A 122,588-nucleotide genomic window follows, 5' to 3' on the forward strand; every position below is an offset into this window, starting at 1 on the left:
TATAATTTATTTAAAAAATATTGCTACTCAAGACTAAAGTAATTTATAATTATTTTCAACTTTACCCAAAAATAACTGTAAAAGATTTTATTTTTATATCCGTTATTTACATAAAGTCTACATTTTTTTAAATTATTACTTTGCAATTAGAGTTTATTTTTTTAAATATATTGTTCAATTACATAAATTGAATAACATAAACATAAAATAAAAAAAATATATAAGAAAAATAAATAAAACTCTCACTTTTTTAACAAATCATTTTAACTCATTTACCCAATATTAAACCAAGAAATTTTTTAAAGCAGAAGAAAATTCCAACGATATAATATTTATATTTGATTGTGAATGATAATTATATACTCGAAACTCAAATTGAAAATTATTATTTTAAAAAGATATATTCTTTTAAATATATAAGTCTAAATACTGAATATAATATTTCAAAATATTTTGGAATTGAATCAATACCGATTTAATAATTCAAAATTATTTTGCATTTCTTCTACTTATATTTTTCGTACGTTTTTTAATTATATTTTCTAATTATATTCGCTTAAGACTAATTAACTTTTATCCAATGTAGAATAATATACTTAAAATTTAACATGTACAAGTAAAAAAATTATACATATGCATTTTAAAAATATTACATTTAATATTTCGAAAATAATTTATTCCATTATTGCAGTTATTCCATTATAATTAAAATTTTATCATTTTACGAATGCATGCTTAAATCAAAATGTAATTTCAAAATGTTAGTTTAAGGTACCAATAATTATTTATTAGTAGATGCTCCGACGAGGTTCTAAAAATTAAACAATGATATGAAATGATTTTCAATAATCGTATATTATGTAATCAAAGATTCAATCTTAATACTTTGAAAAATGAAAATCGTGGTAAAAGCTTAAAATCTATTTTCTCCATGTAGCAATCTTCTTTTCATGAAGTGATTTCGATAATAATATGATAAATATATTTTTTATATATCTTTACTTTATTTATGAACAGATATGAAATATATGATGTACATATACATCTAAATCTTAAAAGGTTTTTAAATAAAATTAAATCAAAATCAGTTTTGTTCTATAAGTATTAATTTGACATTATAATTAAATTTTTATTTTCATAGTATTAATTATCAACGTGAAGATAAAATAGTATGCGTTCAATACTGGAGTTTACATTCTATTTTTATGATTTATTAATATAATAAGATCTGATCAGTCAGTTGTCGTTATTGAAAACTTCACTATAGTTCAAAGTAATTGAAAAATTCACTATAGTTAAAAAACAATCCAATAATTTTCAGAAAATATTGAATAAAATATATTATTTATCAGATAAATAAACATCTTAAGATAAAAAATTATGATATTATAATTGAAATAAAATGATTATTTATTATTTACAAAAAAATTATTAACGATACATATGTTTTAGATGACAATATTTAAAATTGAAATTATTTTTATAATTTCCTTGTATAAACTTTTACAAGGAACACGATGGATTTCGGGTATTCTGTGCCAACCTATGAGAAAAAAGAAAAATTTGATATTATTACACAAGTCAAACTAAGTGAAGAATTCAATTTCAAAGAATAAAGTAAACTAGTTATTTAATTTTGTCTTATTTCTTATTCTATTCATTTATATGAAAATTTGTTTTCTATATATATTTTTTATTTTTGAGTTAAATATTTAAATTAAATAATATTAAAATAATAATTTAAGTGTTACAACATAAATATATGATTTATTTAGTGAATACAAAGCTGTAGGAAAAATTATTTAACTGAAAAAATTGAATTTTAACAAATATTCCATTATGTAACTTTTAATTTTCTTTTGTATATTGGAAGATCTATGGCAATAAATGTACAATATATATTGAATCGAATATATAATTTTATGCACTATTCCAGTAATAAGTTTAAATTAATCTAAATATATTATTTTATATAATGCTCCAGTAATAAATAATAAGCTTGATAATTTTAGCTTTAAAATATGTATAAAATATTTGATAAATAAAAATAGATTAATCGTTCATTTATATGTTATTACAAATTATTATACAGTAAATACTTTATTATTCTTTATTTATAAATTTAATAAAAATGTATTGACTCATTTTTTTACTGTCTTTATATATTTAAAAATTCTTGAAATTTTATTTATTAATGGACAATATATTTTGATCTAATGTCTTACGTTAGTTTACACTCTAGTCACATTAGAAACCATATTGATTTTATTATTATAAAAATAAATATTTTACACATTTTATAAGATTACATCATCAGCAGATATAAATATATCTGTATCCATATATTTTTAATAATTGTTCAGAATTTTTTATTCTGTAAATTTTTTTTAATCTTAAAATGTTGTATATTTATTATATTATTTATTTTCATTAATCAATATTTTTGAATATTTAAAAATTTCATTTAAATAATTATATCTTAACTGAAAACATCATTATAGTAGAAAATGAAAGTAAATACAGTTTATTATTAGTTTTTATTTTACTACGTCAAGTACTGAGAATTTATTTTTTGCAATTACTATTTACTAGCTTATACATAAATTAATTTCAAGTGTCATTTTTTCTAATGAGAAAAATGACATAATATGAAATTTAGGTTAATTTAATATTACTAAAAAGATTAAAAATTAATTAGTAAAATATTATTAACATTCAATAAAAATAAAATTCACGCAATCAACCAAATAGATATTGAAGTTATATAATATTATCATATTTCTATTTTATTCTTTGAAAAATAATTATAAATATTAAATAATCCTCTAAAATCTACAACTACATCTTGTTATTATATATATTGAACAAATGAATATGTTGATATACTGAGCATAATTAATAATAATTTACTGATAATAATATTTTATATTGGAAATCTAAAGATAACTATCAATAGAGGCACATAATGCACATGTTTTTTAATCAAATACACGTTACATTTAAAAATGATGCAATATTAATTTTTTCTTAAGTATACTTCAGTATTTAATTATCGATACACAGTAAATATAGTTTATTTTTCAGTAATGTTTTTATTAAATCTATTAATAAACTTAATTTATTGTAAGAAATATACTAATATCAGTATATTTATTTAAATTATATTTTTTTTTCAAATATATTTTTCTTTGAATTTTTATAATCTTCTTATTACCTAAATTAAACAAAAATTGAATACATTAATTAAATTCAATTAATTTTATATAAAGGTAAAATTCTGTATAATATTGTATTCTATATATATATATTATCTTAAAAATTTTCTCTCTTTGTGCTATTATATTGTTTAATTAAATTTATTTATTTATTTTCTTTATTTCTATTTTTAAACTGAATTGCAATAAGAAATATAATTATTTAAATAGCTTATTTTTAAATAAGGTCAAAGAGTATGTATTAACACATCTTTTGAATTTATTATTTAACTTTATAAAATGTATGTAAATATTATTATATATAATGAAAAATTTTTTTTATTATTTTATTGTCAGAATTTATATATGTTTTTATTTCAAATTGCATGTACTTATTGATTATATGATTTAAAAAAATGTGAATTTGAATTAATATGTTATATAGTATATAAAAGCTATATTAAATATACATATATTATCAAACTAATTTTAGGATGCTGTTGATATAAAAAGGCAATCTGGATTTGAAAATCGTACCAGCAAGTAAGTTAAACCGTTAAGATTATATATGTGAAGAAATAAAATAGAATTCAAATTATTTAAGACTTCTCAAATAATAAATATCTCCATAAAAATAATTTTACATACATTACTAGTCAATAATGTTTTTATCATGATATTTATATTTATTTAAATAATAAAAAATTATGTAAATTTTTTTTAATTATTCAAAAATGAACCTTTCGATATACTTGTAGATTTTTAAAAACATTATATTAATTAAGCATATATTTTTTATAATTTATAAATAATTTTTATAAAAATACTGATTTTACATTTATAAAAAACGTAATATTTTAAATAGAAAGTATGATGCATTGAAAGAAAAACGTAAATCTTTAGAAAAGCACTTCTCTGTTTATTTTGGATTTTGCATTCTTACAGGTATGTAATGAAAGATAATTCAAATTGTTTTCATATTGTTGAGCTTGAAGACAAGAAGAAAATTACTAAAGAGTTAGAAGGAGACTACGATCCGTACAAGCACCGGAAAGTTCAACACCCAACCACGTGAGTTTAATGCAATAATGTATGCGGCTAAATGTATGTATCTCCACATAGTATAGCCTTCATTTGTATTCATATTTTGGCTTCAGTTTCTCATTTCAATAGCCATAATTTGTTACTGCGTGGACGATACACTTTTTACCATTATTTCTGTCCTATTTCGAAGCCAAGACGTTTATATTTTTTATACTTTTAATTTATTTCATTGTATATTAAAAGATTTAAATTAATATATATTCAATTACAACTTCCTAAAAATAATGATTGAATAATTTTAAAAAGCTTATTTATATTTTAAAATATTCAGTTATAGGACATTTTTATGAATAGATTTTCATAATTTTTGCAATAGTTAGCAAATAGTTATAATTAATAATCATTTAATAAATTATAGTTTTAAATTGAACGTATTAATAATTAAATATCTTGAATTTTTAAAAAAATATTTAATTAGTTTTTAAAAAAGATTTTTTCAATAAAACAATTTAGTTATTTAAATTAAAAAATATTTATATCAAAGAAAGAAAAAACTTATATATATTATATACTAGAAAATATACACGAGGTATTTATGTATTAAGTATATCATGTTTTTATTAAAATTTAATGAAGTTTATTATTTTTAAGTATAAAGGAATATATTTATTCTACATTATAAAAACTATATTAAGTAGAAAATAATATTAGTATTATAAATAACGAAAAAATTATTAAGTACTTATACTATTAAGTAATGCATAAAATTAAATAATCAAATATTAATAAATAAACTATTCATAAATGGCTATAAATAGATTATATTTAATTTATGACTACGTTGTAATGTAATAATGTTAATAAAAATAACAAAAAGGTCTATTGAACAAAAAACAGTCATTTATATCAATAAATATATCTATACAATATTACTGTACTATATAGTATTGTTGAAAATATTAAATTAGATAGTTAAAGAAATATCAAAATAAAGAAATAACACTAGCAGCTTATAACAACTAATTGAAGAATGAAAAAACTATTGCTTGTTCATTGATAAGAAATTAATTTTAACGATAATAATTATTACTAAGAAAATTTGTAAGAAAAAAGTAAGAATTATTTTATTTAAAACTCTTTTAAATTCTTACATTATATGATTTATATTCGCATAACTTTCTCATTTGTTATATAAATGCTATTTTACTTTCTTCGAGATAATGTAGATATCAACGACGTGATTGTGCTAGCGCAATCAGTTTTAATTGAATTGTTAGACTTTCTGCATCGCCGTGCATTTCAGTGAATCTATTTACATTGCTCTTTCAATATATTATTGTGTTTCGTTTTCTTGTGAATTTATCCATTGAATTATTGCGCTGGATAATATTAAAACAGAATATATTCACTATTTTATTGTTTAATTTGAAATTATGTTAATTTATAAATTTTACCAGTTGTATATTTGGTAGTTGGTTTAATTACATCAAATCCTTTCCGTGACGATTTCATTTATATTATAAAATAATAATGTATATTTTTCCTAAATTATGCATATTCTTAGAGTAATAAAATGTAAATTCTTTCTTTAATTTGAAGATATTATTAACAAATTGTATTATATTCATTAAAAATCATTTAAAAAATCATAAAAAAAATATTTTCAAACTATTAATATATTAGTGGTAAATTAGTAATAAAAGTTTATTATTTAAAAAAATAATATAATTTACAGATTTTGGGAAACACTGTTCCATTTACTGAAGGGTAGTTTAGGAACAGGAATTTTGGCGATGCCAAAGGCGTTCGAGAACGCGGGTTACATGATAGGCGTAATTGGGACGATAACTATCGGTTTACTATCAACTTATTGCATACGTGCTTTGATTAAATCAGAATTTGAAATATGTAAAAGAAGAAAAATTCCATCAATGACTTATCCCAAAACGATGGAAGCTTCTTTAGAAGAAGGGCCGCAGTGCTTCAGACGATTTGCGAAATATTGTCCGTAAGTACCGATATATTTTTGGTCTATTTTCACAAAGTTATGAATAATATTATTTTTTGTTATAAATATTTATTGTCCTTTTGTTCATAAATATAATATAGTTAACATAAAATTCATTTAGAAACGATTAATCAAAAAATTATTCGTATGTTCCAATAAAATTTTATATTAAAATTATTATTTTTACAAATAAGCTTTTCTATGAGTAAAATAAATAATATGGAAAATTTCTTCAAAATTTATTTATTATATCGCTATTAAAGAGATATAAAGTTGTATTTTAAATTCGACAAATTATATATTTCGATTTTTAAATATATATAGAGAATTCAAAATTGTAAAATGATTATATTAAATACACTTCAACAGCTTACCTTAGTCATTTTATTAGCTTATTATTGGGTATTTTGTTCTTGCTCGATAAATTTATTTATATATTATGGATTAATTTAAATAAGAATAAATTATCATGAATTATTTGTTAATTTATAACATTTAAAGACATAAAAATAAAGTTAAAAGCTTATTCTTCTTATTCAATAAATTATCATTAACAGTTCAATAATATGTATTAATTATAATTTATTACGTAAATATTTTATAAATTCGCTATAATAAATTATACAGTGATAGAATCTATAATTACACATGTTGCAACTTGGATTTTTTAAATCAATTTAAACTTAATTTTGCAATATCCATTCGAATTTTAAAAGTTTTAAAAATTGCTTAAATGAAATTTATTTTATGGTTATATAATATTATTTGAATATTTAAATGTATTGAAAATTTTCTGATAGTTAATATATTTATTTCTCAAATATTTTCATAAAATCAAGAAATGAGTTAATTGTATCAAGAATTGAATTATATTGTTTTGTTTAAGAATCAATATTTTTTTCAATTTTCCTAACATAGTATCTTGTTATTCCTATTAAAAACTATACAAGTAAACAATAATTTACTTAAATAATTGCTTATATGTTAATTATCTCTTAAAATAATATTTCACTCTTGATATTTCAGTCATATTACAAATACTTTTCTGCTGGTTTATCAATTGGGTACCTGTTGCGTTTATACTGTATTTATCGCCGAGAATCTTAAAAAGGTTAGACATTCCTAGTATGTATTTTTTATTATTTTTATAATAATTGTTTATACAATAAATAATAGAGATAAAAGAGTATATAATAGAAAAATAATAATTTTATCAATTATGTATAAAATAATAGTAACATGTATTTATGTAGATAATAAAATAATAAAATATTTAAGAAAAGTATATGAATAAAAATTTTTAATAAATGCTTTATTATTTTAAAAATTTTTCATATAAAAACATAAGTTTTAAATTGAATTAATATAGGGTAAGTAATTTCATTTGATTAATAATTAGAAAACTAATGATTATTTTCATTACGTTCAGATCATCTGTTTTATTATCTATTTTATTTAAAATTATATTGTTTTTTAAGGCAACAATAGGTATTTATAATATTACATTTTACTTGCATTAATAAAAACGTAATGTTTTTGTTATGTATTAAATGATAATATATAAGCTATTATTTCACTTATGTAATATGTATTTAGTATTTCTTATAATAACATGTTTAGCAATTGCTTTAATCTCGATAGTTTGATTTAAAACCAAATATAATTATTGCAAAATACGTTTACTTACTATAAAACTTGTTGATGAGATTTACGCATGTTTATTTGAATATCAATATTTTTATTATATAATATACAGTTTCAAATAATTTTTTATAACATAATTTTTTTATTTATAAAAATACCATAAATAATATGATGGAATTTTTACAAATAATATTTGTAAATAAATATTGTATTTTAGGCTTTAGATAATTTTGTTACATCTATAGATGTAAGGATATACATGGCAGCCCTTCTTTTACCGTTAATTCTGATAAATTGGGTTCGAAATTTAAAATTACTCGCTCCATTGTCAACAATTGCGAATGGAATTACTTTTATCAGCTTTAGTATAATATTATATTATCTATTTCGAGATCCTATAAGTTTTGAAGGAAAAGATAAGGTAGGGGAAATGTCAAATTTTCCCCTTTTTTTGGGTACTGTACTCTTTGCACTCGAAGCCATTGGTGTGGTATGTATATTTGCTACATATTTAAAAAATCTTTAATAATATTGTAGTTTAATTTTTATTTTATTTACTTTCATAAATAATTATTAAAAATTAATTTTTTATAAAATATGTTTACAGGTAACACATAAAGCGTAATAAGACAATTTTCTATTATGTATTGAAATTAATAACGATTACGTATAATGATATAAGCTTCAGATCCTTGAAAATTTTAATTAAATACACGTTTGTTTTTAAAAACATTTTCATTTTTTATGTAATTTATTATTTCAAAGCTTTAAAAAAAGGAAAAATCAATGACATTATGTATTATAATTATGTATAGTTATTTTTAAACTGAACAATGTAATACTGTTATTGGATTTTATTAAAAGAAGGATTTTTTAAAAGAAAATTGAAAAACTTTTAATTCCATGAATATTTTTTTGTATTTAATTTGTATTAGATATTGAAAAGTTTTTGCTTATTAATTGCTTACAATATTTTAATTGTTGAATTAATATATAATTGATTTTAAAAAATTTTCCTAAATAATAATAAAAATACTTTTAAATTTATAAATTGTTTATCCTTATATAATTTCCACAATTTAATTATTATTGTAATTAAACCGAATTTTATCTATTTATTTATGAAAACATATATGTAATTATGAAAATTTACATAAAATTTTTGGGTTAGATTATTCTACTCTAGTTCGATTAGATTGTAGTTGTAAATAATAGTAATGAATATTTTATTTAAACATAATATAAAGAGAATATATTTTACAACAACATATATTAGTAAAAAAGTATAAATGTATAATAGTTGCGTAAAAGTAAAAAATATTTTTATTGATCATAGTTCCTTCATATGAAATGTAAGCAAATGAAAAGAAAATACAAGAATTAAGAAAATCTATTCGAACTAAGTATAAACAATTATAAATAAAAGTTTTTATAAATAATAACTTTTATAAATATTTATTAAAATTTCAAGAATTGTCTAATGTCGTCAAGTGATAAAAATTCTATTTACTAAATACTGACAGTCGAAGAACAATATATTTTTACTATTACAGAAATTTTATTTGGCATTATTGATTAAATTAAATTTATATATTAAAATTTAGAATTATAAAATTATTTTAAAATAAATTTACAGCAAATTGAATTTTTGTTATCGCTTAAAACTGTAAAATGAAAAACTATTCTTTATTCTAAATATACAATAATAACGTTTCTAATTTGAAGATTATTTCAATATTTAGCAGTAATATTGATATCATTTATAATGTAAAAAAAATTGTATTTAAAATTAATGATAAAATAAATAAGATAAAAAGTGCATAAAAAATATTACAAATTTTTTGAAATAACTTTTTGCTTTAAATATTTAAAAATGTATTTTTAAATTAATTAACCACTAAAAAATGCTTTTACTAATTTAATAATATTATTTATGAAATATGTATATATCTAGGTCTGAAATTAATACAGTCCATTTAAAACAATAAATTATTAAAAAATGAAAATTAATTTTTAATAATTATATTTTAAAAATAATTAATTAATTTTTCCTATAACTAGATAAATGCTACAAGAAAATTAATTTATTAATATGATTAAAAATAATAATGTAATTAGTAAAAAAATAAATACTATTCTATTAGATAATGCCTTTGGAGAATGAGATGAAGAACCCGAAATCCTTTATAAGTAATTTTGGAATCTTAAACATTGGCATGGGTATTAACATTGTTTTATACGTTAGTATGGGACTATTTGGTTATATTTGGCATGGAAAGGGAGTGGATGGTACTATTACGAAAAACTTACCCGAAGGTGAAATTTTGTCAACTGTTGTACAGATACTTTTGGCTATCTCAATTTTTATTACTCATTCACTCCAATGTTATGTCGCCATTGACATATCATGGAACGAATACATTCAACCTAAAATAAAGCATATGTCAGCTACAGTTCAATTACTAGTTGAGTACGTCGTTAGAACGGTCATTGTAATCATCACCTGTGAGTAGCTATATTTTATTATTATTATTATTAATATTATTATATAAGTTAGAAGTTTCTAACCGAATATATTTATGTGCTATTATTGAAATAATACTTGACATAAATTTTATTCATAACATAAATAATAAAAATTTTTTCAATATAATATCCATATTCTTGTGTGTTAAATAATACTGTAATTAAGAAATAATTCAGTTATAGGTCAGTTATACATTAATTAAGTTATAATTTAATTTAATTGTTAATTTTTAAAAATTTTAAATATTAATTTATTTTCAAAATAATATTTAATTGCTATTTATTAAACGAAAAAATTAAAAAAAATTAATAATATAATTAATATTTAATGTAGAGTAATAATATAAACTTTCATTATATTTTCAATATAATAGTATATAATTGTAAACAATAATATATGAAAATAGAAGACTGGAAATATTATAACAATATAATAATCTAAAGTTTTCTCAACATTATTAAAAATATAATATTTATTTTATTATATTTAAATAAAGTTTCAATAAATATAGAATCTTGTGTATCGATTTAATCATAAATTTTTAAAAATGCTTATTCTTATTTAATTTTAAAAATTTATAATTTTTATCATATTCTTTTATAAGCTATTTCAATTGGAATCTTTTTATTATCAGTCTTTTAAATACGAATACCAGTGAAAATGTTTGTTATTTTTTAGTTATACTTTCGATTTCAATCCCGGAACTGGAGCTTTTTATTTCATTGTTTGGTGCACTATGTTTATCGGCACTCGGTATTTCATTCCCAGCTCTCATCCAAACTTGTGCCTTTTGGAAGGTAAGAACGCACCGTGAAAGAATTTTTCTAGCAACAAAGAATTTTGCCGTCATCATGTTTGGATTTCTTGGACTTATTATTGGGACCTACACAAGTCTCGAGAAGATCATACATAAGTTCACAAGCAACTAATATTTAAAATTTAGCCACTAATCTATTCAAACTGATTATTAAATTAAAATAATTATTATTTTTTTCATAGGCAAGAAAATTAAATATAGGATTCGGAAAAATGTTTATTGTAGATACATGGAGTCATACCATTACTAAATGTAACAGTGGACTCTTTTAGTATTCTATTTAATATTATAATAATGTATTGGCTTTATTTTAGATATTCTGAATAGGAAATACTGTTTTAGCAGTAGATAATAAAGTTACGAACTTATATTAAGTCTATTACACGTATGTGTTAATAGAAACTGGCACTGCCTAACTAAAGTATTATACTCTATTTGTTTATAAACCGTCAATAAAAATAGCATAAATTAATATTTTAATGATTAATAAAAAATAACGGGTAAAATAATTTAAATATTTTTTATGGTTTTCATATCAAATGAATTGAATTAATTATGTTTAAATTATTATATCACATTAAGCATTTTTGAATTGCATAAAATAGTTTTTCTGTTAATATAATTTTAACTTATGAAGAGAATATAAACATTTGATTTTTTGATGTTCATATAATAAATAAATTTTGATGGATGTGATAACAGTATTCGTTGTAATGTAACTAGAATAATAAATAAAATTTTATTTTATATTATATGTATAATATTAAATAATTATTTTACTTTGGTAAATGATATTTATTTTGAAATTATAACAAAAATATATTTTTTATAATTTCTAACTTATCATAACCAAATATATATTATACTCATATTATTACAAATTATATATATATATATATATATATATATATATATATAGATTTAAAAATGTATTGTCAATCATGTTTACACAAGGAAAGTGCCAGGATCTATGATAATAATTTTAAAAGTTAAGAATTACTCCATATTTTTGTATCGATTCGTACAAAAAATATTTTCACCTAATTATATATCATTAATTGTATAACTTTATAAATCGTATATATATTTTTTAAAGTTTTTAAAATAAACTTTATACTTATTTATAAAAAATTAATAAAAATATATAATGAGATTCTCAATTATAAACCATACTAATGATATCATATACTAAGGTTTACATTTATTCAATATATTTTACTAGAGTAATCTATAATAGAAAATTAATATTAATGATGCTCAATACTCCTAATGTAATGAGACAATTATATAATTCTAGACTAAGTTAGTATACCATATTATTATTGCAAAATATAAATCAAATTTCTTTATAATTTTTATGAGTTCCTAATATTGCTATTAATGGTATACATAGGAATCTAATATAATCATAAATATTTTAAGTAGTGACCAGATAGCAAATATTATGATGCTTTTAAAAAGGTCTATATATATATATATATATATATATATATATATATTTAAAAAGAAAAGTATCGATTCTTTTAAATTTTAAATTTGATTTAAGTAAATAATTTCATAAATGATTTTATGTAAATAATGACAAAATACATATTAATATATATCAATTTATTTTTTAATATTTATGTTAAAGTACCTTTTTATTTCAACTATTTTAAACAATGTACCAGAATAACACATTTTTTGTAATGTATATAAAATAAAACAAATTCCTCTTTATAAATAAATTGAGCTACCTGTAGTTTAATTAAATATTTAGTTTTGTTAGAAAACTGTTACGGTATTAATTAATTTATATCGTTTTTCATATAGAACTCGCTTTGATAACATACCGATATTCGGTATCTGTAAATAGAAGTAAATAATTACTATATGAGATAATATAATTTTAAGGTAATCGCAGTTATGTTAAAATATTTTTGCTTGTGATAAATATTAATATGTTATTTTCTTATTCTCCAGGCAAAAACGAATTGTACAAAAATAAATTTGTAAATACATAACTGTAGCATTTCATGTATTATTATTAAATAAATTAATGATTTAATAAAATATTTTGTTCCTTCATTAATATCACTGTTTTAAATTTTATAATAATATCTTAGAAAAATTAATAATAATTAAGAAATACTGTTCTTTTAAAACATTATGAAATTCTGTTAAATTCAAAATGTCAAAAAAACTTTAGTTTTATATATCATGGAATATTCGATTATTCGATGCAATTATTATTAGATGATAACTGAATAATAAAGTTCAGAGAAATGAATACTGTATAGCATATATTTCGAAATTAATTTCAAATCGAGTCATTGCACCTGTTGGGAGTTTTACTTATTTGTTTATATAATAGATTACAAATAATGAAATATAAAAGATTTCATATGCATATTTATATAAAAGCTAATATTTTGTATAATGCCGAACATAATTGAGCTGAAAATGTTCTTGTAAACAATATAGGTAAGATCGCTTATATTATTTATTATAGAGGTATTCAAAAGTGGAACAAATATATATTCCCTTTCTTCCAAATAATCAAGATTCGGTGACTGTTTAATACTAAATGCACGAGTACATTATTATTTATAGAAAATTTGTTTGCATCAGAAATTATAATATATTTTATAATTTATTTATATTAATTATAGCTATTCATTCTTAAAACTATTTATGACTAAAGTAAGAAAAAATTTTTTATTACCTTTATCGTGTTTATCATAATAATTAAAGAATTTCTGGATGATAAAACTTGTAGAAATCTAATAGCTAATTTATTGAATATAAAATTTATATTAAAATACAAGAACTTAAATACTAAGACTAATTTTGTCAAACCATCACTACCACCGTTGCTTATCTGAGTCATGTATTATATTAATTTTATTCTCACGCCTTAATTATTTACCTTTACTTAATCTAGTAAATAGTTCATTTATTTTATTTCTTGTAGATCTGATATTTTATGATATGGTGTGTATGAATTATATTTTCCATTAGTTTAAAAACAATTAATTATTTTATGTTCTTTATAATAAGATTTTGTTTAATATAAAATGATTAATTTATAAATTTAATATAAAATAATACAATATGAAATTATATATTATGGAATTTTATACAACTAGCATAAAAAAATATATATATATATAAAATATTATAGCATTTCCATACGGAAGCATATATCTTTAAAAATGTACTAACTGTATTATTTTAGAATATCTATGTATATATTTCTAGTTTTTATTCTAAATGTCACGTACTGTGCCACTAAATAGGTAAGAAAATAATTAGATATTTCATACTAGTGTTTAAAATATTTTAGCTATAGAAAAAAATTCTAATGCTAAATTTCTATTTATAGTACGCAATTGAATATGTATAATTCAATTTTTTAATATTTTTACTTTGAGATGATAAATATAGAACAAAATATTACAAAAATGTGGATACAATAAGAAAAGCCAGTTTTCTATACAGATTTTATGTTATTTTTATATTATAAACAAAAGTTAATTAAAATTTTTTTGTTTTTATTTTGTAAACAGATAGTACAAAAATATTTTTTAAATATTGAATTTCACGTATATTCTTATTTTTTTATAATAAAAAATAATATTTTATAAAATAAAATAATATTAAAATAATTTAAAATATGTTTATTAACATCTTTAGAGCTATATAAAAGTTTAAAAATAGTGTATATTATTTTTGTAATAAACAGTATAAAAATATTTAAGTTGAAGTCGTCGATGTTTACTCGATTTTTAGCATTCAACGTATTTTTTAAAATTATACGAATATTAAGAAACAATTAGAACTAGAAGGTAAAATTTAAAAATTTTATATTTAATTTTAATATATATTTTATTGCATATTATCTTACTATAAGAAGTACATTTTTAGATTGATATTTGATAAACAATTTTATATCTTTTCAGATGTTTTTAAATAGTTGCCAAAATTATTATCACATTGACATGTAATGTAATAATTTATTATTTATAATTAAAATATTATAAAATTTTAATAATTTTTATTATTATTAAAGACTAAAATAATCATCATATATCATTAACAATATATCATTTTATTGATTTAGTGAAATTTATACTCATTTTCTTCAATATGAGTATTCTATAAATATCTAAGCAAAGATTCTAATTTCCAATTTTCTAAAATTATTTTATTATTTATTATTATTAAAAATCTCTTAATAGGATATCGCTAGTTTTATTTAAATCTATATAAAGTTATATAATTATATAAAAGATAGATTATTTTTAACATGTTCATGTAAGTCGAGATAAAATTAATAATCTAAATGAGAACTTTCAATTTAAGCAGCAATTATTCATCATTGTTTGCTTAATACTAACTGTCTGGTTTGTAATTCATTTTATTTATACTAAATAAGTCACGATTTTTATGATAAATAATTAAGTATTGTCAGACATTCATATTTATTAAACAAAAGTCATAAAATATAAGTTTTGTATAAGCTATACAGTGTAAGAAATAAATAAGATAGAATTAAAAGTCTAGTGTACATTCCTATTATTTATATAAATTAGGGTAGTTTATTATATACGTAATAAATAATTACGTTTTAAATATGTTATAAATAATAACGTATTAAATACGTTATAATAAATAAAAATATATGTAAGAGAATATACGTAAGAGAATATTTAGAAAATAAAAATTACATCATTTATATTACTCAGTTTTTGTATATTTTCATATCATTATTCATTAATGACGATTTATATTCCTTGAATTTTTTAAATAATTTTCTCAAAGTATTTTGTTTTGCCATCTTCAATAATTTTTATATTTTTAATTTATATTTAGCTATGAAAATGTGTATTTATATATATATCTTAAAAACTGAAGACTGTAAATATTATAATAGAGAATATTCGTTTTTAAAACGTATTAATTTATTTGTTCTAATTTTAATGAAATGCCACGTTATCATATATTTACATAAGCTACAACTAATTAAACTCTCAAGACAATTGTAATTTTTAAATAATTATTAAAATAGATAAATTTAATGCATATAAATATATTCTAATATACATTGACTATACGTATTAGTGTATACGAATTATAATTATAATTTTTCTAATTAGTGATATGGTTTATTCGAAATGATGTAATCAATTAAAAAATTTCAAATGTATGAATAATAATTTTTAACCTAATGATTTTATTATATCAATGTCTTAAGTGCTAAAATAAAAATAACAGAGTTCATTGACAATGTATCAAAACCAAATAAATTATCGGTGTAGCTTGGTCAAGTTGAATTTTAAATTATTTCATTTTTTTTTTAAATATTGTCACGATTAATTATTAAATATAATTCTTTAACTGAAAATATGAGTATTTTTTTTAAAAAAATCTTTTTCTCTAGCAATAAAAATCATCGTTAAATTAATCATTTAATGAATACATTTTTGTATATATATATAAATCGGAGAAAGTAGAGTTATGCCATTTCGTTCACAATATATTCTAGATGTAAAGCTGAGAAATTCAGTTTTTAACATCATTCTTTCTCGTTAAGTATACATAACAGAGAGGACGTCGGTTCTTTTTAATTAGAATTGTTATAATTGGCAATACATTCGTAAAGATGAAGGTTTTGAAAATAGGGTGAGAATTAATTTAATAAAAGATGATACTAAATTTTGTTTGGAAGAACGAAAAGATGTATAATTCCATTTGAAGGAACGAAGGAATAAAATTATTAATAGTTAATATTCTTTTAATGATATATTTGGTGTAATCTCTTGTAGTTATTTGTGCTTGTGAAATTTGAGTAGAGGTAGAATAACTTCATTTCTTAAAGACATGTGCTAATTCTTATACTGATACTGTCAAGTTATATAATCCATCATAATTCGAATACTTTAATTCGGATTTCCATTGTTATAGCTTTGTTTCTACAATACCTTCAATTCAAATGGATTTGAAAAATATAAATAACAATGACATTGGTGCATGCCAATGTTCTATATTAATATTATATATACTATGTATTACAATACTATGTATCGCAATATCGTAATAAAAAACAATTTCAAGATAAAAAAAAATTTCACTGTATAAAATGTAAACTATATATATTTTTATTATTAATATTATTTCATTTTTTAATTCAAATAGCAACGCTGCTTTAAAAGTAGAATATATTTTTAAAATCTTTAAAAAACTTAGTAAGATTTTGATGTGTCATAGTAGTTGACAATTTTTGTACAGCAGATGAGATCATTTCAAAATGGTGCCCTTCATATTTAATCACCAAAGTTTAGCTCCCTTTTCATAACATACACAGTAGCAGTCTCATAAATTTAAGTCGGTGTTTATGCATAATTATACTTGTCTCGTCGCAGACTACATATTATGCCACTTTATTCAGATCAGTTAATTTAATCACTGAGATTTGTTCACTTCTCACATTGTTACAAATGAATATTTTTTTGTGGATTATTTATATAAAAAATGTCATACTTCTCATTGTAATATTCAATTATACATTACATGCCTGCATATATCACTCTCATTCAAAATCATGTCAATTCGTCATGTATCTTATAAAGATGAATTTATTCCATGTGCCCACATTCATTGTGATTTTGAATGAATCTTTAAATATTATCTTTATTGTAGAATAAATTGTAATTGCTCAAAGATATAATACGAATTATATTTAATAAAGAATTTTATTAAATTATAACTATACTTTTTATTCGCTATATATATGCTATTGCTATAAAAATAAGAACGTTCAAAATTGTAAATAGTATTTGCTTTCGAATTTAGATTCCTAATTTTATAGCTTTAGTTAATAAATCTCTTAAATATTATTTCTCTTTCAAATTAAAAAAATTTTAAATCAATATTTCCCGAATTTGTAAAAATCACTATAATTTTTTTTTTTTTAAATAAGTACCTTGTTAAAACAGGCAAATGTGAAATTAATAATATGTAACATTGTAATAATTAGTCTGATATTCCTAAATATTGAGTAGTGTATTATATTTATATTTATTGGTGTATTTATTAAGTTCTTGTTTAATTAATGAAAATAGATAACCAAAAATCATTTTAAAAAAATTTTAAAAAGGTTTTCTTTTATATTTAATTAGCTATGTTCTATAATTCATTAAAATACATTTTCAATTAATTTTTATCATAATATTATATTTCAATTATGTATTTAAATTATTTTTATCACTTAGATTTTTATCATTTAGAAAATTAACACCAATAGATTTAAATTCAATTGATGTTTATTTTTTATATTATCATAGTAACAGTAAATCCTATATAACATAGAATATAATTTTTAACCAAATACCATATTCTTTAGTATTAAAAATATAAATAATAACTTATGATATTTTGTTTATGATTACAGAATTTTGATCTATGTTTATTGAAAAATAAACTTATAGATATTTAGAGCCTACGGTTGTATATCGACTAAAAATAAAGTATGAATTTATAACAATATAGATTTGAAATTAAATGAATTATTATTATTTAATACATGAATTATATGAAATGTCTTTTACTTACAGCGTAGTATAAAAATTTCATTCTTTCATTCAAAACTTTACATTTATTTAATGCATTCATTATATACTTCGTATTTGAATAAACAGGTTTATTGAAATATTATTTCATATCAGTGCCAATAATTCACTTTAATAAAATAAAAAATTCATCCATGCACCGCTTGTTACGAAAATTTTACAACTAAATTACAACTAAACAGGTATCATCAAATTAATATAATGCCTAAATAATAAAATGATAGTAAAAAAAGCTCTAGTATTGAAAATTTACAATATTAAAATAAATATATGTGCTGTGCTTAAAATGTCAAACTACTAGACTGGGGTTAGTCTGAGATACGTCATCCACCGCAAGCTTCGGCACTCCGACGATAGGCAGAAAAACAGTGAAGGCAGATACTAGCGACTACTAAGAGTTCATCCCGTCAGCTGCAGTATCATCCCGCGCATGCAAGAATTCATAGGATCTGTGCAATCGTTGAACGACTGTATTTTGCCGCACTTTATTATTGCATATATTTCCAACATCCTCTTATGTTCTTTGTTTTTATTTTTTAGTATTTTTCATTCTTAATAATTTTCTTTCTTAATATCTTCTCATTATCAATCTATCTAGATATCTCAAAATTGTTCTATCTTTATTTTGTTCTGTATTCAGCGCGCACGCGTCCATTTAGGCTCTACGACTCTCAACTCTGGTATTGCATTGAACAGCGTCACTTTATTCGTTCATTATATTCTTGTGTATATTGCAAGTGTAGTAGTTACTGGTGTATTTGACGAGGGTGCCTACTAATCGATACAAAAAGTTTGAAATCTATGTGGATACACAGTTGAAGAAGCGGTAAGATTTTCATTTACCAATTTTTGGTGAATAAATATTTTTTATTCAATACTTTCACCAAAATAGCTATCACATATATTTAATAGATATTTTGAGCTATATTCAAGATAATATAATCTTCACGGTAATTGACTCATTGTAATCTAGAGAACGAAAATAAATAATCATTAACCATTATAATAAATCTGTCCATTAAAAATATCTATTACTTAAATAACGTTATTGCTTTATTTTAATATCGAAACTATTTATTTCATAGTCATACCATTTATATATTTTAATTTACAGTACGTTTTCGTATTATATATCATTTATGGAATTATAAAAATTTTGAATAAAATGTGTCAAATAAACATATACTAGATTTAACTGATTAATTAACTGAAAATATTGTGTAAATATTTCTATAAATTATATCCTGTTTGGATATTAACATTGGGTTACTTCTTGAATGATTAAAAGATGGACAGTCACGACATAACCAATAATATAACTGCAATAGTATAATATATATATATATATATATATTATTATTTATATACTTTTAATGATAAAATAACTAAATAATAAACTTTTATAATAAACTTAAAATAATAAAATAACACTATCTGGTTATTTTATATATTTACAATTTCTATCAAATTTAAAGTTATCTCGTAAAAACCATTTTATAGAATTCAATAAAATAAAAAAATTATTTATTTGTATAATAATGCCAAGCAATATTTTAAATTACTATTATAATTTTATTTAATCATATTGTAATTACATTATTCTTAAAGATTAAATAAATAAATTAAATTAAAATAAAAATTAAATAAATTAAATAAAAAAAAAAAGATAATAATTATTAAATAATTGCTAATCATATAATGATACATATTTTATAACTAACATTTTCATATTATTAAATAAATCATTTCCTTAACTTCATTTATTACAATCTTTATTTCAATTTCTAGAAGATTTCTTTAGTGTAAGTTCTTGTTATAAATATAACAAATGTTGTCCAAAATACTCTAAAATTTTAATCGAATATTTTATGATTATTATTATTTGGTATTATATAACTATTAAATTTTTAAAATTATGTAATTATTAAAATGAAAATATGAAAATTAAAATTCTCTATAAATAAATAGCATAATTTTATAATAAAAATCTAAAAGTAATTATATTATAATTATTATAATAGTAGATAATTCTTTGACAAAATTTCAATTAATTTTAAATGAAAGTAATAAATTATTGCTTAAATAAAGAAATTGTTGAATTTTTAATTGTATTTCTTACATGACAGTTATTTAAAATAATAAAAAAATTATGAAATAATGAATATCCTAATATGATTAAATAATAATTGCATACAACATTTCAATTTACTAATTTATTTTTACTATAACGTAATCAATAGTAGCTGAATTAATACACTATAATCATATTTTTCTCATTTAATATACAAATAATATTGTATTTATTTAAGTATAATTTTTTTGAATAGTTAAAATTAATTTTAATTTTTAATTCGAATAATTTAAAAATATTTTATATTAAAAATATTGTCTGTTAAATAAGCTTCTAAATAAATTTTTTATAAGTAAATGATTAAAATATTAAGATACACAAAATTTATATATTTTATAAAATACTAATTAATATATTAATTAAAATAATTTAGTTAAATAAATATATAAAAAACATAACAATTTTTTTGTCCTTTATTGTAAATAAATTATAATGTTAAAAAAAATTAAAATTTAGTAGTACATGAAGTAAATTCTATTCATGTCATCAAAAAATCGCTGCTTAATAATGAGTTTGTATCCTAAAAATCATCTAAGTATAAATATTCCTGTGAATATATAAAAAAAATGTTATTCTGAAATGATGTAAATATTAGTATTTGTTTATAATCATATAAATAATAGGCCAATAATGTTTTATCTACATTGAAATTTCATGTTATAACTATTCACAGCAGATAATACTCACCTTTTTTATTATTTGAATTGCTTTTTTTCATTTTTTATTCTAAAAATATATTAATGCTATGTAACGTTGATTATTATTTATTTTCATATTTGAGTTAAGGTGTATTCTAGAAAAGACATTGTAAATGATAATGATACCTAAATTTCGACACTTTTGTGTGAGTACTTTCTTTATTAACAATATAATAATAATTTATCATCATAATAAATATTTAGTTTCGTATTAGTCGTAAAAATTTATTGGTAATATATTTTGCACTAGATATTCACATACATTTCTACTGTCGCTTGTGCGCAAACGTGATATTAAATATTGAGCGTTTTACTAAATAGCTGAAGGATTAATTACTATCCGAAAAATTTCTACATGTGCTAAAGTAATCTGGATAATTAGTTTGTAATTCATGGATTTTATAAATGCGTGCTTGTTCAATAATTGATCGATATATTTATTGTTTTTATTTCATTGTTATTACATTTAAACTATCATTCATTTAGTATAATTTTGAACTTATGGTAATTATTATTATAATTGTCAATAAAACTGGAAAAATATAATTAGATTATATATAAACTTGTAAATATTTATAATAAAGTAAACAATTAGAATATAAAATATTCATTTTTTTATAACCAAATTTATTATATTTGTTTAAATACGCAAATGCATAAAATTGTAATAACAATTTGATGAAATAAAATAAACAACAATAATATAATAAATCAGTTTCTATTTTGTTTTTATAAGAAAAGATTTTTAAATTTTATTTCTGCATTAAAAAATTTATTAACAATTACATTTATATTTTATATTTGAAATTCGTATTATTATTTAATTCTTGTATGAATAATCATTTGCGGTGCAGTTAATTATCATTCGAGTAAATTTTACAAATTGTATTCGAGCTCATAGAGACATTGAATACATATTATATTTAATATAAAAAAAATATATATATTTTATAATGAAATACTCACTAATATATTTTGTAATAAATACTTAACATACTAATAATAATATTATTATAATATAATTATAAAAGGTACAAATCAAGAACAGTATAACACAATCAAACAAAATGACATCATTTAAATAATTTTAAATATGTTAAATTATGGATGCTGACTTAAGTGCAACATTTATATGACGTTTGAATCTTTTAGAATTCAGAATTTGAAAAAATACTTACAATTAAGATAATTATATTATTGCTAATATTATACATTTATAAATCTTTTGATAAATTTTAATTGACATAATTTTTGTACTATAATATTTTCTTTTAGTTTACCAGCTTATTTACAATGTTCTTAATATTATATTTTTGTAATAATTTTAATTAAATACATTTGAATAGCTTCATTATATTATTTTGTTTTAAGTAATTATTTTGTTCGCAACAAAGATATTACATTTGTACATATTCAGCCATATAAATTCAGTTATTTGTAATAAATAAATTTTAAAAATGGTATTAATTTTATATATCTCTTCGACTAATTAATAACTATTAATAAAAGTGTTTAAGAGTATAAAATTATATTTAATAATAACATTCGTTTCGAATAATTTAAATTTCAGTTTCGGTACCATAAAATTATTATAGTTACTTTTGGAACTATTGTATAATATACATATATCTAATGTAGTTATTTATTTATTTATCGAGTTAAATAATTGAATACACAATAAATCATATTTTTGAATATTTTATATTTTATATACTAATATAAAAGATAATGTAGTTAAAAAATTAAAAGGTATATATGTAAGTGATCGTTGTGCTTTTCCAATTGACTAATAAAAATCCATTTTAACAACTTGCATACTGTAAGTTAGGATGTATGCAGAAAGATTGATCTTAATAGCTAAATTAAGGTCAATTTTTATTAAATAAAAAAGATACTTAGAATTCTTCGCAAATTCATTTAAATGTGTTTTTAACAAAAATATTTGACTATATAATTAAAAAATATTTCAATACTTTTCGTTTAAACAATTAATTTTTATAATAACGGAACAAAGTGTTTTCTTTATTATTCGGCCAATAAATTTTTCGTTTATATAAACTGTAACTAATATATGCATTAATTTAACTATTCAACGGTCTATTATTATTGTATATTAAAGAATGAAGTAAATTTTTGAATAATAAGTTTAATTATTTTTTTATTTATCTATCAAGGATTCTTAATCATCGGTAAAAAAGTACTTTTTAATTAAACAGAATTTCTAAATATAATATTATATCTAACAAAATATTAATAATTATAAATTAAGAAAATTGTAGATTATATTATAATCATTACTATTGCAATTAATATAAAACCTGCAAAATTATAATATTCATATTTAATAATATTAAATTTTGTTTATAATTTTATTATTATTATTTTATGAGATAAACATTTATGCAAAGAACAAATTTAATTCTTCATATATATATTTATTTAAACAATTAATTAAATTTTAATTTTTTAAACGAATATTAATAAGAATGATACCCACTTAATTATATCTATTTATTTCAAAATTTGATTTAATACTGATATAAATAATATATAATACTTTTTAAAGAAACGGTTATATATACAGAATTATCTAAATATTACAGCGCTTAGTTTCAGTCATCAATTTAATACATTGATCATATATATATGTATAAGAATTTTTGATTCATTAAATTTTTAATTATGTATTTTAATTAAATATTTATTTAATGAATTTTATTGTATACAACGGTAAATTATATTGTATGTAATTTTTAATATGATAAGCGAAATACTAACACGTTCAATTAATTGTTTAAATTATAGCATATAATAAATCTTTTGAAAGCCTCTTATCAGTTTTTATAAATATTTATAAATCAAAATGTTTTTAAATAATTTTGTAATATTTAAAAAAAATAATTTTCCAATTTAAAAATATATAATTTGATCAATGTAATTTAAATTGTTTTATATAACTATACTTTGCATAACTACTTCCTCTACTTGTTTCAAAGAGTAAACTTCTATTACACACAATTTATATAGCTCGAAATAGCTTCTCTACTTTATTATCACATGTATATTTGTCATAAGTATTTAACAGATTATATTGATACAAGCTTTATTTTCATTATCTTTAAGCTATATTTGATGCAATTATTAAATGACATTTAAAAAAAATTTCTTTTTTGTGTAGTTTTAATAAAGTTCATATTAGAAAATATTTTAATATAGTTTTAATTTAAAAAAAATATATATCAAAATTTTCTTGCAAATAAATTAAAAATGCCTGATTAAACAATTATATCTAATTAATAATATTGTATATATTAAGAATTTATATTTGTACGGATAACTTTTTATGCAAATTTTCATATATAATATGTCAGTTTTAAAAATCCACAAATTTTTTAGTACAATACATTAAAAGATGAAAAATAATTTTAATTTTAGTTCAATTGGCTTACTTAACTATATTTTTTATTAAACCTTATTTGAATTTATAATATTTGAATAAAAAGTGTTCACGAATCATAATAAATTGGTAATATTAGTATAAAATTATATTCATCTAATAATATACTTATACTATTTACTTTATTGTTTAATTGGATAATTGTTAGTTTTAAAATGATTACTTTTAAAATTAAAAAAAGGTTGTGATTGTTTTCTTTTTATGACTAATCAATACAAATTTTTTTACGTATTGAAAACATTATGTATAGAAATAAAATTAAATTTATCATGAATTTTGTATTATAAAATATTGAATTATATAATAATTTTGTAAATTCCATTTTTACAATATTTAAATTATTATTAATAAATACTTATGAAATAAATTCTTTTAATGTTTGTTTGTTTGTATTTTTAGAATTTACAGAGAATAAATACATTAAATAACGGGGTCATGGAAAATAAAAAAGAAAACTCAAGGTAAGATAAAATTAAAATGATCATATATAAAAAATAAATATTAATAAATTTATTGTAATATTATTATTTGAAGAAATAAAGAATATTTCTATTTACATATGTAATAAATTTGACTTGCTCAATAAATTTCATTTATTTTCATTCTTATAATATTTGTATATGAGGTTTCGTAATATTTTATGAAGTTGATAGATACTTTAATATACATTTTAATATCAAACAAAAAGTTGAATAAGTTGAATATGATAATACAAATTGTTTATTTGTGAACGATATATAATATAACTACATACTCTATTAATATAAATAAATTAAAACTATTATTCATATTTCAATTGTTAAATCTTATTTATAATTAACTATATCTAATATTACTTAAAATTTGAGATAATTAATTATATTACATAATTTCATACATTCAATACAATTTTAGAAACAATAGATCGGAGTCAGATTACGATCCACATATGCATCGGAATAGGCCACATCCTACGAAGTAAGTATAAGAAATTTTTTTTCACTATCTAATTTTGAATAACTGTTAATAACATTTTATACAAAATAATTATTATAGTTTTGAAATTACTATTAATAATTAATTCCTTAGTATAGTTAATGATGCATTGTAAATATTCTAAACTTATAAATATATGCACTCTTAATATTATTTCTTAATAATATTCTTAATTTATTATAAATAATTATACTAATATTCTAAATATATATTATTATAAATAGGTTATATGATTATTATATATAGTAATGATTCTAAGTTCTATTCTAGTACCTACGCTATTATCTATTTTTGTTTCAAGAAAATAATATGAAATTGTATTATTTCATATTCTTCTATTTTTAATTAATTTATATTGAAATTCTTATAAATTAAAATAAGTAATAGAGAGTAGTATTAATTATTTATTAAATCAAAAAATCAGTTTTTTAATTATATTCCTATTCATATATATCGAAGATTTCAGTAAAAAAGTTATAATAAAATAAACCGTTTACGTAGTTAACAAAATTAATTCCTTTAATTTAATAAATATTTTAATTTAATTTTAATATTAGTCTTTAATTGAAATTTAAATTTAAGATATTCAAAACATTATATTTTTGATATATTCAATTAAAAATAAATAAGCGATAATTTGGTTAAATTTTTCATCCAGATGAGAAGAAAAATGTTTGTATGCATTACAACGAATCAAAAAGCAATTGAATGCTTACTTTATTTGAATAATATTCTCTTGTTTATAAGATTGTACAGCGTTGTTATGAAATCGCATATATTATTATACTATTATCTTTGTCATTACGCAAAATTAGTTAAATTATGTTTAACTATTACATATTTTCCTATTCAATAATTTTTATAAAATTTAAGTTCACGAAATAATTGTAATACTAAATAAAAATATAAATACAGAATTGTATACAGTTCATGTTAAAATATTTGTATTTTATTTTGTATTGATATCAATACCAATTAAAATATAATTAAATTATAAATAATAAATATCATGGACTAAAATACCCTTATATTGCTATTATTGCATATATAAACGTATAAAATATATTTTCTAATATAAGTTTGAATTTTTTTTCTATTTCCTTATTATAATTATCAATCGGGAGTAAGTTAATAAAAAATAAATAAATTTTAATTTGAATATCGGTTATTTATTATATAAAATAAAATATTTTTTTATTGAAAAAATGTACAAAATAATTTTTTTATAATGTATCAATATTCGCTTAATTATTTATATAAATTTTTTTGTGATAATTTAATAAATAATTTAATTTAATAAAGAAAAAAAACAGATGTTTCATAAATGAAAAAAAATTTTAATATTTTTTTATGAGTTATAAAATAACAAAGTGAATATATTTTTATTAATATGCAAAAAAAAAATTCTTTTGATTACTTATCAATATTTATAGTATTAGAAGTTTCTTTTACAATCAGTTTTTCTTTAGCAATACAGAGACACTTATTCATTTATTGAAAGGCAGTCTGGGTACTGGAATTCTAGCGATGCCAAATGCCTTTGGCAATAGCGGATTGATCATGGGAACAATTTCTACAATTGTGATTGGTATACTTTGTACGTATTGTCTTCATGTCCTTGTTAAGGCCCAGTACAAGCTGTGTAAACGTCTGCAAATTCCTATTCTCAGCTATCCACAGAGTATGAAAATGGGCCTTGAGCAAGGCCCACCGTGTCTTAGACGATTTGCTAATTGTTCAGCGTAAGTATTTTATTATTTAGTTTATAATTAAAGTGTAATTATATTTTGTAAAAATGATGTAAATAGTTATATAAAAATTTCATTTTTTTCATATAAATTTTAAAAATTAAAAACTTTTTAGATTGACGATACTTCATTCTATAAAATTTAAATAATGTAAAATTTTTATTATATAAAGTAAATTTAGATTTTTGTATATTAAATTTTATATTATAATGAAATATAGTTCTATTATTCTGTATTATTCTGCAAACTATATAATCGAAAGCCTGTCGATGTGTATTTATTATTATTTAACTATTGCTCACTATTATGGTTTTAAAAATAAAAGTATGTAAAGTTAAAAGTATATATACTTTCAATTTTCTGAATAAATTAGAAATCAAATATATCAATGAATAAAATATACTGATACAATATAAAATTAACATTTTATATTAACAAAAAAAATATATATATATATATATATTAAAATAAGTGTATGTAATATATTAATATTTAAAGTCTGCACATTTACAATAATATACTTTTCACAGAATTATTGTGGATGGATTTTTGATAACGTATCAATTAGGAATTTGCTGTGTATATATCGTTTTCATTTCATCAAATTTAAAGCAGGTATTTATTTTAAAAATTAATTTTATTAATGATTTATTATATTTATTATTTAGTTATTTTATTCAATCTCAAATATGTATTCTCAAAATAAAAGATGTTACCTATAATATCGTTTTCATCACGAAAGTATCTGTCTAACTGGGAGTGATATCTGTTTGTACAACTTTTGTACTTATTAGACCATTTGAAAGGTAGGGAAGATACTTTAGTAACAATAGTTATTCGATTTCGATATTTCAAATAATTATTTAAAGAAAATCGTGAAAAGATTTAATTCGTGTTTTACGTTTAAATTTTACGTTACATTGCACTATTTTATTTTTTCACACAGAAATTATTTATTAACCTACTTTTCAAAATTAAAAATATTAAAAATTTGCATGATAACAGTAAATCTTCAATATTTGAAATAAGTTTTTAATTTTCTCAAATAAAGAAATATTATTATTCAGTTAATACTATCGAATTTTTCCGAATGAAATTTAAGTAATTTGACATTAGACTCTGCAAATATTTTAAAATGAAAAATAACTATAAGAAATACAATACCATAAATATAAATATCATTCAAAATCTAATTAATGAGATTTGAGAATATTTAAAAAATTTTTTTAAATATGTAGTTAAATTAATTTGTAAATCTATATTATTTCATTGTTAAATTTTTAATTCAACCAACACTAAGTTATTAATTGAAACAAATAGAGCCAAATTCTTTATATTGTATTTTACACTATATACTTAGTAAACAATTTTTGAAAATAAGAGATAAAACTAAATAATAATTTTAAATTAAATTACATTTACAAATAAAAATGAATTAGTAAAAATTTGCAGTAAATCATTTTGATTATATAATATGATATTTAAAGCATATATAGTTATTTTATGTTATAGCTAATAATTTATGGATTGAATAAATAAAACTATTAACATTAAAAAAATACTTAATAAATTTCAATACACGTATTTCATAAAATTGTAAATTTTTCAGGTAGCAGACCAATATGCAGAACCTCTAGATATTAAACTTCACATGTTAATCCTCCTAATACCACTAATTTTAATCAACTATATTCGTAATTTAAAACTGCTGACGCCATTTTCGAGCATTGCAAACGTGATAACATTCTTGGGATTAGGAATGATTTTAGCTTATATTTTTGAAGATTTACCTTCGCTCAACGAAAGAGAAATGTTTGGTTCAGCACGAAATTTTCCTCTTTACTTCGGAACCACATTATTTGCATTGGAAGCTGTTGGTGTTGTAAGTAATATGTATTTTTAATGAAAGTTATAAATGACTGATATAAATAAGCAGTGCAAATCTAGTCAGTTAATTGCATTAAAATCGAGTTAAAAAGGTGAGCTTAAAATTTTAAACAACAGAGAGCATTATTATTGATTTATTTCAGCATGATTGTTTTCAATTATAAGTACCCCAAATTGTACTCGGAGTTGGAGAAGACGATATATGCTAGTCAAATGAAGATCAATACAAAAATTTTCATCACACAGTGAATCCTTGATTCAAGTTCACACAAACAAAACTCTTACTTGGATAATCCTATTAAAAACATTTACAGAAACTGATCAATTACTCACAATCGCTTTAAGAAATACTTTACCATCAATACTTGGGCCACTATCAATATTCACACCAACACTATTGTTGATTCTTACTTAATTCTAATAATAATATTCTACTTAGATTCCTATTGATAGTATGACAAATATTATCATTATCATTAATCCTAACACTAAGAACTAATAAAACTGGCACTCTCCTTCACTCTTACTCTTTCAATTTGATTCTCAACCCTTCTCAATTTCATTTTCTCATTTTTCCTCTGATTCACTCACTTTCATTTGGATTATTTTTTATACTTGCTGAGATTCTTATATTTCATCTCACTTTTATTAATTCTTATATTGATTTACTCTTCAATCACAAACATTTTCTCATTTTTATGTATATTTTTTATTCTTCTTGTTTCTATGTACTCAGGCATTCACAAACTCTTATGGAACATAGACAGAAAAGATTGAAATTGGCACAGAAATTTACACAGAAATTTAGACAGAAAAATTTGAAATTTAAATTTTTTATTTAAAATAACTAATTAAAATAAGAAAATTAATTAAATATTCATAATTCTTTACACATATTTATAAAGATAATATTTTTATAAATTAAATAAACTACATCGTTTTTATTTATTTTAATCTTGTTATAAAGTAAGGTTATTATTTTTTAAACAGATTATAGCATTAGAAAATAACATGAAAACGCCACAAAACTTTGGAGGTACTTGCGGCGTTCTTAACGTGGGGATGATTGTTATAGTTACGATGTACATCATTGTCGGTTTCTTTGGATACATAAAATATGGAGCTGACGCTGCCGGGAGTATCACCCTAAATTTACCTACAGATGCTGTGTGAGATTCTTAAATCGAATAATTCACCAACTATTATATATGGTAGAACGAAAAGACATTTTTTAAGCTGAAAAATTTATTAATTCATTATATCTGTTATAAATAATTTATTTAAACATAGATCAGTTCTATAATATTTTTACAAAAAAAAATAACAAAAATTAAATACGAAAAATATAAGTATTATTTTTACAATGATTAATGGTATGAATAGAGTATTACACATAATATTAAAACTATGATATTTTAGATTAATAGATTGGAATTTACATTTATGAATATAAATTCTCGTATGATATTTTATATTTTCTATACAGAAATGACAAATAATACACATAAAATCTGCTAACCAAATAATTGTTGTTATTAATTTAAAATAATTCTTTCAATAGGATGGCTCAAACTATCAAAGTATTGTTTGCTATCGCAATTTTAATCTCGTACGCGCTGCAAGCCTATGTACCTGTTGAAATTCTTTGGTCTACTTACTTGGATTATCGTATCGAAAAGAACAAACTTTTCTGGGAATATATTTGTAGAACTATTCTCACTCTTATAACTTGTAAGTAAGATTTGATGAATTAAAATAATAAAGAGTAAATGAAAGTTAATTATAATATAACAGATATGATAAAGTATTTAAACAATTAAGATATAAAATATGGCATAAAAATGAAATAAAAATATCTAATCGCTGATTATTCAATTAATTAAGAGTTAATAATGTAATGAAATAATATAAATCATATTTGAGCCATAGTCATTAAAGACCATACAAAAATTATATATAATTTTTGTAACACCATTTATTCAATTTTCATAAAACCTAATAAGTTTTTGTTTGATTGTAGTTCATGTTTAATACGTAATGTGATAAATTCAATAACGTATTTAATGATTACTTTTATGAAATAATGATAATAATTTAAGTATAACAATAAAAAATATATTTCTATTTATTTTATATTATAATATATGTTTTAAATATGTATATAAAAAAATAAAAACTAATGCAGCTTTTTATTTTCAAATTCATGTATAGAACTAGAAGTTTTTTTTACGTTAAACCAAGTTTTTATAGAACATACATTTCTAGTAATCGACTGTAAAATTGGAATTAATTTATTAAAGAAACATTACGTAATCATAGAAAAATCAAATAAAAATGTAAATAAATTAATAGATCATAATAAAATGATATAAGAGTAATCTCATTACACTACATCATAAAATAATTTTTAAAACAAATTTTGAAATACATGTTTAATTATTTTTATTTATTATATTTACGAAATGCTAACATATTTTTTATTTTTTTTTTAATTTTTATTTCGAAAACTCTTAAATTAAAATTAATAAATAGATAACTTTTAAATAATTATATTGCTTTATATAATTTAATATTTTTAGATGCGAATATATTTTTATTATTAATAGTGTTTCTAGAAATTTTATTGTTGTTTTATAAATGAGTAATATTTTTATTCAAATATATACTTCATATTCTTTTAATATTCTGCTTTTAATTTACAGTTGTTCTGGCGATAGCCGTGCCTCGACTTGGTTTATTCATTTCTCTCTTCGGTGCTTTCTGTTTGTCTGCTTTGGGAATTGCATTTCCTGGAATTATTGACATCTGTGTCCTTTGGCCCGATAATTTCGGCCCCTACAAATATATACTAATCAAAGATATTGGACTTATTATATTTGGCTGCACTGGTCTTATCGTCGGCACTTATGTCAGTTTGTTTGATATTATTGAATCATTCAAGTGAAAGTAAATTTGACAATTTTAGAAATTCGCCTCAAAACTTAGCTCTCATTTGCAACAACGATAAAAAAATTAAATATAGAACAATTATTTCTTATGTAGATAATTTAGGACGAAATAAATGTTGCTGTTTTTTAAGATTTATTCGAAGTAAAAAGAGCCTACGGTTGCATATAATTTATCGCAGGTATAATTTTTACAAAAACGTTTTCAGTATTATATTATTTATTGTTGCAAATCACCTACATCTAATATTGCAATTTTAAATACAAATCTACATAAAAAAAGTATATAGCAAATATGATTTATTCAAATGTACTTTATAGGCTTATTAGAATTTTGAATTATTTTATATATAAAAATGATAATAATAAGATATACTGTTCTGATTTTTTAAAATTACGACAAGTAGGCTTTAACTTTTATAAAAAGAATACAAAAAAGTACATTACTATGATCAAAAGATTTCTGATTTATATACATATTCTTATATTTTTTATTTATTTACAAGAGACACAGAAATTAGCAAAATTTATGTAAAAATGTAGTAATTAGTAAACAGCAACTTATAAGTTAGAAATCGTAATACATAAATCAATTTTTTATATTATATACATTCTTAAATCTATATAAATACAAAATGTACATTAAAATTGTTTTAATATTTCTATGCATATTAAAAAATAATGTACTAGTTAATCTTTATTGCGAATATAATTTAATTACTTATTCATTAGATCATCAGTGTTTTTTTATTGAAATATGATGTTAAATATTTAATTTTATAATGTCAACAAAAAATAATAATTTTACTCAAAAAACTTTCTGCATATAATATACTTTAATTGGATATGTACAAAAGAGAAATTTGTAAAATTTTATTTTTTAGACCTATTTTATAAAAATTTATCATTTAAAATATTTCATTTTAATTCATTTCTAATTTTATGGTATTTAAAAATATTAATATGAATGCAAAAATATTTTACAACTACATATAAGTTTAATTTACTATGATAACTAGATAATTTTTCTATGATTTGTTAAATTTCGAAGGATATATTTTTATTTATTTAATTTTAATATACTTAATTATACAAATAGTATAATCATTTTATTTAATGTTTAAAATAACATTATTTGTTGTATATTTTCACTTACAATTTTCTAAAATGGACTAAAAAGTAAAATTAATTATAACGCATTGAGAATGATAATAAAATTTCAATACTAAAAAATAATTATTTATTTATGTTTATCAAAACCTTTGTATTCATAAAAATTGAGAATATTATAGAATTATTTCTATATCAATAAATTTAGTAAGATTGTAACATGTTTTGTAAATAAAATTACTTTGTCACACTTTTTAAATTTATATGTATTTTAAGTATATGTATAATTATTTATATGATTTATATTCACATACAGTGATATAATGTAACGTTTATATTATTAAATAAGTTAAATTATAGTTCATGAGATAATGTGAATTTGTAAAACTGTTGATATTATGACTATAATAACATTATTTGTAGTGTTAATGATCTCTACTTTGTTTGCTAGTATTTTTATTATAATTGCTATTATTATCTACAAGTTTTCATTATTTATTAAATGAATCAGAAATTTTTTATTTTATTTTTTGCTTTTAACGGTTTTTTAATAAAATTTTAATGAGATTATTTCTATTACCTATACATAAAAATATATTATATATAAAAATTTTTTTGCTGTATTTGCTCAAATAAGATGTTTCCAATTATTGAATTCGGACAATTGGTATAGAAATCATTATATTTACATCAATTATAATTGCTTAAATATTTAATAATATAATATAAAAGATATTATTAATTTCATAAAAATAATTTATATAAAATATCATTTATAAATATTCAATATAACTTTAATATTGAATTAATCTTATAATATTAAATTATTATTATTAAAAAAAATTTAGAATTCTAGAAATTTTACTTATGTTCAAGATGTATATTAACAAGAATTACTTAAAAGAATTTCCGAGAATTTCATAATACTATTGAGATTGATATATTCAACACTTCAAGAGAAATAAAGTGTCACTTTTAAATTCTGAAAAGGTTCGTTTAATTTCTTAATCAATGAAATGTTTTGATTAGTGATTACTTATTAGTTATAAATTAATTCTCGGTTAATAAACATTTAAATATGTCTATTTCTACTGATAGCATAGCTAAAAAAATACAGGTATTATTTACTATATTTTAAAAACTACTTCAAACAATGAAAATAATTGAATGTTTAGATATATGTTAGATGTATGTTAGATATATGTTGGATATATTCTATAGGAAAGATTAAAAGAAGTACATGAATTGATGCATGAGGTTGAGAATGCACGGGAGCAGTCTGAGTCTACTTTAAAACAAATAGAAAACTATAAAAGTGAAATTGAAGGGAAACAAAAGTCAAATACAATTGAACAACGAAAAATAAAGTTAAGTATAGCAATTAATGATGCTAAAAAAGAGGAAGAATTGTTGAGAAATTCATTAGAAAAAATCGACGAAATCAGATCTATTAGAAGTGAACGAAGACAACAGGTAAATCAATATTATTATGTTGAAATATATAAGATATTAAACATTCTTCATAAATGAAAAAGTATTTATTAAATTAAACGACTTCAAATTATATATGTGAACAATGAAGTTTGTATAATGAATAGATTATTTGTGAATTTTTATAAGAAAATAAAAATTTAGTTATAATAAATAAATAATAGATTAGATCTCACGTACTCGAAAGCGGCTAGCTTATTTCTTTCAGTTTGAGATTCATTTTCTGCAATACGTGATTTCGTTACTAGCTATCTATATATATATATATATATATTTATATTATATTATTATATATGTATATATATATATATATATATATATATATATCAGATATTCAGAGCTATAGTCATACGCTACAATCCCTTTGTTATATATTATTGTCAATGATTAACGCTCTTATTCACAGCGCATATTTCGCCAGTTATAATATTATTACTTTCTATAAATAATATAAGCTTTCAGTAAAACACATTTTCTAGAATAAAAACTTTGATCCGAGAAGAATCGTGTTTTATAAAGTGAATAAAATCAAATGGATTGTCGAAATGAGATCTGACTGTTATATTATAAAAGAAAAGAAAATGAAACAAAATCAAATTTCTCTATCATTCTGTATTCAATATGATATGAAATCTTTTTATTTAAGATAAAAATCAAGAAAAGAATTTTTTACAGTTTAGATAGTTGGATAATCGGAAGTGTATCAATAAGTGTATGCATCTTTTTTTATATAATTGTAATTAATGTGCACAATTTTGTTGTTGTTAACTCAGTGATAAAGCTATACGACTTGATATTTCTATTCACCAATTTTTAAATAAAATTAAACTTTAGTAAAAAGTGAGAGACTACTGAAATTAATAATTACTCTCAAATTATATTAATTTGGATGATCATACATTATGATAAATAAAGACTCATATTCATATAAATGTTTCAATTACAGTATTTATATATACCAATACAATGTATTTTTTTTCTATCTTATCAATGCGTTTCAATATCTTATACTTAATATTTTTTGTTTGACATTACTTTAATTAATCTTTAATATATATAATGACTTATAGCAAATTAATTTCTTACTAAATTATAACATCATTTCATCTTGTTATTAGTGAGTGTAATTATATGTATTTAGTAACAATTTTGAGAATTTTCTAATGATAATTAAATTTATATTTTTCTTAAACAGCATTGAAAAATATTCAAACTTAAGTTTCTATATCTTCTTATAAAATATAAAATACATAACAGAATAACTTTTGGGCAGTTTCTAATATTTTCGTTTGTCGAATTCGAATTGTTCTTCGATATTCTATTTTAATAAATGTACAAAATCAATTAAACTTGTGCAATAATATTAATATTCATTATAATTTATATATTTTTGTGTTTTGAATAATCTCACAAATTAAGTGAAAAAGATTGATATCTTAAGTTCTCTAAATGCATTTGTCAAGTATAGCTAATAAATTGCATATTTACTTATTAGTATTTATGTAATATTTATATATTATTACCCTGTTGTAAATGTAAACAATATTAATAATTACTTTCTTATAGGCACGAAGTGCTGGTAACAAAGAACCTATAAGACGAGGAGCGCTTATGAAAATGTTATTGGAAGTGGCACATACGATGCCACTATATATTGGGCAAACAATAGATGCCAGTCCACCACCACTGTGTGGCTGTATTCCGGCAGAATCATGTTATATTGCTAAAGTATAGTTTTTTAATATTATCTAAATATTTATTTATTATTTAAAACGTAATTTATATTTTTTAAATTATAATAGAGTGTCATACGGAAATGAACAAAAATATTAGATTATTTTAAGATATTGAAATTTTCTGCAACTATCTTTCTGTGATAAAATTTTGATTTAGATAACAATAAATATTTAATTCAATGATTATTTATTTAATTATTTTATTGCAGTAATTTTATGTTTAAAAGTAATATATGAAATGTTTTATATTCTTGTTATATATTTGAATACTTAGTTACGTATCGGTACATAAACTTATGTATGTTTAGTTGCACCCATATTTCATATGGTAACTGAATATATGTAGATCGTAAAAGCATTCAGCAATATCGTAAATGTATAGAGCATAAATCTGCATGACATTTTCATTTTTCTTTTTTATGTCTGTCCTCTTTTCCTTTTTTTTTCTTCACCCGCTGTTATTTTATTTCATAAATGCTTATTTGTAATCATACATTCATACTCATATTACTAATGTGTATCTTATATGCCATATTAAACTTACCAACTCTAGGCTTTTATTAAATATGATTAAATGAAGATGAATTTAAATGAAATTGTATACAAAATAGAAAGAAAAATTGTCTTTCTTGGAATATTTTTTTTATCGATTTTCTGTGTGAGTAGTGGATTGAGTGTGCTATCTTCGTTAGGGAGTTGATTTTATTTATTTCGTCCTGAAAGTCACCGATTTCGCATATAAGTTTATCTCAAGAAAGATTTAATCTATAATATAGGTAAATAGGCCTTTTATAACATATGACTGCAGCAATTCAGTTTTAATTTTATATTAAGTAAAAACAAATGCCTAATAAATTACTTGAGATATAGATAAAAAGATAACAAAACAATTAATCAATACGTTAAAATGCAAAGATTAAATTAAAAATAATACTAAATAATCTATTCGACAGTGATTTTTATTAAAATATGAAATTTATAAATATTCATGTAAATTTGTTAAGATACAGTATGTTTTCTCTTGCATAAATGCTATCTTATTTTTAATTGCATTTGGCGATTTTTTTGCAATTCTGTATTAGAAATCCTGCTAGAAATATATTTTTCAGTCATGACAAATTACGGTTTCTATTCTTCTAGTTACGGATTTTCTTACTTTTCTTTAAGAACAGAAAATCCTATCTGTTTTATAAGGGTTTTTTTTTGTATAATTTTCATTTTTGTCCGTTTATACATTTCTGATTACTGTTTTTGTAAATTGGTTTTATTCATATATCCGTATAATATTTTACCTTCATAGTGTTTTGTGTTTTTTGTATGCATTTGCAGATTGTATTGTAAAAAATGTTGTATTTAAAGTATAATTTTTACACATTATATTGTATTTATATTATTGCTTCATTATATATATATTTTTTGTTTTGTTTTTATATTACAACGATATAAATAAACATTAAAATAATTTTTATTTATTTTATACTTTTTAGTATTTAATAAAATTTCCTTACTATATTTTAAAATATTATTATTCACATCATATTGCATTTAAATGATACAACAAATTTTTCCTACATGAATAACATAATTTTTTGCATTATGTTGCATAAGATACTGTTGTAAAATATGCACAATCATATCATTTTAATATTAAAAAATACTGTGCATATACTTCTTAAAGAATATTTTCACGTGACTTTATAGTATATAAATATATGTTGTGATAATTATTTCTAATATTTCTAATACTATATTTATATCTAATATACTAACTGTCATAAACATGGCTGCTTTCACATACGTATTTAGGTTTATTAGATTATTAAATTATTGATTATAATGTATTATCAGCTATAATTATTTATTAAATATTCATAAAAATTTAAAAAAAAGCAGTTGATGTTAAAACAACCATAAATTATATAATAAGAGTTTACCTCATCATTAATCTTTACTTTATAGTGTTCTTTATATTTAGCCTGGCAATATAGTAGCTGCATTTGTAAAAGGCGCAGACGAAGAAGAAAATTGGATACTTGCTGAAATAATAAGTTTCAATCATTTGACAAATAAGTACGAAATAGATGATATTGATGAAGAAGTAAATGAAAGACATATTATATCTAGACGTCGTGTCATGCCTTTACCGATTATGAGAGCAAATCCTGAAACAGATCCACAAGCTATATTTACAAATGGTACTATAGGTAAATAAATCATTAGTTATTTAATTTATTTTGTGACTTATAATGCCTATAGAATTATAATAGTAATTAAAAAATTAATTCTGTAGTGATGGCTTTATATCCTCAGACGACATGTTTTTATAAAGCGATAATTACAGCTCAACCAAAAACAGCCCATGAAGATTATGAAGTTATTTTTGAGGATGCAACTTATACTAACGGATATTCACCACCGTTAAAAGTACCTCAACGTTATGTAATTTCTATTAAAGAAAGCAAAAAAAGAATTAAAGTTAATCGTACCTAAATTTTCTAATTATTATGAATACATAATTAGAATAATTTCACTTTAATTTGTTTTAATACTTTAAATACTTTTTGTTATTTAAAATGAAAATTATGATCCATGAAAATCATTAAATATCACTTTCTTATGTTAATGAATATTTTGTAAAATAAAATTTCGTGAATCTTTATCAAACATTTATCAATGCGTTTCAAATATTTTCATTATTATCTAAAAATAAACAGTAACTTAAAAATTAGTATTAGCGCAGCACAGTTTACAATTTATATAATGATGATTTAAATAAAAAATTTAGAATTCGTTTTTCGTATCATATTATATTTAGTGTCATTTTATATATATTTAATATCATATTAATGCTGGTTTAAAAATAAATTCATCATTTTAAATACGAAATTATAACTTTGGTATAAAATACATAAGTGTAATAAAATAAAATTTTATACACTTACTGCTAAAGTTTGTTAAGAAAAGATTTATTATTATAATTAAATATCTTACAAATAATTATTACCCGTCAATTTTAAGCAAGAATAATGATTTAACAATACATTTTATAAATTCCAATACATATATTCCCGTATGTTCTAATTCATTTATCTCCATAAAATTGAAAAGCATTATCAAGTGCCATAATTGGTAAAGTGCAGAAACTTAAAGGAACAATAATAACAATATTGTTGATTTAGATTTTTTATTATAATAATTGATATTCAAATAGTAATTTATCATTGAAATGAACGTTATTATACATTAATATAAGTATAATAAATGCATTACATTGATAACTAATAGTTAGTGTTCAGGTTTATCAATAAAATAATACAATCTTTTAAAAAATAATAACACGATAAAAATATCATAATAATAAGCATAAAAACTTATTAAGACTTTTATATTATAAGAAAATTCTGCAAATATATATAAATACAATACAAATTTAATTAGAAATTTTATAAATTTAATAAATTCATTATTTAATAATTTAATAACATTTTAATATTTTATAAATAAGCATTGAACTATTTTATAACAAGGAATATAATTTGTATAAAATGATAAAGTAAAATATATATTCGCTTAATGCCGCTAAGAAAAATTTGATAGTACTATTATGCAAATGTGAGTCATATGCATTTTAATATTTAAGTGGTATTGATGGGTGATTTTTTTGAAATAATTTCAGGTAAACTTTTCTGACAATTTATACATAATATAAATAAAATAAAGTTTATTATTTTTAATAAATAATAGTACGATTTTTAGATATACTTTTGCCTAAAAATAATATGTATTATTATAATATAATTTGTATCTATTAATATGTCTATATATGTATTAAAAATATATTCTTTTTTCAAGTTTTAAGTAAATCTCAGTATATATACACACTTCTTCAATTTATCACTAAATCACATGCGTTTATATATATATATATATATATATATATAAATATATAGTATATAGTATATATATATATAGCTTCGATTTCATATTATGTTGGCTGACGGCCAATAAATTTAGACCTTTATTGCGCATGCGTTAAAATGGTGCATTTTGTTTTTATTAGATGTAAATTCATACATTCCAATACAATAATTAATTAATAAAATTAAAAATAATATATTAATTTGGGGTATAGTAGTATGGTTTTTAAATGTATAAAGTTTAATATTATTTTCGAACATCATATTTTAATGTTATTGCCTTTAATATTATAATCATCCTTACAAGTGTTCATAAAATATTAGTATTATAAACGACATTAACTTTAAGCATAAAAAATAATTAAAAATGCCATTTACAGCTGATTCCGCTGCACACCAAATACAAGTATGACATTAATTTTTCTTTAAACAACTCAACAATGAAAATGTAGATAATTAATGATTTTAATTCATAACTATTAAATGACATGTTTAACATTTGTTTAAACAATTAAATTTCTAGGAAAGATTAAAAATTATATATCAATTAGTTCATGAAGTGGAGAAAGCACGTAACCATTCTGAAATAAACTTAAATAATATAACAAAGACTCATGACAAAGTAAATCCAGATGAGAAATTATCACCATTTTATCAACAAAAATTAAAGGGTATTTATAGTTTAGCTGTTGATGATGCTCATCAAGAAGAAGATTTATTAAGAAAAACTTTAGAAAAAATAAATGAAATTAGATCAATTAGGAATGAAAGAAGAATACAAGTTTGTATTGCTTTATATTTATAATTATTTATTAATATTAGAAATATAAAATTAAATGAAGTTTTTACGTTAAAATTAAAAATGAGTATTTAATATAAATATCAATAAGAATATATCAAAAATTTATCCACATTTATAATAAATTTTATAAATAGAAGATGCGATTCAAGTTGTGCATTTCACTAATTAAAAAGTAAATGAATAAATTCATAATTAATAAATTAACAAATTAGTAATTCATAAATAAATTTATCTTGTATTATAATCTAATTTTTAAATTAAAATTGTTTAGGCTCGTAATGCAGGAAATAAGGAAACTATTAGACGTGGTGCTCTAATGAAGATGTTATTAAGTACCGCACAAACATTACCATTATATGTAGGCAAATTACCAGGGGCTAAAGCACCTGCTTTATGTGGAGCAATTCCAGCAGAACCAACTTATATAGCTAAGGTAAAAGATAAACATAAATTTTGTTTGCATTTTCAAAAACTAAAACTAATATTTTAAAGATGGGTGATATGGTAGCTGCTTTAGTGAAAGGTTCAGAAGAAGAAGAAAATTGGATTTTAGCAGAAGTAGTACACTTCAATCCTACAACAAATAAATATGAAGTAGATGATATAGATGAGGAACAAAAAGACAGACACATATTGTCTAGACGCAGAGTTGTTCCTTTACCACTAATGAGAGCAGATCCAGAAACAGATCCTCATGCATTATTTCCAAAAGGTTCGATAGGTAAATAATATTATTGTTATTTCAAAATGGAAAATAATATATTTTTATGAAATTAAAAAAAATCATTTATTAGTTATGGCTTTATATCCTCAAACTACATGCTTTTATAAAGCAGTTGTTAATCATTTACCAACTTCTGCGCAAGAAGAATACGAAGTACTTTTTGAAGATGCTACATATGCTGATGGATATTCACCACCTTTAAATGTACCACAACGTTATGTTATTTCTATTAAAGAAAGCAAAAAAAATAAAATTCAATCATAGAAAGATTCTTAAAAATAATTCTTAATTTATTATAAAAATTTAGACAATTTTATAAAAAGTAAAGATTAAAATAAAAATTAAATAATATGTAGTAATTGTTTATTCTAGTTACATTATTCTTATAAGAATATAAGGCAGTTATTCACAATTATTCACGAAATTCTTTACATATATTGTTTGAATTATATTTGTTTAAAATTACATTATTCTCTGCATTTATGTTTATAATTCTATTGATATATTAATCATGTAGTTAACCATGTACTTTATTGGATTATAAATATATTCTTGGTAGTATACTTAATTGAAGTTAGTATTTTAAATATTCTGTTGTTTTTTTAGAATTTAATAAATTCATTTTTAAATTGTCTATATTTTTGTTAATTAAGATTTTTAATGTATAATATATGAATAGTCCCCTTTCGAAATCATTAAACAAATTCATAAAAGACCACTTATAAGAATTAAAAATAAAAATCATATAAATATCTTTTAACAATAAAACTTTCGATTCTACAAATTTAATAGTAATTCTATAATAATATGAAGATTCTATATTTAAAATGCAATTTTTAATTAATTTTTAAAAATTAAAAATATATATAATTTTAATAAGTCTGTTTTTATAACTTACATATTGATAAACTATGTGAAATTCTAATATCTGAAAAAATTATAAAAAAGTTATTCAAATTTTGTATAACAGATGTTAAATATAAATTAAAAAGAGTTATAAGTCAATAAAATTAATTTAAACTTTTATTAATTTTTTTCATTAAATACATTTTATCTTATCTTACCTTTGTAACAATTTTGACCAATAAACATATTTATCATACATTTAATTTCATTATAAGATGGTATATTTTATAACTATTAATGAAATAATACAGTAATTATTTATATACTTTTAAAAAATAACACGTCTAAATTTATTTCATAATAAAAAATTACCAGTATTTAAAATAAATGTAACAATTAATATTCAATCACAAATTAATTTTTTTAAATTATACAGCAATAAAGTTATTTATCGATATCAATTTAATTGTTATATAATCACATTTTTCACAAATTCCAAAAATGTTATTGTATTTTTATGAGTTGAAAATAGTTACAAATAAAATTAGGGAATATTGTTATTTGTATTCGTTATGTTTAATAGTTTAAATTCAAAATTTCGGGTCCTTTACTGGTAAGCCTTTAACTAAAATATTAGCTGAATAACTTGTATAATCCTATTATATTGAATAGAAATAAACTTTATTAAATTTCAATAAATATATTGCTCTATTACAACTGAGACTTGAAAATTAAATATTTTAATTGTCTACTTAATCACGTTATATTTAAAAAAACTTCAAATCCATATTTTTAAGAATAAATTAATATTAATAAAAAATGTTTTTATCAAGGAAGTTTTAAAAATATATCTCAATATACTCTATTAATAAATTAATTGAATTTAGATCAATTATATAACTAAGGTACAGCCTTTGGTATGGAATTTAAATGGATTGTTAATATTTTCTTAACAATCTCTAATTCAAATTGAAAAACTTTAAGATTTTCTTTAAAAACTATTCATTTATTATTGAACCTATGTTTATTTATTAAAGAAATTTCATCGGATAATAGTTATTTAAATATATTAATTATCAAATGCTACTTTATATTTAGTTTTGATAAATTAAAAATGGAATTGAGGAAGGAATACTAAATACTTTAAATTTTAATTAATAAGAGTATGTACACACTTTTAATAATATAGTACAATTTATTTTATTTATAAAGAATTATAATTTTATTTTTTCAAGCCTGCACATCATATTGAAGTAAGATACTCTAAAATATAAAAAGAACAAAATTACTTCAATTATATTTGTAATTATTTAATGTTTAAAATCATAGATAAATGAATAATCACAATTAATATAATTTTTAGTTTATATTTAAGTAGTATTAGTTTGATAATTGTATTTTGTGTAATATACAAATATTACTAAATAATTTTCATTTGAATGATTCAATTTTATCATGGATGATGTTTTTTATCATATTTTAAGACACTCGTAATTGTTCTCTTTTATATTTAATATATGCATTAACTATCTTCTAATGATTTTAATTAATTTCCAATTTAGTTATCTATGTAAATATTAATTTTATTAATTTTCAATAAAATTTTATTATAGTCTTGACTTGATAAACTTTGAAAATTTTATATATGGTGCAGAAACTATATATTTTTACTATTATTTAATAAAACCATATATAAATAACTACAATCATTATTTAAATTTATTGTTTACAATTTTTCTCAAACATCGTGACTCTAAAATGTATTAATATACACAGGTTATTAAATATAATTTAGAGAGTTGAAATTAACAAATAAAAATTAAATTCATAAAATTCTATACAATTCTAAATAGAAAACTATTTTAATGTGTAATTTATTTAATAAAACCGAATAAATTTTATTATATATACATATATATATATATATATATGTTAAATGTTAAATATTATATATATGTATATGTTGATGATATATATATGTATATGTTATATGTTAAAAATTTCAAAATTTTTCATAAATAGATAATATAAATTTCAAATAAAGCTAAATTTCTCAATGTAAATATTAAAAAAATTTAATATATTTAAATTTAAATGTATTTATATAATACCTTTTGGAAATATTAAAGAAATTTAATTTTACTAATAATTAACAATGAAATCGAATGAAAAATTTTAAATAAATGTAAAAAATTAAAAACATACTCTTACAATAATTCCTATAGTAATAATAATTTGTAATATTAAGTTTCTGTTAATATTATTTTTTTTTTAATTTCCCTGCCAAACAATAATTAAATAAACAATAATTAAATAGGGTGAAGTAAAACATTTGCTTATATAGATCTTAGGATAATCTAATATACTTTAAGATTTATATTTCTACGTAGTACATACTTTAAAACAGCGTAGAATAACATGTTATAATAAACATTATCACATAATTATTTATAATTTTATTATTTTTTAATATAACGATTTAAAAATTTATTAAGATTTGTTTTGATAAATCTCAAAAAATTATATATCAAAATTGACGGTATTTATTTTGTTGTAATATAAATGAATTTGTTTGATATATCATTGCATACATATTCTTAAATAAACAACCACACGATTGCAACAATGAATTACTAACCATTGCCATTTTCTAATATCATTGAATAAAAGGTCTAAGGTTACTTAATATATTAAATAATTGATTTAGCATGTCAATCTTTGGTTTTATATAGTTTCATGACTATTAATAACCTGCGATAAGTTACGTGATGTTTTGCGGATAATTGGCTCAAGGTAGGATGCTGGGGCCCAACCTTCCATTCCAGCACCGATGACTTTTACGAACCACCATCCAGCGTAACCAATTTTCAGTAGTTCTAGATTGTCACCTTCACGCATTGTAACTTCAGATTGTCCCATCGCGCAGTAATCAGCCAAAGCTACATACCTACCACCCTGAAACGTTATATTATCATAATTCTAATCCTCGTGATCATCATCATCATCATCATCATTACCATCATCATTATTATTGTAATGATACAGATCTGTTAATTTGATTTTATTTCCGTTATTATTTTTAACTAAATAACTGATCATTGGATAAATTAACAAATAAATAAGTATTAAAAATATTGTTTTTTTAATAAAAAAATGTATAAAGTTTTTATTTTAAAGAATAAATATTTAATATAACTATTTAAAGGCGTTCATTCAATAACGTAAATTGAAGTTGAATAATTGAATGAATAAATTGAAAATAGTTTACTTTTATTTTACAGAATCATAGTTATATGTTAATTTTATATAACTGTTTCTCATAATAAAAATGTATGCAATTTTATAATTCCTGTGCTTTAGAAAATTTCCCTTGTATTAAAATTTACATTGTTTCATAGGGCTGAAATTGAAGATGGGATTTTACGATTTAAAAGCGACACAATTATATCTTTTAAACATATAATTTATCTTTTAAAGGTTACTCTGTAGGACGAATAAATGTATATTTATTAAACAGCAATATAATTTCAATAAATCATGGTAGTAATAAGGAATTATTTATCTTATTTATATGGAATTTATTCAAAACTATAATACTGTTGTAAATAATTATAACGGGTACTTATTCGGTATTTATTACGGTACTAATACGGTAACTTTGGTAGATAAAAATATATAACTATTAATTCACTGTGAGAAACGTTTCTAATATCAGATTCTCGAAATATAATGGTTATAAAAAGCGATTACATGGTGGTTACAATACATATAATTTTGACTCAAAGTATATTGAAAAATATAGTGTTCGTAAATAACAGAAAAGCTAAGAATTTAGATATTTAATAGATCGAATAAATTATGAATAAGGAATAGCCTGTAGATCAGTCTGAAACTATCTATTTCAAACTGATAGCGAAATTGCAATTATTTATAATTGTTATCACAAGTGGATTATATGTGGTCTGAGAAACACAACTGTTACGACGGTTGAGGTTTAAATTAGTAAATGTAATTAGACGGAAAAATGTTCACTTGCGTTATCCAATGTGGTCTGCTTTGTATTGCTGTTAATGCTATATGAAGAAGTCAGAGATTGCAAATAACTTTACTATATTTCAACTTAGCACCATTTTAATTTCAGTGGTATTCATATCAACTTGATTTTACAATTAGTTATAATATTAACGTGTTTTAATAAAATTATAAACAAAAACTAGAGTTTTTATTTTATAACAATAAATAAATAATTCACTCTAGTACAAATAATTGTTCATTGCATTATTATATTAGCTAGGTTCAGTAAGCATATGGTTACACTTAACGGTCTATTGAAGTCAATGCTTCTATTGTGCAATTTCCTAATATGCAGTATTCATAATCATCAAGATGATACTCCTTGATGAACTGACGTAAGAATAAAAGTTGTTTCACCATAAGTGGCTTACTTTGAATAAATTTGCTATTATTTGAAATATCGATAAAATCGATAATATTCTGACTTATCCCCAGGTTGTAATGCAGAATAATATAATTAGTTGCAGATAGACAGTTTGATAACATGCCTGAATACTTATCTTAAACGAAGGGTGAGACAGGTGAATTATTATCTTATACTTTCTGATGGAATACAATTTATCAGCGATTACCTCCGTAAAATAAATTAACGTAACAAAACCTAGTTGCACTTATTGCAATATTTCTTCAAATATCAGAAGATAATATGATTTATGCTTCTCAAGACCGAATAAAAGTAGTTTTTTATATAAATCTAAATCTATATTTATAGATTATTCTGCACCTAAAATAAATGAAATAAAAGCTGATGGTGGCTCTTTGCCTTTTTACAATATAATTTATAATATTTTTAATAAAATAAAAAACAGTTTTTATGAATAAGACTTACTTTTATTATCCGAAATTAATTTTTTATGATGGCTTCGGATAGATTCCAAATTCCAACGTGAGTAGGAAGTCTATTTACTGAGTACGAATCGCATACTATCGAACAGATATCTTCCTAATAATTTTTGAGAGTTTTTATCATCCCTCTTATAAATAAAATTATTTGTGTCTACTAAGTAAATAATTTATTACATAATTTATTAACATTGTTGAAAAAGTTTCATGCTTGCCTATATTTTATACTTGTAATATTCTATAGCTTCAGCATCCTATATAAAATGCAGTAAAATGTATGGGAATATAAAATTATAGAAATACTATAGTGACAGAATACTATATTAAGTTTCATTTTTTTAATATATTAATTTTTTTAATTTTTAAAGTAATTATTTGTTTTAAATTAATATAATGATTGTTAAAATATTACTTATATCGTATATTTATTATTTATTGATAGTTCTACTAATTTACCATAAATAAAATTCACATAAACTGTTAAAATTTAATAATATGAATTTATTATTATTTTATTTATTAACTTACAGATGTTGAACCGGGAATTTCATTAAAAGTATCTTCATCATCTGTATTGCTATTTTCAGAGCTCCATCCGATGTCTTCATTTTCCGTTGAATGAGAAACATCAGTAAAATGCGAAACTGCGCTATTATCTATTGACAATGTTCGTAATGATCCTGAAAGGCTACTTTGAGCATCCCATGAGAATGTTTGTCGGAGTAATCTCAAAAATTATTATACATCATTAGAATTCATTTCTTACATATATTATACTATATTTAAATTTTGTAAGAGTTTGATGCATACTTATGACCAGATTTGCCAAGTAAAGCTGTGTTTTGTTTTCCTTTTAATTCAGCAAGTTGTGACATTAAAACAGCCTTAATTTGTTGAACCCATACTTGCTTAACATCTATGCTTGATGCTTGAATAGTGTGAACTTCGGCACGACCTTGCAGCCAAATTTCAAATCTTCGAACATCTCCTTTGACTGATTCTGTTAAACCAATTTGAGAAGTCTATAAAGAGATAATATATATTAATTATAAAACTAGGTTATTCGACAATTTTACTCGCTTAAACCTAATAATTTTAACGCACTTTTAAATATCTTTTAAAATGGTAAGTAGCTTTGGTATGAGTTTGCGGTTTATTATGCTTGCAAAATATCACAGCCTTTTCGTATAAAAATATATGACGTTGCGATGGTTTTAAGCGCAGCAAGCGTTCTCGTTTACTGCTGCTCCAAACACTAAAGGAATCTTGTAGAAGAAGTTCTCCTTGAACATTTAAATCGCCCTAGTCATAGATAATATGCTGTTTATTTAAGTAATAATAAATTATTTTACGTTTGTTTTGATAACATTAATACAATAATAGTATTGTTTTGCAAATGAATAATTCTAAATTACAAAATATGTATTGAATTTAATTTATTAATTTGTTATTCTTAATTGTAAATCTATTTAAGTTAATAACAAAATGAATAACAAAAATGTTAACTATTTATTAGTTATGAAATGTACGCAAGAAATGTAGGTATTTTAATTTATAGTGTATTAAAAATTTATATTAATTTTATAAATAAATTAATCATACATTTTTTAAAACAGTTTGATAAATAATATTCTAATAACTTTATTGAAACTTACTCCAAAACCTGTGATAGCTGTCTGATACATACTATCATTAACGCATTTTAGTACAATGAGCATACAGTCTAATGCTTCCTGTAACTCAACACAGCATGATTGTTCATCGCTATATTTTAATAAATCTTTAAGCAATAATTGATATTTGGTAATCCTCTGTACTGGCTTAAGTAAATATGCAGCTAGCGGTAATTTATGTCCGAGTTTATGTTGACAAATTACAAAAAATTGTGGTTCGTTTTGTATTTGTTCTCGTAATCTTTCCGATCGTGGAGTATTTTGGCAATAATAACTATATAATCGAAAAAAAATTTCTTTCTGAAATGTAATTAATTAAAGTATACAAGTTTGTTTTTATTATATCAGCTTAATTCAAATCAATATGTAATATCAAGTGATGTCCATTTTTAATTAAACATACCCGTTGAACAAAGCATAAAGCTACAAGCTCTGTATTAGAAATACAATTCTCCAAGTCTCTTAAAAATGTTTCACTATGAAAAAGGTAAATGTCTTCCAGATTACCAAATAAAATATCAGCCTTGTCAAATAGTGCTTCAGGTACAAGGTGAGCTACTGCTTCATTATTTATTTCCATTTTATATCCTGTGATAATGGAGCCGAGTTCTGATACATAAATTCGTTCAGTTTCTACTAGTTCTGCGAGTACATGGCCACGTTTCAATTTTACAGTTTCTATATTTCGCGGTTCACTATCTGGTGATGAAATTTCTCCTTCAATTGAATTCATTTCCATCTAAAAATATTATTTATTATTTTTTAGAAATATTGTGTATATAATATTATACAATCTAATCGATGAATGGAAAAATATTTTATTTTGAGAATTAAAAGAGGTTCAAAGAAGAATAAACAATATTGAATATATTTTTATGCAAACAAAAAATTCATAAGTAATATATTAGAAAAACTAAAGATATTAATTTATTTCTGTAAATTTACCTTAGGGATTGTATTAGCTTTTTTAAGAATTCGTTTAGGTCTAATATACTGTGGTGCTGGCTGAAGAGGTTTTGTTATTTCTGGGGTAACAGCTTGAATAGGCTTTGTAGATTTTAGTAATTGCTGTTTAAGAACCATGATTCTTTTATCACACATTAATGATACATCTTCTATCCTTTGTAATACCTAAACAACTTTTATTTATTTTCGGCATCAGAAATTAAATACAATTTATTTTAATATTAAATTCACAAATAAAGAACATAATTGAGCAATAAGAATTTTTATTCAATAATTCTATAGATTAATCAGAAGTAAAAAATGCATAGCTTTTAAAATCGATTTACCTGAGTAACAATAGCTTTTGTTTCGGGTGTAATAGAGTCTACAAATACATTTTCTGAATGATGGAATTCTTTCGCATCTGAAACCAACGACTGAAGTTCTTGAAGAGCTTGATCCGCTGGAATTAAATTGTTTTGTGTAGCTAGTAATTCTATTCCACGTGCACACCAAGTATTTGCCTAGAAAAATAGATCATTTTGTAATAAATATGTTATTATAAAATATATTGTTTGTAGTAATAGTTTAAACTATTTTAATAGGAAGTAATTAAAATTTTTATTGTACAGTGAAATAAGAATATTTATTATCTTATACCTATCAGAATTTGTATTAATTAACAAATTTGTATTAATTCGTTAAATACTTATCAATGATTATGAAAGATTTCAAATTATGAATTAGAAATATTATATATAGAAATTATATAATAAAAAATATAATTTGTTTGCATCAATCCATACGTCGCATACATTAAAGTTTTTCGAGAACATTAGCGGGAGAGATGAAATTGGAAAAGTTGTCCCCAATTTCTTAACTGCTTCTAATGTCATAAACAAATGATATAAATTCACTCATTTTCAATTTGCTTCACGAGTAGTTCTCTTTAAATGTATAGTATATTTAATTTATAGAGTGTTACCTCTTAAATATTATGGTTGTTGGAAATTATTTTATCGAATGGTCTATAATTCGTATTTATAATTAAATAATACCTACATATAATAAATTCGCTTCTTGTGGAAATGTTTAGTAGATATTGAATAAAATTACATTTTATTATAAGCATAAATTTATTTCCCTAAAAGCTCATTGTTATGGAAGGCATATTCGATAACTATGCTTAACTAAAATTAATTTGATTATAAATAGAATTAGTATTTAAGAATTCCCAAATTTAACATATTCAATTATTTCTTTATATTTGTTGATAACCTCCATGCTAATGACATGAATTTGCGAAATGATACGGTAAAAGCTTGTATTAAGAAAATAAATATTGGAAAATATTTATTTGGAAATATTTTTTTAAGAACACAACTACGAAGATCTATTACATCTCGTAAAAGTGCTAACGAACATTGCGAATATATATATTCGTATTTGTTTGCAATATTTATTTCTAAATTACAGTAGTGATATGATCAGCGATATAATACTACGATGGCACAGCATTATGGTATTATTGTATTATAATATCATTGTATTATAACATCTACACAATATAATGGTTATAAATAGAATATTTAGCCTTATAATAATTTGAAATATAAATTTTAAATACGAATAAAATGATACGTCCATTAATAAAATTAAAATAATTTATATTAACTGTCTTCTTTCTTAAAAATATTCTTAAATAAAATCAAAGATCTGTAAAAATAATACTTACTATTATTTGTGTAGCTATATATTTTTAATTATTCATTTATCAACAATTATGTAATTCTAATAAAAATTTTCTATGAATTTACGAAGAGTTAAAGGGCTAGTAAAAATAATAGATTCGATAAACTATATACTTTACAATTTTTTCCTAATCTTTATTTTTATTTGTTATCACGTGTTAATTCATTTTCTGTAAATTATTCTTATTTATTTTTAACAAAAAAAAAAATATATACCAATCTATATACATTTTCAATATACATAAAGATATTCGATTGAAAGTATTTTAATCATAAATGAAAACATAAATAAGAAGTTTATTAATTTTTTGTAACACATTATTAATTATAAAATATTATTGTAACTTTATTATATATTCAAAAATTGTTTAAATATTTTATTCAGAGAATGTGTAAAAAATAATTTAATTCTTATTTTATTAAATTAGTAATTAATTTATATCTTATTAAATTATATCAGTTAAAAGAAGTAATTTCAAAAAATATAGTATCAATTATGATTGGAAATAAAGTGCAAAAATAAAAATAAAAATCATAAATTTTAAATTTAAAAGGAACAAGAAAATGTTACCATGTCAATATATTCCATGAGTTGTTGATACTTAGCGAGAGTGTGCAGTCTTCTTTCCAGCTTCTGATTGATCATTGAACAGATTCTCTGTAACTCCACACATTTTGGTTTTACTATTTCTACGGGGCATTGATGCCTATCGGATAATAATTGTTCACCAGAGATGACTACTTCTTCTGCTCTATCTATATCACTCTAAAAGATTAACATTATAATAAAAAAATTATCCATAACTACATATGAAATATATAATTGCGTATTAATTTATAATTATGTATAAACATGCATACATGTATAACATGTAAATTAAGACATTATTTAATAATTTAATGTTCTTAAGATATGAAAAAGTTGACACTCAAAATAGTATTAAAAAAATAAACAAATATATTTATATATATATATATATATATATATATAGTTGTTCATAAATCAATATAATTTTTTAAAACAATCTTGCGAAATATTTTTAATAATCTTGTTCATAATAATGTAAAGAATTTGACATAGAAATTTTATATACACAATAATTTTATCAATTAATAAAAAAAATATTGTGATGATTATGTTAATTTAATGTATATATGAAATGTTTAATAGAATTTAATTAATAATAATTAAATACTGTACATATTGTATATATAAATCCAAGGGGAGTAATAAAAAATACAAATAGAATATTAATACAAGTACTGACTTTTTGATTTTGAAATAAAAAATACTAATTTCTAAAAGATATTCTAGTCCAAGTTCGTATATGATAGAATAAGATTTTCTAAGAAATGAAATTATTTATATTATCTATTATAAAATAGAAATTGTTAATACTATTGTTGCAAAGTAAATTTTTTATAAAAAAAGATGTAGCATGACCAAAAAGTAGTAAAAGTAATATGCACATATAACGTTTATACATATGTGCATTGTAATATATACCCTAATTAAAAATTAAAATTCGATTCACTTAAACCAAATTTATTTTATAATAGAATAATTTAAATGTTAACCTTACTGATATATTTTTAAAATTAGTATTACACAGATTTCAATAAGTCTAAATCTACTGAAAATTTTCAAAATTTATTTATCAGCATTTTTATTGAATTTGATTAAAAAAATTATTAATGTCTATTGCATGATGCGGCTTCGTTTTTCATACATACTCTGCAAATCATTTGAAATGCTGATGTTTCTCGAAGTAACTGATTAATTTTAGCTTGGGTTTCGCCAACCTCTGTCATTTCTTCAATTGTTTTCAAATGTTGATTCAAGCTTGCTTGTAAATCTCTAAAGTTTTGTTCAAACTGTCGAAGAGCCAAACAGTGTTTTAAGCGAGAATTGTGATGTGACCAAAAGACATCAAATGTTCGTTCTGTTTCCTCCAATTGAACGAGTAATCTATAAAATTTCAATTTATTATAAGGATTATACGAGTGATTATAAATATTTATATGGGTGAATATTCAGTATTAAAGTTATTTTCATTTTTGAAAAAGATTAATATTAATAGCATTAAAACGTAATAATAATTTTATTATAAGTATTAAAGGGTATTTGTTATTAAATGTTATACAAATACATTAAATGTTCAAATAAATGTTTTTTTAATCATTAAATATGTAAACGAGTATTTGAAGTTTGAGTATTAATATTTAATCATATGATTAAAATATATTTTATAATAATGGTTTAAAAATTAAAAATAGTCAATAATAATAACAAATTATTTAAATATATAAAATCAATTTGATTATTTATTTTATTCTAATTTATTTATTCTAATTTTATTATTGAGTTAGCATGTCTTGTACGATATTCTGTGTATCATATTAATAAACTAAATATTATTTATTAAAGAACACTGTTTTTAGAATAGTAAAATAAAACATTTAATTAATAGAATATTTAAATGCCTAATACTTAATCAGAATATTTAAAATATCACCTAAAAATTCTATTGTTATTTAAACGTATTGTTTAACTAAAGTACAATCAGCAATACTAACCAAATAATAATAATAATAATAACAATAATAATAATAATAATAATAATATTTATTATTATTATTAAAATATTACTATTAAGTTGAACTTACAATAGATTAAATATATATTTTTATAAGCTATTAAGTGGGTTCGATTTGTAAAACTGTTGTGTAAAAGAATGTAAAAATTGAACATTATTTTAAATGAAAGTAAACATTTCAAATTGAATGAAAAACGATATATTTATTTTTATCTATATTATTTGACACGCTCTTTTATTTTTCACATAAACTTGAATATCATTATTCTTACTTCCATTATGTCTCAAATTAATTTTTGTGATAGTATTGTTAGAATTAATTGTATAGTATATTATTATAGATTTAATTGTATTTTTCTCTACAATTCAAATTCTCTGCAAATTAAATTATATTTCTTCGCAAATAAATAAATAAATAAAATTATATTCTGGCATTTAAAACCGAAATTCGACTGTCAACAAAATTGGACAGTAGCCAGTTTTTATATCAAATATATTTTAATTAATATAGAATACTTTTTTAATAAAAGAATTATTAACTTGACTGCTAAGTACTATAGAAGCAAATGACAAATAGTATTTATTAATGTATTGAAAATATTATTATTATAATGATTAAAATATCATAATTTGAAATTTTAATGTATGTATTAAAATTAGATATTAAAATAATCCAAGATTCAATAATAATTTTTACGTAAAAAAAAAATATATTGATAAATATATAATTCTATTGCATTAATCAAACTGCAAATTGATCATACATGATTTTAAATTAATAAAATTTAAGAGTATTAAATGTTTATTTAGACTTTGATTGAAAAAGAGTTAGAGAGTAATTATTACTGATTTTTTATATTCGTAGTATGAGTTTCCAGTATCTTATAGTAGTACTATGATAATAGTATAGACTGTTTAAATTATTACACTATTGTAGGAATTCTTTCGATATACGTTTTATATTTAATAGTTATAAATAGAAATAATATTTGAAAAGAAATATATATTTTTTATGTAACTGCAATAATAATAGAGCCTCCCACTTTTGACTACTGAATTTGATTCCTTCCAGTTTCGATCCAATTTGGATTTAGGAAGTCAGAAAACGCCCATTCAATTAATTTTGATATTTTTTTGTAATTTTATTTCGTATACTATGTAATAATAGACTGCAGATGTTATAAAAAGTTACCTTTCTTCTGCAGGAATTAAAATTAACCATAACTTATTGATGAGACGCGATTGTTGTATCATACTAATTTGTTATCGCTTGTTTTAAGTGAGCCGTATTTGGATTTGTCTATTAACGAATTTATTACCGCAAAATATTTATTCAGCTATCGCTGTGCTTTAGTTAAATTCAATTAAAAACTTGCTAATTGTAATTACCTTTGTAATTATATTATTGTTTTAATATTTGCCGAAATAAAAAAAATTTAGTACTCGAATAATTCCTATATATACTTTTTCCTTTTATTTTCCTTATTTTAATATAAGAATATTTGTTCAGTTTTCTAAATAAATATTTAACTAAAAATCATTGATAGTTATTAAGCGTAATGAACTATGTTCATAAAAATATCGATAATTATATACAGTCGTACATATATTTTTAATATTTACTTAATTCTCTTTATTCCTCTAATTTATAATCCAAATTACGTATAAATAAGTAATTGATAATACTCGTTCTATAGAAAATAATTATTTTAATAATAAAATAAAAATGTCTTATTTAAAAACTTATTAATACAACTCAAATTTGGTAAATTATGTTCTACTATATAAATCTCATTAATTTATTAATTATTTATTTATTAATCTTATAAAACATTTTGTTCCAAGACATTTTTGTAATTTTTATGGTATATTATTATTATTAATTAAGTTTTTAAGTTCCACATATTAGCTTTACTATATTAAAATAATGAAATTATATATAAAATAATAATTAAATTAAATATTAATAAAATATTCTTAATTAATAAAATCAAATATTTTGAGATCCATTTTTATTTTTATACACTAGTCACATTTAATTATTTTAATAATTAATGAGTATAATGTTTAATGAAATAATATTATCAAACCAGTTGTTGAATTAATCTGTCTACTTAATCAAACGTATCATTTCATATAAGTATTTTTCATATATGTATTAGAAATTAAAAAAAGGAAATAATAAAATCAGTTAATGATGGTACTATTTAAAAAACGTATTAAATTTTTCATCAGTAAATTAATCTGTGAAATTAATTATATGAATAGAAAAAGTAGTTTATATTCGTAGAAATATTTAACTAAATATTAAAAAAAGAATAAAGTTGATGCTTATACTTTATGGATTGAAAAAATATAAATTTAATGCATGCCTTTCAACAGTAGCAACATTTCCGAGGCGATCGGCGGTGCTTTTACCCATGATTTGCTTTAAGTTGTCGAGTAGAGTTTCTCCGTGTCGAGCCGCGCTTAAGATTTCTTCCTTAAGTTCATCATACTCAGTTTGTTGTTGGATCAATAATGTTTTGGTGGCGATTGTATTATTTGGGAACTCCATCTCCGCTAGTTTACGCGTAAATGAATCCAATGCCAATGAAACGTCTTGTGTCATTGAGGAAAATTTCTCGAGACTCTATTAAGATCAAATTGATTCTTTGTTAATGAATTAATCTTTAGTACTAATATTTACACTAATTTTAATTAGTATTTACAGAACATTACTTAGTATAATTTATCCACTATATAATAATTTTAAGAAAATACAATATAAAAATAACAATTATATGATGTAGTTTAAAATTGCTTTAGGATTAATTCTTTTTACATATAATCATATTTGATTTCAAGAACTATGAATTTTCTCTATTTAGGATTAAAAAATTTTACCGCTAATTTCTTAAAAAATAAATTAATTCAATAAGAGAGACGCGATTAAATTTTTAGTAGATTAATAATGTTTAATGAAGGTTTTAGTACAAAATAAATAGGCTTTGGTAAAAATTAATAATATATGAAACTGATTAATATAGTCTATATAGTAACATAAAAATTACGAAATTAATTAAATTATGAATACAGGTATATAAAGATAAGTTTATATAAATTGCAAATATGAAAAGTATAGTGAAATATATTACTATTCTATTTTGTATCCAAGTATGATGGCAGTAAGGCAGATCCCCTCCTAGTTGTTCAGTTAATTGGTCTTTGTCAATAAAATTATGTAGCTCAATCACATTCGTAAGAACTATTACTCGAAACTTAAAATCTTCTCGAAATAGTTTATTTGATACTTCAGAGATAGCTTTTTGCAAGAAACCCACTGGACGTAAAACATATGCTACATGTACCAGGCCAGGAAAGAAAGCCTTTAAAATAAAATTTAGAAAATTCAATAAGTATTTATTTTATAACTACATTAATTGTAGTATCTCTTTAATTCTAACTATTACATTTAGTGATATTATGTTGTTTACATTTATTTAGAAAATTAATAAACTAGTATAAAAAATTCTTACAGAAATTTTCAAAAGAACAGTTTTAACAGAATTCCATTTATCATTTCTTCGATCGATAACTAAATGAAACCCCAGATCAGCTTCATGCAACCTTTAAAAAATATGTAATTTAAATTGATGCTCTAATATATATTAATCATTATATATTATGCATACGTTGGGACAGAGGTGAGATACAACATAAGACGCTGATAGTCTAAGTCGCATAAGTTTTGAAAATTTCCATTATCTGGAAGAGTTATAATAGGACACCCTTCTCGCGTTTTACCACCTAAACAATTAATAAAAAATTTTTTTATTACATCAAGTAATATGATGTATTATATATATTTTTAAGTGTAATTTGCATGTATAATATCGAATCTTAAATTTATATAGACGTTTGTTTTGTATTTGCAAAGCTTTTAATTTCTATGCAAATTATGAACATGAATTTAAGTTTCAATATTAAATTATAACTATGTTATGTCCTTATTTTTATAAAGTCCATTACACATACGTACACGTTTACCTCTGCATTGTTATTTCTCTCTCTCTCTCTCTCTCTCTCTCTCTCTCTCCCTCCCTCCCTCTTTCCCGCCCACTCTGCACCACTTACACTAGACACGGCTTTCATCATTTTTCAAATTATTTCAATTTTAGTTATTTACTACCGATAAATAATGTATTACTATTTTTATGAATTTATAGAACTATTCTTTATATATACAAGTTTCTGTATATATAATTTAATTGCAATATCGTTGATTCAATTCTTAAGATCACGAAACGTGGGTTTTCCATACTTCATTTTCTTATTATTATTTTTAGAATATTTTTGTGATCATTAATTAAAATTTAATGGTACAGATCCAATTTTCAAAGTAATGTATAATTTTCTAGTCAGCGTAAGAATTATAATGGTTAATTATTATAATTCGACAAATAGTGTAATAAAATTCATTTTTCAATAATTATGAAAGAATGTATAATTTATTCATATTTTATTAATTAATTTAATATTATAAATTGTTTTCAAGATTAAATGTAGATTGAATACATTCATGCTGTTATATAATAAAATCACAATGAAATTTTAAAAATATTGAATTTGAGGAATTGTAAATAATAAAATACCATAAATGATTCGTTTCATTAATAAGTAAGAATAAATACAATAGATTTTATTAGATTCAAAATGTACTATGAGTAAATATAGACAACCAGTTGCTGTCTTTATATTATTTCCTGTCAAACAAATATACCAATCTCAATAATATAAATACCTTATTTGTTCTATTAGTTCAGATCTAGTAATTTTACTATTTTTATAATTCCACCAATTTTATTTATTCTAAATTATAATAATTGATCAATTAATTTTTTGCACCACTTAATAAAATATTTTCAGTACTGAATGTATATAAATATATTTATATAATACAACTATTAATGACCTTTAGTTAATAAAATATTGATTAGTTCAGTCGTAATATTAATTCTTCTTACATATTCATACAGAGTTTTTCTTTTTTATTATAATATCAAAATAAAATTCTAGTAAATGTTTTAATTATTATTCTTATGATTTTATTATTATATCTGGTTTAATATAACTACTTTAATAGTTATTTAAGAAATAAGTAATGCAAATAATTATATATGTATCTCATACTTATATACTGTTAACATTAGCAAAGCAATAAATCATACATTAAATAATACATAAATTTATAGACTCACCAGTTACAATAGCAAATTGAGATTGAAGAAGTTCTGCAACATCTCCAACAGCTAAATCGCCATTCTCTATTTCGTCTGTCATGCTCTCAACATCCTCTGATTCGTAAACCGTAAATTAATAACAATAAATTTTATGTGATGAAATTTTATATAAAATAATTTAAATCATATCTCGATCAATAAGAATTAAAAAGCTTAGTGTATTTTCAAATATATATATTTAATAAACAGTTTCTCAGGAAGTTTTTTATTCTATGAAAATTTTTATTTTTCTATTTTTGATTTTTAAATGTAAAGTTATGATTATAATATGAAGTAGTGAAATTTGCAGTCTTACAAAAAATTTTATCAAAAATACATACACGTATAAATATGTATTTTTCCATATTCTTATTTCATGTGAAACAAAATAAAAATATATTTTTATATATTGACAGAATTTTAAATTTTAACTACTTATACGAAATTTTTATTTTGAAAACAACAAGTCTTATTTTAATGAAAATTATAATTTATATTAAAAATCTAATAATATATTATAATTCCAATAATTTTTAATTATTACATTCTTAAAATTTGAAAATTTGGTAAAATTTGAAACATATTAGATTTCTGTAAATTTTATTAAAAATTTTTTAAAAGTTCCGCATAGCTATATTAATTTTTTCTTCTTAATTAATTTTTCAAATAAATACTCCTTTACATTTATCAATAACTAAATCATTTTCATGTCTTTATGTAAAAAAGGACTACTTAATTATTTCCATTTTTGAATTTAAAAAATTTTGATATTATAAAATATGACTGTTTAAACTATTGTATAATCTATAATATGCGCGAAAATGTAGTTGATTAAGTTAGTTGTGAAATATTTTTACAGTTGTGCTATAAGTCTGCTGGGCCTTTATTATCTTTAGCAAACATTAAAGGGATATCTCCTTCAGGTATATCATGCCAATATAAATTATGAATCGCTGGTGACCACACCACAAACTTTTGAAAAAGACTTATGTTCATATAAAACAACAACAGAATATATATATATATATATATATATGAGATTTAACAAAATATGTAATAAAAGAACTAAAACATGAATATTGATATTGATGCAGAGATAACCGCTAATGATCTGAAACTACTTGAAGATCTACATAAAAGAAGCGAGACACATGTTCTAATAAGCAATCAAATTTGAGTGTGAAATGAGGAGAACATTTTTTAGATAACCATAAATTACAATAATTCGCCAATTGATATGTATTTAATTCAAGTGTATGCGAGGAAAAGAAAACAGTTTTAAATCATTTTTATACAAATGTTTCAGTATATAATCATATAATAATTTTTGTCAATCAATAAGAAATAATTTATAATAACTTGGTATTATATTATAAAATTCTGCAAATAATAAGATAGTAACTGTAAGCATGATATACTGACTAATGATAAATTGTTAATCTAAAAAACATTTACAAAAAATCTAATGTTATATATATGAATAATATGAAAGCAATAAATCTCTTCTTAAAGTCCAATACTGAATTATATATATATATATATATATATATATATATAAACTCTTAACTAAAGATTATAATATTCGTTTAGATAGATATAAATTACAAATGCAATTATAAAAAAGTTTTCTTTTTTCGGTTAAAAGACATCAAATCAATTTAAAACTTAAGTTGTTTCAGATACTAATATTAATCATTTAATTATTCTATTAAATATTACTATAAAAATTTATTTAATAATAAATTATAAAAAAGCCAATCTATATAAAATGTTTTGTAGTTTTGTCGATTTATTCAAATACTTATTATTAAAAAGTATTTACAAAATGATATTTAGAATTCTTCCAATTGTATTTTTTTATTCATTTTCTTTGGCAATAAATTAATATACTTATTTGTACTTAAACTTCTTTTTTATATTATATGATCAATTTTCGCTGTCTTTAGCTTTTAATAAACAGAATGTGTATTCATCAATAAAAAATAATTTAATAAAATACTAATTATTTTCTTGTAATATTGATGTAACGAATTAATTAAAAAATTATTTAAATTTACATAACTCATTTATATTAAAAAAATTAATGAATTATTCAAATTTAATTGAAGTTTAAATTCCAGAATATTTATTAATTAAATGGTCACACATAGATACATAATGTATTGTATTATATTATAAAAACGAAAGTTTTTATTTTATTGGTTAATTTATTTAAATATCACTAGCTAAAATTTTACTATGATTCTAGCTTTCTTGTTGTTAATTAATATACATTGTTTTTTATTATTGAATGTAGATTTTTAAATATTTTATAGATTATATAGGCGTACAATAAATTTCAACTTAATATATTACATTATAGATATTGTACTTTTAAAAATGTTAATGTTCAATAATTCAGAGTTTTAATATTTTATAATAAACTGTTAAATCATGCTCTATACAAAATAATGCCTAGTTTTTCTATTTTTCTGTATCTATAGATAAACACAAAAAAGTATTGGCAAATATTTTTAATTCTTTTTTTAATTCTTATAAGTTTATAAAATATTTTTGAAATGTAATTTAATAAATATCTAACAGAAGTGTTACGAAGTTCTTTTCTATCATTTCAATTAACTTTAAATATAATTCTATCATATTTAAATCCTTCCTTACCTATGTACATCATTATTTTTCGACGAAAAATTAAGTTTATTATAACGTCAAAATTAAATGTAGCGAATAAATAAAACCTAAAACATATAAACAGTTTCTAGTCATTTCGTTATGTCATTGTGGTTATTTTTGAGTTTCTTTATTATATTCTTGGAAAAAGATAATACTGTACTATAATATTATACTATAAGCGTTTATTCTATCACCTTAAAACTGTTTTTGTATATATCGTATAAATCAAGTATTTTTTGGAGATTTTTGAGTTATTTTATAATGGAGACAATTTTGGCTTTATATCATAGTTCGCTATTTTTTGACGATTATTATTTTTACTTATCCTGTACTGAGAAGAACTTAATTATAGTCATTTATAATGATACATTTGTCAATTTTTAAATTAATATGTCGTTATATCGTTTTTATATTCTGAATTAAGAATGGGCGAGTACTATTTAATAATGTTCTCACACAATCATCCCTTATACTTGTACAATCTATATATATTTTGGCTATCGTATATTTTCTTATACATTTCAATATGTCTACTGATATTTTCTTTATTAATAGCTTCCTTAGGTGCTAGTTTAATGTTACGCTATCTTTAATCATAATGATAATTTCAAATCTATTCTAGAGTTCATATTATAGCTATATTTTTCCTTTAAATAGTTGTATTTCATTCAATATTATTATTACATTATATTTATTCATTATAAATTTTTTTCGCATATTAATATTAAGTTCAATAGTTCTTGAACAAAATAATGTAGGTTTTCTTTTTAATTGTCCTCATTATAGGTATACAAAAATCTGACTTATAAAATTCTGATTTACTCCAGTGTTGAGATGCATGATACGGTATATATGTACTGTAAGATTGTTTTGATTCCAGCATCTCTACAAATATTTATTATTTTGAATCATTTAATGTGCTTTATTTAAAAAATAAATTCTATATAATTTCGTAACATTTGATCATTATATACTTTATTTTTATGCATCACTTTATAGTGTTCTGGTGATATATCATATTTATTTTTTATATAAAATTTATACATATTTCGTGTATTTTTTGATTTTCTCAAATAATCTAACTAATCCATTAAAAAATACATTAACTTTGTATTCATACCAAAATTATATGCATTATTCAATTATTAAATACACATTTTTTTTCATTAAAAAATTTATATATATAAAAAGATTTAGATATAATTTCATTTGTTTAAAAGGGACGTGTATTATATTTTCTAAAAATATTTTCCAGAACTTGAATGTGCATTTCATATTTCAATATGTGACAAAAGGAATTAATATATATTACCAATTTAGATTAATTCGAAAAATGTATAAGAATATTGAAATTTATTATGTGTGTTTTTAATACATAGCTTTTTTTATTCTTTAATATTTAACAAATATAAATTTACATTGACAGATTTGTAATTTATAGATTTTAAAATTCAGTATATTTTGTAGAAAATATTAAATTTCAGTTTATAATGGACAATCTTGTGGAAAGACTAAATTTAACAAATAATTTTTTGTACATTGTATAAAATACATTTAATAATAAATATGATACGATCGCGTAACATAAATAAAAATTAGAATATACTAATCATGTACTCGATTTTATAAGTATAAATTATTATAATTGTTCAAAATATTTGAGTATTGAAAAGATTTTTTTTTCATAAAATGAGAAAAAGTACTTTAAATTATTTAAATATGTGATTTGAAAGATTTTATAATTTTTATATTACTTAGTTTCAATGTTTATATAATTTATTATAGTATTATTTAAATTTGCAATTTCATTAAAATCATATTGCTGGATAGTAATATTTTTTTCATTTTTAAATTTTTATAATTGAAAAATATGAAATTAAGTTTATGAAATAAAAACTTGTAGGCAGGTAGACAGAAATTTTACATCTTTCCTAATGTACAACAATAAAATTTTACCCCAGTAGACTTAATGATTAGGCATCATCTACGTATATATCCAATCCAATACAAACTCTTATAATACGAAACTATATTTTATATTGTTATAATTCATGATTATATAAATTAGATAGTTGTAAAAAATTGAAGCACACACATATAGATGCACGGTTTTTAATATGAAATTAAAAATTTTCTAAGTGTCAGTTCCAAATAAAAATCATAATTATCTTACGTTTATATAATAAGTTAAAAATATACAAGTGATATAAATCGACAAATTATAATTAGATATATAAGGTGATCATTAGAATATTTTTCTTCGTATTTTTATGTCTCTTTTTCATATTAATATTACTTATTACTATTAAATATTATATTAATATTAGAAAAGGTTCATTTATTAAGTAATGAATTGCATCTTATAATATAATTATTAAATATTAAAAAATTTTTTACCTTTATAAAAGTGTTTATTAATTTGCTTAATATATTGGAAATCGTGGTCTAGGATAATAATTTTTAACAAAACCTTACATATTCAATAATAATTGAATTTTAAGGTCTTTAAATTTGTTATTTAAATTATTTAAATTTCTAAGGTTAAAAAATAGTACATGGTAATATAATGTTTAGGATAAATGAGAGAAAGCGTCGAAAAATAGCACTCATCGAAAATAGTGATAAAGAGAAGTACGTATACAAAATAATGAAATCCAGATCAATAAATTGTGTTACTGAAGGAATCCTCGATAAAACTGTTTGCGTTGCATACGATCGTTTACATCTCACAAAATTAATTGTAATTAATGAAAATTATTTTTAAAATTATTAAACATTAATACATATACAATATTGTTTATAAAATTTTCGATATAACGAAACGTTTGAAAGGATTTTACTATATTCGGTAGATTGCACAATACAGTGCAAATTCATGTTCTCATTTCATCATTTTTGCATTATATATATGTGTGTTTGTGTGTGTAATGTATTGTTTATTAATGCTTTTAAAATATTATTTTAATATATGAATTTATGTTTAGAATATAAAATAATGTATGATACATATTCTGGATTTTGTTATTCTGGACATTAAGATGTTATATTTATTTTATAGTATCATGGATGGCAAAATTAATTAAGGAACACTATACCTATTAATTATTAAACTCATTGTGCCACATCTCTATTATTATTGTATATGAAAGCTTACGATAGCCAACAATATCAATTTATATTGCGCAGTCGCCAAAAAGATGAAAAACATTAATCGATATTGTTGCATTACTTGTAATTTTTAAGTAATAGACTCCATTTAATTTTGAAAAATTGACATTTTCTTAAGAATAAGCAAGCAAAAAATTTTATATTGTAATATACTATTTTAAGAAATTTTCCTCCATGCAATCGTAAGTTAAACAAATATGTAAATATTAAGAATTTTATAATCCATTGTATAAGATATTAAAATATCGGTTTATAAATCATTTTAGTTATTTAATAGTATAATTAGTTATAAAAACGTATAAATTAAAATTATCATTGTAAAACTTACCAAAAAAATATGTTCATTGAGAGATAGTAGAAATTATAGTAATGATTATTATAAATTAAATATTGTTGATTTAAAACTCTATTAAAGTAGCTTAAATTTATAAAACAATCAATCACTTTTCCATAATTTTAGAAATGATAGTTCGTTACTAAAGATCCTATTGACAAATAAATCTGCTTATATTTAGAATGTCAGAAAATCGATAACTGCTTTAATTTTTCTATTCGTGAAATAATTGTATACATAACGTGATTAATAACACAAATACATTTTTATTTTATTGTATGTGAGTAAATTTTCAGTTTTCATTTCAAGTACATAAAATAAGAGAGAAATAAAGATCCAGAGAAAACTATTCATTACATTTATGATTATGATTTACAACATAATATCAAATATCAAAAGATTTTCCTGTTCAGTGATAAATACAAATAATTACTTAAAGAAAGCTAATTATGTATATTTCTTATTATCTATATATTTGTTAATAGTATTTTATTATAATGTACAAAACGCTTATAAGTATAAAAAAACTTACTATTAATATCATTAAATTTTTCTTAATAATTATACATCTAAAACACATAAATTAGATATAATTGTCTAAATAAAATAATTAAATAAATAGTCATACTTTAAAATTTTAGACATTAAACTTCGATTAATATAAAAGGAAAAAACTTTTAAATAAAGTATTTATTATTAAAGAAATATTAAAAAAAGTTTTTGATTATATTTTTCTATATATTAATAGTAATAATTGTATGTGACGATGGTAATATATATTTTAATGTTTTTATTTTGTATGTATTAGCTTATATTAATAAATAGATATAAATACATTTAAATATATAAAATTAAAACCTAATTTTATTTAAAAGAAAATAATCATTAAAATAATATCTTTTATTTATTTATAATAATTGTTCCATTTAGACGCATTAATATTTATAGAGCTTAAATTTTCAAAAATTAAATCTTCAATAATAACGATAAATAATGCATACAATAAATATTTAATAAATATTCGGAATTTTTAAATAAGAAATCAAATATAAATACAATAGTGAATGAATCTACATAAAATATTCTTATCGTTAAAGTTTATAAAATAGTATACAATGCTTTGCTTCAGTGTTATATTATAAAGATTTTTTACATTACTGTTCACATATGTTTACTTAAATATTTCTATTGTCAGTTATGTTTTTATTGTTACTAATGGAATTAAGAATATCCTCGATTATTTCAATATAAAACTTTTTTTGACAAGTAGTGTTTTCGAGATCACATAACACTGAAAAGTAATAGATAACGTATTACTATATAAACTAAGTTTAATCTTAGAGTAAGAATAAAATTTAAACCCTCTACTGTGTAATTAGGGAAAGTAAAAATGAACAAATAACAAGATAATCGAAAAATATTGCATTAGTATTAACACATAATATACAAAGCCATTATAGTTACAAAAGAAAATAATGAATGAAACCTAGATATTTTAATCCTAATCAATAAATATCAAGTTGACAATTGTTTAGTATAAAAAAAAAACTTAAAAATCAATCTGATACAATTGATAGTAGAAAGTATGTAGATTAACAACTGTATTTGTTTAAGATTACTCAAATGTCTTTAATAGCGATTCGAAGTACGCCATCTATCAGATAAAATTTAGACATTATCGAGATAACCGCTACATTTGAATTTCTACTTTTAAATATGTATTTACAAATATATATATATTTTTTTTTATATATGTATAACTTAAATTTTAATTTTAACAGAATTTTATTTATAGTGTTCTGACTTAATAAATTATGGAATTTATTTGAAAGTGAAGTTATTTTATCAACTCAAATTTTTTTATAAGATTTTATTCAATAATATGTATTAAAAAATCTTTAAATAACTTTTTATTACAATGTTATATTCTAAAATATTAATTGTTTTCCCTTCACGAATCTCAATTATCAAATTTTTATTTTTAATCAATTTTAAACATTGCTAGTTTCGCAAGATTTTCGAGATCAAAAAACTGTCTTTTATTTATATATATTTATATATATTTAATACATCATTATATATTGTAAGTTTAATGCATACATTCATTTTATTTTATCATTTACTTGTCATCCATAAACAATAATTTTCATATATATATACGTATATTCATATATGTTCATATTTTATATAAATATATATTAAAGTTATAAGCATGAAATGAATTGAATTAGGTTAAATAAAATATAAAAAATAATTATTTAAATTTTTATTAATAAAGAAAAGCATAAACTATTCTACGTTTAACATAAAAACGAATGTTTCATATGTACATTTTTTAGTGTTTACGTAGCATAAAAATCCTAATAAAACTTTAGTGAAATCCTCTAATATAAATCAGCGTAATAATATTGGTTCTTATTTAAAGAATCTCTATGTAGAATTAAATTGTATTCAATGAATACCAAATACAAAATAGAAATGTCTAGGTATTATTAAGGTCGTGTAAGACTCGAAGAATAATCTATTGATTAATAGAAAGAATAGAAAAATATTGATAAAAAAAATCGCCTTACCGGCTTCAAAAATTTCTAAGTCGAAGTTAGCACTACGGCTAGGGCTGATGTTGCTAACATTATAGAGACTACTTCTATGATGATGATGTTTCTGCATGGTTCCTGAGGTATTTCGATTGAACTGTTCCAGGAAGCTATCAATCTGGTTTTCGATATTCGTTGGCGAGTCAGCCATTTTTTAAAAGCAGTTTTCAAGACTATATTTATTCAGCACGCTATTAACCAATTATGCGGTAGTATTAAACATTTCCTGCAGTTTCAGTTGCGTGAAAATATAATTGAACACAACACAAAAGCGTTCTTATAATCTTGATTAGTGCATTATCGTTGACAGTTCACTTATTGATGTTTGACAAACACGACCTACACCTTTTAACTAATTTAATATATGTGCGCAAATATTTAATTAATCATTAAAACTTGTCTTACTCCATTATTCTTCCGTATATGAACCGTCTATTTTGTAGCACTACACTATTATTTTTTAGAATATAATTACTATGCAATGAATATTCGAATTGAAAAGAGAAACGAGTCCAATTATTGAATAAAAATATTTGTTGCTTCATGACAATTAAAATCAAGAAGTGAATTTTGAGTTTGAATTTCACGGACTATTGTTTAATAATTATAATTAAAAATTATATATATTTATTTTCTTGAGAGACTGACTACAATAAAATCAAGTCTTTGAAAGCACCTTTATAAGTAACTTCTTAACTATTACGATTCCAAATTTTAGTCTGAACAAATATTTTATCAAACAGTAAATTTTTTAGCGTTTGTTGTATCAAATCGATAATTTTTAATTATATTATCATAATTAACTAATTTTATTATTAAAAATCTATAAAATAATTTAATTTTTATCACTTTTTATGTAAATAAAATTTCTGTCAGTTATTAAATTACAAAATTTCTGTTTCAATTTTAATTACTCGTTTTCTTATCGTAAAATATATCTTTCTCTATCAATTATATTTGCATATAAAATAACACTGGCATTAAATTTTATAATATACATTATCTTATAGCTTAGTACCCTCAAGTTTATTATTAATTAAAATATATCATGCATGTATTTTATAAAAAATTTTTTTGATAAATTGTGCAACACTCCATACTAGTCTAACATGCAAATTTACATGTTTTTGAAGTTTCAAAAATTGACCAAAGAACCGACCCACCTAAAATTATTCTTCACGTTGTCAGCAATGATCGTACTGAAGTCATTTCTGTGGTGCAATGTCGACATTTATAATGGGCTCTTCTAGCAATGGGGCCTCGAAAAAATTTCAGACACGGAAACTAAAAATATTTATACACTAAAAATTGTCTGAACTCAATTAAAAACAAGCCTTCATCTTTGAATTAAAATGAAAGTTTGGTGTAAATAAAAGATACTTGCCACAACTCTGCTTACATCGACCGACTTACTGAAACTAAAGAGCATGAAGAACAACGGCGCCGGCGCCGCGACGCGTCATTTCTTGGCCCCCGTTGCAGCAATTTGGTTCGAGTAGCGGCTCATTGTTTCTTTACACACATGTGTCTGATTATATGAAATTTTGTTTTGTTATAGAAAAATGTTTAAGAAAAAATTTTACCTCTAATACGATAAAAGTTTCTTGTTTATAAAAATGTGATTATTTTTTTTAATCTTTATATTTCCGATGAAAATTTACTTTCAATTAAGTCAAATATATTTTCTGTCATATATTTATTCACACTTCATTTGCAAATTGTATAAATATTTTACAGTAAGGTATATATATATATATATATATATATATATATATGTGTGTGTATATTTAATCACAATATCATTCTTAAATATACAACAGTACGAAAATTTTCTTATTTCCATAAGCCAAAATATTTTTAATTAGGATAAGTAAGTCTTATTTTAAAGTCCTTCACACTACCTCATATAAATAAATAAATAATATAGATTATAGGTTATAAATATATAAATAATTTATGAATAATAAAAGAATATACATATTAAAAATATAGGATATAGGAATGCTAATTAAGTGGTATCTATAAAAAAATCTTCATTACACAAATACTATTTAAATTTAAGTATTTATTAGTTCAAATATTTTAATTTTTTTAATTAATTCTCAATTTTATTATTTTAATTTTTTTTAATTATTACTATTTATAAAAAATATATATTAAAATAAATATATTTAGTGAATTTATTAACATTATATATGTGTCAAATTTAATTATAATCAATTATTAACTTATTGAAAAAGGTAATAAATATTGCATTATTTATTTATATTTTTCATAATATTCAGTGCGTTTTTTGACTACTTTTATTTTATCGACAATTCAAGCATTCATAAAACATAAAGATCTTACAAATCTATGAAAGGAGTTAACAAAATTTTCTTTATTATTAATTAAAAAAACATTTATTAATGTCTTATAATAGATTTTTCACGAAAATTTAACATATTGATTAAAATAAAAAATTTTTAATTACAGTATTTTTTAGATTAGCATTTATTCGTTACTAGAAATATTTTTTTATTTAAAGTTTATAAAAAATTATAAAAATAGATTTATAGATTTTACAAGTTTTTAAAAGTTATAAAAAAGTGTAACCATGAATATTTTATTATCAATATTAATATAAATAATTACCTTACTTAACAATTAAATGAGAAATCCTTGCATTACAAATATTTAATAAAGTTAATTTGTTTAAACAAATATTTTATATAAAACTAATACTTTAAATAAATCTATGCGTAAAATGTAATATTATAATTATAAATACATTATAAAATATAAATACAAAAATGTTTCATAAATTATGAAACTATTATTTATTATTTGAAATAATTAATATTTTTATTAATCCAAATATAGAAACATACTTTTTTATATTTAACTTTAGTATATATTATTATTTATATATTATATATTTATATAATATATATAATATATATATTATATATTTATAGTATATATTTATATAGTATATAGTATATATTATAAGTATATATTATATATTTATAGTAACTTTATATTTAACTCGACATTTCAATAGAAAGATCTTTGCATAAGTATATATATATATATTTTATAAACAAAGAATAAATTTCTGATAGATATAATTTTTTTATGCATTTATTAAATTAGTATTTTTCAAAGCATTTTTTATACTATTAATTAATTAATTATTTTCTTAACTATAAAAAGAAAGGAAAAAATAACATGATGTAGTATCATCTTAAAATCATATCTTAAAAAATATAAACTTGTTTGAAAGCGTCAATGCTATGTTTTAAGTGTAATATTAATATAATTACTATATTTTTATTGTTCATATTATTTAATCTTATCATTTTTCAATGCTAAAGATATTTTTTAACGTCAAAGAGAGTTGAATATTATTTTAACTACTATACTATCTATAATGATGATTTTGTTGAACTAAAAAAATTAGAAATTAAAACTTGTTTTGTTTCGTTATATATTTATATTTATAAATCAAACGAAACTCTAAAAATAGAAACCGGATAAAACTTTAATACAGCCACTTTACCAATATTATATGAAGAATTATTTATAAACAATCATAACTTATACAATTATTTTTCACTTTAACTGAATGAAACGCATTTACGTAGTTTCATGTATATATAATAATAATCACTAAATAATTTTAAAAGTATAATAAACCATTTAAAAGTTGATACAAGTCAAGCATAGTATTAAAGTAAATATATTAAAACTTTAATTTGATTAAAAGTTGACTAAAATTTTTTTTTAAATAACATATATTTTTTAAAATATTACCGCTTACAAAGAAAACTTGATCATTTATAACAATAGAAACTATGAATTATAAATATCTAATTTAAATTTAATATGAATATAAAATCCAACTTTTAGAAATACTAGTAAAATAATATATTGACATATACAATAAAACAATAAAAACATTTATATATATATATATATATATAAATATGTTATGTTAAATATATATATATGTTAAACTTTGAACTACATAATTGTTCGATAATATTGTTTTTTATTGTATAATATCCTATAATATATTTCAAATTACATATTATTTTAAACATTTATATAGGTTTGATCAGTATGAGTCGTTAAGTAAATATAATCTTTCACAAAAAGAACGAAATTTTATTATAAAAACAATATTTCAAATTTTGCATCTTTGAATATTAATAAGATCATTTAATATAAAATTTGAGTACATAAAATAATAAATGTATATTTACATCTATAGACAAGAATATACAACAAATTTTTGTTGAATGAAATAAAATACTTACGTATATTAGTCTTTTTTTGCAAACATTTTTACAGTATTATTTATTATAGTTTTTTAAATTTTCAAATCTTAAAGTTTAATTTTATCTATTATGTATAGGTGCGAGCGTGCGCGCGTGTGTAAATGGCATATATATATATATATATATATATATATATATACACATAATAAATATAATTCAGCACAGAATTTATAATTTATTACATTTTAAAAATTTTATAATACTTCATACAGTACACCTTCTCTGATGGAACGAAAGTATAGAATTGAAAAGAGAATTGAAATATAGCATTTAGTATAAATATACTTATTTTTAAGCTTAAATGATTTAATTTTAAATAAATTTCTTATGTAGATACGCTTATGCAGGATTTAATATTTCTTAAAAAAGTTACATTTTTTTTAATTATAATTTGTTATAAATTAATCGCTTACTAAAGCGGGGAATTCCCTAAAAGGGAGAATAATACGGTTATTATTATCGCAAATAAATTTATTTTTACATATTATTATATATTACATATTTTATATATTACATATTATTACATATTATTTTATTTTACCACAAAATAATAAAAATATAATGATTATTCATAATCTTACATTTATTATATTAAAATATTTACATAAATATTTAGAATAAAGCTAATTACCTTTTCTTAATAAGTTTATTAAAAACTGTATTATAATATTTGCTATATAATTTATTATATTATTTTATAGAAGAATCTTTTAATATTATTAAAAAATAAATTCTATAAAATTTTATTACAAAAGCTAAACTTATTCTAATTAAATAAATTTATAAAAATTGCAAAGCTATAAATTTATTAAAAACAGAATATTTTATTAATATATATATTATATACGTTTATTCGTGGCTATTTAAATAACATTTATACACAGTAGTTATTTCATTGATCAGTTAGTACAACACATAATATAAATTATAACCATAAATAGCCAATAAAACTTAATTTATATATTAAATAGGAAGTAAAACGAATGACAATCATTATTTAAATAGAGCCGCTAAACTCTACTACCGCCATCTATCAAATGCCATAAAACTTTCCCTGTTTAACAAATAACCCCCCTTACCCACCCCGAACCAAGAGCATGCCGATAACACTTCTCACAATAATCACTTATTCATTCCCTCTCTTTCTTTTCTGAATAGCAACGAACACGTACACATGCTTGATCTCTATTTCTGACTCTGCTTTAAGCTTAAGCATCACACGACGTTCTAAGTTCTGCCGGCCTCTGTATAGTCATGCCTACGGTCTGCTGTCCGCCGCAAATCATTCGCTTAGTGTCTACCGACAGTGAGTGAAGTATTTGAATAATACATACCGGTTTTTAGTGAATTTTTAAATTTGTTTTTAAAATTGTCCACTTCCCATTTGTTTACTTTTACTCTTAGCTCAGGTTTTCAAAAGTGATTTTATATCAATAAGTAATTGAGCGAGTTAGTTTCGAATCAAGTCAGTGGAATACACATTGCAGCCGGTTCTCTCCCTCCAAGTTAAACACAATTGCTGCAGAGCTTCACGCCAACGTTCAAAATCTCTTTAAGGATGGGCGGTAAGTTCGAAAGAGCATGTTTCACTTCTTGAGAGAGATTCGTACACATTTTTAGCTGAACTATACTTGACCCAACGACCTTCATAAGGTGTTTAGAAAATGCGGCACTATCCGATTGCGTGACTTACTTCCTATTATCAATTTTGTCTTGCGCACTTGATTATGAAAACTGATTTTGAGTCTTCCTGCAGGTTCCAAACCAATCCTTTCTTTTCCGATCGACCTTTTTTAATTTTAATAAACTCACAATTCATATCAAACAATTTTCAAAAAGAACTCATATTTTTTTATATTTCAAATAATTAACAGAATATTGACTCGGCGTTCAATTCATTAATTCGGAGCTGCAAAGTTTTATCTTGCATAAGTCAGACCAAACAAATGTCAGCGAACATTAATATTTCATTTTTCTAAAATGAAGCGAATTAATTTAATGAATTAGTTTTGTATAGAAAATTGTTCTAAAAAGTAACACATGTATTTTATAACAGATAAAGTAAAAGTTTATAACTGTATTTTTAGAAATGATAGAAAAACTTTATTCTTAAAACAATGTTCATTTACGTTCAACGGCATCAAATTATATTAAATTATTCAATTGAAAATTATATAATCGTATTATGCTAATATATCAAATTTATATATATATATAACTGATGATAAGGAAAAGTTTAAATCACTTTTAAATTGCTGCATATATAATACGTATGCATTACATGTTTAATGCATTAATATATAAATAATATAAACTTATTATATGTTAAAAAATAATAATATTTTATAACATAATGAAAGCTATTAATATAACGTATATTTTATAATTGTATTATTTCTAATAACCCGAGTAATTAACACATATCTTTGTTTATTGAAAGCGTATTTGAAGTAACTAATACACACTTTTTTATACGTCAAAATGAACTAAAATTTAAGAGAACATCATTTTTTAATATCATCTATATAAGAAAAAAAATCCACTTTGAGAAAAGAATATATAATAAGAAATTTTAAAACATTTACTCTCGAATTTATGCTTGATATTTATGCTTCCGTAAATGAAAGGGAATATAATTTCATCTAAAAATTCTTCGAAAATTAATAAACTCACAGAGATCAGATTATTTTTAATTGAATCTGTCTATTTTATTTTCATGGACTCAAGTTACCTTTAATTTTTTATTTATCAAATAAATAATCTATTCGTAAAAATTAGGTGGGCTTGTTTTATCATTTCATTACTACAATGAATTTTTGTTTACATTTTAATGTCTGTTTTAACGAACATTGATAGATTATATAAATATTTAGTATTAAGAATATTATGAATTGAAGTTAAATGAACACTTTTTAAAATAGACTAAATAAAAAAACGTTACATACCAACTAGCATGGTATTCTGTTTCTAATTTAGTTACATTTGTAGATATTTTCTATTTTTGAGTCTCCAGTATCTGTAATATTAGATTTTATCTTCGTAAATTGAGTTTGCTACATTTTTTGTTTATAATTCTTAATTTACTGCCTAAATAAACTGAAATATTAATTTATTTGTTAAAAAATTATTATCAAAACTTAGTTTTATTATATATTAGCTAACATTTAAATATTAGGTTCAAATTACAAAATAGCTTTCAAAGTTTTTATTCATAATTATTTAAATATATACAGAAGTTATTTATAACAATATAGTACCTCAATACAAACCATTGATAAATATTTTTATATTTTATTAAATAAAAAAACTATATTTTAAAATTTAATGCAAAATTTTATAATCAAATCATAAATTATGAAATAATTAAAACTTATATTTATTCTTCACGATAGAATAGTTATAATATAAAACTGCTACATTTAGAATACCAATGATTCTTATAGGTCTTTGATTTACAATCCAATTTAATTTAAGATAACTTTTAAAATAAATTTTCTTTCTTTAATAGATGTAATAATATTATATACTAGTATCGAAACAAATTCTTAAGATATATTTGATTGATTTACTACAATTATCAATAGGACTAAATTAAATATGATTAATATTATTTCAATTTTATATACGAAACTATAACATACAATTAATATCACTAAAATTTTATTTAAAAAATTGTATATATTGATGAGGTCAATATACTCTTAACTTAATAGTATGAATTTTTTTTACTTGATAAATTCTTGTAAATTTAAATTTGCGGTACTTTTAGTACAGGGATTTATATATTATTTAATATCATTTATTTAAAGACGGTTCGGATTTAATTATTTTACTTTATTAAACAAATAAATCTTAATAACGAATAATATTTTTAATGAATTAATGAAAAATGAATGTTCCATAATTAAAATGTTGTTATTAATAAAAAGAAAACATAAAATTATAATATGCTGTTATTTACTACAACACGGGTCATATTTTTTTATTTTTTATTTTGTAATAATTTTAAGAAATCGAAGAAAATTTTTTTAGTAAACTGTGATAAATATCATATGCATAAGTCACTCAACAAAAATGTCAATAAATATTAATTTGTAGCACTGTCGAAACTGAAAGTACAATATGCATTAAGAATTAATTATGCATTAAGTGATGATAATTCTATACTTTTAGATCCTAAAAATTTTTTATAAATCTTTTTTTATTAACATATGTGTTGATAAAGTATAAATTATATGCATTATTTTTATAACAAATATTTAATATAATAATAAAATGATTGTACATATTTCAATTTTTACTTTATTTTAAATTTTACATATATGTAGACAATTTAAAATGAAATGTTAGTAAAGTTCAGAGGAAAATTTTATTTAAAAATATAAATAAAATAGTATAAATATATTAAATTATAAAATAATAAATCTAGCTCTTTCTTATCTAGTTTATCAAAATCAAAAACATATTAAATTTAAAAGTTTTTAAATACTTTTATTTTATGTCATTTAAGATTATATTATTTCAATTCGTTATTAGCATTTTACGAAATAAATGTCTTCCGCCAAAAATTTTAATATTACAGAGTCGTATCATTGACTGAAATGAAAGCACATTATAAGTTATACCATAAAAGCAAATATATGTTATTATCAAACTTTCCAGTTAAAACGTATTAAGATAAAATTTTATAAAGTATATAAAAACAATATTAGTGAAGTCAGTTTTATTATTGCCGGTTTACACTATCTCTATACGGTAGACACCATTGTCAACTTAGAAATACATCCCTCAGAGTTAAAAAAGCGATGCATTAAGGAAACGATACTACTGTAGTGGACTCAGATTTCTACCTGGTGTCGTCTTGTCCTAACTGGATCTGTTCAACATTTTAAAATATACACCGGCGAAACGCTTCGAAGAACAGGTGCGTTGTAACGAATCATTTTTCGTATAAAAAAACAGGACAACAAACATATACAAAGATTTACCTTAACTCTTCCACTTTCGAATTTACCTTATTTATGAATCTTTGCTAATCTTTACTACAACCTAAATTAAAAATTTTAATCTAAAAAAATGTCTTACAAAGTAAAGTTTTCCAAATATAAATTAAATATTAATTGTATTTTTTAATAGCATTTAGTACTTTATTAAATTGATAATGTAATTTTTAAAAATTAACTTTCTAGATTAAAAATTTCATATATGTTTTCTCTAAAAATTTTTAACATATTAATATTTTAACATTTGTTATAAAAAAATATCATGAAAATTAATGACAAAAATAAAAAAAACCGCAGATTTTATTAATTTGAATTATTATTATATATATTCTTTAAAAATGCTTGTAACTGCAATCAACTTTTAATATCTTGGACATTAAACGATCAAGCTGAATGTGGAGCTGTATGTTCAGTTGGAATTCTAAAATATTACATTTGATTAAACATTACTAAATTAATAAAAACAATATTTAGATTCTATTTACAAATAAATATCTCTTTTTTTTTAATAATTTCTTTAATTATTTGAAGTGTCAATATAAAAATATGGCATTATAAAAATGATATTCTTGATTGGATTTTAATTATTTGACATATAATTAATAATCTTGTAATGAAAAATACTGTTTGTTTAAGATAACAAGAAATCCGATTACAATATTTAAATGAATGGAATTTTACTTTTATTGGACCTATTTCACTAATGATTATTTTGACTACTCTTTTGTTTTTAATATGTAATATGGTACGTTTTGTCAATGATTTAATCGGTATCAAGGTTTATTTTCATATCTTATATAGAATAATATATTCTATTTATCAATTTTCAAGTTTATCTTTTATGTAATATATTTGTATACACATACTCTTGTTATGTACACGAATTAAAAAATCTTATTTTTAAAGGATCCTGAAATTTAATTCTAGTATTAATATAAATCTAAATTTGTGCATTTCGAAATATCGTCATATTCTAATAATAACTATCAATTTCAATTTTCGTATTGGTTGTATACATTTTCAATTTAGTTAGCCAATTTTAAGCCAATAGCCAACATTCTTTACTTTATACAAAATCTATTATTTATAACAAAAAAAGAAAAATGTTCTTTAAAGATTTAAACAATAGAGATTAAAAGTTAATTTTAATTATGTTTTATCACTATTCTATATATTTGTATATATTGAATCGAATGTATATATTTGAATTGAAAAATTGTATACCGTCACTGTTTCATATATTTAATAAATCAGAAAAATGATACGTAATAAATCAAAAGTAATAAAACAATTGTTATTAAATAATTACATAGCATGTCCTTGGATGTTTAAACATTATTCTTAAATAATTACCAGATCCACCTATTTTCTCTGTACTTAAAGAAATTCAACTTTATATATAAATTTCTTTATCTTATTAATGTCGTTGTAATTGAAACGAATCTAAAATTATGGAAATATAGTCTAACGTTGTGAAGATCAATTTTTTTTATTTATCTATAGTACGCTGATAACTTATGATTAAATTTTTCCTAAGTTTTACTAATTCACTCTAGTGCAGATTTTTATAATCCATTCGATAATTGCTGTACACATATATTCGGTCACTAGATGTCATATAAAAAAAGTTTAGTTTTTTGATATTGAAAAATTTGTTTAATTACATAATAACATAATTATATACTTTTAATGAATTATATATGGATCTAATTTTTTATAAATATATTTATTGTATATTTATCGTATATTTATATTATAAATTGTAAGGAATTGAATATATAGCATTCATTAAATTTTAATTGTAATGGCTTATTGATATTATGCATAATATACGATGCATAATATAAAATTATCGTAATTTTTTTTAATCATTTATTATTTTAAGATTATATTTAGTCGATTATTTTCAACAAATATTGATCGCCAAACTTATTTTTCTTTTATTAAACTTCATCTGTAGAGAATTTTTCCCGCTTCGTACATATTAAGATTTTATGGGATGTATTAATTTCATTGGAGAGAAAAAGACGAGACAACGTAAGATACGAGAGAAAATGAAGAACAACATAAAATCTCTTGACAGATGTAATATCTAATCATCAACAGTTGTATTTATCTAAACGTTATCAGATGTAATGTTTAATAATAAAAAAAATTAGTATTCCCCAAGACAATGTTGTTTGATTCAGCTAAGGCAATATTATTCATCTCACAATAGCCCATGTTGTTTGACTCTTCTAATACAATGTTAATCACTATAAGTGAAGTACAATACCATCTTGACCTTCTTGGAGCAACGAACCAATGGTGTTAAAAGAACAGTCATTCGTTATCTGATAATACCGAGAAATAACAGAAATTGTAAATAGATAAATATTAAGTTAAGGGCGTAGTTTTTATATCAGCTAGACCTGGTGATCCTAGTATTATTATACAATCACGACTGAAAAGGGCTATTAAATTTTATTTATTTTATATTTTTTATTTTAAATAGAATGTTTTGATTAATTGGTTTTATAAATCCAAAAATAAAAATTACTCAAAGGTCAATAAATAAGATTTCGAAGCGTAATCTTAATTAATTTTTTAATTAATATCGGTTAGTGTAAAATAGATTAACTTTTTTAGTAGATTTATTATTAAATAGTTTATGAAGCTAAGAATTTTTATTAGAATTAGAATTTTATTCAATTATGTGCACTATTAGAAGGAAATAATACAATAAACATAAAAAGAGCTTGAATAATATAAAAAGAAAATATAATAATTGAAGTAGTAAGTATAAGATATCTAGTAATAAACCGAGAAAAAATACATTGATGGTGCAACAGTTGTTCTATCTAATCTAAGTCTTCAGCTTTATTTTAGGTACAATGGGACTTCTATATTTTTCAACGATTAAGAAATTTTTAGGTAATTATATATCTACTATATTACATAGTAATTCAGTAATTCGATTACTATTGTAATTAATTAGATAATTACATATGAAATGACCTTGTAAAATTACATAAAAAGTAGAAAATACTAAAAAACTTAAAATTTATTGTTTAGTTAATATCAATTAATATCAGTTAATATTTTGTTAACAATCTTTAAAGTAAATTAAGGTAATACGTACTCTGAATTTCAAAGAGTAGAAGATGAAATACGTTGCTCAGATATAGAAACTCATGATAAATGAGTATATCATTCTTAATATTTCTTAAGAACTTCAGAAAAGAATGTTTTAGAGTTTGGAAAATATCCATGTAACACAGAATAATAGCTCGTATGTTTGAAAATATACTAATATTAATTGCACAAACTAGTTTAGATAATATTTAGCACATATATTTACAAAAGTTCGTAAAGATAAAGATTTCAGTAGTTAATTCTGCAGTAGTTAATCTTCATTAATTAAATGTATTCTCGACGAATAAATCGTAATGCATAGTTACGCTGAAAAATATCGTTGGTTTGGTCGATCAGGTCTGATTAATGTGCAACCTATATCAATACACACGCATTATATCTAAGAAGAGCCAGATCATAACTTCAAGTTTCTTAAATACATCAAAATCAGAATATATTACGAATAGAAAGCACTATTTAAATTAAAAAATTTTAATTAAAGAATATTCTATTTAGGAGTATATACTCCACGTTATACATCCTTTTTTTTTAATAAAAAAATTTTAATAATTCATAGTTTATATATTTATTGTAGGTGTTAGAAGATAGAAAAACTTTTTTTTAACTTAAATTTATCAGAATATTATTTGTTCCTGATATATTTATTAAGTGTGACAAAAATACTTTCAAAATTTAATTAATTTTCAAATTGTGTATGTATTGTGGAACACGATATAAATTGTAAATAATTATCAAGAATTGTTTGAAGCTTATTACGGCTGCCAATCATCCTATTTCATTCAATTTTGTAATTTCGAATCTTCAATCTATTGAACTTTAAATCAAGTGAAAGTTTAATTTTTATTAAATACTTTTAAAGTATTTAGTAATTGTTTGGTGAATTTGTTTTTTAAAGTATATTAAATTTATTTAAATTTGTTTTCTACAATGAATATATTGAATTTCTCGTACTCTAGGGAATTTTATTACCCCAACAGTATAGTATTATAATATAGCTTAATTTAGCAGCAATAATATTTGTCTAAAAAGAATAAAGTCTAAAAGGAAATGAAAGACTTTGGTGGATTTTATAAAACCAGATTTTTATACACTAATTAAGAAAGGATTTTGCAAAATAAAAGGATAAATAATGTCAAATAATAGTTTAAAATTAAAAAATTCAATACAGATTAAAAATGTATTAGTCATAAAGTATGATTTGTAGGATATAAAAGTTTTGCATATCATTATAAATATGGCTATTTAATACACAATATTATTAACTATTAAGAATATTATCAACGTAAATGAATACAAAACTTTACCTTATTCTTTCCTCTATTTTGGTTCATAAAATAACCATTGATTTAGGAAATATTATAGTCTTCCCTACCTAATGCTGCAAGAGAACAATATCTTTAAAAATTGCTAAAACTTTATAAGGAAATACAACTGCCTTGAAGGAAAATAAAGTTATAAATTTAATAACGAAATAGCAAAAATCTGTCTTGAATTAAAGAGAGCGAAATGACAAACAGGAAACAAAATAAGTGGAGCAAAATAAAGGAGGAAACATAAGAAAAACTCTTTATCTAAGTTATAATATTGAAAAAAATTATAAAAGAGAATGAGTTAGAGGAATATAAGATCTCATTAAATGTAAAATTATTATTGTATACAAAATATGAGAGACTAATGTTTTAATAAATAAAAGTACCTAATACCTATATATCTGAAATTTTATTATTAATATATAAAATACAAAAATGTTGAAAATAATATATAATAAAATGAAATAAAGATGAAAAAGAAAGAAAAATTTAAGAATATTCAATTACATAATACCCTTTCTATTATATGTGTGCGTGGACAATTCATTCTTCTCACTTGATTCTTTATGTTCTGAATCTACTTATTCAAATTTATTCATTCTCTCTCTCTCTCTCTCTCTCTCTCGTTTATGTTTATACCTTTTTAAGGTTCACCACCGTTTCATCTTTTATAAATTCAATATATATATGTATCTTTGTTTAAATTTTATGACTGAATAATTCTAGTTCTGGGTATAATAAATGAATGATAATCATGCAAACTTAAAGAACATATAGAATTTGGTATGAATAATTATAGCTTAGTATAAGTAAATATATAGGACATATCCCTTTTTTATCTTATGGGCTTTAATTAGTACATGTACACGCTGTGTATACATACATACATACATATATATATATAATGTGTTTTTTTTCGCACACATCTCAGTTTCTGGATTACAGTCTGTACTGAATGAAACTATTAGTATATTATCTCATTAAATTAAATTGCAATTGATACTAACTTGAGAATATTTTATTTCACTATAGAATAAAATGAGACTTGAGTTAGACAAACTTCACAACAGCTATATTACTTTTTAATTCATGAGAGCTACTTATCAATTACCGATATACTATTAACGTAATTATTTTATTTAAAATATACGACTGATATTATTAAATTATATCGTTATTAAAAATACATTAATTATACTAGAAAAATGTTTAAGTCATAAATCCCATAAAATATTATTATAATTATAAATATTATTTAAATTTTAATTATGATTATTATAAACTAAATATACTTTGCTTAAGCTAATCATGTATTGAATAATTATTTCTTAAAATTAAGAGATTTAATAACAAATTTTATTTAATGCTACAAGCCATCACGTAATTCTCCATTTGTATTGTTGTATGAAAGTGGTTAAATAATTTTTATCTTTTAAAATCCATATGTCAATGCTATTTTTTATTTATTAGGCTCAACAAAACTTCGTACTTAGTCTGCAAATTATATTTGAAGAAAAACTTGAAGGGGCAAAATGTATTATCTTTTCATAATTATTATTAAACCTAAAAATCTAGAAAATTTAATTTATTTGAATTTTTGTTATTAACGCCATTAAAATATTATTATATTTTTAAATTATATAAATAATTAATATTTCAGTTTGAATAATAAAATGAAGTAACTTTATAACTTTTTTTTATATATTTGGATGCTTTATCTAGTTAATTTTGTATTCAAATATATATTTAAATTAAATATAAATGAAATGAGATTTTTAATTATAAAATATTAAAAAGAAAAATTTGTAAAACATAATGTCATAGGATAAAATACAAATTCTTATTCATAAGTACTTTGGAATATGTTGTATAAATTATTATGATAAAAAAAATAAAAATATTTTTCTTTTTAAATAAATGGAAATATTAGTTCTTCTAGTAATATTTTAGTTGTAAATGAAGCTGTATAATTTATTTGATAATTATCTTGATAATTTTATGCCATTTTCATAAATTTATTCTGAATTGCATTATTGTTTTATTATATATATTTAATTAGGACGACGATAATACGTATTGTTGTTTATTTATATTGCATATGAAAAATATTACAAGGTATTTTTTGTAATTTATAAAAATACTATAAATCTGCGTGACAAATATATAAAATGATATTTTTTGGTATCATTCGTTTTCAAAATTATAATAATGTATTTATTTTTCATAATTTTATTTATAATTTTTATAATAAAACTATTGTATCTGTTCTAAATTTCTTTAAACTTTAATCAATTTGATATTGATTTTTTTTAGATGAATATTTTTATTGTAAATTTTTTTCTTATGTATGTACGATTTATGCGTGTTGATGCAGTCGTATGCATACGCATATATTTTTATATATCTAATATTACGAATATATAAAAAATAATTGAAGGAAATAATAATTGGATTAAAAAGTATATACATTTCATTCCAACAGTATTTACGAAAAATCGTTTCATAGATTTGTTCATTTTATATGTTGATATTGAATGTAATGAACTAATGATGCCAAATGCCATTGACGTAGATATAAATTGAAGTAAATGATTTTAAAACATAAAACCAGCTTTCAAATATGTAATATTGAATATTTGGAGTATTTATATAAATTTATCATATTATTATACTCTTCATTTTTTGTGAAGTATAATTTTAAGTAATGCAATCTATTCCACTGAATGATAATAAATTAAAGAAGATGATCGAGTCGATAAGCAAATAATAAAATACCCAAACCTAAAAACTATACAAAAATACGATAGTCTCCCACTCTACACTGAGATAGCTACAATATCATAAAGGTATGAATTATACTATTAATCACTAAATTAATAAGAAAATTATGTACTTAATAAAAAAATCAGTACATTTAAAAAAAATTAAAAATCAATGCTATTAAAACTATTATATTATTAGAAAATATTTAAATTTTACATATTTTAGTGTTACTTTAAAATTTAAAAATTTATGAATTTACTACAGAGACCAATTATTATAATTTTTTTTTGAAAATTTTAAAGCGCTAATCTCAATAATATAATTGACAATTCAAGTTTCTGCCGCAAAATTCTTAATCAACACCGAATGAAAAACCTTTAATTAGTCAAATAAACAGTTAATGAAGATAACAATAAATAAGAATAAAATGAATTTTATAGCCACTATGAATTGAGTAAAATATTTTATATTATTAATGTGACATTATAGTTATACTGGTCATTTGATCTATAAATTATTCCATGAAGATTGAATTTCTAGTTTATGTATCTTTTATAATTTAATATTTTATAATGAGAATTAGAAAAGATATGTTCTTGAATACAAAATGAAATGTTTTCAAAAAAAGTTATTTTATAAGCTAATTCTAAAAAATATATATTTCATGTTTAAGTATTTTTATTTTAAAATTTAAGATCCTTAGGTAATGATAACATTAATTTATAATTTTCTTATTTTAATATAATTAATGTCATTAATAAAAAATTAAACAAAACGCTAAAAATATCATTTAAAAATAGAATAGAATTATATGGCTGCACTCATTGAAATAAGTAGTAAATATTAATTAATAAACATTAAGTAAGTTATTGTGACCTGCATAAATTTCATTTGGAGGAAATTTGAATGAAGTATAATAATTACAATATATGCATTCATTATTACGGATAGTATAAAAACGCGCCAAGAATTTGCAAGTATAGGGTATCTTGAAGCATCAATTTTGATGTGATAGTGATCATTAAAGGGAGAAGTAGTTTTAACTATCATCAGTGTAATTGGTTGGATGGGTGGGAGGATCAAATAATTTATTCTCGGCAGTATAAGCTTTACATCAAACGTATATGAGTGTTATACGTGCAAAAGTGTCTGTGATATACTGCGTAGGTGATATATTATGACAATGTGATGTAAAAGTTATGAAATAATATTGATAATTTTACCATATTAACCAATTTTTAGGATTCGCATGGGTAACCTTAGTTACCAATGACTCATATTCCCTTGGAGCACTCGTTTTGGCACACTCACTACGTCGCGTGCGTACTCAACACGATTTAGCTGTTCTTATAACACCAGGCGTTACCGAATCCATGAGGTATGCATATGCTGATTATTAATCGTTTGCAAATAAAATATTACATAAACATATTACATATAAATAAATTAATATTAAACAATCATATATAGAATATAATAAGGATTTAGTACTAGTTTCTTAAATTGAAGATATTGAAACATAATCAGAAATATTTATATTAATAATAAATAGTTATATTACTACAATCTGTTTTACTTGAAGAATTTTATTTTTGATAATATTAAATAAATTTTATATTATTTTAGAGAAAAATTGGCATCAATATTTACTTTAGTGCAAGAAGTGAATTTATTAGATTCAAAAGATCAAGAAAATTTGGAAGTTCTTCGAAGGTCAGAATTAGGCATCACATTTACTAAATTGCATTGTTGGCGACTTGTTCAGTATGATAAATGTATTTTCATTGATGCTGATACTCTCGTAAGTAACGATTCATATACAAAACTGAAATTTTAAATTATTACAACTGATTTGATATTTAATTAAAACTATACTGATATCTGTTGTATGGACATGGATACAATCAATCAAACTTTCTCGAAATAACATTAAGATATTGTTTATTTCTTTTTTATATTAAGAATATTTATATTTTCTGCGATTTAATTTACTTCAATTTAATCGCCTTTCTTTAACAATATACTGTTAAGAGTAATAATGTAAGGAGTTTTATTTGAAAATTTTATTTTTAACAAAGTATAATAGTACAAATTAAATATAAATTTAATAAAGCTAAATAATTACGTAAATATTACATTTTAATATATAGCCATATAAATAAAATTTCTTTATATATAGTGGCTGAAACTTACTAAAAGTGTTCATAAAATTCTTGAAATACCTGTTTTTAATAAAAAAATTATATAATTTTAGATTATACAATTTTATTATTTAAAATAATTTAGATTATACAATTTTACTATTTAAAATAATTTAAAACAAACCTTTCCAAATCCTTATGGTATAAATTTCTTAATAATTCTGGGATAAAATCATTTAAATGAAAATTATATAATACTTAATAAATTAATTATTTACAATAAGAAATTAACATTTAAGAATAAGTTAATAATGTCACTAAGTTGAGGTAGTTTGGTATTGTATTTAATACTTTATAAAATTCTTGGAATTCTTTGCAATATAGTAATAATCGTAATATAGTTTAAATTATTTTTATTGTTTTAATTTAAATACATCATAGTTAAAACTGAAAGTACAATTTTTAATTTGATATTGCTAAATAAAGAATATGTAAAGATTATCTTAAGCTATAGTCAATTTTCCAGTTAACTATTGTGAGTGCTTTTCAGGTTATTAGGAACTGCGATGAGCTTTTTGAACGCGAGGAGTTGTCTGCGGCACCAGATGTTGGTTGGCCTGACTGTTTTAATTCTGGTGTTTTCGTATTTCGACCATCCCAAGAAACATTTAACTCCCTTATGAGATTTGCTGCAAATAAAGGCTCATTTGATGGTGCTGATCAAGGACTTTTAAATATGTACTTTAGTGACTGGGCTCATAAAGACATGTCAAAACATCTACCTTTTATTTATAATATGTGCTCTACTGCCACTTATTCCTATGCGTCAGCATATAGACAGTAAGCCTTATAATTATTCAAATAATTAAAGAATATTCTCTCTTATATTATTTTTTATTCTTAATATTAGTTTATTGTAAATTCTTTTCTTCCAAATTAATTTTTTGTAGAAAAATATAATTATTTAATGTTCTTAAAAATTTTTTTATGCAATGTATATATATATATATATATATATAAATATATTTAAAGTAAAAATTTATTTACAAATTAATTTAATTTCATTTTAATTTATTCTCAAAGTAAAATCAATACTTATAATTAGATAGAATGCGTATTAGCACTATATAAAAAGGGAATGTAACAGTATTAATTATAAATATAGATTTTATGGAAACTATATAAAATTAAAGATTTTTATTTGGAAGAGCCTTTACATATAAATCAATCAATTTAAATAATCTTATAATAACAGATATGGTGAAAATGTGAGGATTGTTCATTTTATCGGTGCAACCAAACCATGGTTGCTGTACTTCGATACTGTAACTGGTATTGTTCACCCGCCCCCGGGCTGTAATCATTTACAGCCACTTTTGCAAATCTGGTGGAATATATTTTGTGACAATGTGCATTCTCAACTTACTAATACCATGGTAAGTTTAAATATTTTAATAAGAGAATTAAATTTTAACATTTCTTTATTTTATTGTATCAGTATTTTTCATAAATATATATATTAACACTACATTTATTATTTGTATATTAAACAGAAATTCAACAATATTTTAACAAAATGATCTTTTAAACTAATTTCTATTCATTCTTTCTTTAAGAAATCCTTAAAGGTCGGAATTTAAATGCTTTCAAGTATATATAGTTTCATTCCGTATACAATTATTTCTTCGTATTTAAGCGTTAATTATATTTAGAAACTTTAAGTTTAAACGTAAATAAATTAAATTAAAACTTAAAAAGAATTATCAAATTAATATATTTTTTATTAATACATTTTAAATACTTAATTATCAAAGGTATTATAGGTACTTTGAATCCTTTGCAGTTTTAACTCATGCATAATTACAAATGAATAATGTAGATTTTGTTGTTGAGTAACTGTTTTTGGGTTTATTTAGAATTATATTTACTTCGAACATTTAAGTAAATTTCTTTAATTATTTAATATTCTTTTTTTATTTCAATTAATTTAAATTCAAATATTTCACGTTGAAAATGTTTATCGGTAAAATATTAATTGTCACTAACAAAAATTTTCTTAATCATACAAATCATTAATATGTATAACACTAAATTATCATAATTATTTTAACATAATTTTTATTTAGATTAAATATAATCATAGTTATCCATTATTCTAAAAATGAATGGAAATAGTTTTTAATAGTAATCTAATGATATTCTATTTTTCAATAATATATATTTGTTTATTAAGATAAGAAAATTAGATATTGAGTTGTTACTAACAAAATAGTATGCCTTTTTTATTTTTACTTGATGCTTAAAATTGATCTAATTTTAAGTTTTTTTTTAAACATTATAATTCCGAGAAAATATCATTGACCTACATATCCCTGACCAAAATATACGGTAAAATAAGTACAAAATCATGAAATTTTTCAGAAATAAAAATTCTTTGGAATAATTAATGAGATAGCATAATTTACTTATACATAAAGTATACAATCAACTGACCATGACGAACAGTATTACTATAATTCTAGAGTAAACTATTAATACCTATATTAACTAGTATCTCATAACCAATGCGGAGCAGAAACACCACCTCCATCACATCATCATCGATTCATCAGAGTAGCAAGAATCAATAGGATTGCAATTTATTATATTTTTATGAAACTTTTCAGGCTTCGCATCAAGAGAATTTGTCATTTAAAAATGAAATGAATCAATCATTTATGGAGAATCATCGTGCAACTCGAAGATTGGCACTTGAACAAGATTGTATGGACGAAAGTGAAATAATTTCAAAATTAGGTTTCATTAATTTTGATGACATATGTACTTATTGCGATTTTTATCAAAACTTTTATAGTCAAATTGAGAACCATAATCATGACAGCGATCAGCAAAAGAGTTATACAGATCATTTCATTAATAATCGAAATAAGAAAAATCAGTTTAATATTTTAAATTTTAAAAAACCCGTGACTACTACTTTAATTGACAGTAGCCAAATTTATAACGAAAACAATTATTGTAACCAAATATATACTGACGTGCACATTCCTAGTTCCTCATACATCCCAGGCCCTTGTACAGATCCTAATAAAGTAGCAACGCAATCCGAATCGAATGCCTCGTCACATGTAGAACATGCAAACGTAAGTAGCTTTTTTGCTTTATTTACATTCAAATAATATTCTTTGCAAGCAAAACAGTTGTTATTTTTCAAGATGTTTCGCTACATTTAATGTTAAATACTAATATATGTTTCCTAAGTAATAATCCTATTTGTTAATGAAGATGTTTATTTTTTTATAAATATGCTAATTAATTTTTTAATAATTAAAATTATGCTAAGTATATTTAATAAATATAAAAAAGTTATAATACAATTTTTATTCGTTTTCAGGTTTATTCTATGTTTCTTTATAACTACAACGATTGCAGTTTATCTTACTTTGAATTGTTAAAGCTATCAATATAAAATTATAAATCACGACAAAAATGTTTATTAAATAAAAAAGAGATTTTGAAAACAATTCCTTATTAATAACTTTAATTTTTAATTATTAGTTTATATTCTTATTTAATATACTTCACAGCAATATGAGATAATATTAAATATATGAAAATATGTTATTTAGTCATAATACAAAACTTAAAATATATAAAAAACATATTTATAAAATATTTATAAGTTTTTGATCTGTTACTGTAATATTAAATTTTTAATTATATTTTCAATGCTTGGTGTAAGAATAATAAGCTGTATATTTAAATATATGTTTTATTGATATATAATTTTTTTTTTAATAAATTATAAAATATATATTTTTATAATTATTAAAAAATATTATTAAATACCTTAATGTAATCGCTCTAACCGTTCTAAGTAAGATGCATACAATTTTTTAAAGAAATTTATAATTTTTTTATGAATGTACCAATGTTTAGTAAAAATCCAACCGTATCATATATACGTATATATGGTGCGTGTGGATATATATATATATATATATATATCATTAATGGTGCAATATATTTGTACGAATAATTAATAAAATATAAGAATATATATATGGTTTATTTTATTGAAAGCAATAGGTCAATTCATTTAAGTATTAATGATTTTAATCTGTTAAAAATAATTGACTGGTTAATTGATGTAAATTTATTGTAAACAAAAAATGTTACTTTGTTTTTAAGATTTTTATACATCTTCTTTAGGGAGGCTTAGCAGGTGCATTATCGAAACTTACATTGGGTGAATGTCGAACTGATGAGCAGCAAGCAATAGAAGATCACATTCGTAAACAAAACTGGGAACAAGGTTACATTGACTTTATGGGTCGAGACAGTTTTGATAATATTTTGAAAAAAATTAATGAAACTTTAGCAACAGCGCCTGGAATAACATCACCAATTACAGTAACAAAATTTTTTTAAAATACAATTTATTTTCTTTAAATCTAATTAAATATAAATATTTGAATAATTAAATTGGAACTGTAAAAGATTTATCAAATAAAATATTAATCGAGCATATTCTTAAGAATTGTCTACATTTAAAAAATGATATTATAAATGACCTTGTTCACGATAAATTAAAAATTATTGATTTAACTAGAATATAACAAATTTTATAATTATATAATTTCAATGATATTAAAATAGTAATTTTACATTTTTAGAAACGTCATTTTCATTGATTTTCAAATAAAAATAAATATTTTAGTTTTACATGACAAAAAAGATAAAATAATATATTATTACTAGAATTAACACAAAGTCAAATTGCTTTAATTAGATAGTAATTATTATGATGTATATGGAAATATTTTTAATTACTTTAATCAAAATAGCTTTAAAATAAAAATTGAAATATAATTTGAATTTTTTTATTACTAGTTTCATATTTTTCAAATACACTTATGCAAATTTAGTAAACTGATAAATTTGATCATTTTATTTGAATCTCTTGAAAATACTTACGGAATAATTTTTTCTAGGAAATTGAAGAATCGCAAGAAAATAGCAATAACAGAGTTGAAATACAGGAAATTGCAGTGGAAAGCAAACCTATCTCGCCTGGTACATTAAATTGAAATGCAATATAACCTACCAAATGATAGCCAATTCAAATAATGTAATACAATAAAAAGTTAAAAATTATTGCAAAAAGAAAAATAATATAACAATCGTATAAGTTTAGACTTTTTTAAAAGCTCACATACATGTGCATGTGTGCGCAGATATTTAACGTATATCTAAAATTAAGTAAAACAATTACATTATTTGAAAATCATATTAATTGTACTGCTGTCTCATTATGACTATCATTTAATAAATATTGCAGATGTGATTCTCTTTTTAGATGTATTTTAAAAAATCTATTTTATGATATCTAACATCTATGTAAAAAATCTAAAATAGGTTGATTGAATAAAATTGGAGCTTAACTACTTTTTTTTACCTTTTAATATATACTATAAATCATTAACAAAATAATAATATTTTTATTTGAATAGTTAATATATAGAGCATTAAATTATAGATTATAATAAAAAAAACACTGTAAACAAATTTACATTATATAATAACGCAAATATAAATTCTTAGTTGAACAATATTATTTTTTAATTAAAGTTTCTAATTCCATACTGTATCAAATTTCTCTCTGTCTCTGTCTGTCTGTCTCTCTCTCTCTCTCTCTCTCTCTCTCTCTCTCTCTCTCTCTCTCTACCCCCCTATTTCTCTCTGTGCACACATTTATATAATTCGAAGTATATTTAATATTATTAATTTATAAAAGATTTATTTTAAATTTCACTTGCATCAACATAAAAATTACTATTAATATTACGTTCATTTGACAGAATTAATTAAATTTAACTTTTCGAAACAGGAGCTGAGGATGGCAATTAACACAACCTGCTGTCAATGTCATTACTGTTTGTTTTATTATCCTCTTAATATATTGAGGTAAGCATTTTAGAAGCTACTAAAAAATTATTTGTTTAAAGCAGTATGTTATTGCATTTTAAATTTAACACTTTTTTTTCTAAAATACTTGAAAAATAAAAAAAATTTGTTATAGAATAATAACTGTATGATTTATGCATTAGCTGATAGATTGCCAAGTAAAACATTGTTATATGATATTATTTTTAAGCTGCTACCGAGCTTCATTTATTTTTTGTTAATTAATCTATTATAATGCATAATAAATTACTATATATATTATTAATTGAATATGTATTGTAATATCATTATATAATAATTTCATTATTAATACCCAAATTATTAAATTTTACACCATAATTTATAATTAAGAAAAATTAATATTTACTCAAATTAAACGTAAGTTCTTTTTATAAAATTTTTAAATCATTTTTTTCATTATAAATTTATAAATTAAAATGATCAATTTATTATGTTTTACTTTGTTCTTACATATTTATTGAACAATTTTGTATTACATGAAAGTTTTGTTATTGACAACTTATTTGTTTAGTTTATAAAATTTATGTTTCATTGTATTTTAACAATTAAGTTAAGAAATATTTAATATATATATATTTTTTTTAATGGCAGGTGATTATGTGGATTACAACTGAACAAATATAACAAAATTTGTTTAAATTTATTTAAAATTTTAGTATAAAGTAATTAAAATTGAAAATAATGAAATGATCATTAAATTATAATAAATTGTTAAGATTGCATTTGAAATTTTTTAAATACAAAATTTTTTGAACTAGTTAATAAAGGTTTATATATTAAATTATATTAATAAAAAAATTTTAGTTTAATTAAAAAAAAATATATTATTTAGTTCTAGCAGGATGTCAGACAAAATCATATGTGATTCAAGGATCATCAAGTAATACGCGTGGAAAAATTGCAAGTTCAGAAATGATTAAAATACAAATTTTTCGTCAAAAATCAAAAGAAATCATTATAATAATATAAATTATAAAGAAGCAGAATAAGTTATTCTTCGGTAATTAACAGATTTACTTAAAATGACTGGAAATGTTTAATATTTGTAACATAAATTTTAATAGATATAATTTTACTTAATAAGCACACCGATATAATTATGGTTGATATAAATGCAAGAATTTGTACCAGTTTTTATTGGATTTATAGCCACAGAATATTTTATTCCTATACAAATAGTTAAATCTGTTTTGTAAATAAATGATAAACCTAGTATCGAAGTAATTCTTTCTATTACATTTTTAACTTACATTAGATAAATTCGTTTAAACTATGTTTTTATATTTTAACGAGTATATGAAACAATTGAATATAAATGAACTATTATCACAATCTGAAGTTAAAATATTTCGATTATCACATCGATATCTGATGATTAACACCGAAAGCAAATAAAACAATAAAACGAGCCAACAATATTGAGTAAAGTGATTCCATTTCAATTCAAAATAGAAAATATTTGTCACACACGGTACATAGAAAAAATTTGATCAGCAAGTGAATTGGATGAAAAATCAGAAACAAAACTAATTCACAAGCCCACTATCATAAACAATTATATTACTACGAAACTAGTAAAGAACTCATTAATATAAAATTCACAAAAATATGAAGTTACATTAATGGCACAAAATCTTCATTTATTCCAAATAGATTTATTGTTCTAAAAATAATTAATACTTCATTTACAACACAAATCGCTTCACTGAATAATTTTTCACAGTCCTTGAAGCAAGTTTATTTACAGTAGTATAAGAAAATATTCAGGAAAAATTTAGTTAAAAACTAATTTTCATGATATAATATTTTTAATCAAAATAGTACTTAAATTCATAGAAAATGTAAGCAGTATAAGATGCAAAAACATTAGTACAATCATTTAATTTATATTCAGAACAAGCACTAGTAATTATTTCATGAGAACTTCTATGAAAATTAAAAAAGTAATTTAATTAGAACACAAATTGGAGTTTAAGAAGAGAAAAAAAAGTCGTAGAAATTTATTTTTGAATTCGCTTTAAATTCATGGATAAAATTTAAATGAATTAATTGAAAAACATTGAAATAACAAAATAACAGAAATAGCAATTATGAAAAAGATAATAACCCCGTAGAACAGAATTAATAGCATTATTATTCATAATAAATGAAAATGAAAAAATTGTTTTTGAAAATTCAGTTTTTATTGATAGTTCTGAAATTCCCCTACCATCTAAACGAAAATATAAAAACAGTCGAAGCAATGTGCGGATTGGTGAAAAGCAAGATAAGTACATGGATAAACAATCTATTGCAAGTTAATTTGAAAAATTTAATGACATTAAAATAATAATAATACTGTTTAAACTGGTAAATGAATTGTGTATATACGATCAAACTTGATCAAATATATTTTTAGAGATTATGCTATTTATGCTGCTATATTGTATTTCAAATAAAACATTGAAAATATTATTGACGAGATTTATAAATATTTTTTTAAAAATTATTTAAAAATTTTTTTATTTTCCGAAAATTTATGCTTGATACAATACGTATACTTTCATATAGTTTATTTTTATGGTACTTGTGTAATTTCATTTTAATATAAACTTTACACTTGGTTTAGAACTTCTTATCGCGAGTATTATTATAAATAAGATTAATAATTGATTAGGTATTGAACAGATGATATATTTATACACTTTTATTAAAAAGTACTTCATTACAAACTTTACTCACTTTACTTTATAAAAAGAACAAATTTATAAAATATATCCAACAAACTATGTAAATGTACTTTTTTATCCATTTACGTTTTATCCATAATTTTATACATTTAGCCATTAACGAAGAAGAACTTTTTATTATAATGCTTTCTATTAAAATTTTTTATTATTTTAGAAATATAGAACATTATCGTGTATTTTTTTATTTATCATACGTAAATTTTATTTAATGTAAAATTATATTTCTTTTTGCATTTGTTAAATTGTGCCATTACAAAAGTATTTGTTTAATTAATAAAATTCTTTTTACATAGTTAAACAAGTCGTATTAAAAATATACCTCAATTTTTGCATATCAATCAAATGAATTGTGTATTATAAAACAGATAAAAGACATTATCATTAAAAAGTTTTAAAATATAATATTAGACTAAAATTATGAGTCAGAGTTAGTTTAAGATATTCAAAAATGTATTTAATTTAAATTTTATTTTAAACTAATAATTTTATGCATTTTAATATTACAAGGATTAAAAGTATTTCAAACTTATGCTTAGTTCCTTAAATTTATTATTGTAGTATTTTAAAGTAATCGAAGAAAAAAATATCACCGTAATATTGGATACCGTGAATTTTATAATTAGCATTTAGCAAAAATGAAATAACGTTGCTCTGGAAAGTGATGTATTTTTATGTTTTTCCTGTAAAAATTTAAATATTTAACACATTAAAAATATATCCAATCATAATAGAGTTTTAATTAAAATGAACGTGAATCTGTTATATAGCTATATCTATGAATAAAGCAAATATGTATATTAACAATTTTAGGAACAAATTAATTTATAAAACAACAAGAATGTATAAATGTATAGAATTGGTAAGCAAAAATATAATGTATTTTATTAATATATTAGTATTATTATTATACGTTTAAAAATTTAATATAATTTCTTAGTAAAATATTCCAACGCTGTCTTGAATTATTAAGAATCGTCCTCCAGTACTATAAATACCCGTACATTATTTTTTATTGATGTTGCTTTATATTTTAATGAAATACTTTAAAATGAATCCCACATAATAAAACATTTTAAGAGTTATAAAATAAAATGAAATAGAGAATAAATTAATTTCTCTATACCCGTTATAATTACTGCTCAAATTAATACATAGATTTTTTGATCTGGCGCAAGACTTATTTTTTATATTAATAATAATTTAAATTTTACGAAAAAATATATATATAATAATGTGTCTGTTTATGTGATGAGAGTACCGTTAAATAAAAGTAAGGAGTTTTTAAGTTATAAAATGAACTATAAATATTAATCAATTGTACTATAATAAAAATAGTATACAAAGTAAATCACAAATATATAATACCGAGGAGAAATATTAGTCTTTAACGATAAACGTGTTGTTAATTAATATGGGAAACATTATTCATAAGGATACGTTGTAAACGAGAGCAAAACTTATTCGATAATTTTTATAAGTAATAATACGGAATTACATAAATAAAAAAATAATCGGTAATATAATCCAATTGGTATAATGTTTTCCATAAATAATTAAAAATTATATAATGTACTTTGATCAATTATATTAAATATGATTTTATAAAAATTGATTTAAAAGTCGTCATTGTAAAATTCTATCAATAACTAGTGATGAGAATCTTAACGTAATTTAGAAGACAGGGGATATCTTCAGAATACAGTTAAGGTTATGAATAAAATATTAAATAACAGCAAATCCTTACACGCTGTTAAGAAATTGAGCACACAGGGTGTATATACATTTCTTTGGGAGCATCTCTTGGGCATATTTTCTATATATGCGTACGTTACCAAGAACATCATAGTTTGTTGGTAATGCAGAATCCTTGTAATAAAGAATTTAAGAATATAATATTAGGACGACATCTATGTATGACGCGGCTAAGCCTACAATACTATATCTTATTGAGCCTTCTTATGTTATCTTGGATGCTTACAGCATTATATCATCGCATTATCATGTAATATCAAACATAACATGAGTATTTTATTATTTTTAATAATAAATTAAGAAACTTATATTTATTAATAAACATTACATTTTATTAGTTAAATAATATTTAAATAAAGTTAGAGTTAATATTAGTTAGATTTTTAGTAATTATAATAATATATAATAAATAATATATAATAAAAATAATAATAAACTAATAAAATTCGTTAATATTAATAGAGTTAATAATAAGAGCTAATAATCCTTATGAACTAAAATGTTTTAAAACTCTTTTTCAATTTCAAAATATTATCATTATAAAATATTATAAAATTTGAAACAATGAAATTAAAATTGAATATTAAAATATTAAATAATGTAGTTAAATTTAACTATATTAGAACTTTATACTTTCTTAAAATTTGGAAAATCATCTTTCTTATACAAAGTTATAAAAGTCTTTAAAAATATGCGCTTAACATTTATTTTGAAGTAAATTACCATTAAAAATATTGTTGTCTGTCAAAATTAATTTTAAATTTAATAAACTTAATTTTTTTAATAAATAAAATAAAGGTGAGACACTTGTGGAGATATTCTATAATAAATCATATATGATATGAATTTCCTAAAATAATCATAAAATTAAAAATCCAAACAAAATTTTATCCTATGAAAGTATTTCTAAATTATAAATTTTGTATAAAAAATTTATAAATAATGAAAATTCAAAAATTGTTAAATTACTTAAATATAAGTATATTATTAAAAAAAATGAAAAATTGTTTTAAAATGTATTTATTACAAAGCTCAAATCTATGATTATAAGAGATTGCTTATATAAATATATCAAATTGGAATATAGAAAATTACATATAATAAGTATACTTATCTCAAATACTATATAAAAATAACTAATATTAAAAAACAAATTAGAAGAAAATTTATTTATTTATTGATTTGTATAAAAACTATTTATTTTTGCAGAATATTCAGTAGTCTTTAATAATATGGAATTAAATAATTTTAAAATGTAACGTAAACATATCTACTTTTAAAGTAATCATGATATTTTATACTAATGGCATTGTTTTACTTTCACAATTTTAATATTATTTCAATAACTGTTAATGTATTAAATAACTGATAACATTAGGGAACAATAACATTGTGCTAAATTATCTTTTGGCTCTTATAGAATTGATATTTATATTGATTATATATATGTGAACGATCTATTGTTCTGTAATATTGACGGTTGATAACATAGATAATTTTATCTTGCACGTTGTCTATGCTCAGTTATAAGATATCGAAGTTTTTCCTTTAAACACATGAACGCCTACAGCGCCACTTCCTCTTTTAGCTTTTGGAGTTTGGAATGGAATGATAGGAACAGTTGTCAGTTTTAGAGATTCTCTCCACTATTACTTTAGTCCTTAGTTGCAACTAGATCGTAACTCTCAAGTTGAATACAAGTTCATAAAATAGCCACGTAAGTTTCTTTGTCTCTATATAAACTGTCACGTAGTTGATCTCAAAAGTCGATGGTGTTGGTAATAATACATTGAGTGGGTCATGGAACGTGAATACAAATATTATAAATTTTTTGCGACATCATGAACAAAATTTTATGATTTTGTTAACGAGAGGGAATACAGGAGTTTGACCCATAGACGCACCGGAGATGTAAGTAACAAAGCAGTGTCTATCAAGCTATATAACGTATTATTAACTTATTTGTTTTACTCTTTTTCTCATTCATCTCACAAAATAGTGTATACTAGAAATTTATAGTACATTCTCGCGTTTATTCCTTATTGAAACAATTTATAAACAAAATTATTTAAATTTTACGTTTTATGTCTTATTTTCAGCAGCCAAGTATTATACTGATTACGGTACGATTAATTTGAAGCAGAAAATAATTGCTTTAAATTTTTCTTTGTATAATAATATAAATAAATAGAAAATCCTCTATAAAACATGTCAAATTCGCTATCGTTAAATGCAAAAGAGATTTTGTATATGTAGCACATAGAAATCAAATGAAGGATAATGGATTTTATATTTTGTATAAATTATAATTTATACTTAATAATTTTCAAATTATTATTATTCAAATTATTGGTTTTCAATACATTATTAATTTTTTTTTTTCATTCTATTAAATATTAAAATGTTACAACAACATTTAAAAAATAAATTTCAATAAGCAAACTTTTTACATGATATATAAACACTAAATAGGCTAATCATTAAAAAGTACAATTTTATAATTGATAAATGAAACTATTAAAGAAATTTGTTTGTAAAAATGTGTATATCCACATCTTCACAACTTTGTACTACAATCGAATAAAAATATTAAAAAATTTTCAATTTTTTTTCAACTTCGTTGTCTAAAGTATATATTATACGAATGATTGAATTTTAAAAGCTTCTTAAATTTTGAATTTTTTAAATTGAAAATATGATATGCATGTAAACAAATACAAACAAATGTAAATCAAAATAAGCGAGTTTGAATATATGGTTTAATAATGGCCTTACTTGAAGTAAAGCATAGATAATGAAACATATTTCAATATTTATCGAGAACTTAGAAAAATTAACAATTTTCCTTCCAATTAGGAACCATTGAGAATTACAAAATAGACTGAATTTTGAGTTCGCCTATCATTGTAATCAATTATAAAAATAATAAATTAATATAAAAAATGTAATAGCATTCTAGAAAATAAACGTTGTATACGCTACAAACCTTTTTAGTTTTAAATTTTTAATTAGATTTAAATATTTTGAAAATTTATTAATTATCGTATAAATAAAAATAATTAAATTTGAACGTAAATAAAAAAATCATTACTGGAAGCAAGTTATATAATTATTAAATAACGTAGTATTTCTGAAAGCGAAAGGATTGATTTAATATATTAAGTTTTGAGTGTGAAAATAAGTAATGTATCTACATAATAATTTCATATATTTTAGTAGGACTAACTTTATATATTTTTTTCATAGTGATATATGAATAAAGATTAAATTATAAACATAATCTAATTCAAATATAAATCATGAAAAGCATAATGAAATTAAATTTTAATATATATATATATAATTTTATCACGAACTATATTGTAGCATATGAAATATTAAAGGTATTTCATATAAATTTTGAAATTTTAACTACATACGCAAATGTTGCTCCTTAATAATGTGATGTGACAAAGTGCAACAGTATCATTATTAGATTTTTTTTATCTGATAAAAGTCTAATTCTATAATAAGCAATTATATTCTGTAAAATATCATAGTATCTATCTGAGAATACTGGATTTTCATTTATTATAACATAAAATTAATAAAAACTATATCGAGTATTTATTAACAATTGTATGTTATAGTTTAATCTTACAATTATACAATTATTAATAATTAATTATTAAATTTATTAATTATGTATAAAATACACACACTTACGCGCGCGCGCGCGCACAAATTATATGAATGTTTATGTTTGTGAAACATTAAAATAGGAAGAAGAAATGAATAAAAAAAATAAACACGATATATAAAATATTATAATTGATTACTTTGATTTCATTCTATAATAAATTGTATCTATATAGATAAAGTATGTAAGTACATATGCCTTCAAAAAATGTAAAATCAGCTCTTTCGATCGTTTTAAAATGCTTGTAGTTGTGTCTGTTTGTAGTCTGTATATTATTTTTTAGATGTATTTCATTTCTGAAATATTTTGATCGAATTATAATCTTTTTAAAGTATTTAAAAAATATACTTTTATATTTTCTAAATAATTAATGTTTTATTGGTTCATAAATTAAGAAATAATATATATGAAACATTTGATCGGATCAAAAAATTATAATTATTTTATACTGAAAAAGATCCTTATTTATTTTATAATCAAAATTATTTAAATTATATTAGAATAAAATAATTGTATGTTGTTATATATAATTTAATAGTTTTTTAAAATTTATCTCATATATATGGTATAAAAATTAATGAGAATTTATAAAATTACGATATAAAAAATCTTACTCGCTTCTTTGTTCTTATAGATTAATGCATCATTGACTTGGTGTTCGAAGAAAAAATAGGACATTACTGTACTTTAAATTCTTACGGTTTAAAAAACTTATTATTATCAATGCAAATAAAACAGTCTGTATTATACGCACATAAAATTCAATTATTACATACACAGAGAGGAAAGAGTATTATTACAAACATTAGTTTACGGTAGCGGAAGTGATTCATCTACGTCCTTTTTATTTAATCTTGCAGATTAGCTCATACCGTTGACGTGGGTATCTATGCTTGACAAAATTTCTTAATTCTATTATAATTTATTATAATTTATATCTACTATAATTTATAAATATTTGTATACTAACTATTTTTTGTAATATTGGACTAAAATCTGATTACGTATATATCCAAATAAGAATTGATGAAATTTAAACTATGCAGTACAACATCCCGAGAATTTATTATGGATTAAATAGCTATTATATATGAATAGCATACTTACTAATTTTTATTTATACAATAATTATAAATATAAGTAAATTTAACAGTTTTGCAAATTTTAGAGAAACCTATAAAAATTTAACATCTAACTTAATCAGAAATGTTCATGAAATTTATGGTATATTACCAAATATATTTTTTTTCAAATTACAAAATATATATTTATGTTTTTATAAAATTTAATGGTAAATATATTAATTGAAAAAAATGACACTATAAAAATAAATTTTATTTTTTAATTATATTTGACTTTTTTTATCAGTTAGTATATACACATAAATGCAATCTTATTTAGCATTAGTATAAATACAAACTTTATTTATAATTAATATTCGGTATTTATATATATATATATATTGTAATTTTTTTTATTTCTCAACATAATTTGCTTTTCATTTATTATAGTCAAGGTTGCAAAATATAAAGCAATATAAATTTTTTATTTTATAGTTATAGTAAAAGTTATATAAACTCAATTTTGTTCATACTTTTCATTAATTTGCTTAAGAGCTTTTATATATATATATATATATTAACATAAGTAAAATAATATATGCAAGAAAGAATAAGCATTAAAGTAAATATTAATATTCTCATTATTCGAAAACAATTACTCAACTTATTAGTGTACTAATTATTCTTTACTTTCAATTTTCATAAAGTACGTTCTAATATACGAATACCGATGTAGAGCAGTATTTTAATAGAATATTTATAGTGTTTTAGTAATTAAAATTAAGTGTTAAAAATATTTACACAAATTTTTTATTGTAATATTTTGGTTCTTTGTTAATATTAATTTTCATCTTATAAAATTTTAAATTCAGATAAATTTGAGGATTAAAAGTAGATTATAATTATTTATCAAATATTATTTTTCTGAATAAATTAAAAAAATTTCAATTAAGCTAAATAATATTTTATTTCATCTTACACGATATTAATGTTTTTCTACCAATAAAATTTAAAATATGCCTTTTTATTTAAAATTGGATTAGTCATTTTATACTTGTTCATATCTACCGACTGCTATTTCATTCTTGTTTTGAATATTTCCTTACGACTCAAGTTTTCTTTACTATACCCGCATATAGCTCAATACCGACTACCAATTCCTTTCAGAATTTATTTATGTAAGATATTTTAATTAAATGATTTATAAAAGAGTATAGACTTTTGAAATAATAATGTAAATTTCTAATATACAAAATTGTTTAATTTAAACATTTAATCACTTAATTCTACACTGTACGAGTTTAAAACTTGTGACCGTATTCAGATAATGTATATGTACATATATACACAGAAACTAAAAAATTGTATTAAATTTTAAACATTTTTAGATTCTAAGAGTTCTTCTATACTTGCATTAAAGATGCATTATTTTTTAAATGATATTAGTAGGTCAAAATTAACAGATTTGATATAGTTGATTTTATATTTTTATACATTATAATTCATATAAACTATTTAAATGTTTTTATATAAATAATTGATAGTTATAATTAGTATGCTCATAATATTTATAATATATGTTTATATTTTAAATTTGAATCTTTTTATTACTATATAAATTGCTTTAAAATACAATAATTTATATATACTTAATAATTCTTAAAAATAACGCATATTCGGAAATTTTAATTTTATAGAGTAACATTACTTTTGTGCCATTAGGAATATAATACCTCCCAAAATTGACACGATCAAAAGAGTGTAAAAGAAAGACAGCAGAAGACAGAATATTATATTATATTTATTTTTCTATGGAATGCTTCATACACATACTCCCAACTTTTATTTTTTAATAATTTTATAAAGAAATTTTATAAATTGTATTTATAAGAGAATGAATAACAACCTTTTGTTAAGAGGATTGTTTTTTTTTCTATTTTTTATTAAGTCTCAGTAATGAAAGGTGAGATGTTCTCATTTCAATTGTAGACAGTTCTCTAAAATTAATTTTAGAACAAATCTTTAAGTGATGTGAAACTTTTAATATAATTACCATTTGTTGAATAAATTAAGCAATAATTTAAAGTTACATTTTATTTAAAATGGATTCATAATAATTATTAATTAGTTTGTATTATTCAAGAATGAAAAAATGATGTAGTGTATATAAATTTTAGAATAATATTTCATTTATCTATTTAAAATATACATATTTTTAATTTCTTTATAAAATGAATAATATTTTTTAAAATTTCGTATTAAATTTTTTTCATAATTATTTTACACAATATATTTTCAAATAATTAATTTATTGATATAAATATTTTATCATAGTATTTGTAGATAAATTTTATACATGACAATGGTACAATACCATTATCTAAATTTTTAATATTTTATAGAATTTTTGCAAATAATAAAATATAAAGCTTATTTCATATATAAATTAGAAGAATTGCCTATTCTCCTCATAATGAGAAATAAAATTTGGCTCAATTCTATAAACATTGATGAATAATTTTAATTTATTCATAAATTTTATAATTAATAAATTTTGATTAAGTATAAGTAAAATTATAAACAAGTTTATAATTAAGATAATTTACATTTAATATTTAATTAATTTATCTAATTAAATTATCTATCTAAATATCTAATTAATTTAAATAATTCAAAGTTAATAACTATTTTAAATATTAAATAAATTTTTATGTTTTAATCTAGATATGAAATTTCTAACGTGAATTTAGATATTCATTTAGATATATCATCTAATAGTAATGAATATTAAAATTATCCGTAAAATTTTTCCTGCAACTACATTCAATTTAGTATTATTTGACTAATGTTCTTTATCATTACTTTATTACATTTTCAAATTTATTTTAATGTTCTTATTGAAGATTCTATAAATTATATTCTATTTTTAAAAAATTTTGTATTAAAATTATCCTATAAAGTGTTAGCTACTTCATATATACTGTGATGTAATTGCTACCTAACTTAGCTTTTTTATTTTACATACTTTTCATAAATTATACGAGATAAATTATATTATTATATGTATACATAATTAGATGATTATTTAATTTATTAAATTAATTTAATTAATGAACTTTTGTTTTAGATTCGAGATTGTGACGAAAATAACAAATGGATTCTTATAAAAATCAGTCAAATCGTAATACTTTCAAATTTGAGAAAATGATCTAGTAAAATTTAACATTTTCCTATAGGTGAAGAATAATAAACAAGATGAGGATGAAAGTCATCGACTTATTGATTGTTTTGTTATGTACAATATATCTTTTTAATGATGTTAACTCTTTTGAAGGCCCTAATGTTTGTACTAGACAAGAATCGTAAGTTGAATATTATATTTTACTGAATGAAATATAACATTAATAAATGCAAAATTCCTTTAAGAATATGGCTTGTTTCTATACTATTCTATTTTGTTAATATTTGATTCGGAAACTTTTTTTTTAGGTATACAGTAACAGTAAAAGTTTCAGAACAAAAACCGTATACTGAAAGAACAAAAACTTTGTGTTGGAGTTTTCCTCCTACTTGTTCGAAATATAAGATTGTTTTCAAAACTGTTTATAAAACACAGGTATTATTTAGAATAAATATATTGATGTTTAAAAACAAATTACACTTAATTATATTTATGAAATTAATTAAAAATCGTTAATATATTACATACACATACATATGCATCTTTTATGAATACATACTTTCATTGTTTATTTTTTTCAAACTATTTTAATTTTTATATTATTTAAATTCTTAAATGTAGACAATAACAAAACAAAGGCCTGTTGAAGAATGCTGTAAAGGTTACGCACCAACATACGAAGGAAATAGATGTGTTGCAGTGTGTTCAAAACTATGTTTACACGGAACTTGTGTTGCTCCAGATGTTTGTAAATGCGAATCTGGTTACGGTGGTTCATCATGTAATATCAGTAAGTATAAATATTGTTTTATGTAATTTCAATTTAAATTTATATTATGAGAACATTATTCGAATTCAACAGCAAATATCGTTATTTTTCACATGCTAATGTGAATTAATAGTTCTTTAATATCAAAACGAATTTAATATTTAGGCAATCACGCAGTTTCATACCCGAAATATAATGTTAGTTGTTTGTATAAAAATTATTAAAACTTATTAATATGTTGTACAATCATTTTGAAATAAAAAAGATTAATTTTTTTTTGAAAATAAATATAAAATTTCAATTGATTGTAAAATTTGGAAAAATATCCCATGAATTTAAATGATGTGTATAAAAGATAAACAAACAACAGTATTTAGAAAAAATTATTCTATGACATTAACGTAATATATTTATTTTATGTATGTTAATGTAAGAATATCATATAACAATGACAATATAATTATTTTCTTATTATTACATCTTTATTTAAATATATATTTTCTAAATTTGATAATATATATTTTATAAAAGTCATGAATCTTTTGACTATTGCAATAGCAATGTATTGTAACATAAAATAATTTATGTTAGAAGCATAATTAGAAATTATGTAACAGAAACCTTTTATTTAAAATTTTGTTTTATCTAAATCAATTTAATAATTATAATATATATTAGAATTGAACGCATTATTTAGTATATTTAAATATTTGATATTCAGTATTAAAGTATTAATAACTTATTTACTTACATTGCAAGGTGTATGGTTACAGATAGTAGTCGTGCGTACGAACAGTGATTAACATTTATGAATTATTTTATAAATGGCACACTTTAAATAAAAATGATAATGTTAGAAAGATTGTCATTGTTATAAAGAATAATCATGGCTTCTAAATTAAAAATTTTACTAAAATTAAATTATTAAATTAATATACAATGTTTCGTGTCGATTTATACCAAAATGTTTGTGTTTTTTTATAATTATAAAACAAATTCATATTCTTATTGGGAAATTGGGAAAATTTTTAAAAATAATTTTTTTAATTTATCGCGTTAATTTACATCCATTATTCCATAAAAATAATCCGCGATAGAACTATCGATGTTTTATAATTGTTTAATTGTATTTTTGGATTGTTTTATTCTTCATAATTATAATTATAATTTTAAACGCCATAATTATTTTAGTTTTAGCATAAAAAAAACATATATACTAAAACTTATAAAAACTTTAATAAACATAGAATCAATTCAATTATATATCACAATATACTGACTGATGTAAATTTGATCAAATTACCTTATTTATATTACTGTATATTATTTATTTTTTATTTGCTTGTATATACAGTTCTAATAACAAAAATGTGTTTTAGTAAATAGTAATTCATATAATTAAGAAAATAGATTTGAATAAAGTAAATTTTCTTAACTTTACAGAATGTCCATTGGGAAAATGGGGTACGAACTGCTTAGAAGATTGTAGATGTGCGAACGATGCAAGCTGCGATCCTTACAATGGCAACTGTACGTGCACACGAGGCTGGAAAGGTAAATATTGTGAGGATCAATGTCCACCAGATAGATATGGTCAAAATTGTGATGAAGAATGTCGATGCTTAAATGGTGGAAGTTGTCAACACATATCCGGGGAATGTCACTGTGCGCCTGGATATACTGGACCATTGTAAGTATATAGAATGTTTTAGTAAACTACTTCAAATAAATATATTATGTTAAAAAATTAATGGATCGATAAAAAAAGGTTTATACTTTTCTATACTAGTTTTACTCTACAAATATAACCTATGAATTATATCTAGATTAATAAAAATAATTTATTTAAGAATTCGTGAAAATAAGAGAGGATTGCATACAGCGCTAAACAGGAGAATAAAATTGGATATTTACTTTGATTAATACTAAGAGATTTTAAGAGATCATATACTAAGTCAAAGTTGCTGATTAATTTTTTTGTTAATACACAAATAGAATAACAGTTTAAGTCGGTTAAATTTAAGTACTGGTCTTATGTCTATCATTGCTTTGTTGCTATCAGGTTACACTACTACCATACACTGTAGTTGTTGCAGACATGCATTATCCATTTTGTAAATATTAAGATTTCATATATTTATAAATAAACATTCAGATAAATTTCACTTTTTCATAAAAAAGCTTAATTTTTGTATTTTGTAAATACTGTAGCATGTGATTTAATAGTTAAACATTTCTTCAACTTTGTTGGTGATGGTTCAATTGTTTTACTTGTTGCTTTATTAACGAATTATTCAAACTCCATTTTTGTATATTTGATGGTTATACCTCCCAATTTATTCACTGCCTGTCTTTAAGTGTACATAGTAATCCTTACATATTATATAAAATCGTTCGCTACATTTCTTTATAAAAGTGCTATACTCATTCATTTTTATTTTATGAAATAGAGATGTTTACTAAAGGACAAAAATTTTCTAGACTTTAAAGCGTTAAACCTAATAATTAAGTTCTTCTATTAAACCCATAATATCGCATGCATTTCATTTATTGTTGACCGACAACCAGTAATCACATGTTATTTTCTTTATCATTTAAAGCATCAAGTTTATTACGTAATTGTATTAGATTAACACTCGTTGAAAGTAATTCAGCCCGCTTACAACCATCATGCACAAGTTGTATCACGAATAAATTAAATTTTTATTATTTGCTTCTTATCATGATGCCATGAGAAGACTTAATTTTTGTATTTAAAAATTATACGTATAAGTATAAATTGTGCGATTACAACAAAATATCATTATACAAATAATTAGAGTGAAACATGCAAGTTGTTTGGGAAATTATCTATTAATATATTATTACTACGTATATATTATTATATATACGGATTACTAAATTATTTATTCAACTTTTTTACATGTACAAAATAATAAATACAATTTTTATAAAAAATGTTAGAAAATTTCTATTCGTAAATTTTACTTGTAGCTTTTGTATGTAACTATTTATAACTAAATTATTTCTATGGTATAGTAAATTTTAATTATATAATGTATATAATTAAATAATAAATAACTATTTAATTTCAAGATGCGATGATCTTTGTCCACCCGGAAAACATGGCGATGAATGTAAATCAGAATGCCGTTGTCAAAATAAAGGTGCCTGCAGTCCAACAACTGGAAAATGTTTTTGTACCCCGGGATGGATGGTAAACAATTACTAAAATTTAAACAAATTTAATATTAAGTTTATAAATATATATTTTATATTTTTATCTCTGTTTTTTATAAATATTTTTTAAATATAAAGCAATATTAATTTAATGAAGTAGTAAGTATAAATGTATAATTTATACTTATTCATTAAAAATAAATCGAGGAGTTTTAATTATATTTGCTACAATCTTTTATATTTATTTGCATAAATATTAGTTTGATAAACATGAGATTTTTGTCAGATGTCAGATTTCCAACTATTAAAAATATATTCAAGATTTAGTGAATTATAATTTTTTTATCTGAATAACATATAAAATTTTGAATATACATATAAACATAATTTTTTCAGACCTTTTAAAATATATTATTACCGAATAGAAAGACAGTAGAATATTTATTTTTAATATAATATTTTAAAATATTTTTACATGTATATAATAAATTAATAAACTAATAATGTATATTTTTTGACAATTATACTTTTATATAAAGTAAATTATTATTATTAGCAATTACAGCTTTAAAATGTTATAAAATGTTTAATCCCTTATCGACCATATATACTTTACGAAATTATGATCTGTAGCAAATAAAATAATATTACATTTTAATCATTCGATAAATTTAATAGAATAAATAATGGATTAATCCCATAAATTAGAATAAATAAATCAAATAATTAAAAAAAAAATTACAATTTTAATCACAAGTTTTTATAAATTGCAACTAATTTATGTTTTTCTCTTTAGGGATCTGTATGTGCCAATCGTTGTCCAGAAGGATACTGGGGTCAAAATTGTAGTGAACCCTGTGAATGTTACAATGGCGCAGGATGTAATCATATTACAGGAGAGTGTATCTGCAAACCTGGATATCAAGGAGATAAGGTAAATTTTACAGTCATTTTTTAATTTATATTTTTAATGTTGATCTCCTTATATTTCTTTATTAATAAATAATTATTTAAAATATTTATATGTTTATTAGTTTTGGAAAAAGTGTGAATTTAAAAAAAAATTAATACAAAATTTATTTTGTTTGTAGTAGATAATTTAAAAATATTAATTGATTTAATTTTTTTAAATTTTAAACCTTAAATGACTAAAATTACTAATTAAAATTTTTAATATGGATTTTTCCTTATTATTTATTTACAGAATTGTCAATTCAAAAGTATTTCTAATAATTAATTAAAAAGAAATTAAATTTTTAATAAATATTAGGATTGATTATTAAAACAATTTAATTTTGAAAAGAATACATATTGATATTGCACATTTGCATTTACAACTGATATGAATTAACCGATTGATTTAAAATAATAAAAAAATAAAATAAATAGTATGTATTATTTATAAATATATAAATCATAAATTCTGTAAAGAAACATCTGAATTTTTTAATTGTAATATTTAAATGATTATTTACGATTATTTGTAAATATTATTAATATTTAAATAACTATTTATAAATATTTAGGAATATAAAATTGTATTATGCTAACAAAATTTAAATAGTTATAAAATATTTTACCGTTCTATTTATGTTCTATGAAATATTTTTACCTTGTTTAACATATACTGTCTTTTTTAATAAAAATTACTTAATCAATTACTATGTTTTAGTTCTTTAAATATCGTATTTTAGAATACAGTAAAATATTATATTACCTTACATATTAAATTCAAAACTAATTTTCGATAAATTAATTCTCTAAAATTATATAAAATACTGTAGCTAATAATATAATTTAGTATTAGATTATATTTTATATTAATATTTAATATCAATTATATCACATTATCTAAACCATTATTATAACATTATTTATGCGTTATTAATTTGGTAATTATAGTTTTAAATATATTTTTATATTTTCATATAGTGTTTAAAAAATTGTCCAAAAGGGAAATATGGTTTTAATTGTTATAATAATTGCACTTGTGAAAATGGAGCATCTTGTTCAACTGTCGATGGTTCGTGTACATGTGATGCAGGTTGGATCGGTGATAGATGTAATAAGCGCATATGTAAAGATGGATTTTACGGGCCAGAATGTTCTAAGGTAATAATTATATGAGTAAATAATAATAATGAAGTATTCTTCAAAACTAAATATTTGAACTCTTTAGGTTTGCGAATGTGATATAACGAATACAGAGTTATGTCATCCATGGACTGGGGAGTGTATGTGTAAGATGGGTTGGGCCGGTAAAACATGCTCACGTACCTGTCCAATTTACACTTACGGTCAGGATTGTCAAAATCGATGTAAGTGTAAAAATAATGCTCAATGCTCGCCAATTGATGGCAGTTGTATCTGTGCTGCTGGTTATCGAGGTAAATATTGTCACGAAGTTTGTCCATCTAATACATTTGGTGAAGATTGTGCTCAACGCTGTGTTTGCCTTAATGGTGGTGTTTGTTCTTCAGAGGATGGACATTGCAATTGTAGCGCAGGTAAGTTATGATGTTTTGATATTTTTTATAGATTAAGAATATATATACACGTTAGCTTAAAAATTTATATCTTAGTATAATTTAATTAGTATAATTTAGAACTTATATCAAAGTACTGATTTCAAAGAAATATAATATAGTTTAGTACATATTGTATTTATACTAATGATTTACGCATCATTTCTAATAATGATTGACTGAAATTGGATTCAGTAAGTGAATAAACAAATGTAAAATTTTAATAATCTTATAAATAGGTTGGGAGGGCGTACAATGTGAACGCCCATGTGCAGTGGGATTTTATGGAGCTGGTTGTAATGAAAAATGCAAATGTCTTAATAAAGCTGCTTGTCATCCCCAAAATGGTAAAAATTCATTAAAACAAAAATTTATTCTATAAATTTTAAATAAGACGCTTCCTTACAAAAATTTATTTTATACAATATTAACGCTATAGCAAAGTTTATTTTTATTTTGAAAAGGAGCATGTACTTGTCCACCGGGATATGTAGGTAATCTGTGCCAGAACCGTTGTAATAATTCATTTTTCGGAAATAATTGCTTACAAGTTTGTGATTGTGACGATAATAATACTAATGATTGTGATCCTGTTACTGGTCATTGTAACTGTAAACCGGAATGGCGTGGTTTGTATACAATATTTCATAATATTAATAACATGATAACAATTAATATTTAAAAAATTATACGTATTAGTATAATTTTAAAAGTTCTTGAAATACAAAATTATGAAATTTTTTATAAATTGCTACACAAATTTAATTTAACAATTTTATCAATATTGAAAATAATTTATTTAAAATTATTACAATCTTTTATTAGTAACAATATAAACTATGATAATATTGATTTAATAATTATAAATATTATACAGGAATTCGTTGTGAAACGCAATGTCCGACTGGTTTGTACGGCGAGAACTGTCACAATGAATGCAACTGCAAAAATAACAGTTCCTGTGATCCAGTTAGTGGACTTTGCGTATGCTCAAGAGGTTGGGAAGGAACAGACTGTTCACAACCCTGCAAAAAGGGTTGGTATGGTATGCGTTGCAAAGAGCAATGTCCTGATATGATGCATGGTAAGAAATTACATAATTACACTAATTTACATTTCTAAGTATAAAACGTAAATATAATATTTGCCTGTTCAAAGAAGTAATGAAAAAGTAAATATTGTATTAGGACAAAGATTCTCACATTATTTTTTTGTACTATTCCATTATCTATCTATTTTTTAATTATTGAATTTTTTGTAGAATGTAATAAAATGTAAATAATTTATAAATATAATTAATTAACGGTTTTGTATTTAGATCTGAAAATTGATGGTATAATAGAAAATTACATATAATTAATAAAATTTGTTTTTTGTTTAATATTTGTATTGGTTAGCTTCAATCTAGAAAGTTGTGGAAATGGAATGAAGTCGTTTTTATTGTTTATACCTTCTTTCTGAGCTTCAATAACATACAGTCGAACTACTATATTGGAGCTCTTTATAATGACAAGGAAAATAAAGGAACACATGATTATAGGTAGATTAGTAATTCTTCAATCATTTTTAATTTTAGAAGGAATACAAACTTTTGATGAAGTTAATCGGATTACAATGTTGATAAACTACTATATTAACTTTATATAACAACCTAAAATATGAACAAATATTAATATTTAAAATAAAATTTTTTGCTGTAAATTTTTAAAAACATTAATACTTTACTAGCGCAGGATTATGTTTATATTTAAAGCAACTGTAAAATTAAAACAATACTTAATTTAACACATATATAATTATGAGTAAACAATGCTCTAAGCATCATAGTAGTCATTGCATAATTATCCTATAATTCATGTTTAAATTTGACGGTTTATACAATAATTTAATACTTAATTGAAGTTATTAGAATTTATTCCATATTAATTATTCTACAGCATTTAATCTACATAAGCAAATTTCAATTTGTACTCTTATTTCATCTAATCATTGGTACGTAGAATATACAGTTTGGTATATCATTTTTTTATAATTATATGTTAATTTCCTATATTCTTATTTTATTTTTTTTCCTATAAGCAAAATAATTGACTCGCGCTTTTTTCTTTGGTATTAAATTGTACATAATAGTAATGCTTTAGATATATATTAACCTAGTAGATAGTCTGCTGTCAATTAATATTGATAAGAGCATTTATTTCATAAATTTAAGTACTTACATATTTTCGAGTATTATAAATATGAAGTCTTTTCGAGTGCTATAAAAATTTTTCGTCAGTATCTTGAATAATATATTTAGTTCGTTTATTGGTAAAACACTGTTGGGATTGATATTTTAAATATTGATAAATAAGCTTGTGTATCAATGCATTATCTAATCAATCAACAACTTGTCAATGTAAATTATTCATTAATCCATATATTGTTCTTACTTATCAGATATTTTTCCACGATATTTTCATCTTTTTCGATTATAGTTATAAAATATAAAGTTTAAAATAACTAATTTCATAGTGACATATTATTTGTCTTTCGTTAGCAACAATGTACTGTTGAACTACTTCTTCATTATGATGATTTTTTCATCGAATATTCTTCCTGAAATAACAGCCTTTGTAAAGATAATAATAAAAATCTCTCGCATTTAGTATTCCTTTGAGAAGATAGCAAAATTATTTTTATTAAACATATTTTCAATTGGTCATGACAACAGGAAGTCAGATTATAATCCAATTTTTAATATTCTTTTGCCTCAGATTAATATAGTTTAATGTTATTTGAATGTCATCTTTGATGCTTCTTACTTCGTTGATTTTTTAATAATTAAAATACCATTAAATTAAATAAATATAATTTTTTCATTTTGTGATAGGACATTTTACAGAACTTGACTTATTGTTTTTATATTAATTTATGAACTATGATTGAAGCTTTTAATTTTCAGTTTTTATTGTATGTTAGTGTTTTTACTTATTTTCAATTACAAATAAATTATTATTATGATTATTATAATAATAATCATCATCGTCCTCATCATCGTCATCATCATTATCATCATCATTATTAATATTACATGCATAACAGTGCAGCTAAATCTAATAATTTTACAAATTGTATAGTATTTATTTTGTAAATAAAAGAGGAATCACTATCATTTTAGCCTTCCAGATAAAATTATCGTTCTGTGATGGAACAGCGTCTGAATATTCTATAAATCACCATAATAAATACATTGGAAGTTTTTGCGAAACAGTCTCTGCTAATAAGCATGATACATTATTTTGAGATACATTCAAATGTATTTTCATTACAGGTAACATGACATGTGACCATGTAACTGGCGAATATATTTGTAGACCAGGCTATGTAGGAATAACCTGTGAACATCCTTGCCCGGATAATTTTTATGGACGTGGGTGTGCGCAGCGCTGTGATTGCAAAAATGGTGCTGAATGTCACCACGTGAATGGTATATGCCAATGTTTACCAGGTTGGCAGGGTAAACATTGTCAAAGCCGTTGCCCTGAAGGCACTTTCGGTGTCAATTGCACTCAACATTGCAAATGCCTTAATGGAGGAAAATGTCGCGCTAATGATGGACTTTGTAGATGTGCACCCGGCTGGACCGGCACGCACTGTACTGAAAGTAAGTCAATGAATTACATTAATTTTCAGAATTTCAGATTATATTGCAGAAATCGCACCTTGATTTTTCACATTTAATCTTGTATGTTTATTTTACAAAGATAGCGGTTTTAGGATTAAAATGATTTTTTATAAATTTTAATTAAATCAAGTTTATCTTAAAAAGATAAATAATTTGTTATTATACAATTTAATTATTATACTATCAAATATTTATAATTATAAAGCAATATTTGAGAACTTCCATTTCTTTATATATATTATATAATAATAAAAAGTTTCATAAAACAGTGGTGTATATAATGATTTAATACATTCATGTATTAAAATATTTTTCATTAAATTTTAAACCAAAGATTTACAATAAAAATATAAATGAAAAAAGAACGATTTGTTTATAAAAGATTCTGTTTGCATTTTTAAATATTGCTGCAATACAAAATATAAATTTTGGTTAATTTAAGAAAGTTCATTATTGCAATATATATTGTATTAAATTATAAATATTAGATTAAATATGAATATATTTATTGATATTTAATTCCATAAACTATTAGAAGAACCAAGAAGTATTTACATCACTTTTTATTAATACATTATAAAAAAATAATATACAATTTAACATACAATAGAAATAAAAAATAAGACGTTTGTAACAAATTAAATATGCACAGTAATTTTAATAATTATAATTATTTTTTGCACTAAATACACTATATACTAATTACAGTATCACAAAATATAATTATTTTAATTTTTCTCATCTTTATATTTAATTAATAATAATTAAAACAAATTAGTTTTATATATTTTTAATAGATCTTAAGAAACGATGTACAATTTAATAAGAATTTTAATGCCTATTCATAAGTTATTTTATATTAAAATACTTATAATTGAAAAAATACGTGTAATTTTCTTTGCCTCCGTTGATTCTATTATTAATTGAAAATTAATTTGATTATTTTCAATTTAGTTTGCCCTGAAGGATATTACGGAGATCATTGTATGGAAGCATGTGAGTGCATAAATGACTTTTTTATATGTCATCCTGCAGAAGGTTGCATTTGCAAACATGGACATGGAGGTATGTTAAATGCGCAATGGCTGTTATTGATAATATTCTCAAGCGAATTCTCTTTTTTAGGTCCAAAGTGTGATGAATTGTTGTTCTCGCATAATGTTCAACAGAAAAATGAAGCTGGTTATGGCAGTGTTGTAGGTGGTATTTTTGCTGGAATTCTAAGCATAGCAATTTTTTGTACTGCTTGGATGTATCATAGACGTAGAGTTGCTAATCTCAAGATGGAAATAGCACAAGTACAATATACGGCCGAGCCAGTTACACCAATAGGTAAAATTTGTGCATCAGCACTTAATAATTTTTATATTATAAAAATCCTGTATCGTTTTAACGTATGAAGTCAAATCAAAATTACTTTATTCAGACATTATAACCTTATGTCAGAATCTTTGTATTATTATTAAGTTGTTATCAGTTAAAATTGTTGTGTATTAAACTGATTGAAATAACTCGAATGAATAGATAAGAGAGCTACATCATAATTATATGTATAATTATATACTTTCCCTTCTTAAACAATTGTTGACTTATTGAGCTTTAAGGACGCTTATAATCAATTATCTCGTTAGACTACTTATCGTTTAAAAAAAATTAAATAGAATTAAAAAGATGATCTAACGAGGATTACTACAGAATCGACTTGAAATAAATTAAAATGTACTATAAAGTTGATACGGTAAAAATTTATAAACCTTTAAATATGAAAAAATAATAATACAACACTGGTTAATTTCTTCAGAATTATTCAGCAGTATTTTGTTATTTTCTCTGTATTAAATTCGTACAATTCTACATTAATAATTAATAAATAGAATAAACTTAAAAAATGAAATTTCATGTAGATATATTATTATACATTTTCATTCCTAAACATGTATTCCGTGTAAATAAAATTACAATTTACATAATATAAGTAGACAAATAATTAATTCTTTAAATTAAATAATTGAACAAAAAGACAAGTTAGCAATCAAAAATTATAATGAAGCTTTTAACATTTTTTAGAATGCTAAATATTTAAAAATAATTCATTCTTTAATATTTATTTGGATGAAAAGAAATAAAAATTCAATAATATAAATAAATTGAAGGATAAATGTTTTAATAGAATCGGTAGTAGTTCTCAACAAAATCATATGATCCTTCCATACTCTTTATGATCAATATCGATAGATATCGTTACACTTCTATCCAGTTATGCAATTAAAATAATAGGGTTCGATTGTTAACTTCTGAATAAGAATGCAGTGCATATAATGTTAGATTTTATGCAATATAAACTTTAGTATAATATCTCATTATGAACAAAAATGCCCATGTAACAGAAAAAGTTGACAACTAACAAGACATCTGAATAATATGTTGATAACATAATTATTCTAATACCAGTTTAGATATTTAAATATTAGTTGACTTTAGCCAATGTGATTATCTTCTTTTACAATAACAATGAGGCAGCAAGAATGATTAAAACGAATTCTAAAATAGAAAATATATGTGTAACTCATAAAAAAATTTACGTATTTATTATCATAAAGTTATCATCGAAATAATATCATATATTTCTTATATCTTTCTTTTATTCTATATTCTTCTTGTATTATATTTTATAAAGATCTACAAAACATATTTCGCTACTCGGAAAATTATAAATGATATTATTAAAATATACTTATAGTATAAACTTTTATGTAATAGAATAAAATATTCATTAACTCAAAATTCAAAATTCATGAAGAAATATAATTTCTAATCTTCCTTTTTTTGAATAATCAATATATTTCATAGATCATATGTGTACTCCACTTCTCTGTGACCTATATTATAAAATCTTACATTACGTACATTGATATACTTTAATCGTAAATAATAATATTTATAATTAATATACATATATATATTGTGGCTGTTAAAAATTTCTAAATGAAAAGTTAAATGTAGATAAATTTATTCATATAATAATGATCCAAGTTTTTAATTTCATACAAAACTAATTTGAGTTATTAGATAAGAAAATTATTTTATAATGTATTGTTTATAAAATTTACAATCAAAACAATAATAAGATGAACATATTTTTTTTGCAGATCGTAATCAATTTGATAATCCAGTTTATTCTTTTCAAGGAAATGTAAGAGTTGATGATGGTACAAATACTCTTTTGAATAATATACAAATAAAAAATATTTTGAGTAGAAAAAATATAAACACTGAAAAAACTAAATTAGGATTTACATATTGTGCAGATGATGAAGAGGATAATTGTAAAGGTATTAAACTACTAATAAAAATAATATAATACAGAAATATAAGAGTAATTAGATATAAAACTATCCACAAATATTGAAAATACAATTTATAAAGTACAATTTAAATAAGGTAATGTAAAAAGTGCCTAAAATGTTTTATAAGACAGACAGATATTTCTGATGGAATATTTGAGATATGGTTTATAATTTGTACAGATTTTCTTATTACAGCATCTTAAATGAAACTTGAATTTATTAATTAGTTAATAAGTCATCATTATACTAATTCTGATAGTAGATAAATTACTAATAAAAAAATATAATTTTTTATAAAAATATTTTGAAATATATTTAATATAAATATAAAATTATTTTTATAGAGGGATGTGGTTTACAGTATAATCACTTGGCATCATTAAAAAATAAAGATGCTGACGTTGGTAATCCGAATATGAATGTGTATCATAGTATCGATGAAATGGACAATAAAAAATCAGAACATCTATATGATGAGATAAAGCAAAATAACGGCGATTTGGAATATGATCACCTTGATTATACGAGAGCACAAAGTGATAGAAAACCACATTACCAACGTATGATTAATAGCTTTGGCTCTAGTTATCAAAAGCCAGAAAGCATACTGAATAGAGCTTCCACATCACAGAATTATGATCATGAGCCAAGCAATGCATAAATAATACTTTTGCTATTACATTTGGTATTGTACGACCGTCCTTTTTAGTTCAGATATGTCATAATCAAGAATCATTTATATATATTAAATCAATTATGGTACATTCATTCGGTTAATACTCCTTTAAAGACAATTATACAATTTTTTATTGCAACACTTCTTTTCTTTAGTAGAGTTCTTACGAATTACTGTGCCATTTTTATAGCTCTCTAAGCAATATTGATTAAAACTCATTTTTATTATAATACAATTGTAAAATCAGCCCTTGTAACTTTTTATATAATATATTTACACGATACTTCGGAATTTAAATGATTTCGGTATTTGAAACCATTAATATCCGTATATTTTCAATTTTTTTACTTCTAGGATTTTTTAGGTAAATGAAAGTCTGAATTAATCTTAATTCACCCTTCTCATTCAATTTGATTAATTTTGATTTATTACAATAGAGTGTATTTAATATTATATAATGTACGATATTATAATTAATATTTATAAAAATATAGATAAACACGCACAATATAAAAAAATTTAAGTTAAATTTGTATGAAATATAAAATTATATTTTGTTACTGTTTTTAGGAATATATAAAATTTAAGTAATCGAAGGAGATCGTGCGTAAATTAAAATTTTTGAAGAATATAAGATAAAAATGTATGCAGTATATTTTATACACTATCTAGTAGTATATTGTTAATTAAGTAAAATAAATTGATTAAAAGAGATTTCAATATAAAAAATTTTTTTGAAGATTATGTATTAAATGAATAAGCATTTTATTTTATCTTGAATATTGATATATAAGTTTATATTGAGAGATTTGTTTTTATATACACACTTATTTAAATGTTTACTAGATATATTTTACTTGTTTTAATGCATATGTATTGCTTTATATTCTATTTGAACAGTATTTTGTTTATTGTACAATAATTTTTATAATAATATATTATATTTTTTGCGACAATACATAAAAAATATGGTATCAATACAATTGTTCGAATTATAAATGCATAACTGTGATAAACTTTAAAATGAAAGAAAAAGAGTTTATGCAATTTCATAAAGATCTTTTACACAATACACTGTTCATTGTTTACTTACATGTAACACCATATATATATATATATATTTTTTTTTTGTTTTGAAAAATAAAAAAAATGTTAGGAATAAATGTATTAAGAAATTGGATATATTTAAAATTTTACATGGTATACATTTTATTAATTACTTTATACATATTTTCATATTTTATGACATTGAATATGTTATATTAATTTTTATACAATTATAAGAAATAAATTATACGTGAATTACAATTGTGTAAAATATATGCCTTAGTAGTTATAAAATTTACTATTGGATTTATATTTTTTATAAATATATATTAATATGTGGCAAATGATATGCTTTTATAATACATTTTTTTATCAAAATATGAGGTAACAAAAATATAAAGAATATATAAAAATTATTAAATTAATTGTACTTATTGCATATTTTTTACTTTTTATTGTTATTATCCCCATAATTATGTTCACAATGCTAATATCATGCTCTTATCTATTTATGATATTATTAGTAGTTATATTATCATTATTATTAAAATATAACTTTTAAATAAAAAATATTGCTTTATATCAGATTAAAGTGTGATATCTAAGAAGCACGCGTGTATGCCTATACACAATTTAAAGAAAGTTTAATACACTAACTCTGCTATTTACAAGTAATATTTATTTTCATACAACAGAAAAGAGGTGGACAAAATATGGTAAAACTTACACTCATAGATGTTCTTGAAATATAAAAATTATATTGCAATCTTCTAATCCTAATAAATATAATTGTTCATACATTGAAAATAATATTAATTCTTAAATAATATAAAAAGTATGTTTATTATTAAATACTCAGTTTTTCAATATTGGGATTTTATTTTATGAACTAAAAAATATAATTCATTATATTTTAATAATTTGTTTTACAATTATATTTATTAGAAACTATATCTACTATTTTGTTTTTTATATTAATTTTGATAATAGAAAGATTTATATTCGCAAAATTTAATATAATTATGTATTTATTATTGTTTAATATTTTGTCATATGGAGTATTAAAATTTTTTATTAAAGAAATTTCAC

The 122,588-nt window shown here is 21.1% G+C and overlaps 8 protein-coding genes across 8 annotated transcripts; 7 read left to right on the forward strand and 1 right to left on the reverse strand.

Annotated features, from left to right (window-relative positions):
- Window positions 1-3,692: 3,692 nt before the first annotated feature.
- Window positions 3,693-11,402, forward strand: LOC105368193 (proton-coupled amino acid transporter 4). Its single transcript, XM_011507154.1, has 7 exons — window positions 3,693-3,737; window positions 4,140-4,265; window positions 5,974-6,246; window positions 7,273-7,357; window positions 8,108-8,380; window positions 10,035-10,395; window positions 11,096-11,402. The coding sequence occupies exons 2-7, from the start codon at window positions 4,147-4,149 to the stop codon at window positions 11,344-11,346; spliced, it is 1,362 nt and encodes a 453-aa protein (XP_011505456.1). The 5' UTR covers window positions 3,693-3,737; window positions 4,140-4,146; the 3' UTR covers window positions 11,347-11,402.
- Window positions 11,403-25,560: 14,158 nt separating this feature from the next.
- On the forward strand, window positions 25,561-32,908 carry LOC105368194 (proton-coupled amino acid transporter 1). Its single transcript, XM_011507155.1, has 8 exons — window positions 25,561-25,591; window positions 26,025-26,087; window positions 27,575-27,847; window positions 28,384-28,468; window positions 29,463-29,735; window positions 30,731-30,909; window positions 31,302-31,471; window positions 32,443-32,908. Exons 1-8 carry the CDS (start codon window positions 25,566-25,568, stop codon window positions 32,682-32,684), a joined length of 1,311 nt encoding a protein of 436 aa, XP_011505457.1. The 5' UTR covers window positions 25,561-25,565; the 3' UTR covers window positions 32,685-32,908.
- A 1,884-nt stretch (window positions 32,909-34,792) lies between these two features.
- LOC105368195 (SAGA-associated factor 29 homolog) lies at window positions 34,793-39,503 on the forward strand (the record flags this gene model as incomplete). Its single annotated transcript, XM_011507156.1, has 5 exons — window positions 34,793-34,912; window positions 35,017-35,268; window positions 36,853-37,014; window positions 38,998-39,226; window positions 39,313-39,503. Coding segments are annotated over exons 1-5 (873 nt in total), but the record flags the coding sequence as incomplete, so codon positions are not given.
- A 1,743-nt stretch (window positions 39,504-41,246) lies between these two features.
- LOC105368196 (SAGA-associated factor 29 homolog) lies at window positions 41,247-42,729 on the forward strand. Its single transcript, XM_011507157.1, has 5 exons — window positions 41,247-41,345; window positions 41,463-41,720; window positions 42,013-42,174; window positions 42,234-42,462; window positions 42,536-42,729. The coding sequence occupies exons 1-5, from the start codon at window positions 41,307-41,309 to the stop codon at window positions 42,727-42,729; spliced, it is 882 nt and encodes a 293-aa protein (XP_011505459.1). The 5' UTR covers window positions 41,247-41,306.
- A 3,141-nt stretch (window positions 42,730-45,870) lies between these two features.
- LOC105368197 (guanine nucleotide exchange factor DBS) lies at window positions 45,871-69,781 on the reverse strand. Its single transcript, XM_011507158.1, has 16 exons — window positions 69,201-69,781; window positions 60,435-60,530; window positions 58,869-58,983; window positions 58,713-58,803; window positions 58,332-58,562; window positions 57,567-57,826; window positions 54,332-54,566; window positions 53,169-53,363; window positions 51,194-51,370; window positions 50,847-51,032; window positions 50,305-50,640; window positions 49,884-50,201; window positions 49,333-49,530; window positions 49,039-49,250; window positions 48,757-48,955; window positions 45,871-46,266 (listed from the first exon to the last, which is right to left on the reverse strand). The coding sequence occupies exons 1-16, from the start codon at window positions 69,373-69,375 to the stop codon at window positions 46,036-46,038; spliced, it is 3,255 nt and encodes a 1,084-aa protein (XP_011505460.1). The 5' UTR covers window positions 69,376-69,781; the 3' UTR covers window positions 45,871-46,035.
- Window positions 69,782-74,643: 4,862 nt separating this feature from the next.
- Window positions 74,644-93,019, forward strand: Gyg (glycogenin 1). Its single transcript, XM_011507160.1, has 7 exons — window positions 74,644-75,111; window positions 87,000-87,135; window positions 87,384-87,558; window positions 88,449-88,738; window positions 89,154-89,334; window positions 92,111-92,311; window positions 92,893-93,019. Exons 1-7 carry the CDS (start codon window positions 75,105-75,107, stop codon window positions 92,986-92,988), a joined length of 1,086 nt encoding a protein of 361 aa, XP_011505462.1. The 5' UTR covers window positions 74,644-75,104; the 3' UTR covers window positions 92,989-93,019.
- On the forward strand, window positions 90,325-91,398 carry LOC105368198 (uncharacterized). The gene is made up of 2 exons (XM_011507159.1): window positions 90,325-91,041; window positions 91,293-91,398. Exons 1-2 carry the CDS (start codon window positions 90,601-90,603, stop codon window positions 91,365-91,367), a joined length of 516 nt encoding a protein of 171 aa, XP_011505461.1. The 5' UTR covers window positions 90,325-90,600; the 3' UTR covers window positions 91,368-91,398.
- A 6,985-nt stretch (window positions 93,020-100,004) lies between the features above and the next one.
- Window positions 100,005-120,695, forward strand: drpr (multiple EGF like domains draper). The gene is made up of 17 exons (XM_011507161.1): window positions 100,005-100,278; window positions 106,235-106,469; window positions 106,597-106,723; window positions 106,910-107,078; window positions 108,501-108,747; window positions 110,154-110,274; window positions 111,034-111,171; window positions 112,170-112,349; window positions 112,417-112,744; window positions 113,002-113,109; window positions 113,227-113,391; window positions 113,640-113,846; window positions 116,076-116,408; window positions 117,384-117,494; window positions 117,555-117,761; window positions 119,579-119,761; window positions 120,121-120,695. Exons 2-17 carry the CDS (start codon window positions 106,363-106,365, stop codon window positions 120,435-120,437), a joined length of 3,048 nt encoding a protein of 1,015 aa, XP_011505463.1. The 5' UTR covers window positions 100,005-100,278; window positions 106,235-106,362; the 3' UTR covers window positions 120,438-120,695.
- The last annotated feature ends 1,893 nt before the right edge of the window (window positions 120,696-122,588 follow it).

This window comes from Ceratosolen solmsi, unplaced genomic scaffold, assembly GCF_000503995.2.
Source record: "Ceratosolen solmsi marchali unplaced genomic scaffold, CerSol_1.0 scaffold6, whole genome shotgun sequence".
Taxonomy (NCBI): Eukaryota; Metazoa; Arthropoda; class Insecta; order Hymenoptera; family Agaonidae; genus Ceratosolen; species Ceratosolen solmsi.

Bases quoted from the DNA above. Each gene is read 5' to 3' on its own strand.
- LOC105368193 (XM_011507154.1), top strand. From the start codon at position 4,147: ATGAAAGATAATTCAAATTGTTTTCATATTGTTGAGCTTGAAGACAAG. The intron at 6,247-7,272 runs GTAAGTACCGAT...TTGATATTTCAG, and splicing joins CGATTTGCGAAATATTGTCC to TCATATTACAAATACTTTTC. The intron at 8,381-10,034 runs GTATGTATATTT...CTATTCTATTAG, and splicing joins CACTCGAAGCCATTGGTGTG to ATAATGCCTTTGGAGAATGA.
- LOC105368194 (XM_011507155.1), top strand. From the start codon at position 25,566: ATGGAAAATAAAAAAGAAAACTCAAG. The intron at 27,848-28,383 runs GTAAGTATTTTA...TACTTTTCACAG, and splicing joins CGATTTGCTAATTGTTCAGC to AATTATTGTGGATGGATTTT. The intron at 31,472-32,442 runs GTAAGTAAGATT...TTTAATTTACAG, and splicing joins TATTCTCACTCTTATAACTT to TTGTTCTGGCGATAGCCGTG.
- LOC105368196 (XM_011507157.1), top strand. From the start codon at position 41,307: ATGCCATTTACAGCTGATTCCGCTGCACACCAAATACAA. The intron at 42,175-42,233 runs GTAAAAGATAAA...AATATTTTAAAG, and splicing joins AACCAACTTATATAGCTAAG to ATGGGTGATATGGTAGCTGC. The intron at 42,463-42,535 runs GTAAATAATATT...ATCATTTATTAG, and splicing joins ATTTCCAAAAGGTTCGATAG to TTATGGCTTTATATCCTCAA.
- LOC105368197 (XM_011507158.1), bottom strand. From the start codon at position 69,375: ATGGCTGACTCGCCAACGAATATCGAAAACCAGATTGATAGCTTCCTG. The intron at 60,531-69,200 runs GTAAGGCGATTT...TTTACGAATCAG, and splicing joins CTTAGAAATTTTTGAAGCCG to AGGATGTTGAGAGCATGACA. The intron at 51,033-51,193 runs GTAAATCGATTT...AAAGTTGTTTAG, and splicing joins CAAAAGCTATTGTTACTCAG to GTATTACAAAGGATAGAAGA.
- Gyg (XM_011507160.1), top strand. The intron at 87,136-87,383 runs GTATGCATATGC...ATATTATTTTAG, and splicing joins GGCGTTACCGAATCCATGAG to AGAAAAATTGGCATCAATAT. The intron at 88,739-89,153 runs GTAAGCCTTATA...TTATAATAACAG, and splicing joins TATGCGTCAGCATATAGACA to ATATGGTGAAAATGTGAGGA.
- LOC105368198 (XM_011507159.1), top strand. From the start codon at position 90,601: ATGAATCAATCATTTATGGAGAATCATCGTGCAACTCGAAGATTGGCA. The intron at 91,042-91,292 runs GTAAGTAGCTTT...ATTCGTTTTCAG, and splicing joins CACATGTAGAACATGCAAAC to GTTTATTCTATGTTTCTTTA.
- drpr (XM_011507161.1), top strand. From the start codon at position 106,363: ATGAGGATGAAAGTCATCGACTTATTGATTGTTTTGTTATGTACAATA. The intron at 107,079-108,500 runs GTAAGTATAAAT...TTAACTTTACAG, and splicing joins TGGTTCATCATGTAATATCA to AATGTCCATTGGGAAAATGG. The intron at 111,172-112,169 runs GTAAATTTTACA...ATTTTCATATAG, and splicing joins CTGGATATCAAGGAGATAAG to TGTTTAAAAAATTGTCCAAA.